At 38.9% G+C, this 111,858-nt stretch overlaps 4 protein-coding genes across 5 annotated transcripts in view; 1 reads left to right on the plus strand and 3 right to left on the minus strand.

Moving 5' to 3' along the window:
- The window catches only part of Il7r (interleukin 7 receptor), a 24,810-nt gene extending 22,212 nt beyond the window's left edge, over positions 1–2,598 (plus strand). Inside the window, exon 8 of the mRNA XM_041631252.1 lies at positions 204–2,598. Within this exon, the coding sequence (XP_041487186.1) occupies positions 204–713 (510 nt within the window). The 3' untranslated portion in view covers positions 714–2,598. The remainder of the gene's footprint in view (positions 1–203) is intronic.
- Positions 2,599–23,258: 20,660 nt separating this feature from the next.
- Positions 23,259–48,433, minus strand: Capsl (calcyphosine like). The gene is made up of 5 exons (XM_041631295.1): positions 48,332–48,433; positions 31,796–31,932; positions 26,850–27,027; positions 26,341–26,550; positions 23,259–23,546 (listed from the first exon to the last, which is right to left on the minus strand). The coding sequence occupies exons 2-5, from the start codon at positions 31,930–31,932 to the stop codon at positions 23,445–23,447; spliced, it is 627 nt and encodes a 208-aa protein (XP_041487229.1). The 5' UTR covers positions 48,332–48,433; the 3' UTR covers positions 23,259–23,444.
- A 4,110-nt stretch (positions 48,434–52,543) lies between these two features.
- LOC121433029 (UDP-glucuronosyltransferase 3A1-like) lies at positions 52,544–108,003 on the minus strand. Its single transcript, XM_041631260.1, has 8 exons — positions 107,772–108,003; positions 95,207–95,305; positions 87,869–87,983; positions 85,526–86,057; positions 81,561–81,792; positions 80,058–80,277; positions 77,918–78,194; positions 52,544–52,703 (listed from the first exon to the last, which is right to left on the minus strand). Exons 1-7 carry the CDS (start codon positions 107,863–107,865, stop codon positions 77,918–77,920), a joined length of 1,569 nt encoding a protein of 522 aa, XP_041487194.1. The 5' UTR covers positions 107,866–108,003; the 3' UTR covers positions 52,544–52,703.
- Positions 52,710–68,968, minus strand: LOC121433027 (UDP-glucuronosyltransferase 3A1-like). Of its 2 annotated transcripts, XM_041631258.1 has the most exons (7): positions 68,779–68,968; positions 67,202–67,300; positions 63,574–63,688; positions 60,818–61,349; positions 56,912–57,143; positions 55,242–55,461; positions 52,710–53,383 (listed from the first exon to the last, which is right to left on the minus strand). In XM_041631258.1, exons 1-7 carry the CDS (start codon positions 68,870–68,872, stop codon positions 53,107–53,109), a joined length of 1,569 nt encoding a protein of 522 aa, XP_041487192.1. In that variant the 5' UTR covers positions 68,873–68,968; the 3' UTR covers positions 52,710–53,106. The 2 variants fall into 2 exon arrangements, with proteins under 2 accessions (XP_041487192.1, XP_041487193.1); XM_041631259.1 differs by lacking the exon at positions 67,202–67,300 and having other exon boundaries at positions 68,779–68,965.
- Positions 108,004–111,858: the final 3,855 nt, after the last annotated feature.

Here is a 111,858-nt window from a genome sequence, read left to right on the forward strand (position 1 = left end):
GGGAACACAATCAGGGTTCAATTCAAACCTGAAGTATCACAGCTCAGGCAGATGTAGAGCCAGCAGCAGAGCAAGCAGGCCATTTTCTAGCATTGCGTAGTACATTTGCATGAGAAAGTTTCTTAGATGTCTTTATTTTTCAGAACCAAATATCTAATAGCCCCTCTTTCCATTGCCGCTAATGCTTCTCGATTTCTCTACAGAATTTGAATGTGAGTTTCAATCCTGAAAGTTTTCTGGACTGTCAGATTCATGAGGTGAATGGCATTCAATCCAGAGATGAAGTAGAAACATTTCTGCAAAGTGGCAATCCTCCACAGCCTGATTCTCCCCCTGAGGAGCTGGAGAAGCAGGGTCATGGCGCAGCTGTGCACAGCCCAAGCTGGCTGTCGGGGATTTCAGTCAGCACACCAGAAACTTTCAGAAGAGAGTCACCCCTGAGACTCCTGGAGAGAAATCCGAGTCCATGCAACATTCCTCCCTTCCTTTCCTCTCTGTCCCCTGACTACAGAGATGGTGAAAGGAATGGGCTTCCTGTGTACCAAGACTTGCTGACAAGCCCTGGGAACACAAATGGCACCCTCCCTCAGGCATTTCCTCTCCAGTCAGGAATTCTGATGCCAGTTTCTCAGAGACAGCCCATCCCCACTTCCTCAGTGCTGAATCAAGAAGAAGCATATGTCACCATGTCTAGTTTTTACCAAAATAAGTGAATTATGAGAAACCGAAGACCCTTCCATCACAAACAGAATGATCACTGGGATGAAAAGCCTAGCATGCCTGTCCCTCATAGTTCACAGAAGATAAAGTCATCGTGACCTTGCTGCACAGCATCAGCATTCTGAGAAGTCATTTTGATCTCCTAGCTCAGGAGCATTTGCATAAAACAGGAAGAAGATGTTTCTGCCTTGTTGGTTAAGTACTAAGAGTTCAGGTTGCCCAATTAAAAAATAGGAACAAAACTCAAATGACGATTAAGGGGAAGATAGAAGGATGTAATGAATGCAGAAGAGAGAATAATATGGCAATGTGGATTCATCCATTATAATTGATAAACTCTTTGCCATAGATGCTAAAGTTGATAGTAAATATTTTAAGTAATTTGTCTAAGCTTTCCTTTCTTCAGGAGGTGAGGCGTGTGTTCTAACTTCAGCCGTCCCTTGCCATGAACCTATGCTAGTCTTCCGTGCCAAACATCACCACTGAGTGGGTGATTATATAGTTATTATCCAAACTGCGCCACTCTGGAAAAGGAAAGTCAGAGACAGTTAACAGCAAGCATAAACTGGTTCTGTCTCAGAAAGATGTGGATGTGTGTTCATTTTAATCAAAGTGGCTACGAAGAAGAAAGTGTAGGACAAAATGTATTTATGGGTATGAAGTGCCATGACCATGTTTCAAAGGAAGTCGGAAAAAAAACCCACCAAGCTCATTTGATTTTGTTTGTTTGTTTTTTAAAAACCAATCATAGAAGTAATCAGTTAGAAGCCAAGAAATTCCAGAGTCAGTTATCAAGACCATGATCCTCCTGCTGCTACCATCCACCTGCCTCCATATGGGAGCATAGAAGGAGCTGATGAGAGTCTGCAAGAGTGTGACATTTAACCCATGAGCAGAGGAATAGCCCTCCTATGTGTGTAGATACCATGACAAATTACCCCAGGTTCTACACCCTTGGATGCTGCCCGAACTACAGGGAAGAGGGAATGTGAACACTTCAATGTGTGCTCCAGCTGAGACTATACACATGCAAACACAAAGAAGATAGGTAAGCTGCTCAAATTGAAATGTTAACTCATGATTGCAAGCCAAAACTCTGAATCCCTGATATATATGGCCAATCTCCTGAAGAAAATAAGAAGTAACTGAAGGACACCATTGAGCTCCTTAGCACTAAAATCCTCTGTTCATTTGAATTTGGTGTGTCTGTCTGGTCATGTATTAAATCCATGTATTATATTCACATCACCACAACTGCTGCTAATGCTTAAATATGTATTCAGGAACAGTGTGTAATGTGACATTACAGATTGGTTCTGCCAGTTTCCCTCTTGCATTTCATACTGGAAAATCAAAACTTTTGGTCAGAGATAATATTCAAATCAGAGATGCCAAATGATACTTCCAAGTAATGTGAAATAAAAATGATAAAAAAAAATAATGAGAAACAGGCATCCAGTTTGATCAATCAGCTACACCTGGGTCCAGGGAATCTCCAATTAGTCAATTTTCTACAAGCCTTTGCTTCTCTCTTCACTGAGGCATCCATGGGAATTTGTGCCTTCAAATCCAAGCATGGGCTATTTCAGATGTGCATGCTTGTGTTTTTGGGGGGTTTTTTTGTAGCTATGATTTGGAACTGTCAAAAATCTTAAGAATATGTAGAAAGGAACCTGGAATTGACACAACTCAGGTGACTTATTTTGTGAGCTCAGCAGTTTTTCTTTGTTGTTCTCTGAAACAGCCAGCATCCACTACAGTAAAGTTGTCTGAGTTGACTCTGTTTCTCAAATGCATTATTAGTAACCTGTAGAGCTGCTACATAAAAAAAAAAGTATGGTGTGTATTATCATTTCACGTTTCATTAAATGCTAAGGGACTCTATATGGCTGTACTGTCGTCTGTGACTGTGGCAACTACTCATACATAGGTTCCTGAAGTTCCACACAGCCCTTGCTGGTTACTGAGAGCATTTGTAAGTAATTAATGGGGTTAAGATTCCAGAAAGATATTTTTAACCAATTCAATAATTAATAGCAATTTGTTAAGAAACCATACTAAATTACTTTAATACAATGCTAGCCACTAAACAATGGCTTAACAATGACACTCAGCAACTTCACATCACAGACTGCCAGAGTAAGACAGAGCCGGAGCCAGTGGCTGACAGCAGCAAGTTTGGGCCTTGTGTGAGCCACAGCAACAGATAAGAGAACAACTGGTGTTTAAATTTACAGTAAGAAGCAAGCTTTGCTACACAGTTGGGGAATCCCCAACATGCAATGACGATTCCACTGTTAGGACAGAAGAAGAGCACAACAAAACCAGGTAAAGAGGGTGGAGAAATGACTCAGCAGTTAAGAACACTGGCTGTTCTTCCTTTACAGAGGACCCAAGTTCAATTCTCAGTACCCATACATGACTAAGAACTTCTGTAACTCCATTTCCAGGGATCCAACACTCTACTCAACTCTGCCCCCCCCCACACAGCACCAGGCATGCATGGAATGCAGACATACATACACACAAAACACCCACACATGTATAAAATATTAATTTTTAAGATATTACAAAACAAGTAGAGGCTAAATGGAAAAAAATACAAACAAGGACAAAATGAAGGCCATATTTCATATAGTAAAGCAAGACTCTGGAGTATGCCAGGTAACCGAGCCTGGAGATCACATGGGGATTTTTCTCAGCTAAAGAAAAAGTATAGTGAGCCATAAAGTTGTGAGAAAAGCTTATACATTCAGAGGACTGTACAAGAATAGTTACTGATATAGTTATCATTGTCTCTGATGGTATCACTAATGCCTTAGCAGTTACTTCAGAAAGGTAAAGAAATTGCATTTTTATAAAAATAACACATTAATCTTGAATGTTTAATTTAAGAATGTCTGTATATTCTTTTGTACCTTGGTCCATTTAAGCCACTCGAACAAAAGACGATGGTTTGGGTAACTTAAAAACAGTACAGACTGATTTCTTACAAATTTAGAAACTGGGAAGTGTGTCAGCATGGTAGGGTTTTGACGAAGGCTTCAGTAAAATAACACTGGATTCCCACTGTGCCTTACACTCAAGCACCCTTTGGACCTTTTAAAGAAGGCCCAGCATCTTAATTCCATTACAGTAGAAGTTAAGATTTCAACATGAATTGTGAAGATAGCAACACTCAGACTGTAGCACATTACAAGCCCAGTGTCATTTCTTCCTAGGGTGTGGTTACAATTTCACCAATGAACTTATCGACAAACTACTCTTTTCAATACTTTTATTTCTTTGAAATGAGAAATAACTTCAAGATAACCAGAGTCCCATCTATTTTATTTTTTGAAATCCACCCTTAGAACTTCTGTCATCATTCTGCCACTCTAATTTTTTTGAAAATATTCTTGCATTGTACAACTATTAACCCCTCAGAATTTTCAAGGTAGTTCTTTCAGATCAAGAGCTGCCTTTCTTTGTATATTCAGAGGGCACTAGCTCCCTAAATATAATTATGACAAGTTCTACTGCTTTAAACAAGCAAGGACAGCTCTAGCCGTCTCGGGTGAGTTTTCGTGTTCCTTAGTAGGAGTAGTTGTACAGGGTGTACTCACAGCCAAGTCTTAACAGGAGTGCTACTGTGCTTAAAACGAGGTGGACAGTAATAATTCACTCAGTGAGTGGCTGAAACAACGGAGTTGATGGAGATGAAGGGTGCAATTTGCATGTGGTTATTTTTTTCTACAGGGGCTGGGTGTGCTTGCAAAGACGGGTGGCCCAAGAACTTCATGTGGGGTTGGAGAGATGGCTCAGCATGTAAGAATGCTTTCTGTTCTTACAGAGATATCAGTTCAGTTCTCCGCACCCACATGGCAGCCCAAACCTGCCTGTCACCCCAGGGCATTTTCTGCTTGAGCCTGCTTGCTCTCTCTCTCTCTCTCTCTCTCTCTCTCCCTCTCCCTCTCTGTGTGTGTTCATGGAGTGTAGATTTAACAGCCTGAAAGAAAGCTTTCCAAGAATAAAAACATCTCTCTCTGTCTCTCTGTCTCTGTCTCTCTGTCTCTCTCTCTCTCTCTCTCTCTCTCTCTCTCACACACACACACACACACACACACACAAAGTAAATTTAAAAAAATTTATTTAAAACCCTTCATGTACAAGTGTGTACTGGGTTTCGTGGATGTAAGCCTGAAACCCTTTTGATGTTTCCTATAATGTTTTCAGAGGTGTTATATTGAATTCTAGTTGATTAAATTAGCCCTTCCAGGTAAGATTATAGACTCTCATACTTTGGCCTATATAAAGTTATCTCCAATATTTCAAAAAATGACAGGGTTCCAAAGTACAAGGCACTTACTCTCTGCCCCTAAGAATCCTTTAAGTCTCTGTGTGGCCACTTCCTTATGATTCAGCCTGCCTTCATTTCTTCTGACCTTTCTGAGTCACATCTCAGATAAGATATTTTCTAGAAGGGCATGTTCTTATAGATCAGGATTTGACTGAATTGTTTATTCCTGCACACTTTACGCTTATTCCTGTTGGTACTACACCAACTTGAAAATACTTTGTCTGTGGTTCTTTAGGTATTTTGGCATTGGGGACTATGATTACCAGAGTTTGTATCTCTTGCTAAACACAATAATACCAACTTGTTTCTTCATCACTGTTCTACATAAAAAAAAAAAAAAGCCATGCTAAACTATTCAGAAAGAGCTCACCCCACATCCCTGAGAAATACACATCTGGGCAGCCACGTGCAAGGAGTCAGTTGCCTTTCCCATCTACATTTCCCTCCCCAGCTGTGCTCTTAACCACTGTGACCACAAACGTGGGGAAATTACAGAGTGAGAAAGGGGCAAGAATTTCCCAAGCTTCATTTCTTGAAAATTATCTACATTTAATTTTGTTTATTGATAAAATTAGGTCATTTAAGATCTACAATAAAGTCAACAATACTTAACTTCTGAATTACAACGCTGTGTACCTTTGTGTAGACTTATGTATGTTGCTTGAAATAGCAGTTGTAAAAGCAAAAAGAGTGTTGTGCATAAGGCCTGGTGAGTCCAAGGAACATCCTGGCACTCCTCAAAACACTGACAACAAAATGTGAAGCAAGCAACAAGCAAATCCCCTGAGGCTTGGAAAATAGCCTGAAAGTTCTTTCTGTTGAAACACTCGAGTTAATCTGGAACGCTCCTCAACTATCATTATTGTGCCAATCTTTCTATATTCCAGATAAATATTTATCAACCTGAAATGCAGTAGATCTTGTAGGGTTGAAAAGGACTTCTGTTGCTGCCAAATTTGTTCCTACAACATGTTAGCTGTTAGGCACTGGATTAAAAATTTTAGGATACTCCTAAGTATTTTAATGCTAAGTTTACCTTCTGGTGGGGTAAATTATTACTTTTAGAGGCCAAGAGATCAATAATTTAATTATACGAAAGTTCAGTAAATTCTATAACACGTTAACACACTGTAAATCTTACATCTGCATAACAATAAATTTTCATAAACTTAATAAGTTGCCAACACAGATTTTTAATAATGATTAGCATTTTACTTTTAAATAGTTAATAAAATTCTAATAAAATTTAAGCCAACTTTTATTCTCAGTTATGAGCTATTAAGATATACCAATAGACTTAAGGACAGAACAAAAATTCTACTACCATCACATTTAATATTAGTCTACAAATCCTAGATGATGCAACTAGAAAAGAAAGTGAAGCAAGAAAAAGAAATACTGAGGAGAGAGGTAGAAAATATGTTATCATTGAAACCTGAAAGAGCTTCGTGCTTGGAAAGTACCAAAGAGTAGAGTAATAAAGAATTGAAGCTTCATAAAGTATTTTACTCACAATGTTTCCACATGTTCATTTACTCCTTGAAATCATTATTGAGTGTTTAGTATTACAACAGCATAATATTAGGTTTTGCACCATATTCAGTGAGCATCAACCTCTATAATTTAACAAATAAAAGCCCTCTAATCTCATTCTTAATAAGTCTTCATGTTTAATAGCAATTTCTTTAAATTTTATGTGTGTACTATTTACATCATTCCACAACTCCCTTCTACCATCCTTCCTTTGTACTCCCTCCACCCCACTTCACAAATACATGGCCTCTTTTTCTGTTTTTCCTTTTTAGTGTGTGTGTGTGTGTGTGTACAAATATATAAGTACAATGAACTGAGTCTAATTAGTGTTACTCATTTGTGTGTGTGGTTTTTGGGATCACCACTTGATATTTGGTGACCAACTGAGGGATATATATATATATATATATATATATATATATATATATATATATTCTAAGCATTGCAAAGATAAAAAATATTCAATAGTAACCTATACAATTCTAGAGAAGAAAAGAATTTATAAAATACTAATTGTAGGAGCTGGAGAGAGGACTTATGTATTAAGATTAATGGTTGTCCTTCCAAATTACCCAGGGTAGATTTCCAAGTACCAATACGGTGGTTCATAAACAACTCTATCTATAGTTACAGGCAATTCAGTACCTTCTTCCAGCTTCTATGGGCACCAGGCAGGCATGCAAATGGTATATAGACATGGATGCTTGCAACACATATACACACAGAAAATGGTTTTTAAAATTTTTAAATAATCAAAAAAAAAACAATTATAGAAGTGGTTTTATAATTTGATTTGTAGAAATTAATAATCTATGATATAGAACACATAATCTTTGAGTTGATGTCTAATCACAAAAATGCAACTTAGCCCCAAATTTTGAGATCTATTTATTTTTATTATATGCATATACATGTTTTTACCTGCATGTATATGTTTCTGCACCAGGCATGTGCTGATGTCTATGGAGGATAAAAGAGGGAATAGGGCATCAGGTCTCCTGGACCACCATGTGTGTGCTGGGAATCAAATCCTGGTTCTCAGTAACTGCTGAGTCATCTCTCATGCCCCATTTCACTTTTTGAAGAAAAAATAGATTATTTAATAGATGACTTTGGATTAATACATTGTACATTTGTGGGTAAAGAAGAAAATTATTTGACCTTGGAACTCTTGTTCTAAACCAAAAAAGACGGAGTTTTGTTTTCTGAGCCAGAGGTGAAGACAGCAGACAAGATCGCAGTGGAGCTCTGTGAGCAACGATATATCGTGTCAGGGAAAGCAAAAATAGGATGATAAATATGAAAAAGGAAAAGAAACAAGTTACTCTTTCACGCACAAAGTCGACAGGCTTAGCAGTTGTTATGTGCAAACTTTTTCTGGGGAGACACAACACCTACTTCTAATCACCCCCAAATAGGGAACTCACTACATACCAAAGCACATAATTCCATTGAGAACTGCAAATGACCATCCCAGTGACCACTATGACTGACCAGAGCAGTGTGCACTGTAACTAACAACCACAGTGACCACTATAACTGATCACCTCAATGACCGCCACAGTGACCACAAGGATTGACCATCACAGTGAATACTATAACTGACCACATCAATGGCAACCACACTGACCACTATGACTGTGTCAGTGAATACTCTAACTGACCACCACAGTGACCACCACACTGACAACCATGACTGACTATCACATTACTATCTATATAGATATTACAATACTATAACTGACCACTGCAGTGGCCACAGTGCTGACCACTATGATTGGATATTTTACTGAGCACCATCACTAAACACCTCAGTGATAACTACAGTGACCGCTATGCCTGATTTTATAATGAACAGTACAACTGACGACTACAGCCAACACGATAGTGACCACCATGGTTGACCACGTCAATGGTCTGCACAGTGACCAATATTTGTCCCATGTTCTCATGGGTCTTCAGATGTACCATGTTTCTTTTGACCTTTAGTCTTCAGACTGTCCTCTGGAGGTTATTCATATACTCAAGAGGACATCCAATGTCTACATCAGAAATTATCTTATTGTCCATGGATGCTGCCATTTTAATTCAGAAAGCTGACATTTGTGTTATGTTCCAAAGAGTGCCTGGAGAGCCGCTAGCTTCAAGTTGCCTTTTATTGAATTCGACTTTTGGTTTACACATACAAAACAAGTTCATAACAAGATGAGACTTTCTGGTAGGTACACTATCACAAAGATGACTGGATATATGGTTTTTAGGTGACAGAACTTCAACTCTAATACCCCTCCTCTCCTTAGAGGATAGGATGATGAAAGTCCAGAATTCCTACATAAATGATGGAATTCTCTGCTAATAAGCCATATTTAGAATCTAGGAAGGTTCTCAGTCTGAACTATCTTATTGTCATTTAATAGATGCCCATTATTAAGTAAATACAAGGATTTTAGAAGCGCTTTTTCATTAACCCATGACAAAAACTAAAACACTAAGCAGATTTACCATCCAGGCGCATATAGCTGAAGCATAGGAGATAGCAATACACCATAGAAGATACCTCTGGAAACGTAAGTTAGAGGAAGAGTACATTGTGGATAACTTAGCTGCCAACTGAGATGCCTGAATTTACCAGTGAGACAACACTTGCAAATTAGAAGTTGCAGTAGACAACTAACTAATGATTTAAGAAATGATGTGAATGAACTTTAGGCTTCCAAACTATTGGGGATGGGCAGAAAGATGTAAGACTGTAGGTGGAGAAACTTTTTAGGATCTGTTCCAATATTTAAGATGAACTGAAAATAAAAAGTGAGAAGAGTCACAAAGCCATAAAGAATTGGCTCTTGTAAGTGACATCAAATAACAGCAAACACTTATGCAGAGCTTACATGGTTGTTAGACACTGCTGTAAGAGATGCATGCATGTTACCTGTTTAATCCTCATTTGGTAGTGTAGCCACTATTATCTCCGCTTAGAAGTGGAAAGTAAGTTTTTATTTATGCCACAATGGCTGCAATACTAGTATATATATTATCTCTACAATCCAATTTGTTTTATTGTGACATTTTCATATGTGTATAAAATACTTTGAGTCCCTGGAGAAGACTTATTCTCCCTCTTTCAGCTACCATTAATGGCCTGGTGTTCTTTTTCTAGGGCTGGGTCTTGTGATATTCACACTGTCAATGCTAGTATATCAACTAGTGCTGTCAGTGCACAGGTCTTATTTAGACCACTATATTGTCAAAATTGCATGAATGCTGCTCCTCTGTCCTATACAAAAGACATTTTCTCCCAGCAGATGTCCTGGTATTCTGACTCTTGCAGTGTTTCTGACCCCCAACTCTGGTGTTCCCTGTGCCTTAAATGAAGGAGGTGTGTTGAAGATTAATCAGTTAGGCTTCTCTGTATTTTGACTAGTCATGGATTTCCTTTGTTGTCCATCTGCTATATAATGAAGCCCTTTATGGGGGATAAGAGCCATACTTTTCTGTGGATATAAGGATACATATTTAGCTTGCAGTTAGACACTGTTCTTATTTAGGAATGTGGCAGCTATCTTTTAAAAAATATGGATTCTGCTTTAAGAGAAAAATGTGACATTTGTCTTTCTGAGTCTGAATTGCATGGCTTAACATGGTGTTTTCAGTTCTAACTAGTTCTAGTTGTCTACAGACTTTTTATGGCTGAATATTACTTTACCTTAAATGTTTGTTTGTATGTATGTATGTGTATGCAGGTATGTATTTGTGTGTTTATGTATACATATATGATACACATATACATCACATTTTCTTATCTACTCACCTATTGGTGGGTACTTAGGCTGGTTTTAATTTTTGGTTGTGAATAATCCTTAAGTAATCACAGATGTGTAGACGTATCCACTATGTGATGAATTGTAAGCTGCCATATGGATTTTAGAGCAACAAATGCTCTTTAGCACTGAGCCATCTCCCCAGGTCCTTTTTTTTTTCTTCTTCTTTTTTTAAAACAGGGTTTCTCTGTGTATCTCTAGCTGTTCTGGAACTTGCTTTGTAGGCCAGGCTGGTCTCAAACTCACAGAGATCCACCTGCCTCTACTTCCCTGAGTGCTGGATTAAAGGTGTGGGCTATCACTACCCAGCTCTGATTCATCTTCTTGATGATAATCATTTTCACCAGGATAAGATAGAATTTCGATATTGTTTTAACTAGCATTTCCTTTATTGCTAAGGATTTTGTATATTTTTTTCATTTATTCATTGAGAATTCCTGTTTCACTTGAGAATTTTCTGATCAAATCATTTGCCCATTTATTAGTGAATTGTTCTTCTATTATATTTTATATATTTTCTTAATATCAATCCCTTCTCTCATGAGTATTCAGCAAAAGTTCTTTTTCTAATTCTCCAGTATGTCTCCTCACTCAACTCCTTTCTTAACTGCGTAAAAGCCCTTGAATCTTACATATTCTTAATATATGTCCACTAATATTAGAGTTGCATTAAAAAAGTCTTCAGCTTTGCCTGGATCTTAAATTTTCCCTGTGATTTTTCTAACAACTTAAAAGTTTCAGGCCTTAAAGTGTTCCAATATTTTTTTTTGTTTTTATTTATTTTTTTTATTGAGAAAAGGAGAAAAAAAAACAAGTTTCCACCTCCTCCCAGCCTCCCATTTCCCTCCCCCTCCTCCCACCCTTCTCCCCCTCCTCCCATCCTTCTCCCCCTCCCCCAACTCCTCTCCCCCTCCCTCTCCAGTCCAAAGAGCAGTCAGGGTTCCCTGCCCTGTGGTAAGTCCTAGGTCCTCCCCCCTCCGTCCATATCTAGGAAGGTGAACATCCAAACTGGCTAGGCTCCCACAAAGCCAGCACATTAAGTAGGATCAAATCCCCTTGCCATTGTCCTTGGCGTCTCATCAGCCCTCATTGTTCGCCATGTTCAGAGAGTCCAGTTTTATCCCATGCTTTTTCGGTCACAGTCCACCTGGCCATGGTGAGCTCCCAGTAGATCAGCTCCACTGTCTCAGTGGGTGGGTGCACCCCTCATGGTCCCGACATCTTTGCTCATGTTCTCCCTCCTTCTGCTCCTCATTGGGACCTTGGGAGCTCAGTCCAGTGCTCCAGTGTGGGTCTCCTGGGAATATACCCAAGAGATGCTCCATCATATGACAAAAGCATTTGTTCAACTATGTTCATAGCAGTATTATTTGTAATAGCCAGAACCTGGAAACAACCTAGATGCCCTTCAATGGAAGAATGGATGAAGAAAGTATGGAATATATACACACTAGAGTACTACGCTGCGGTAAAAAACAATGACTTCTCGAATTTTGCATGCAAATGGATGGAAATAGAAAACACTATCCTGAGTGAGGTATCCCAGACCCAAAAAGATGAACATGGGATGTACTCACTTATAATTGGTTTCTAGCCATAAACAAGGGTCACGGAGTCTACAATAGGTGAACCTAAAGAAGCTAAGTAAGAAGGTGAACCCAAGGAAAAACATATAGTTATCCTCTTGGCTAAGGGAAGTAGACAAAATTGCCGGGGAGAAAATTGGGATCTTGGGGGTGGGGTGGGATGGGGGTAAGGGGAGATGGGGAGAGAAAAGGTGTTCCAATATTTTAAATGGATTTTTGTCAGGAAGATACATGGGGAATCTAACTTAATTATTTTAGATTAGTATACAGTTTTCTCAGCACCATTTATAGTAAGGTTTGTTTTTCCTCCAATGTGATGGAATCTGGCCAAATTCAAAGGTCAATTACTTGATGGTGTCTTCTTGTATTTTTACATGGAGAATTCAGTGAAAAAAAATGTCACTGAGCTAATTTTGTGAGACTAATTATATTAGCAAGGGTTCTTCCTATGTGACTTAAAAATACTTCATTTGTTACTCCTATCTCACAAAACCATGACTGAGGAGGGTGGTTAAAGGAGCTCAGTATATGAAAAATAATAATAACATGATGTATATAAGATCCCTTACAGAAGCTGAGCATCACTAGTAGTCAAGCTTGGCTGTATCCCAAGTGATTTCATGACTATTTATATTAATGAAACCAAAGAAGCAGCCCCTCTACATGTAGATATTCAAAAGGAAGGCCAGTGAACATCTTTACAGTTGTATTCAGAGACCTGTGATGTAAGTATTATGGTGTCCCTGAAAAGATGTCTGCAGAAAGCAGCATAATATCACTCTTGTTTTAATATTCAAACCCCTAACTCTGATTCAAATGACTAAAAATCTCTCATGACTGCAATTAGTATTCAAATGATGGATTTGCCTCTAGAAAAAAACTTTTCTCATTTACTAACATTAATAAATAGCTAGTTTATAGTATTATGATAAGGACATAATTTCAATTCCCTTCAGAAAGAAAGCCCCTAATTTACATACATTAGAAATGTCTCCCTGAACTCAATGGACACAGATAAATGAGTTGCTACTGTGTTATTTGTTGTAGCACACATTTAAATATTGGAATGATACCAGTAGGTTTAGTATTTGCAAAACGTGAAATCATTATCTTGCAAGGTTATATAAGTAGTTTTATGTTTGCTAAAATTGTTAAGGACAGGGAGACCTTAGTTTTGTACTTCTTGATCCCGACTGACATCTCTACAGGACACTCCATATAAGATACTGATAAGATGTTCTCCTAAATAATTTGGAAGTGTTCACCCAAATTCCTAGGTAACTGAAAGATCCCCCAACCCTCGAAAGCCTCGTAATCTTGCAGGTTTTTCAAACTATATAAACCCACTCTCTCCTTTGTTCGCTGCTGTTGTCTCAAACCCTGCTTTAGGGAGATAGTCCTGCCTGGCAGAAAGTAACACTTGTTTAATTCTACCAGAAATGTGTGGTGGTATCCTTCACTCTGGTCCAATAAGGAAATAGGAGGGTTGTATTTGCCATAGTTGGTCGGTGGCCAAAACTCTCATTTTGGCACCAGCTGCTATTAAGCTAGGAATCTACATTATCAAGTCCTGAATTTTGAAAATTTCTTCAGTTAAAAGTTTGTTTCTCTCCTGTTCATGCCTATGTGATATTGTTTTCATAGTCACACGACTTTAAAGACTAGAAAAAGATAGGTGACCCAGCAGTCAAAATTTAGAAACTATGATGAGGAAGTAAAGGTGGGAAAATAGTCTGTAAAACACCAAAAAGACACCAGTTGGAATATTTTTACCCTTCTCTATCTTTCTTTGATGACCAGAGATACCAACTTCATAATGAAACTTGATAAATGGCTGAATCAGAAATAACATGGTCACAAAATTCCCAGGTGGCCATGTGCTCACTAAAGTATGAGAAGCACGAGTTCATACTTCCATGCCTTTTCCCACTCATTTCTTCCGGTTCTCTGCCCTGGAGGTCCTGTAGACATGAGCAGTGCTTGGCTAGCTCTGGCAATCAAGAAAGTTACCACTGAAAGGGAACACAACCTCCAAACCTCTAATACAGAGCTTTGTGGAGTACCTGCAAGCCATGGCAATCTCAACAATATGTTTGTATAAACAAAACCTGTGTCACGACCACAACAGTCAATATGTCAATGCGTCAATGCGGGTGAGAACAACTTCACAAGGTCACACTCGTAGATTAAGAATTACAGGAAATCAGCAGCTTCTGAGAGAAGGTGAATCAGTTGTCTTCAGGGACAAGTGCCCCAGTAAATTATCCAATCCCATTGGCCATCCATAAACACTAAATAAAATGGACTCCAGTAGGTGTGTGTGTGTGTGTGTGTGTGTGTGTGAGAGAGAGAGAGAGAGAGAGAGAGAGAGAGAGAGAGAGAGGAAGAGGGAAGGAGAAAGGGAGGGAGGGAGGGAGGGAGGGGGAGAAAGGGAGGGAGAGAGAGAGATCTTAATCTTAATAAGAGATCATGAATTTGAGAGACAGCGAAGGGCATCTGGGAGGATTTAGAGGCAGGTGGAGGAGGGATAGAAATAATATAAATACTGTACTCTTATATAAAATTCTGGTAGGAAAAATCTCCAAATGGTATGAAACCTATCTCTATAGTGTAAGGTGAAACTCCAAAGCGCATCCACTTTGTAGCTGTCCCTCCCTGTTCCCTTTGCTGAGCTGATAAAGTGATCTCATTCCATGAAAACCCACTGCCTGTCTTGGGGTATTACCCCAGCACACTTACCGTTCTTCATATGTTTGTGTCTCTTTTCCATTGCAAGGGAGTTTGCTGAGTCTAAGACCTTGCATAAAAATTTGGAAATAAATAAAATTCTACTTTTCAGAATAAAATATGTTTTGCTTTTCTTTAAAAAAAACAGTAAAATAAGTAAGTTCATAAAATTTTACAGTTAGATGTTACTCCCGTCAAAACAAGAATAAACACAAGTGTGGAGAGCTCCATATTTATATCTAAAACAGAAATATCCAATAAAAGTGATTTATTTTCATACAAAAACCCTTTCAGAATAAAATATGTTTTGTTTCTCTTTCCAAGAAAAACAATAAAAAAAGAAAATTCATGAAATTTTGCAGCGAGGTGTTACTCCCATCAAAACAAGGAAAAACACAAGTGTCAAGAGCATCTATATTTATATCTACAACAGAAATATCCAATACAAGTAATTTATTTTTATGCAAAAACCACTTTCCAATTTCAGTTAATGATTTCCTTCATTTGTTCATTCCTTCCTTTCATGCAGATTTAAAACTAAATTTCCAAGCACTTGTGGCTATACATTCCAGTACTTAATAAGATGACTGAAGATTGATTGCAACGAAAATTCCAGATTTTCAAACATTTTACTTTGTATCTCTTAAAACATATTTAATTAAAACATAATTATGTCACGTCTCCCCTTTCCTTTCTTTCCCCAACTTCTTCCATATCACCTCCCTCCAACCCATTTCATGTCCTCCCTCCTTCTAAAGTTGATGGATTCTTTTTCTTATATTATTGAGATAGATAGGCGCATAAATAGATAGATAGACAGACAGACAGGCAGATAGACAGATGACGGATAAATGCACAAATATGTGAATACAACTCTGTAAGCCCATTTTTTGCTGTTTAAGAGTATATGATTTCAGATGACCATTTTATAATGAATAAGTAATCAGAGGTCTCATCACTAGGAGGCAAGTTCTTCTCTTGGCAGTAATCAGTTGCCTCAATTCTTTATCTAGGGTTACTTGTGTCTTATTGAGATCCATCACATCAGACTTCCTATAGACTCATTCTCTTCTCTGAGCATTCTCAATTTTTTCCAAGAGGATGGATAAACAAAATTTATAATCTCCATGATTTTGTCATCATCAAAACGAAATAAGCATCCGTGTCGATTGAAGCACTAACACCTGCATAGTAATTCAGGAAGTCTTCTTCTGAAACCTGAGGAAGGAAAAAGGTGAGGGGGTGGGGAGAAACACTGTCAAAATATATGAGCCACAGAATACTGCATTTTGTTCCTGAGATGCTAACTACAGATGGGATCTGCAACAGGAAATAACGCAGCCTTGCCTGAGTTAAGAAGAACTTGCTTAGTATTCCCACCTGAAGCTGGTTTCTGAAATGGGACATTTACAGTGAGCAGCCTAAGACTCACCTGCATCTCGGTCATCTAAGCCCCCTTCCCCAAGCCATCACTACTTATAGTAAAATGAGATCTAGAGGTCTCTACCATGTCACCCAGTAAGGTAGCCACTGACCACATACAGCTGTTTACATTGCCTCTAATTAAAATGGAGTCTAATGAGAAATCCCATGCCTTGAGATCACTAACCATACTCCCCCTGCACCAGCTATGTGTGGCCAGCAACTGGCACACTGGAAAACACTGACGGAGAACAGCTCTGCCACCAGAGCAAGTTCTGTGAGACAATCCTGCTCTAGTCTTGATACTGTAAACTTGTCATCATTAAGAATGCTGCCAACCCTCTGTGTCTGTGGGTTCTTTATCCATTGATTTATTCAGCTTTGATGTGGGAGAATTTAAAATAAATGAAATTTTGTACATGTCCGAGATGCATGTAGTTTATGAGCAAATGTCAGTTTATATAAAGGACCTGAGTGATGAAGAATTTTATTATCTGTGGCTAGTTCTGGAATAAATACTCTCTGGGGAAAAAAAGAGATGAGTATGATAAAGATTTTATGGCATAAATGAGTAGATAATAATTGCTTTAAGGAAGAAGAGTCTAGGGCAAACACATGTAGAGATAGAATTAGAGGAAGGAGCACCCTACAGGATCTTTAAGGGAGCACTCTGGAAAACAGGGTGTGTATACTCAATGGCCAATAGCCGGCTGGGAGACAATTATCATATAGTAGCTGCTGGAACCACCTTATCAGCCAGGCCAGAAGTGTGTTTCTCATAACTAGTTCAAAATGGACTTTCTATGCTGGGCAATGGCACTGAGAACAAAATACAGGAATCAGACCATACCTTCCCTCCCCTCTCCCTCCCGTGATCCGTCCCATCCTTCCCTCCCTCTGTCCTCTTGCCCTCTGCCTTGTACTAGTAAGAAAGCTATTCTTTCCATCTTGGTCCTAGAAGACTGACTCAAGACTGCATGCTGAGAAATTGGCGAGCCTCCTAGGTGGACATAGTCTGACCCTGTGGGAAGAATAGAAATGAACAGCAACAGTAAATAGTAAATTGTGTGTCTCAATATCTCATTCTTGGCTGTCAAGGTAGTAATTTTATGAGTAATTATGTCATGCATCTTAAAAGCACTCATCACTTTCAAAATTTAATGTTGTCACCTGTAACCAAAACATCATACCATTAATATTTAAAAAGAGGTTTATAAAGAATATTTATAAACCAATATCTATAAATATTATAAATAATATAAAAGCATAATCACTCTGCTGTAATGAGTTCATCAATAAAAACATCACACAACTAGAATAAAGTGGCCACAAAAGTGAACACTTGCCCAGTCCCAAAGTCTATACATTTTAGTTAACTTTTATACAGTTCATTACAATAAAATGTTACATTTTTATCAAGAAGTGAAAGCACAGTCAGAGAGCCTGGGTAAGTAACATGTTAGCTAATAAGAAAAAAACATACTTTGAAAATAATTTTAACCTTAAACCAGACAGTTAAATGTTTCTTTCATTGAAACCATTTTCAAATCTTATTAAAAAAAAAATTAAGTGATCATGGTATTTCCCCTGACATGTAAGTTCTTACCCATTGGGAGAAGTGAATGAGGGGTAAATGGGGGTGGGGGAGAGTTAAGGGAGGGTAGGAGGAGGGTTGGGAGGAAAAACTGTGGTTGGAACATAAAAAGGAATTTTAAAAAAATAAATACAAATATATTAGGTAAACTTGTTAAAGGCAAATGACTGAAAATATGCCAAAATGATAAGGTTTGTTTTTTTTTTTTTATAAATTAAGTCATCTCTAAACTGGTAGCTCACAGAAATCGTAATTTCTAGTTACTACAGATGATATCCCAGTTGTTTCCACTATGATAAGCTGATGTCTTCATATATATGGAGCTTACCACTAGAAGCACACTTTATTTAAAATAAAATATTTAGCATTTATAGTATAAATAGCACAAAAGCTCTTATTTACCAATCAGAAGGTCATTTTGAAACCCATGTTCCCTCCATTTCTAATTAAATGCTGCCAAGAAAAGTTTTACATATGGGAACATCTCACTGTATAAAAAATGGTTTGAGTTACAGTTTTATAATAAAATGACAATTTGTCATTGGCTTCAGACTGTTTTAGAAGCTATGTGGAACCTTTTCACGACTAATATAATAATTATAGTTTTATACAAATAGATATCTCCCATAAACCTATGGTTATTGGTAGACACAGCCCTTGTTCGCCTTGTTACATTACTAATGTTTACTTAACTTTGTTTTTGTTTTGAGTTTACATGAAATCGAAGTGATTTCTACTCACTTTCTAAATGACTTCAATTAGTGGAGCCGAAATTCTCAGTGATTTGCTTCATGCACTTTGCAGCTTCAATGATGATCTTAGGTAAATGGATTTTGAACGATATTGCTAAATGACATTTGAAATGTGAATAAGTGTGAAACTTGTGGAATGGTACTTTATTTCTCTGTTGCCTTGGAAACGAAGGGAATGTCCTTCGCTAAGTAAGGCGATGTCTGCCGCCAGATAATACTCTGCATTTGTGAAGTACTTTAGCACACCGCTGTAGAAGCGCCAAGACCCAAGAGAACCCTGGAAGAGGCAAGCCACGCTGTCACCCATCATTTTCCCTCAATTTGCGGCCCCCATTCTGTTCCGAGTCTCTCTCAGAAGGCTAATTGTCGGGAGTTACACACACAGCCTGAGCGTTTCCAAGATCCCAGCCCCTGAAACCTTCCAAGCTCTAGAGCAAGATGCTTCCAGATCAATACCAGTGTCTGAATGTCAAGGAATAAGGTCATCGGAGACTGTCATAAAGAATCTGGAGAAGAATTGAATACAAGTGACAAAAAAAAAAATAATAATCATGACATTTTGAGGCTTTCCTTCCGCAGTGCACTTGACCGTACTGCCAGATGTGAAATCCCTATCAGAAACAGCTGCTGCGGGGTGGCTAATATTCTCACTGAGCTTTACTTCCACTACCTTTCTCTGAGGGGAAGACAAAAGCTGGCTTTGACAAAGCAGGTGTGAGAATTAAACAAGAAGGCTGTGCTGTTCTCAGAGAGGAAGGGCTGTTTCACCACAGTCTCTCACCGCATCACCCCAGACTGCCAGAAAGAACTCTTCTCAGAAGTTCCATCAATCATTTGCTTATATATCTTTCAACAGATTCCACCCGCCATCTATTTTAGAAGAAACCATTTGGGCACTAACTTGGCGAGGTTTTCTGTTAGAACAAAATGAACTTAGCTGGGTCCAACCTGAACACACAGTTTTCATCTAAGCAACTCGGAGGAGTCAAACCCATGCCGAGAAAATCATTTGTCCAACGAATCAATTATATGTCAGACCCTTAGAGTTTTTGCTTTTACTTTGAGTCACAGCCTTTCTAAGAGTTAAAAAAAAAAAACCCTACTGCTGTATTCAGGAAGCTCTTAATTTAAAAGCCCCTCAAAAATCTTTGTTTTCCCCTTGAGTCATGAGTATTTCTATGATTGAACTTTTCTCTGCTTCATCCAACAGATTTTTTAATTAAAATAATAACAGTATTTTCCAGGAATGTAAGCTTGTTGGCCAATTTGGAAAGTGGGAAGTTGTGTATTTTGTATTCTGTACTCAAAACAGATTTGCGTAAATCTAGAACATAAGTGAGTCACAAGATGTTAATGCAATTTTATCAAGCAGAAATAGAAAAGTACCAACACATCAGCTAACAATATATTGGTAAATTTAATCTCATTCCTTGATTAAATATCTGCATAATAGACTATAGGTAGATTCATAAGGATGGGGTCAGTTCTGTCCTGTACTCTCACGTTCCAATGAGGCAATCTACATTGGCCAAGACAACTGAAAAAATAGAGCCACTATCTGCCCCTAAAAATAGGAGAAAGTTATGCATGCATTGTCTTGATAGACTTTCAAGATTTCTAATTCCTTTACATAGTTCCATATGATGGGTTACAGCTGTCTGTCTTGAAGGGCTGGATGAGGGAAGAAGGTGGAATTTTGGTACTAATGTATTCTCTTTCTGCCCTATCTCATCTATTAACAACTGTTGGCTGTTAGTTTGGTTTAAAAGCCACTGGTTGTATCTAACTTACTGTTCCATCCTTACTACATAGAAGGGCATGGAACTCAATAAATAATTATTAATAAGATACTTTTACCTGCAAGCACATTACATGCTGAGTCAGTTGGTGCCCGCTCTGACTTCAACATTGATGTTAGAGTTTGAAATATAACTGAGTTTATGCGTATGAACAACACAGAGCAAACCAACTGCTATCTAGGGGTACGGAGATCCTGCCAAGGACAAGACAGTAGTGAAAAACTTGTCCTTCAGATTGACAGGAGGAATGCTTCTCCAGGCCATACATAATTCAGAACATCTTGCTTCTCATTTGCTCTGAGAATGGAATCCAAGTACATTGTGCACAGATCTTGATAGAAGTTCAGTTACTTCCTGATCTTACACAGGGTTTTATTCTGAAGGAGACAGTCCAGATTCAATAATAGTAATGTTGGCTTGGTCTGAAGATTCTAATTTGAAAATAAGGCATGAGTTAGTTTTATTTCATAAAATTCTGCTAACTGTACCCTCTCTTCTTTCCTAAATAGGATCCAAGTCCAATAGGAAAGTACTTCCTAGAAAGGCTTTGGGGTTTTTTTATTGTGTCTTGTCTTCTGAATCAAGTGGTTACTTTTAACATTACAAACAGAATAATGCTTAAAAATTTAGATGTTAAATAAATTGGAAGGGTGCTCAATACGTTGTTTGAAAATACTTTAAAACGGCTCTTCCATCTTCGTGCTTTAGCTACTAGACTGGGTGAATTAATGAGTTGGCCTTGATAGTGTGTGTAAGAAATCATAGAAGAGTACATGATCCTTAAAAACTTATTCTGAAACCATAAACTAGATAAAAATTAGTACAGTGTTCCTTAGCCATTAGAGTCTTAAGAGACTTGTTTCTCAGGGTTGAGAAGGCCTTGGTGGAATCATGCTCTGAGTTCAGAACCTAAAACTCTGAAACTGAAGGAACTGGATTTGCACTGTGAGATGAGAGTCGCTGTAATGAGCCTTTTGCTGTCCTGCTAGCCAGCTCCCAAATAATGACCCAAAGACACTTCTTATTCATTACAAAATCTAGGTCTATAGTTTAGGCTTGCTCTTACAACTTACACAGCTTAAATTAACCCATTTACATTCATATACATTCTATCATGTGGCATTACTTCTCTTCCATCTTGGGCCTCCTGTTTCCTTTCCACATCTCCTGGCATCTCCTCCATACCAAAATTCCTCCTCTTCATTCCCTGGAAATCCTGCCTAACTTTCAGCCCTTCGGCTTTTTATTACACCAGTCACAGCAATACATCTTCACACAGTGTAAAATATCTCACAACAGCTATCTGAAGTCAGATGAGTGTGCCCTGTACCCTTCTTAGACAGGAAACAACATATCACTAGAAGAGATAGAGCTGAGAGCTGCAACCTGGGTTCTGCTCAGAATCACATGCTTGCTCTGTGGCCTGCATTAAGCAAGACATGAGTCCTACCCACAATCAAAGACACAGATCTATCTAGATCAGTAGGCTTGAGATTCACCGTGTCTAGGACATAGGAGGCTTCCCCTCAGTCACAGCTTGCAGGGTACATGCTTTCAAATGGTCTTTTCCTGCATATTTGTGCTTCCTGTGTGATTTGTACATATTTTTTTCATTACGTTTGGTATTGGTTGTCCTGCCCTTCTCTATAGAAGACTGGTTAGGAAATCCAATGAAGAGCATGTCTTGTATAATTAATGAGGGGAAAGCTGGCTTCCTATGATATAAAGATGTGCCCAACCTCAAGATAAAGGCCTTTTCTCCAGCTAGTTCCTAAGATAAATAATTGGGCTTAACCAACAAGAAACAAAGCAAGGTGCCCCAATAAATAACTGATATAATTCTCATCCTGCAACACCTGTTTTCACAGCATTGAAATAGTATCTATCCTGATCTCAAGGAAGAGTGTAAGATAAATGGTAAAGAATGAGGATAAAAGTTAATATTACAAAGTATCTTCAGACCCACTTCATGGAGCCATTTCTATCCAGAAGATCTTGAAGACACCATCAACCTGATTCATGTCCCTAAACCAATGCACAGAGCCAGCCTGATATGGGGTCTGCAGAAAAGACTTCTGAGCAACAAAAGCAGCTAAGAATTCATCCCGGCGTCACAACTAGAGTCTATTCACTGTCTTGTCTGTGGCCCCAAGCACAAATTGTGCAGAGTAGGAGCTGAAATTTCAGGCTCCGTTTCTCTTATTTCTGAGGCTTCCGTTATTTCTATTAGTCCCTCATGCATTGATTATCCCATGTCAATAAGATACAAGCAGAGATGAGGGCTGGAAGGAGGATTTGAACCATGAAGTATCAAGTATCAAGTATCTGCTTTGGAAAGCTCTATGATTTTAGTCTGGGTCATGTCCATCCTCTTTGTATATAGAAAACTGTCAGCATGTTTGGCTGACAACAAAGAAGAGTTAGACAAACTTTGTGCCAAAGGAAATTTTGCTAGTTACCACAGTGAAGCTATTCCACATAAAATAGTAGAGTCCAGTCCAGGCTCACAAGTCCAACCAGAGGAAGGTATTGAACATCCATAGGTTTATCATTCAATAAAATGACCTCCACTCATATCAGTATTTAAAAAACAATAGAAACCAACAAACCTATAGTCATGTTCAATCTATTTGCCAAAAGGAGGCTTCCATAGACCCCAAGGAGTAAAACTCCAGATTCACTTGCAGAAATTATAAACCTAGTAGATTCTTTCTTGTCCCCAAATTGAGGCTAGGACCCTTAAAATTTTACAACTATACAAATAGAGACATTCTCACACCTAGCTTAAAGGTGAAACTATCTTGACTTTCTGTGCAAATAAGGTCATAATTACAAGATTCAAAATTTCACTGATGACCAAGGGAGACATCATAAGTTGATTGACATAGCCACAGTGCTAGCAAATTTAGAGATGCAACTTTAATAATTCCTATTTTAGAAATAAGGAAACAGTTTCAAAGAACACAAGTTCACAGTTAATTACTTAGTGACTTTATTTCTGCCCTTCTGTCAGCCCTAGAAAATAAACTATGTTGGCAAAGAAGAAGATGTGCGATGAATATGAAATAAAATATCATTCTGAGTTTTTGAGGTGCATTTTGATCATTTAGAGTCACATGGCTGTCTCCATGACCTGGATCCCAGGGTCAGGCATCTAGAGCTTCCAGGCAGTAGTCATCATGATGATGAAGTACACATCGGTGTCAATGGATGCACTCACGCCTGCATAATAGTTCATGAACTCCTCGGGGGTCACCTGTGAGAGAGGAGTTAGAAAGAGAAAGGACACTTTGCGTTGCTTTTCAGTGGAGGCCTCCCTTCCATCCCTGTAAAGAAAAGGGGTGTTACCACCAAGGATGTCTGTGTGTATGCTTACAGCTGAGGAACAGACCTAAAAGCAAAGAAAAACCAAGTTAAGGATAGTTGTGAAAATAGCTCGGGACAAAAGAAGTAAGCCTTGAAAACATCCAAACCACCCTAAGAAAAGAGCGAGGCATAGGTTGTTATCTTTTCTTTAAAATCTGGGGCCTGTGGGTTCAAAAACAGAGACTAAACACAGAATTAGAAGTAGATATATTCGCGGTTAATACTGTCTTTCTGGCACATATAAGAAATATTCCATATCCAGTGTCAGGCTAAGCAATGTCTCACCTTCCAAGAAATGCTTTGTCCTATGGGTAAAGAAAACAATTTCTAGTAAAGTGTATAATTTCTGTGAGTTTCTAAGGTATGAACTGTTCGTTCAAGGCTGAAAGTGAGCAAAAACATGACTTTCCCCTCTGCTTTTCCCACCCCTCCCCCTGCTCTCCACTCTGTGTATATGACTGTCTTTGGAATATCAGCAGAAACATCTACTTCCATACTGAGGTTCAGAGGACTCTCCTTTTAGAAAAAAGGAAGGAAGTCTCATGAGTTAATAGGAGTTAGCCAACCTCAAAGTCAAAAGATTAAAAGCATCACAAGAAAGGAAACTCATAAATAACTGAAGAATTCTTTCTAGTTCCTAACAGCTTAATCTGTCTCACTAATGTTTAGGACCATTACTATCTCTTTTTTGTACTATAGGGGCTCATGAACAAAATGCCCTTTTTTTAATGAAACAAAAAAATGTAAGTTAATCAAAAAAATTCATGTGACCTACAATGTCTCTATATATTGTTTCATAAGCTTCCTCTCTCAATCCAGTGAAAGATGCCAGGAAGCATAACCCTGAACTCAGTGAATACTGAAGCTGGGATCATCCATCTGTAAATGCAAATAAATTACATACATGCATGAATTTTTGTCTGTATGAAAGAGTTTGCCATAGGGTTTTTTTTTGTATTTACAGTTTCTTATGTTTTTAAGATGTCAGTAAAATTACAAAAGTTTCAAGGCCGGGGAAATGTTCAGCATCATGAGTACTGGCTGTTCATTAAGAGCTCCTGGGGTTGATTCACAGAACCCACAAAAGGTTGAATCACTTTTATGAACATATTTATTTCATTTTGTCTATTACATAAGATGACTGTAAAGCCCTTAACACAATAGTCAGTTGATAAGTGTTTGATAAACATTGTTCACATTCATTGTCATAATACATAAGGCTGTATATATATTATGTTTACTAATAAAAGTAAGGCTTTCTAAATATTCTAGATCTAAGGCTCTCAGATATGGAGTGTGTAAGCACCAATGGAGTATATATTAAATATACAAAGACTAAGGATACATCTTCCCATATGTCAGACATCATGGTTCATCAGTAATTTGAATTTTCAAGACACACACCTGAAGATAATGAATAGCTAATATTCAACATTATTACAGGTCTATGCTATTCAAGCAACATCACATACTGTAACTACAGAAAAACTCCCAATAACCTTTTGAGATTTTGAGAGATCAATGTGGCTGATTGAGATAAATTTGAGAAGGACCTGCAATAGAGACGTTAAGTCAGTTGAATCACACATGGCTACTTGGACTTGTTAGAGCCAAAAGCAGCTGACATTTCCCCTGGTGACAAGGAGGAACCACCTGCAGAAAGAATGAAAGACAACAGGGACTATGGAGAGTTGAGCTATTAGGGGAAATGGCAGTTGGCTATTTTCTCTGACATCTTGGTAGATCAAAGACAGCAGCACTAGAGGAAACACACAGTTCTGTTATTTCTGTCCTAGACCCTCGGCTGCCCAACAGAAGCTGGAACTCTTTTGTATCTGCTGTTAACAATTCCTCAACCTACCAGACACCACTTCAACTACTTCTCCATCGCTGACTACAAAATGTCAGCAGGGAGGCAGGAAACTTCCCCCTTCCTACCTCTTGCCCCTTGATAATAAGACAAGTCAGCAGGTTTTATGGGAAAGGGAGGGGAAATTCCCTTCACGGGGAGGAGGCTTGCTTCTTCTTCTTCTCATAAGCACCACCCCTTCCTAGTCTTACCTTTTCTGGTCTGGCCCCCAGGTTAAGAGGTGCAGCTGCTGCCCAGGCTGAGGGACTCCCCTCCCACATCACCATAACTCTCAGGTCCTCTAAAACAAAAACTGCCTCCAAGTGTTTAAACAGGTAGCTTTGGGCTCTTAGCCCATCTCTTCCAGTACACAGCATCTTGTATAGTTGAAGACAATGATTAATGAAAATGGAGTGACTATTTTTGCCTTGAAGTTCACTGTAATTTAGATGTGCAAGCTGATCTCAAACCAAAGCATGAGTCAGGGTGAATTCTGCTCCCTGGGATTCCCTTTCCCAGCAGCTGCTTTTTCACTCAGGAAAGTGTGATAACAAATGATGCTTCTATGGACAAGTGTAAGACAAACAAAACGCCCTGAATAGCCTTGCTTATCTGTTCCAAAGCATATTGGTCCTCTATAAAACTAAGCGCACTTTTATTGTAATTTAATTCATGAGAATATAGTTAGCTGTATGTGGGGAGAATGGTAATCTTCTATTTCTAACAGTTAGGGTATCAATATGTTGAGGGTTTTTTTAAGGCTTTGAACCTATTCCTTATTTACAATTTCACTGGGGGTAGACAAATTCCATCTGGATTCATCTTTTTCACTTACCAACCCATCTTTGTCATACGGTGAGTCAAAGTTGTCCAGAAACTTCCGGAAGACTTGCTCCTCCGTCCATTCCCCATTTTGGTACTTTGGATGGTGTTTAGCATTATAAACTTCGCGAAGGTCTTCAATGGTTATAACACCATCTCCGGTTTTGTCTAACTTCCTAAAAGCTTTCATAATTACCTCCTTTCTGGCTCTGGACATTGGGGGCTAGATAAATTAAAAAATAAAAATAAATATACACATGTGGATAAATACATATGCAAATGAACTTCTAAGCAGATCTGACTTGACACTCCCACCAGTGGTGTGAAATTACTTGGGTACCACTAAGTGAGATACTACAGAAAGTCCCTCATCTGGCTCAATCTTCTGCCCACACCCCCGTGAAATGTACTAGCAAGTTCTGAAAACAAAACTTTAAAGTAGTCAACCCAAACCATGTGAAAGTCAAACTCTTCCACAGAAAACACTGATTCATAGGGCAAAAGTCTGGGGAAAATATTTACCCTTAATGTGAGAAGGAACTCATTGAAGTCTATGGTCCCATTTCCATCTCTATCAAATCTCCGGAAAAGTTCTTCTACCTCTTCTTTCTCCATGACCACAGCGTAATCATTTAACCCTTTCAAAAATTCTTTGAAATCAAGGGTTCGGTTGTTATTGTCATCCATGATCCGAAACACTCTGAAGATAACAACATGGAAAAATAAGATAAAACAAAACAAATAAACACAAAGAACAACGTCTAAGCGTAAAGATGGGAAAAGTGAGCCACCCCCATTTGCTTTCAAATACAATACATAAGTTTTAGACTTTTCTCCGCAGACTCACTGTTGAGCTCAGAGGCTCTGAGCATTTCCTACAGGAAAGCCAACTTTCAAACTCACATTGCTCATGGACACACACACACACACATACACACATAGAAGGCTGCAGTTGTACTCTTTGATTCTAATTCCATGACATGTACAACAGTTAGTTTTTCAGTCTCTCAAACATCTAGGTGTGACGGCTTGGCTGTCGGGTGCAGTAGTGCTGCTGGAGGTTTGTAGTGCTTGCTGAAACTGGTGCCTACTGGATGGAAATCAGATAATTGGAGTTGTGCCCTTGCGAAGGCTATTGCCCGGACCCTGCCTGCTTTCTTCTAGCCTCCCAGCCAACAAGAACAGGCAGCTGTACCCCTACTGCGTTCTCCTTGTGCTAAGGCAATGCCCTGCCACAGGCCACAGCAATGAAGTTCATTGATCATAAACTGAAACCTCTGACTGTGAGCCAAGAAGAACTTTTTCTCCATGCAGGTTTATTATCCCAGGTATCTTGTTAAAATAATGAAGAGTTGTAACCAGAGACTGCTTGTTTGTTTTCCGGCCACATCAAAGAGTTACTAATATAGGTAACCTTTACAGGAACCCTTGTTTGCTAATAAATCATATTTTCCTCATCTTCCACTTAAACAAATGCCAAAAATGTAGACAAGCAATTGAAGCATCGTATTTTTATTTTTAGTAAATCATATTAATCTTAGTAAAATTTCTAGAAACTATTATCAAACATAAATAAGGCTTCTAATTCTCCACTTATGTGCACTGACCACATAAAGTATACAGATGCTGTTTTGTCCACAGGAGGCCTCTGCTTAGAAACACATCTGTTATAGGCTAGGAGTCTATGTTCCAAATGCATGGTACCTACAACTTTTATGAAAGAAATGGTGTGCCGTCTCATTGATCTTGTGATGCTTAAGGCCTTTCTATAAATGCCATATCATGCTCTTATGATCTTACTCATTTCCTTTCCTCCACCATACACCACTCCCCATACTAAAGCCCTAAGAATTATATTTTTGCTAGAAACATAACAGACAGAATTATAATTTAGGATTTCAGAAAGGTGAACCTGAATTCTAGTTCTGCAGTAACAACAGCTATATAAACTTGAGTATAACTGGGTCTCACTTTTCCACAAAAGTCTATGCTCTTGACCTATCATTTCTAATTAACACTAAAATAAATGCAATTGCTAAGTTACAGCTTACGATTTTCTTTTTGCTAGTACTATGTAAAGATGAGGGATTCAGATGCAAATGACATAAAGGTAGATGCCTCACTATGTGGAGGAAGTGACCAGCAAGAAGGAGTAAAGAAATAGGACAATGAAGAAAGGATGAATAAGAATGGATATATATTTATGTATAATATTCCAGAATGGAGCCATTTACGCTGACTGATTAGCAATGAAAAACTAAAAATAAATAAAATTTCAGACTCTTGTTAATTTATATTTCATATTTTTTTTAAAAGCTAGAAAGAACACTTTGGATATTTATTAAGTAAATAAGAACATTATGCAGATTTGGACATGGGCTATTTGGTGGCAGAGTCTATCTCTATGCTTTTTATTGCTATAAATTCACTGTGTAGCAATCACTCTTTTAGTATTCCCCAGCTAGATGAGTTAATGAATAAACTTTCCTACTACAAGAAATAGGCTGACAAGTTTCTGTCTTCAAAGATTAATTTGAAATAAACAATGTGTTGCTGATACATCTTGGATTGTTCAAAAAACTTCATCATCAGTTAGGCATCTTATAAGCTGTCAAACATTAGATTAAATATTGTAATTTGAAATACATAGTTGAATGAGACACAGACTCTATCCGTATGAAATTTATTCAGAGACAGGGAGATAGGAAAGGAGGGAGATCAGCTATTCTGAGTTCTGGCAAGGAGAAGCATTTTAGATCTCTAGTAGTGTGGGGAACATCCCTTGTCTGTCTGTAGAAGCAAGAAGACAGCTACCAAAGCTTAAAAGAGATGGAAGAAGCACGGACAAGAGGATCGATAGAAAAATATAAAGAATTTTAATCTCCTTAAGTTCTAAGGTGCTTCAACCTTGTTACATGATAAGACATGTAAAACTTGTTACATGATAAAACTTTGTTACATGATAAAGTAACTGCATAGTTTTCACGAGCAGAATATCATCAAGATAAATTCTTAGAGTCCTTAGAAAGAACTGGTTGAAAGAATTATGCAGAAACTTTGGCAGTGAAAGAGGCTGAGAGTCTGCCCATGAGCCACTCAGATAACAGTATAAGAAGAGACCTCAAAATTCTGTGAAATCAGATCATCACTGTGGTGGACTGATGAAGATAATTCTCAATATTCCAACTCAAGAAATGATGAGTGTAGATAGCTTCATTTGCAGAAAGAAAAAGAAAAGCAACTGCCAGAGATTTTTCACTAGCCTCCAATTAGTTAAAAACTTAGAGTTTCTTTTCTGCTATAAGATATAAATTAGAGCTCAAAATAGGATTTTCTTCCTGGTGTGTACAAAAGGACAGAGTAAAGATGAGCTCTCTCAGCCATGCGTAAGACATATGGTGAATTCAGGATATTGGCAATAGAAATAGGAGCTCTCTCCATTTCTTGGAGAGTAGGAAGTGCGTAAGGAAGAATATATACTATTGGAATTCTATAGGCTTATGTGTCAAAAATTAGAGGTGCCAAAATGATAACAGAATCAACTTGATGTTGAGCTTCAGAATAAATTCTTAAGACAAGATGGGAAGATGGTTCCACAAGCATACATTTCACAGAATAAGAACGCTGGAGTTTGTAAAGGGCAGACACTAACTAAAGAGGTGTCCTTCAAAATCAAGATCGGTGAGAATGTTTGCATTTGTGGGGTATATTTACTGGGGTCTGGACTTAGAATAAAGGGGAAATACCTGCTTTCCAATAGATCCAAAGACAAGGGTGGAGTGAGGGTTTCCCTCTACATGAATTGAAGACACAGTGAGACCAAAGCCAACAATATAAGGTAGACAGAGGGCAGTTTAAGCAGAAAGCTCAGGGAGAGATGGTAGCAGCTCACAATGGAAGGGCTAGTTTAGATAAAGGTTGAGGGTAGCACACGGTGGAAATGGTGTGGACAGCAGGAAGAATCCAATTGCATGATTGTTAGTGGAACACAAGTCAGGGTTCCTCAGAGGTCTGAACTGAAGACAAGGAAGTGAACCCAAGAGGACCTAGAGGTTGGAACCCCACAACACTGAAAGGAAGTGGCCTATGAGAGCATGAGTAGCAGGATTCTTATATCTACACCCTTGAACTTTTAACAGAGCAGAGTTTATTTTAAGAAAGGTATGAAAGTGCCTTGGGTATTTGTTCTTTGGGAGTTTTTTAGAGGGGCTTCCCCAGCTGCCCAGTACCTGACTGCAAATAAAGTTTCTGCAGCCTCTGAGTGTGAGGTTGTGTTCTCCTTACACAGACATCCTGTACTTCTTTATCAAACAGATTCTCATACCACTGAACAGCACATTTGTGTACTCTCTTAGTCTTGGTCCTTCATGGGACCTGCAGAAGCTTGTCCACGCATGACGGCCCCAAAATATGTACAAGGCCACGTTTATGATATATATTCATTATAATTTGTTAAAATATACAAAGTTCAATCTTAGAAGACTCAGTCTCCTTTCTCCTTGGAATTTCCAGTCCTCAAGTCTATACATACTATCAAGTATCAGGGAATATAAGCAGAATCGCTTGACCAATAGACTGCTACTGAGGTGAACACTAAGTCATCCCATGAGCAATTACGGTGGCAAGTGAGACATGCCAGCCTGGCTGGAAGCAAGCTCCAAATTCTCTTTTATACAAAATCCATGTAGCCAAGGCTGGTGGCCTCAACTCATTATGTAGCCAGAAATGGCATTGAGCTGCTGATCCTCTTGCTTCCACCTCCCCAGTGCTGGGATAACAGGAATATGCCACCATGCCTGTTTTTCTAAATTCTTTAATTATTGTTACACCTCCTTCTTCTACCCCAGCTTTGGGCAGGGCCTTTCTCCATGTCCTTCCGAGTGTCTGTACTCCTAAGCATGCTTTCCTTGGCCTCCATGCCACAGGAGCTTCCCTTCTTTGGAACAGACACATGCTTTACTGAACTTGGAGTTAAGAACAAAACCTGTCATGAGGACTCAGATCCTCTCTCCAAAACAATGAATTTCGTAGATAAGAAACTGAGGCCTTAAGAGGAAATTATTTGCCCAATATCACAAAGTCAGTGTAAGGCTCACCTAGACAATTCTGATGTATTTCCTTTCACTGTATCCCCACTGTGGTGGTTTGTAGACCAATGCCTCTTATAGGCTTATATGCTTGAATTTTTGGTACCCATCTGGTGGACCTCTTGATAAGATTAAGAGTTGTAGTCTTATTGGAGGAGAAGCATCACTGGGAGTGGGTTTTGAGGTTATATCTCTCTGCTTACCGTCAGATCAGGATGTAAACTCTCAGCTAGCACCTAGTGCCATGCCTGATTGCCTGCTGGTCATGGACTCTAACCATTTAGAACTGTTAAGCTCCCAATTAAATGGTTTCATCTACAAGTTTCCATAGTCATAGTGTTTTGCTACTGATTTAGAAAAGTAACTAAGACACCATCCTACCTGCCAAGACCTTTGATGCCTGCAGAGCCCCTGGCCAGGCACTGCAATCGCAGTCTTTCAATGGGATCAGTTGCTGTGGAGAGCTTTTTCTTGGATTGGATTGCCATCTCACGGTCATGGCGTGCTGTCCCTGCCATCTGAAAGGAGAATCCACAGCCTGTCAGTGGAATTTAGACCGTACTGCCTGTATCTAGCTGGGGAGTTGGCGCAATGAAACATACAGCCTTCTGTCATTCTGCCCTCAGGAAATAGTCTCAAACTTCCTAAAATTTTACAATTTTTAACTATGCCAATTGTGTGCCTGGCATTTTTACAACCTACTTATCTAGTTTCGCAGACATATGTTCTCATCACTCTGGAAAATAATGAAGAACACAGCCATTTCCCAATATGCTTTGGTCTTTCTGAAGCCCTTCTCTGTCCACAGAAACACGTCCTTAATGGTGAAAGGAAAATGGAAAAAAAAAAGAAAGCATTCAGAAGCTGCTAAGGATGCTAAAGTTGAACAAAGCAGTATGTATGTATACGGAAAAGTGAGAGATACCATGGAACATCTGTGGGAGTTGATAGTAAAATTCTCAGTACTTACTTGTTTGAACCAGTTGTGATGTGGTGTGTGTTTGTGTGTGTATGCATATATAATTTATAAGGCCCTGTATCCATTTGATCCTACATTTTATGCTCTCCCCTTTGGTTTAAGTGTCAAGTTCTGTCCTCACTTTCTCTGTAAGAGTGTTAGTGAGGCTTACCAGTAACTCATAAACTCTCTTTAGTAGGTTAATGCCCTTCAAGCAAGGCTTTTAAGGAAGAATAAAACTGAAAAAACAGTCCTCTCTCTTTCTATCTCTTTCACACACATGCGCGCTCGCATGCGCGCACACACACACACACACACACACACATACACACACACCTACCTTACTCCCTTAGTTGCTCTTTTCTGTAAGAAATATTCAGAAATAGTAGAAGGTGACCTGGCCAGTCCAGATTTGGATTCTTAGAACTCTTACATCAGTGGGAAGAGCGCAAGACCAAAAGTATAGGTGCCTAAATTTTGTGCTTATTTCTCCAAACCTATCCCTGGTGAATATAAGTTTGAGACAAACTCTGTTGTCTGTTGCATGTGACAGCAGCTACCTAGAGTAGACAGTGGACAGGAGAGATCAGAGAACACCAGGATCTGCTTAGCACCAAGTGAGAGGCTTCTTACTGCACTTTGCAGGGTATCACATGCCATAACAGAACAAGTATGTCAGGCCTAAGCCCCCTTCCCTTTTGTTAAGGCCACACTGTAGCCATCATGGAGGCCCCACTCTGAGGCCTTCTTCTAACTTTAGTTATATCACAAAGGTTCTACTGGAAAGTGTCATAACATATAAACTTTGGAATTAAGTTTCTAATACATAAAGTTGGTAGAACACAGTAAAACCAGAGTAGGAAAACAAGCATGGATTAATAACATTACTTTCCTATAAGTCCCAACGAACAATAGACATTAGACTTTTTAATCTCACCAGATTCTTTCGGCCCCACCATATATAACAGTATGTAAGAAATTCAAAGTGTAATTTTCTGGCACTTCCTCATGAAAAATAAAAATAGACCTTGGGAAGACCAAAAGCAGGGATCTAGACTGCAACCACTTCTTCCTTCTGAGGCCAGTTCTACCAGGGGTGATGTAGGATGATGCTACTTGATATGACCTGATGAATTCAGAAAAACATTGCAGTCAAACGTGGTACTTGAGATGCTCACGTCGACCATTGCTTTTCATCATTTAGTCACTTAATTCATCAACAAGCAGCCAATATTAACCACATCCTCTTTTCAATGTACTGTGTCAGAATAGAAGTTAGGAGTCTGAGGGGTAACTCAGAGAATCAAGCTCTAGAGGGAACAGAATCTTCACTTGAATTGTGCAGCCTCACATTAAAGCGGAACAGGAAAAATAAAGATTGCAAGACCTGGGGTTTGAGAGGAAGGTGGGATAGAGCAGTATTTCCAATAAAGAAGGGCAAGATATACTCAAAGCTCTGAGGTTTGAATAATACATCCAGCTGCAGTCTCCAAATATGATGCCACGATGTCGCTGACATCACAGCCCCAGTTAAAGAGTGTCTGACTCCAAAATACCCCTTTTGACTCTGGTCACAACAATACAATCTGTCAATATGAACTAGGCTTAGGAGGTAGCCCTTCCCAATGCATGGGGACACAGCACCACCATGTGTTGGCTCAGCATATGTACAGTTAGCTTGTTCAGTGCTTTGCTTCAGCAAACCTCTGTCTAGATTGATAGGTTTCGGGCAGCAACAGCAGGCACAGACAATATTCACAGCCTGGAATCTCACTTTATCCCCACTTCATCCCAAGAAAAAGATCACAGATATCACAGTTTTGGCCTGGGGACTTTCTAGACAACAAAGAGGAAATGATATTATTTTATCCATAAGAGAAGCTAAAAAAAATATCTAGGCTAGGGCTGTGAGTGTTCAACAAGGATGGTTCCTATATAATTGAGATGACTGGTGTACCACATGCTTTGGACAAAGCAAAAAGTTAAATAGCCTAAGTAAAGAAATACACCCTTTTTATTTTTATTTCATTTGCATGTATGTTTCTTGTGGGGAGCCGTTCCCACATACTCCATTGCAAGATGACGCTGACCATCAGCACCACCACTGTAATCAAGCCAGTGCGCATGTGCATGGTAAATGACAGTTTACCTTGTCAAGCCAGTGCGCATGCACATAGTAACTTTCCATCCCTTGCTCTCTGCCTCTCCCGTGGTGTCATAGGGTTTGACAGGCTGCAGCCAGTCAGAGTTTGACACGTCCGAGGCGAGGACTGTTAAGCTATATAAGGGCCGGGTTTTTGACCCTTGAGGTCTTCGCTCTGTAAGCTTACGCTCTCCCTCTCAAGACGCATAAAGCTTTTCTGCAGAAGGATCCTGAATGTGCCCTGTCGTTCTTGCTGGCGAGACGGTAGCGCGGGACAGTTTCTATGTAGATGTATGTCATATTTATGAGAGGTCACAGAAGATGGAATATGCAGCCAGAATGAGTTTATTGTGTCCAGTATACTGCCTCGACCCTGTGGACAGTGGTGAATCCGTTTAAAATCCACGTGAAGAAGCTTGAGGTGTGAGATGAAGGGAGAACTAGGGCTGTATCCAGAGCTGCTGTTGCCTTGCCTCTCTTCACTCAAACCCACCCTCACCCATAGTGACGAGGAAGGGATATTTAAGCATGTTTCTACCTCCGTTTAAGACATTTTGCATATTGATACAATTTTAGTATATATTTATCATATTGCATTATACATTTCTATTTCTGATCAAGACACTCATACATTGTTTACAATTTGAGGTCATTGTTCTCATTTTCTGCATAGTAGTTTAAAGATTCTTTAATAGTCTAATATAAAGCCTTAGTCTTTAACTTATGCAGGTATTAAGTATTATAGGTCAATAGTCATCCAGGTTTGTCATACTTATACTTTACACTACTCAGGTCTTTTAGATACATAGAGATTGTATTCTGCATAGATAGGTAATCTTCAATCACTTCAAAAGGCTGTAGAATATGGCCTTTAAATAACTTAGGGTTCTGTTGATGTGAGACACAATTGCTCCTGGCAGCACCCATTTATTCCCGAGAGAATGTTGAGCACCGAAGACACTCATTTGGAGCTTGTTTTCTTCTTGGCAAAACTGGCCTTTGAGCAAGGAAATGCCCATGCCTCGACTACTGACAAAATGCACGGTGTCTAGACTGGATAAGCAAAATACAAGGAAAAAGACTACCAAGACAGGGTAAGAGAGTTTTGAAAATCTTCCTGCCTCTTAAAATGATCTGTCAGTTACTCTAGGCCTTAACCAAAGTTGGTTGCTCTAATGTTCCAAATGAGACTTTGAGTGATTGCCCAGGTAACCAGTTGTCTCTGTCATTTACTGCACATTTTTTGGAAGCTTTTTGATTGCACTCACTGCTTATTCAAGTAATATTATCTCCCTTCTCAGGTCTTTGATGGGGTTGAAGACTAGAAAGTCATAGTTAATTTTCTCTTATGACTTAGCCAAGCCCTCTCACTTCCTGCCTGCCACACCAGGATGTTCAATTCTGTTTCTGTTTCCTTTTTGTGATCTGTGAGTTCTCCTTTAATAAAGAACTCCTTACTATTAGGAGCTAGTATGGGATTCCTTTATTCCCACTTCCCATCCGACAGTGTTCTCCTTCAAGGTCCTGACTTACACTTCTGCTTCTGCACTTTTTTGAGATCTCTTTAGTGCTATCTGGTGGCAGAAAAATGAACTACACCTTGCTCCCTCCCCCTTCCCTTCCTTCCTTCATTCCTCCATCCCTCCCTACTTCCATCCCTTTCTCACTCCCTCTTTCCATAACTACATAGACATCAACCTGTAAACACAAAGGAAGACCAAATCTTCAAAGCATTCTCTAGCATATCCATCCATACATCCTAAAACATCAACTTCTTCCACATCCAGTTTATTATTAAGCCCAAAGAAATGTCTCACTAAATCCTCAAAACTGAAGCCTTCCTTGGATTTCCCTGACAAGTAGTCAAGAGACCTGGAACACCTTTGACCTGCTCAAATAAAACTACATAAAAGGAGTCAATCTGTAGAGTGCCAAGGGGAGAGGGCAGAATCACATAATGGAAGTCAGAGGAAAGGATGTGCAGGGCTGGAGCAAGGAATATGTATCAAGGAAGAGGCCTCCTCTCCTGGCTGCCAGGGGTGTGCACCACAGTGACTGGCTAGGTCTCATTTGGTTTCTGCCAGTCATATTTTTTGCCCACTAGTGCTTAATTACAGGGAATGTGTGCTGCAAGAAAACCATCCTACTGGGTGGCAGTCACATAAGGCAGCCCCTAAGAACAGCAAGTGCCTGCAGAGCTGTACTGATTTCCCCAAGGTAGTTCCTTCCCCTTAATGTTAAGGCTATTTTCCAGACTGCTAAACTGAGCAGTAGTTCTTTGGGGTTAGTTTTTTAACTTCAAATGCCATTTTAGGGATTTCTGTTATTAAGTGTCTGTGCCATCGCATTAGATATTTCCAAAACAAAAAGAGGTACTGTTGCTGGAACAGTTCCTGCAGTTTTAAAACACTGTTCTGATGGAAAGGATAGAGCAGAGAAACAATCTGCAGAGCAGGTGACAACTGGCTAAGGTAGGAGGGCTTGAAGCCATTTTGAGGAAGAAAGCATGCCCACCTTCACTCCCATTCCCCCCTGCCTCCCTTACCTCAGACTTCATCCTAAGGCCCATGGCTATGCCTTATGCTGCCTTCATAACCATTTTCAGTACAAACTTGTCTAGCTTTCTGATTCCAGAGCAGACTTCAGTCACTCTGATGGGCTCTTAGGTAAAGCAATGCACCCAAATAGTCCACGCCGAGGCCAGAAACAATAAGGCATTTCTCTTTATGTGTAGGGTTAAGACATCCCCTTTAGGGGGTGGGGTTTGCCTCGGGCAAATGCCTACAGATAAATGGGCTCGCGGGAGGCAGCTCCGCCCTTTCCTTCCTACCTCCTGGCCACGCGGGAACTTCGGTTCTGTAAGTTTATCAGTAAAGTGGTAAATATTCTTTAATATCTGCATTGCATTTATTTACGCAGATACATTTGGCGCCCAACGTGGGGCTTTGCCGAGACCCAGCCCAAATCGGAGTCTCTTGGGGCCACTGCTCCCGACAGTGGTCTCCCTGGGCACGCGGAAGCAGCTGAGATTCTGAGTGACTTGATTTTCCCTGCTGCTTGCTAGAGAATCAAGCGGGATGGGAGAGCTAGCACTCCCCGGTGATTTGAAATCGGCAGCGCCTCTGTAACAACGTGATCAGTCTCTGTTCCCCTCCCACCTCCGCCAGCGCTCGGGTCACGTGACAGCAACCCTGCCAGCCCGGGCACACCGGCATCCCTTTGATTTGTTCACGTTGGAGGCTTTTCTCTCTGTTCCCATTCTGGCCCAATTGCTACTTATCAGACTGGTGTCTGTTTCAATTTTGTTTTTGAGTCATTTATTTCAGACTTAGGCCACGTGGACTCAAGTGGACTCTTTCGCCACCACTGGCAGGAACCAGTCATTGCAGGTAAAAGAATTTTTTCTTTTATAAATAAAATGTCTGAGAACGTGACAATTTCAGATTTCAACAGCTTTTTTGAGTGACCATTTGGGAGATCTTACAAGAGGTGTCTATCACCCCACATCTATGGATATTCCTGGGATTCTTAATTTTCCTTAGCATTATTTGGTTTGATAATAGGAAAATGATCAAATCTCTTAAGGCAGAGGTTGAACGTTTAAAAACTATTGAGAATGACAACAATCTTCTCAAGAATCAGTTTGAAGTTCTCCAGGAAGAAAACAGATCTTTGTTTAACATGACTCGGTTAACTGAGCAAAATCTAGAAAAGGTACAGGCTGATGTTAAGGAAAAATTCATTACTATGGAAGAAGGAACAGTTGAATTAGATCGTAAGTTCCAGCAGTCCCTTTCTGTAGAAACTGAAACATTAACTGAGAGAATCAAAACTGCTGAATGTGACAATCGAATTTTGTCTAAAGCTTATGACAGATTGGCGGAAAGATTATCTATACAAGAAGGCATGGTTTATGCCATAAAAATTATGTCCAAAGATGACAAGTTATCTCTAATGGACAAATTTCAAACTTTAGAATCCTCAATGAAGGCTTTGGAACATAATTCTGGAGAGGAGATTCAGACATTACAAAAAGCAATGATAAATAAAATTGAAAAGATTGAGGAATTTCTAAATTCTGATGAAGAAGAGCAAAGGGTAGAAAGGCAAATTTTAACTATGTCTGTGGATAAATCCCTCAGGGACAATTTCCACAAAGCTCTACCTACAGCTCTACATGCCTTTCCAGTAATAACAACAGAAAAGGTGATTGGTTTCAGAAACCCTAGGGTCATCAAGGAAGATACATGGGAGCCTGTCCATATGAATGACCTCAAGGAAATTAAACAGGTTGTTATGACTTTTGGGATGCACGCCTCTTTTGTTAAAGAGATGGTAAAATCTTGGGCCACAACAAACAGAGTAACCCCCTCGGACTGGCTCCAACTGAGCTTCGCGGTCCTTGAGAGTGGACCGCAATTAAAATGGAAATGCTTATTCAGGCAAGAGGCTAGACTTTTAGAGCAGCAGGAAAAGGCAAAGGGAATTGACATTTCCCTAGATAAAATTCTAGGTGAAGGGCTCTTTTCCGACTCTCGGGAACAAGCTAATTTGGATGAAAACATACTCTCCATGTGTACTACAGCAGCCTTAAGGGCTTGGGACAGAGTACAAGACCCAGGACAGAGAATGGAATCATTTGTCACAGTTAAACAGGGTCAGAGAGAACCCTTTAGTGACTTTTTACAAAGGTTAACTAAGGCTGTACAAATAGGGATATCTGACCCAGAAGCAAGACGTATAATAATTGACTCTTTGGCTTACGAAAATACAAATGTGGAATGCAAAAAGATCTTGGGGCCTTTAAAGTTCAGATCAGCATCCTTGGAAGAATGGGTCTTGCATACACTAAATGTTGACACATTTGATTATGGCACTGAAGCATGGGTAGAAGAAGCAATTTCCAATGGTAAAAGGAGACACCAGAATACCAAATGTTTTAATTATGGCAAACTGGGTCAAATGAAAAGGAATTGTAAACAACGGATTTTCAGAAATAATAATAATGCATCTTCTAGAAATAATAGAAATAGAAGGACTCAGCCTTCAGGTTTATGTAGAAGATGTGAAAAAGGCAGGCATTGGACAAATGAATGCAGGTCTACAAGAGATAAACAAGGCAATCTGATACAGATGGAAAACATGAGAGGGGGGCCTCACAGGTCCCCATGGCAAAAATGGTTTAGTCATTTCCACTTTCTGCAGAGAACGTGCCTCGTCAGGACAATTAGGAAGCCACATGCCTACTGTTACAAGCAATAGTAATCAGAAAGATGAGTAACGTGTGTTTTGGCAAACTTCTATAAATGATCAAAGACCTAAGCTGAGAGTGTGTGTAAATGGCATTTTTATTACTGGCCTGCTGAACATAGGTGCTGATGTAAGTATCATTACCCCAGAATCTTGGCATCCATATTGGCCTCTTCAGAATGTAAATGTTCAGCTCCTGGGAATTGGAACCCTATCTCGAGTAAGGCAGAGCATGAGATGGGTTGAATGTATAGGGCCTGAGGGACAAATAGGAAAATTAAGGCCATATGTAGCCAATATTGCAATGAATTTATGGGGTCGTGACCTATTACAACAATGGAATACCCAAATTAACATTCCTGCTACTTCTAGAGCCTATGTTTCTGAAAATAATATTAAAAGTTATTACAAATGGAGAAAACCGGCCATTCGGGCTGTGCAAGAACAAGCAATTGATGTCCCTTCAGAGATACCAACAGCCTTGCCTCTAAAATGGTTGACTGAGAAACCAATATGGACAAAGCAATGGCCTTTAGCTGAGGAAAAGTTACAGGCTTTAGAACAGCTGGTACAAGAACAATTAGATGCTGGACATATAGAAGAATCTACCAGCCCTTGGAATTCTCCTGTATTTGTGGTTAAGAAAAAATCAGGTAAATGGAGAATGGTGACAGATCTCAGGGCCATCAACAAGGTTATTCAACCTATGGGCCCTCTGCAATCTGGAATTCCTTTGCCCTCTTTATTACCAAAAGGATGGCCTCTCATAGTTATTGATTTAAAGGATTGTTTTTTCACTATACCTTTGCAAAAAGAAGATAGAGAAAAATTTGCCTTCACAGTGCCTACTTATAACAATTCTCAACCTTCGAGGAGGTACCATTGGGCCGTCCTCCCCCAGGGTATGTTAAATAGCCCCTCCCTGTGCCAATATTTTGTGAACCAACCATTGCAAATAATACGCAAGAAATTTCCCAAATCTATAGTATACCATTACATGGACGACATATTGTTATCTGATTCAAACATAGATACCTTGAACAGACTGTTTGAAGAAATACAGATACTGTTACCTAAATGGGGATTGCAAATTGCTCCTGAAAAGATTCAGAAGGGAGATTCTGTTAATTATTTAGTTTATAGAATAGGTTTGCAAAAAATTAAGACACAAAAGGCACAAATTAGGAGAGATCACCTACGGACTCTTAATGACTTTCAAAGACTGTTAGGAGACATTTCTAGTCTACAACCAGCTATCGAAATAACACCTGATCTAATAATTCATTTGAACAAAACCTTGGATGGTGATAAAGATTTAAACAGTCCCAGAGAATTAACAGCTGAAGCAGAAAAGGAACTGACAATGATTAAGGAGAAATTACAACAGGCACATGTCGACAGAATGAATGCAGAGCTCGATTGTATTCTCGTCATATTACCATCAAAAATTTCTCCTACAGGAATTTTAATGCAGAGAGATGATATTATCTTGGAATGGATCTTTTTACCACATAAACCAAGTAAGAAACTGAAAACTTATGTGGAAAAAGTCTCTGAGTTAATTATAAAAGGCAAGCTGAGACTTCGTCAACTAGCAGGCATAGACCCAGAAGAAATTATAGTGCCTTTCACTGCTGATAAACTAAAGAAATTATGGGAAGATAATGAACCATGGCAAAGAGCTTTTGCTAATTTTTTGGGAGACATTAATAACAACTATCCAAAAAGCAAGCGGCTTAACTTCATAAAGAGAACTTCTTGGATCCTTCCTCGAATCGTCCATGATGTTCCAATAACTGGAGCCCGTACATTCTAAACTGATGCCAATAAATCAGGGAAGGTAGGTTACAAATCAGAAGACTTGGGTAAGGTGGAACAAAGTCCTTATGATTCTGTCCAGAAGGCAGAATTATATGCCATTCTTATGGTACTAAGAGATTTTAAAGAACCTATTAATATAGTTACTGATTCACAATACACAGAAAGAGTTATTTTACATATTGAAACTGCTGAATTTATACCTGATGATACAGAACTAACCTCATTTTTTATCCAGGTTCAAGATTTGATCAGGAACAGGCTTTGCCCTATCTATGTACATAACACACATCCAATCCCATACGGGTCTGCCAGGTCCTCTAGCACAAGGTAATGCAGAAATTGATCAATTATTGATTGGTAGTGTGCTACAAGCCTCTAAATTTCATAAAAAACATCATGTTAATAACAAAGGTTTAAAAAAAGAGTTATCTATTACATGGCAACAAGCTAAGGAGATTATGAAAAAATGCCCTACCTGCTCTTTCTATAACCAAACACCACTGCCAACAGGGGCTAATCCAAAGGACACCCATAGGATTAAAATCTGGCAGATGGATGTGTTCCACTTTGCAGAATTTGGCAAATTGAAGTATGTTCATCACATCATTGACACTTATTCAGGCTTTCAATGGGCAACTGCTTTAAGTTCAGAAAAAGCTGATTCAGTAATCACTCATTTATTAGAAGTCATGGCTATCATGGGTATACCTACACAAATAAAGACAGATAATGGTCCTGCTTATGTCTCTAGGAAAATGAAATGGTTTTTTGATTATTACAATATCAAGCTTGTTACAGGTATACCATACAATCCTACAGGTCAAACAGTCATAGAAAGATCAAATCGAACTATAAAGGATATGTTGAACAATCAGAAAGGGGTGAAAAACACCCCCCAAAATAGGTTACATAATGCTTTGTTAACCATGAATTTTCTCAACGCTAATGAGAAGGGAATGGCGGCTGCAGAAAGACATTGGATAATGGAAAAGTCTGCTGAACTAAATCAACCAGTTTATTTCAAGGATGTGCTGACCTCACAATGGAAGCCAGGAGATATGCTGCGTTGGGGAAGGGGTTTTGCTCTTATCTCCACAGGGAGGAAAAATTATGGATACCATCAAAATTAATAAAGGTTCGGTTTGAAGAAGAGAAGTCACTTGGAAAAGATAAATAACAATTCATTCACAAGGATGATGGGCATTCTGATGGTAAGGATTACAGATAGGTTGGGGGCAGGGTTCTTTTCTTATCTCCACAGGAAAATACTCATCTTCAAAGAATTTAAGGGACCCTGAATATTTAATTACTGATGGGTGAAAAATAGTTACAACCCACTGAGTATCAACAATAAAATTCTATATATACTGTAAATATTGATTTTTTTATATCTATTTATATGTTTTATTGAACACTTCTTTATAAATGTGTAGAGCTGGTTTTGGAGTTGGACTATGGCTCAGTCCCTCTTCAATTCCAAGCCTGTTGATAAGAGATATTTCAGAGTTTCTGTCTCAGGTCAGGGGCCATGAAATGGGACAGAATAAGAATAATTTTATATTTCATAAACTTTCTTTGCCTTTCCTCATATCTGTGTCTTTCTTTATATGTCAGTATATGTCCTTGTTGTTAATATTTAAATTTCCCATAACAGCATCATATTTTCCTACAGTAATCTTTGAAGTTTCCAGGATGAAGATGGGGCCCCACAACATCAACTCAATCTGGCTTTTATGACGTCATGAATTTTTTTTTTTTAAGCGCTAATATTAGACCTGTTTTTTTGTACCAACTGCAAGAGACAATTTCAAATGATACACATTTTTGACAACACTCTGGCCGGACCTTCTCAAAACACTCAGAGACTAGTTATAATTTTCTTAAGTCAAAGGTTAATTTGGAAATTTTACCATCAATTACTTTCACAGGGGCCCCTAAAAAGAACGTCACCCCCATGTCAGCTAGAAACAATCTAAGAGGACGACGTCCCCTCTCCCAACAGAGTTTGCCCACAGGGTTAGGGACATCTTTTAATGGTTGGTTTAGGGTTGAGGGGATGGGGAGATATTGTATAAAATTAGGGGTATATACAAAAAAGGGGGGGATTAACTGGTTTGATGGGATGATTGGTATTTATGACTTACTGTTTTTAGAAAATTATATTGGTACTGTTTTTTGTATATTGATATATTGAATATTGAATGTGAGTGTTCCTACCTCTATTTTTGTATAAGAGTATGCTTATATTGTATGGATACATCTATCATATCACAATGTACATTTCTACCTCTGGTACTATTTATATAATAACATTGTTTACATTTTGATATGTAATGACATTGTTTACAGGTAAAGATCATTGTCTTCATATATTGCACAGTTGTTTACTCTCTTAGTTTTCAAATTAGATAGGTATTGAGAATTATATGTTTGTCATATTTATTTTTAGGTTAATCAGGTCTTTTAGATACATAGAGATTCTTTTTAGTATAGATAGTATAATCTTCAGCCTCTTTGAAGAGCTGTAGAAAATGGCCTTTAATCTAACCTAGAATTCTGTGCCAATGAGACACAATTACTCCTGGCAACACCACTCTACTCCCGAGAGAACGTTGAGCACCAAAGACACTCCACTGGGAGCTTGTCTTCTTGGCAGAACTGGCCTTTGGGTTAAGAAAAACCCATACCTCAACTACTGACTAAGATATGAAACAGGATTGTCTTATCTTGCCAAGACAGGGTAGGATAATTCTAAGGAAGTTCCTTGCATTTGATAATGTTATGTCAGTTATGTTAGGCCTTAGCCAAAGTTGGTTGACTCAACATTGCAAACGAGACTTTGGGTGATTGCCAAATGTCTCTGTCATTTGTTGCACATTTTAGATATCTCTCATTTGTTAAGTAATATTTATTCCCTTCTCAGATCTTTGATGGAGTTGAAGATTATTTAATAGTAGTTACTCTCTACATTATTTAGACTCCTTGAGATAGAATGCCTAACAAAACTTTTGTTCTCAATATTGTTTGTTATATTTATCATTTGTTATTATTGTTTATAGTTATATTTGGTTTAATTCTGTATTATTTAGACCAAAGGCGGAGATGTAGGGTTAAGACAGCCCCTTTAGGGGGCGGGGTTTGCCTCGGGCAAATGCCTACAGATAAATGGGCTCGCGGGAGGCAGCTCCGCCCTTTCCTTCCTACCTCCTGTGCCAAGTGGGAACTTCGGTTCTGTAAGTTTATCATTAAAGTGTAAATATTCTTTAGTATCTGCATTGCATTTATTTACGCCGATACATTTATGACTGACTAAGCCCAATGCTTCATCTAAATCCTTTCTATTGGGTCCCTTTTATGCCACTGGTCTCTCTCACCCCTCTTTCCTCTCTCCACCCCGCTAACAAAGCACCACAGACTGGGTAATTTACAAAGGAACTAATTTTATTCTCTGGGGTCCTAGAGATGAAGTCCAAGACCAAGGCCCTGGAGTTTCATGACTACTGAGAACTTCTCTCTCTTTTCAATGTGGTGCTGTGGGCTCTATGTTATTTTAGCATAGAGAAGCCTGCTCTTTAATCTTTCTGTTAATACTGGGGTGAAAATTAAGTACTATTTCCCATGTTTGTGAATATTTGAAAAATACTTTCAAAGTATCCTTTTCTGAGTTAGGGTTTATATTACTGTGAGAAAACACTATGGCCAAACAGTGGGTGGAATTTTTGTTTCATGTTACAGTCCACTACAGTCCATCACTGAGGAAAGTCAAGACAAGAACTCAAACAGGGCAGGAGGCAGGAGGAGATACAGAGGCCATGGAAGAAGGCTACTTCCTGCCTTGCTCAGCATACTTTGTTTTTACACCAAAGACAACCATTCCAAAGTACTGTCCATAGTAATCAAAATTTTATAAGAAAATTCAGTAGGGTAAAGCTTTAAAACACCATATTACAGGGATGAAAAATTATCAAACTGTCATGAGATCAACACCTTACCCCTCCCAAGCACCTTGTCATCAGCTCAGAGTCTCTGGGAGAGGATGGTCCTGAGCATGCCATGCAGACACAGGCCAATTTTGCAGATCCTCGTTTCATTGCAAACTCTGCAGGGAGCAGCATCTCAACAATTATTCATGCTCATCTGTGATAAAAACACTGACCAAGAGGTGCTGAGGAGAGAAGAGGACTTGTTGCAGTTTAGAGACTACACTCTGCCACTGACAAAACCAGCTCTGGTCATTCAAACAGGAACTCAAAGGGCATCTTCTTGGTCTTCCACACAACTCTAAACAGAGAGCTCACTCACAGCCAGGAGAAACAGCCTTGATATCAGATGCTGTTTGCTGGCTGGGACACTTGGATTTTTACTTAGCTAGCTTTATCATTTAGCCCATGACCACATGCCCAGAAAATGGTACCATAAACACTGATCTCTGCATCAGCTCCTGTCTCCAGGGCCCTGCCCGGTTTAAATTTCTGTCCTGACTATGATGTGGAAGTGCAGCCCAAATCAACCCTTTTCTCCCCAGCCTGCTTTGGACATGTGTTTTATCACAAAAATGCTAAGACAGACCAAGGGAACAAAAGCAAAGAACCAAACCAAGTTACGACTTGTAACTTCAGACATTTAATATATGACAAAGACACTAAAAGCATAATATTGGATACAACTTCAACAAATGGTGCTAGGAAAATTGAATGTCCACATGCAGAGTATTGAATTTAAAGCCATACCTATCATCTTGCACAAAAACTCTCCAAAAAGATGAAAGACCTAAGCATGAAACCTGAGACACTGAAACTGCTAGAAGAAAACATGGCTACAGGCTATTGGTGTCTGAAAGGACTTCCAGAGTAGGATTCCATTTGCTCAAGACTAAGTCCAATAATTGGTAAGTTGGATTCATAAAGCTAAAATCTCCTCCACAGCTAAATCAACAACCAGGAAAATAGAACACCTACAAAATGGGAAATAATATTTGCTGGCTCTTTATCAAACAAATGACTAATATAAAGAATGTATATTTAAAAAAAACTTTAAAAAAGATCAAAGAGTCAAGTAAAACCAAAAAACATGACCCAATCAAAACTTGGGCCTGGCTAAACAGAGGCGGCAGGAGGCACACGCCTTTAGTCCTAGGACTTGGGAGGCAGAGGCAGGTGGATTTCTGAGATCAAGGCCAGCCTAGTCTACAAGAGCTAGTCACAGAGAAACCCTGACTCGAAAAAAAAAATAATAAAATTTATTTAAATAAATAATGAAAATAAAAACCTGGCCCTGGATTCTGAACAGCAAGATCTTCAAAGAAGAAAAAAAGTATGGCTTAAAAATTCCTCAAAAAAAAAAAGTATTTCATCATCCCTAGAAACTAGGGAAATGCAAATCAAAATAACTATGACATTCCATCTTCCCCTAGTCAGAATGGCAAAGCTCACCCCAAAGAACAACTACAGATTCTTCCCATCATCATTGACTTCCCGTGTCTTTGACATTTGTTCATGGCATGAACAGCAGTGCCAACAGATGTCACTTGCTTCATCCCCATAGAGATCACACTACTACCTTTATTTTTCTGTTAAAGGAAGCACCCATGCTGTCCTGTCACACATCCGTCCACTCCCTTGTCCAATGCCACCATAGAAACCATTACTCAACTGGCTTTGCCTTACCAGAACTGAAAGAAAAAGATGTTTCTGTTGTAGCTCTGGATCAGAGTCATAAAGTGTGTCTCTAAAGTGTGTCTCTATCTTTAATCCCTTCAAAGGTTCATTAAATGCTTAAAATTCTGTACACACTCCTTAGCATTATGATCACGCAGGCTCTTTTGTATAATATTGTACATAAGATAGCATACTCAATGCTACCAAAATATTACTAGTGTTCATAAACAAAATATACATATATTGTTAAATTAAAAGCAACCACTTATTTAAGAAGGCAAAAGTGGTGTATAGGGAGGTTGGAGTAGTGAAAGGAAAGGAGGAATGATACAATTAAATTATAATCTTTAGAAAGTGTTTAGATAAAAGGAGTAAGAAAAAGAGCAACAAGCAAACATTGACTGATAAAAAAAGAGGAAATCCTTCCCCACCTGCAGGGAAAAGTCCCCTGACAAGGTGGTCAACCTTAAACCCAAGTACTTACTGGCATCACTAAATGGGTTTAATTAGTGAGTCTGCGGGTGTGAAAGAGAGAAAGAAAGATGCATGTACATGCAACAATGATAAAGTAGAAGCCATTAATTCAAGATGGAGGGATGTTATATTTATACATAACATCTGTGTACAAAATTCTCAAACCACCAAAAAAAAAATTATAACCCTAATTTTAATTCTTAATCTATCAACAGTCCACAGTTATGGCATAATCAGTAAAATTTACCTCACAAAAATATTGGAATATATTTGTTGGTTGATTTGTGGTTTGGAAACAGAATTCTCCTAGGCTTAGTTTCATCAGGGGCACCAGGATCCTTAGCAAATCATGAAAACACTCCTCATCCAAGAACCGAGCACAGACGCCTCTCAGAATGGGTTGTTTCCTTCGCCTTTGCTAAATGAAACTGAATTTTCTCTAAGCGTCTCTTCCAGGAGACTACCCCAGGGGCCAAGCCACAACCTAGGGATGGCTTCCTTGGGACACGATTCCTCATCAAGGCTATTTTTTTTTCTTTAGATCATAGCGCCTCATACTTAAAAATGAAGCAAAAGTGACAGAGGTAATAGAATAAATAAGAACATTAAGTTACCTGAAATGCTAATCTGTAGCAACAGGCTGCTTCAAGCGGAAACTATGGACACGGACTTCTTTCTGCCCCTGGGGACTCTTGTATTCTCCTATGGCCTATGTCTCCTCCCTCTTACCTGTCTTCCCATGGTGTCCCTCCCCTTCAAAACTTTCAGTGCTAATTGGATGGCCTGAAAAACGCTGCTACAGACGCAGGATATGATTAGCTCAGCTCCCTGTCATTCCTATGCTGGGCCTGCTTTTTTTCTCAAGTTTACACTCCTGTTTCCTAGGAAATCCCAGTACCTCTGAAAACCCAAGCTGTTTGCTCTGGAGGAGCTGACAGGCAGAAGTTCTGTTGGCAATTGTTTGGTTTCTAATGCAGTTTCAAAACTGATCTCCCACGTTTAAAAAGGAAACGTTTGGTAAATTGTCTTATTTGATTCAGCCGCTCTTTCCTCACTCTGCAAGGCTGACTGCCTGAATGGCTTATTGCCAGGTGAGGCATGAAACCACACCCCTTAGAAGCAGGCAGAGGTGATTAAAGGTAATGCCCTTGGAGCTTTTCTACATTCATACACTGAGATGATACCTTTCCCACATTTTTGTTTTGTTTTGATGCTGGATTATGTATTTTAATTCTTTCTTCTGCATTCACTACACCCTTGTTCTTAGCAATACATTTGGCAAAGCAAAAACAGGCCAGTTAGTTGATGCTGTGGTGAATGTATCTAAGCCACAGTTCTTGCTCTGAGTATCTATGACATACATCTCCCTCCATACTCCCACACCAGGTTCCCTCCATCCTGTAATCATACAAAGAACTAGGAGAATAGCTTTCTAGAAAAACCTCCCTTTCATTTTCTGTTATGCGGTTTACCTGGTGTGTATTCTCAGAGTAGGGTGGTCACTGATTTTTAAGATCATTAATTTTTAACGTTTTATTATAGACATCAAATGGAAAGACTCCTTTTTAAAAAAAAAATAATCAGCATTAGCTGAGGTGATTTCTGATGAAAAGAACCACCTGCTCAAAACCCTGCTTTTTGTATCTCTTCCCGAGTCAGACGCACTTCAGGGGGTCCTTCAAGTGGAAGGTGGTACTTAGAAGTGAAGAGAAAGTGCAAACACAACAGCGACCCAGTGCTCTTCCCACTTCCATACCAGAGTAGTCTGAGCATCTTCGCATAGCACAGGACATTCCACCTAAAGTACCGTGAGCTTGTCATTTTACTATGAGCAAGGGAAATTATGAGGCCAGCAAGGTTAATCTGTAAGTACTGACCACTTAACCAACAAGCACCACCAATGAAAGATAAACCTTGCCTTTAAAAAAATACTTTGTTGTTTTTATTGAGCTATATATTTTTCTCTGTTCCTCTTCCTTCCTCCCCAGCCCCATTCTACCATCTCTAATGATCCGAAAGCTCCCAATTTGCTCAGGAGGCCTTGTTTTCTTCTACTTCCTATGTAGATTAGATCCATGTATGTCCCTCTTAAGGTCCTCTTTCTTGTCTAGGTTCTCTGGTTTACAGAATTGATCTGTAAATTATGGAAGACAATGGGAGGAACTGGGAGCTCCCAGAGGTCCAGGAGGAGTCTTCTTCATCTCTGCATCTCCTAAAGTCCCTGTCACAGCACTCTGTACAACCCCGAAATTAATCAAGGTTGGTTAATCAAATTGTTGAACCAATAAAAAATATTCATATTCAAAACATTCAAAATGGAAATCAGTCTTCCACAAAGAGCTACTTCCTTACACTAAGCAGTTTTTTAAATCAATTAAATTAAACAACCTCCTACATCTACTTAGTGCAGTCTGATTACTCAAGCATCCCCTTATCTCCCTCCAGTTCCCTCCTCCCCTCAGTCATTTTCCCAGGTCCGTGGCCTCGGGTCCCCTCTTATGACTAATTCAGTTTAATGAGGGTTATCTGTGCAACCACTGGATTGGATATTGGGGACTGATGGGGTCACCACTGGACACAGAAGGCAATCACTCCCCTGTCCCGGGATGTATCATCAGCTGATAGTTCAGCATTGAGGAGTGGGGCCCCTCTAGTCCCTTCTCCATCTGTGCCTGGCTGTTATTGGGCATCACTCAGGTGTTTGTTCTCCTTAAGTTCTTTCCTCTTATTTTTGTTGTTTTGTTTCTTTGTATTTCCTTTAATTTCCCTGAGTTTTGATGAACTTTATAATTTTCTTTTAAATTATGCATCCTGGGATTCATCCAGGTAATTCCAGTGACAAGCACATCTATAGACCTAAAAGGTGTGGGCTGAGATGCTGCCTTGATCTTTTATCTATTGGGACTTTGTGATGTGATCCCATTAGGGTGACTGCTTTGTCAGTTCGGTGTCATATGTGAGCAGAGCAGGCTGGGCAGGAGAATGGTGGGGTCTGGAAGTCGGTGTGGCCTGTGTGGAATGACATCAGCAGACTGGGGGGCAGGGCTGCTGCGCAGGAAACAAGTTCTTCAAATTTCACATTTTCAAGGAATCTTGGTTCCTTTTCATAGGAAATAGTATTTAGAGACTGGAAAATATTACCTAGGTCTACTCTTTCCTAGCTAAAGACTACTGCTTACTTTTTATAATTTTATTGGTAAGATCTAGGGAATAACAGGATAGCTGAGACTATAAAAATTTCGTATCTATACCTCTGTGTTGTGTTCTTCTTATCTTTACAAGATAAATTATGAATTTTCGGTCACCTCTTAAGCTGAAACATAAGCCCATATGGTAACCTTGTTATTCTTCTCAAATATCCATTTTGGATTCTTCTTTAGGTGTCTGTGAAACCTCTCAATGTATCAAATTATTTATTTATACATTTTCTCAACCTAAGTGAAAATAATGCATTCTCAAATGATAATCTGCAAAACTGAAATACCAATAATAAATGGCAAGTTCCTTTACAATTATATTCCTCTATAATCTGATAATTTAATGATTACAATTATACTTTCTCAACTGACATAGTATTAGATACTTTTTTCTTTTCATACTTATAAAATGCTGGTGAGAGTAAATACATTCATTTCTTTACATAATTAATTTTTAAGATTTTAGCTATTTTTTATATTTTAACTTTTTTGGTTTTTCTTTATTTTATTGTTTATATTGTGTTATACATTTTTCTCCACTCCCCTCCTTTTGTTCCTTCTGTCCTTCTACCCTTTTCTGTGACCCCCACGCTCCCAATTTATCAGGATAACTTGCCTTTTTTCACCCTTCCTTTGTAAATTCATGCATATCTCTCTAAGGGTACTCTTTGTTGTCTAGGTTTTCTGGGGTTTTGGACTGTAGGCTGGCTTTTCTTTATTTTATGTCTAAAAGCCACTTATGAGTGAGTATATATTATATTCATATTTATGGATCTGGGTTACGTCACTCAGTATGGATTTTTTTTTCTAGATCCATCCATTTGCCTGCTAATTTCAAGATGGCATTAGTTTTTACTGCTGAGTAGTGCTCCCTTGAGTAGGTGTACTACATTCTCTTTATCCAGACTTTGGTGGAGAGACATGTAGGTTGTTTTCGGGTATTATGAGTAATGCTCCTGTGAACGTACTAGAGCACATGTCCTTGTGGTATGATTGAGCATTCTTTGGGTACATACCCAACAGTGGTATTTGCTGGGTCTTGAGGTAGATTGTTTCTAATTTTCTGAGAAATCACCATACTAATTACCAATGTAACTGTACAAATTTGCACTCCTACCAGGAATGTAGGACTTTTCCCTTTACCCCAAATCGTCTCTAGCACAAGCTGTCATCAGTGATTTTGAATTGGCCATTATGACAGGTATAAGGTAGAATCTTAAGAGTTAATGTATTTTGTATATAGAATGCTAGCTCACTTGCAAATCCCTGTGTGTAGTGTGAACCGTAACAGGGGCTCTTCATCCACACATTGCACATGATCCCTCACCTGATTTTCCCATGTATATTTGTTTTGAGGATAATATTTTATGGAAGAAAGTTCACACATTTTTTGTTGTCCCTTAACTCCTACCATCTTGAAAAAATGAGACATTTCGTATTTATCGCTTTATTTTGTATCTTCATACTCAACAACACTGAAGTTCATTCTGTATCAATTTATAAATCTCAGGTTTATTCTATTTTACATATAACTGTTACTCCAATAATTGGACAGACTGTAGCTTTTTTTCTTTCCTTATGTAAATTTTCATACCAGTCATATCAAAAAATGATTTCTCACAACCCTTCAACTTTCTGTTAACTTTATTTGTTATTTTATTCATTATCCAGGAAAAATGTATTTACTTCATTTGTATGTTGTCATTTTCAGGCAAACTGGTTCTTATTACATCCTGGGAGTGGCTGATCCAACCAAACAGGGTAACAGCACTCTAGGCATCTGATCTCTAAAGAGAGATTATAAATTACAAAAAAAAAATAAAAGAGTAAATAGAATTTGTTAAGTGTGGGGTTTTTATCTCAAGTGATTGGAGAAGTAAGATTCAGAGACTAGAAGTCACAGAGATGATGAAACTCTCACAGCACTGTGAATGGCAGAAAGGACGGAAGAGGAGAAACGGCGGGGAAAAGAAGGATTGTACTAGAGCAAGGGGAGCCAGGGAATGAGGAGTCGCCAGTCTGTCAATGTACTGTATGAGGCTTATGAAAAAGACAGAAAATAGTGAGGACAACTGGAGGTCCACCTGCAGGAAGAGGGAAAGAGGAGAACCCTGGGAGTTCCTTGTGCTAGGGAACTGGGAAGCCCTTAAAGAGCCAGAGCTCACAACATCCTCCCCAGGTCAAACTTAACTTTATGCCTTCTTTTCCTTCCTAGCCACACACAGGGGCTTGAGCAACAAGCCCAGCACTTTCTTCAACAGCCACAAGGTGGCCAGAGTGAGCCCCAGCAGGAACAACAGGACATCCAGCAGGTGCTGCACATGCCATGGCTGCTGAAAGCCATGGGGCTTTAGATGTGCGCCTCCCCCTGTTTGTAGGATGTGGTCAATCCAGCCCACCAGACGCTGGGAAGGTGTGAGGGGGTGGGAGCGCCTGATGGCCCTGGCAGTCATTGCTGCCGTCTTGTACCTATGGACAGACACAGAGAGAATGTGTTACCAATGTGCTATGCCAGTCCTTCAGACCTTATAACATAAACACACACACACATTTTTTTCTAGTCTATAGCCAGCTTCAAACAAAATTGTTAGCAGACACTTAACACTGTCTATCTGAGTCCCCATTAAAGGCACAACAAGAAGCAAAAAGATAAAACCTTAGAAGGATCATAATTAAACTTTGAAGGGCAATTTAAAAAAAATAACTAAGTTTATAAGGATTGCAGCTATGATACTGAAATACTGTTCACATTAAATGTATTTTAACATATCAATAGGATATATATTTGATTATATGAATAAGACATTGAAACATGAGTGTGCAGTCCTGGTTTTTGTGAAATCGTTGTGAAGTTGGGCAAGTGATATTGGGTCAACTGTTCTTGTCTCTGTTCCTGTCTACTTTACTTTACATTTGTGAAAATTTCCTTTATGACAGGCCTGCCCTTGGCTCTAGGAGCAGAGTGGAAACAGATAGTCAGTGCTTCCTCGTGATGCAGGCTTTCTATGTGCTAGTGTGGGGCAGACAGTAATGACACACGTGACTGAGATATTACAATCTATTAAAGGGTCAAAGAGAGAGTAGTGTATGATGACTGAGCACAGTAACAGAAACATAACAGCCAAGTACATGGTCTCCTAGGAGGACACCATTGGAGAGACTGTCCTGGGAGGTCAACACAAAGACCCTGAGGAGGGGAGATCACCGCAGTAAGGGCTAGAGAAGGTCCTTGTCATGGTTTGAGTGAACAATGGCCCCCATTACCAGATATCTGAATGTTTGCTCCAGTTGATACACTGTTTAGTTAGGATTAAGAATTGTGATTTTTGCTGGAGGAGGTTTGTTGCTGGAGGTCTTTAAAAAGGCCCACATCGTTCCAAGTTTTGTTCTTTCTGCCTCCGGCCTGCAGATCAAGAGGAGGCTCTCAGCTACAGCCTCTGTGCCATGCCTGTGGCCACATTTGCCAAAATTATAGCCATGGCCTAACCCCCTGATCTGTAAGCAAGGCCCAATTAAATGCTTTATCTTATACATAAACTTGTGATGTGGGATTCCAAAGTGTGTGCACTGAATATGATTGGTTAATGAAGAAAACTACTTAGGTCTATTGCAGCACAGGATAGGGCAAGGTGGGAATTCCAAACAGAGAGAGAGAAGGAGAGAGTAGGCAGAGTCAGAGAAAAGTCATGTAGCCACCACAAAAGACAGATGCAGTATGCAGGACAGAAGTTTACTGATAAGCCATGAACAAATAGCGATGCCCAGATTAATAGAGATGGGTTGATTTAAGATAATAAGAGTTAGGAAGAAATATGCATAAGCTAATAGGCCAAGCCGTGGTTTAATTAATATATGTTAGTGTGATTATTTCGGTTTTGAGCAGCCAGGAAAGAAACAAGTAGCCACTGCCAACAACCTTGGTCATGGTTCCTCCTCACGGCAATAGGAGAGTAACTAAAACAGTACTCTTCTGATTCAACTGGAATTCTATATGTATATGCTGAGTCAGGAGATCAGTCATCTTAAGAACATACAAAGGTTCTCTCCTGCCTCAACTGGAATTCAGTGACAGGTAACCAAAATATAAGAGGTCATAAAGATAATGTGTGTGGAAGAAAACATCATACCACACCAAGTACAAATGTATTCTCAACATCTCAATTAAAATTAGGATTAAGAGCAAAGGGAAACCAGAACTTCAAGTATCACACATGTATTTTTCCATGTTCTACAAAATTCTAGTGTTATTGATAAACAGACTATACGGATCCTTTAGTGTCAGGTCTGCATTCAATGTAAGCAACCCCAACCCCAGAGAGCTGCATACCTCTTGTTTTCTATGACTTCCTTCAGTGTAAGTGCAAATGTCTCTGCCTTGAGTGTGTCTACATGAACAGTAACACCAATTTTCTTGGCTTCCATAAGGACCATGTTTTCAGGTTGGTCTGCAAAGAAAGGAATCCCCACCATTGGGACTCCATGCTGGATGGCCTCCATGATGCTATTCATTCCACCGTGGGTGACAAAGAGTCGAATATTAGGATGAGCTGTTGCAAAATACAAAAATGGTCCAATATTTCACTATGAAAGTTTCAGATACCAGGTAAAGCATCAGACCCAAGGAATACCAGTGTGTTGTAGAGAATGGTATTACTGATTTTTTCCTTTGAAATTTTCAGTGTTTTACGATATAAAATCTAGTCTTCCCTAGGCAGAGAGATGCCTACTTCAATCTAAAACTATCAAGGACCTAGACAAGGAAGAATATATGTAGAATGGCGATCCAGGCCTGGTTCTCTGTTTTTCTGTTCATCCTCACCTTCTCCATAGATACGTCTTTTTTACTTTTCTAACCTCAACCTTTACTGGCTATCCACATCTGCTTTCTTATGAATCTTGTATTCTGTGTATTTCCCATCTTTTTTATTTTTTTATTTTATTTATTTATTTATTTATTTGGTTTTTTGAGACAGGGTTTCTCTGCGGTTTTGGAGCCTGTCCTGGAACTAGCTCTTGTAGACCAGGCTGGTCTCGAACTCACAGAGATACACCTGCCTCTGCCTCCTGAGTGCTGGGATTAAAGGCGTGGGCCACCACTACCCAGCTCCCATCTTTTTAAATAGAAGTTTACTAAAGAGGATGGTATAGCAAAAGATTCTGTGTTTACAGATATTGTCTGGTGCTCCATATTAAGCAACCGAACATTTCTTATGATAATAAAGAACTATACCTCACACAAAATCTACCCATGTTTCCTGAAAAACAAATGTTTTCCCTATTGTATAGGCTGTGATTTCCCTGAACAGAGATCTATGTGCAAAATTTCCCATCTTATTTTGAGTGACAAAATTTGAGTGTTTTATTTATAAAACTTTGACTGAGCCATTGAGTGTGGAAGTGATGGGTCTACAGATGTCACCAAGAAACAAATGATTTTAGGGAGGTGGCTAACGGAATTTCCCTTTGCTCAAGAAATCCGTGTTTCCTTATCTTACTGTGAGGTTACCCTGGTTGGCTCTCAAACAGCCTCCACATCCTCAAAACCCCAATATTAATTTTGTAAGTGTCTGGGTTTTCAGCCCTTTCCAGACAACCAAGATGTATCTGCATGCTTACATTCATATGTGTGTCTCCAAAAATGTGAAGCAGTTCTCACATCATTGTGATAATAGTAGCAGAATAGTGGGAACTGCCCCAAGGAGCAGCTATAGTTCACATGGTGTTCAGATTGTGTTGGAGGGATCAATCTTAAATACTGATAATTCAAGGCTGCCTGTCTGTTTAGGGACTTGGAAGTAGGGAAGGATAAGGAACTTGCTGCTATTCAGTCGAGAGTACAGACTAATTTCCGCAAGAGCTCTAGCTGCTTTTGCCTGCCTGCTGAAGATCTATCTTTACATATCAACAGACTTTACTTTGCAAGTCAAGTTCTCAGGCATCGGTTATCTATGCAGTCCCAAACACACATAAATGGTAACAGGTCTAGGAGGTGCTTACCCAGAAGGTCAACCTGGGGAAGCCAATCCATGATTTTGACATTTGGGGCCATTCTGACATCTTCGGGCCATTGATCATCCTTACATGTCCACAGCACTCCTTGAGGGAGGCGAGCAAAGGCACTGTTCATCTCCTTAATAAGTTCCTTGGTCTGATACAAGGATGCTACAGAGCCCAGGGACACAAGGACAAAACCTGAGTCTCCAAATGTAGTGATAAAATCCTCCAAGTCCTAGATAAAGCAGAAAGGAGAGAAGTCGGAAGAAGTGGTTTGTGAACGCCAAGGCAGCTGTGACACGAAACCAGGTCAGGTGTTGAATAAGCCCATGCTTTAGTTGCTTGTGTTTTGTTTGATAGGATTCCTCTCGTTGAGCCTGTACAGCTGTGTTCTGACTGCATTGATTAGCAATCAGCTCTTCACCATTGGACTGTTATGAATTTCTCTTCCAAGCAAATATAAGAACAAGATTTTTTTTTGTTTTGTTTTTCGAGACGGGTTTCTCTGTAGCTTTGGGGCCTGTCGCGCAACTAGCTCTTGTAGACCAAGCTGGCCTCAAACTCACAGAGATCTGTCTGCCTCTGCTTCCTGAGTGCTGGGATTAAATGTGTGTGCAACCACTGCCAAGCATATAAACAAGATTTTATTTGAGTAAACTATTTCTACTGCTTAAAGTATAACTTCAAGATAAACTGATTGTTCAGGGCATTTTCTTTGTTTAGTAACTTGAGGCCCCTCACAACTCCTTTGGACACCATTTGTATTCTTTTATAATCATGCTAGAAATATAGTATACAAAATTTCTTCACTTTCCGTGTTACATAATGTTATCTACTCTGGTGTTCTTTTGTAGCTTTGGCTACAGGGTAAGGATAGATTCATAGAATGGGTTGAGAAGTTGCCTTTCCTGTGTAACTGACACAAACACTTATAGAGGAACTGGTATCAATTCTTACGTGTTTCGCTTAGCTCACCAATTAATCCATGTTATATCAGACATGCTTAATGAAAGATCTTCGTATTTTATTCTAATTTAATCACATCAATTTCAGATTCTCTGTTTTGAGTCAGTTGTGTTCACAGACATGCATAGGAATTTGTCAATTCATGTAGGATAACTAAATTGATGATATGTTTGAATAATTTCTTCATAATCTTTATTGTTTTATGTAATAGCAGATAATTTTCCACTTTAGAATATAATTATTCTATTCTTCTCTGTTATTTTTTTCTCAATGACTCCAATGGTTTGTCACCAATCTGCTCTTTTGATATTACTGATTCTAATTTTTCTGTTTATTGTTTCAATCATGTACACTGTGATTTTTTCAAGCCTCTTCTTTCCACGAGCATCCTGTTTAGTCTTCCCTTTGTTACCTGTGCCTTATAAAGAAGTGTAAGTTATCAGCTACATGCACCTTGTGTGTATTAACAAAGATAATAACTGCTATAAATTATATCTTAAGTCTTGTTTTTATTATTCTACATTTTTACATTGTGTTTTGTATCATTTTCCTTGATATATAACTTTTCTAAATGTTCCTCTTGATTTTTCACTTAGTCTCAGTGGTTCTACTATCCTGTGTTGTCTCGTATTATGTACTGTTGGTTTCTATCTCATCCCACTGTGATAAGAGATATTTGCATTAATTCATGATTTTGAAAGTTACTGAGGTTGCTTTTGTGTTGTCATCCAAGGCATGAACCAAGGAATTTGTACTGTGCATTAGAGAACATATGCTCTGTTCTTGTTGGAAAGTTGGTTCAGCAGCTAAGAGAATTGGCTGTCCCTCCAGAGGACCAGAGTTCAGTTCCCACACTTTGATCACAACCACCTGCAACTCTATCTCCAGGACATCCAGTGCTCTCTTCTGCCCTCTTCTGAGGCCAGACATGCCATGCAAGTAGCATATAAACTTACATGCATGCAAACACTCACGCAAATAAAATGACCTAAAGAATAAATTTTAAAAATTCTCTATATACTTCTAATAGTTCTACATAACCTATGGTGTTATTAAGGTTATAATTAATATGAATAATCCTCTCATTACAAAACTGTTGTTGAATTGCAGCCTTCAGTATAAATCTATTTCTTATTTAAATTCCAAATATTTTGTTCTTATTTTTATATCATACTTGTGCACATATGACATATTTCATTCTAAAAAAACTGTTTGACAAATTTGAAATGATATTTGTTAGTGTTTAAGTTTGCTAAACAAAATTTCAAATACCTATATATAGGTTTTAATCCTCTGTGAATGTTTTGATATGGAGTCTTCTTTTCCTTATAATGAAAACCACCATAGAGTATTTTGTTTCTTTAAGAAACATGTGGTTGAACATCCCTCAGAGTAGATTCCAGACTGTTTTGTCGGGTATTACTTCAAAATATTTCTTCCCACTCTTCTCCTTATCAATTCTATCATCTCTCTGTGCCAATATCTGAGTCACCTGTCTAGAAGGTGAGGTCTCTTGTCAGTCACATCTACATCCCACAAACTTGGGTTTTCTGGAGATTTTTTTCCAAATCCCATATAAGAAATCTCCTTCTCCTTCTAGAAATAATATAAATATTCCTTACTGAACACTCCCCAAACACTTTTTCTCACCCACTGCAAGAAAGGGTAGGCAATCTGGTAACCATGGAAACCAGAAAACAATTCCATACCTTCTCTGCTTTGATCTGAAAGTAGGAAAAACATTACTTTCATCACCTCAGCATTTTGGCCCCCACTGCATAAAATCAAAGGAGGTCATTCCTCCAAGCATGGGACAGGGGACCCCACAGTGACAAGTAACAAACAATCAAACATCCTTAGCTCTCTGTACTTCTAAATTTTCAGCTGTAGTGACTCTGAGTCTGCACTGAACATGCAAATTACGTGCAGCTTTGATAGTTTGCAGTAGCTGGATGGGGTGAAAGGGCTCAACAAGCTAGGAAACTACATAGCAGGATCAGTTCTTCTTCCCTATACTGCTAAGTTCTGTCTAGGTATATGCTCTCTAAAAGTGTTATATGTTTCATTATGAAGAGCCTGCCTTCTCAACAAATACTATATGTGCCGGGCGATGGTGGCGCACGCCTTTAATCCCAGCACTCGGGAGGCAGAGGCAGGTGGATCTCTTTGAGTTCGAAACCAGCATGGTCTACAGAGCTAGTTCCACGACAGGCTCCAAAGCCACAGAGAAACCCTGTCTCGAAAAACCAAAAAAAAAAATATTATATGTATGGATATGCACTGCATTTTTAACATGTATAGCTCTAAATTCAATAGGAAATACCAATACTAACTAAAGGACTTATTGCACCAAAGGCAGGAACACAGAGAGATAAAAACGAAACTCAATCTTTTTACCACACAGTCAAGTCTTCAACCATACCATGGGATGTTCTAACACCATCCTTCACAACCCTAAAATGGACTCTCAGAGTGCCGACTTTGCTTTAGAGCACTTTCTTCCAGAACATGCCTGCCCTTTACATTTTCCACCTATGACGATTAACAAGAAAATGTCCCCCATGGCAGTGGCACTATTAGGAGTTACAGCCCTGTTGGACTAAGTGTTGCCTACTTGGAGGACATGTGTCACTGCAGAGTGGACTTTGAAATCTTCTAAGCTAAAGCTATACCCATTGTCCCAGTTGAATTCCTGTTGCCTGTTGATCAAGATGTAGGACTATCAGCTCCTTCCTCAGCACCTGCCTGCATGTCACCATGTTTCCTGCCATGATGATAATAGACTAAACTAAAATTGTAAGAGACCGAAATTAAATATTTTCCTTTAGGTAGTCGCTTTGGTCATGGTGTCTCCTCACAGCAACAGAAACCCTAACTAAGACACCACTTAAGCACTGTCAGCCTTTGAATTAAAGATAAATTGAGGACTGAGATTTCACTTACTTGAGGTATTGGCCTGGCAGGTTTGTCCATTAAGCCTCCCACATAGACTGTGTTGGGAAGCAGGGGACGAGCAAATTCAAAGGCAAAGTCAGAGTTGACGAACCACAGCTCTGCTTTCAGCAGAAGGTCAGACAAAACTGGCCGAGAGCCTTCTGAAAAATGTTCCTGTATGGTGGCATCATATTGAGAAAGTATTTGTCTTTGTTTCAGGAAGAAATCAAAGAACATCAGGAAGTTCTTTACTCGGCCCCAGAAGTCCATCTGGTCAATTAGTCTTGAACCATACACTGGAACATAAGACAAGGGGCTAGGGAGTCCAAAGTCCAGAAGGCTAAATTGCGTGGGAAGAAAGGCCACAAATGGTTTTTCAAGTATCTCAGCAATCAAGAAAAAACAAGAATCTGCTGCATCCAAAAATACTAGGTCAAAATTCTTATACTTTAAGTAGTCCATGATGTCCTTTCTGCTTAATATGAGACTGCATACGTCTGCAAAGTATTTATGTATCTTGATAAGAGTGTGATGATTGAACCTGCAAAAAAAATAATAGAAAATATTTTAGGAAGATATTCCATACAGTTTGGAAAAATGATAAACTCAATTTCTGTAGGAATTCCTACAGCCGGTAGCCTGTAAGTTACCTGCCCATTATGTAAAGCCCACCAACCCCTTCTCTTCTAGCTGTGGGATCAGTTGCTGTTCCCCTTTAAAGAACAGGACTATGATCTGTGAGTCCACCCTGAGTAGATGACCTTTCATTATACTCAATTCTTAGTGTGGGATTTCTTTTTAGCATCTGTAATCACTCAATGAAAGTGTTCCACAACTAGGTAAATGTAAGCCTATACTCTAAAAGCTACTGATCTTTTTTCTGTTTTATGTGATACCTAAACTTAACTGTGTGTGTGTGTTTGCAATGTGGTGTGTGTGTGTGTGTGTGTGTGTGTGTGTGTGTGTGTGCATTTTCCTTTTTTGGTGATGAAATTAGAAAACAGGCCATGAAAGCACTTAAAAATAAAGGCATCAGAAGTGATTAGGAGTCATGGAAGAGTGTGTTGAAGGAAGGGGGCAAATTAGAACAAAGTATAGTGACACATATTCTTTAAAATCCATAACAAGACCTATTTTATATGCTCATTTAAAATTCTAATGGAAAACAATGTATGATTGGAAGATTATTATCAGAATACATGACTCTTACTGACTCCAACTTCCACTGACGATTGTACTAAACATGAGTCATCCTCTTTCACATCAATGCTTACCAGATAAGCAACCTGGTAAGATGCACAAGCGGGTGATGTCATCCTATTTAGTGGTCCTTTGTTTGTGTTTTAAAATTGAAGCTTGCCTGAATATCAGAGTGAAGAACTAAGCCACTAGAGGCCAGGCAGTGGTGGTAAACACCTTTAATCCTGGTATTTGGGAGTTACACATCTTTAATCTCAGCATTAGGAAGATGGAGACAGGAGTGATATGACTGGGAAGAGAGGAATATAAGGCAGGAGGACACAAGCTGGAAGCAGTCTGAGTTTTGGTAGAGATGGATGGAGTCTGGAGATGCTTTCTGACAACAGGATCGCCCCTTCGGTCTGAGCATTGATAGTGGTAAAAGTATCCTTGTGTCTGGCTGCACTGTTTTCTGAACCTTCAGGATTCTCCCCCTAATATCTGACTCAGAGATTTATTTATTAAGACCATTAGAATTCGTGCTCCAAATCATACATCAAAAGATCTACAAGATGAGAACCCAGTGGCACACTCCTGTCTTTGCTCATTCTCGACTCAACTTCAAGTCACAACAACTGAGGTTTGCCTTCAAGGGTTCCTCTGTCAGAGAGATGTTGTTCAATGTTGTGGTATAGAGGTGATGGTACCTTTAAGGGAACACCTTCATATGAGATTATTAGAGGCCCTTTTCCTTTAGATGTTTAAAATGATCTGCAGTGGACTTTGAGTTAACTCCTGTGGGGGATGTAAACACACACACACACGTATATATGCTTCCAGTTTAGTGTTTTTATGGGATTTCTGAGTGTACAAAAGTGTGGGTCTTTGATTCTTGTGCCTTCTCTTGGGCTCTTTTCCTTTTTTTTCTTATCCAACTAGAATATGATATTTTTGTTTTATGTTACTATATTTTTATATTTTGTCATTATTATCCCTTAGAAGCCTATTTCTTTTCTAATGAATGATATAAAGGGAGTAGATGAGGGTGGGAGGAGAGGGGAAAGATATTAGGAGGAGTAAATGGAAGGCACACAGTAATCAGGATATACTATGAAGGAAAAATTTGTTTTCAGTAAAAGGAAGGAAAAGGAAAGCTTTTAAACAAGTTTAACAGGAAAGGACCAAGGCATGACAGAGGATGTATGCACACGCAATGGAGTGTCCTCCATTAGGGATTGTATGTAGGAAGGTGACAAAGTTCATGGAAAAGGTGTCTCCTCTGTCCCTGATTAAAGAGGTTGCAGTGGCTGTACAGGCTTCATTGAGAGGACATGAGCAGATGACAAGTAAGATGCAGAAAAAAAAGGTCTAAAAGGCACGTCTTCCACTTTCTAGAGAATATCCCATCGTTGATCTAGCTGTCAGTCATCTACCATGCACCACTCAAACACAATCCATCCCTATACCAATTAATTCACCCACTCATCTTTTCTCTTAAATTCACTCAAAGCATTGTGCAACTATCATCTACCCACGTTTAAGACTGGATTCGTAATACTTTGGTTCCAAGAAATGAAACAAATTACCTGTCAATAAATAATTCTTCCAAAAGTAGAGAAATTCTATTATCAAATTCCTTTTCTTGATCTTCAGGTAGACTCCAGTTTATAATCTCATATGACATATTCTCCTTTTTTAAATCTAGGAAAACACCAATTGAGTAATATTTAAACCTATCACAATATACCACACATTATTACAGTGATTAAAGAATTGACTCAGTTTCACATCTTTGTGGAAACTGTCTTTTGATCTTCAGTGGTTTGTTCTACTTTTAATCATTCAGTTCTGCAATCAAATAATACTTATTAAGATTTTACAGTATTTTGAGAACTTCTATTTTTTTGTTTTTTAGTGTTTGTTTTTCTAGACAAGGTATCTCTGCTGCTTTGGAACCTGTCCTGTAACTCACTCTGTAGAACAGGCTAAACTTGAATTCACAGAGATCCACCTGTGTCTGCCTCCTGAGTGCTGGAATTAAAGGTGTGCACCACCAGCACCCAGGTCTAGAACTTTTATCCAGTCTGCAGTAATGAAAATTTCCAGCAACAGATTTTATTTAAAGACACAGCTACTATTTTTCACATTACTCTTGGCAAAGCATAAAAAAATAGTCTGAAATGGTTCACTGACCTTGTCATTATAGTGAGTCAGGCTTGTAGTAAACTACAAGTCAGTTTGATTATAGAGTCCCTGCATTCCATAGGGAAATTAAAATGAAACATACACTGTGTCCATTTGCCTGTTTGTTTTTCATTGCTGTTCCTTTCATGTTTGTCCCTTGTTTTTTGTTTGTTTTTTTGTTTATTTTGCTCTGCTTTTTTTTTGTGGCAAGGCCATATTTAATGACCTAATTGGTTTTCAACCCAAAATCTTGCTTCTTTAGGCTTACTAGCACTTAGATTATAAATATGTGCTTAGATTATAAAGATGCAGCACGAATTCTAATTGGTCTTAATAACAATAACCCAAAGTGAGATATTAGGAGCTGAAAGCTGAAGGGTCAGAAAAGGAGAGCGGCAGCCACTGGAGCTCTTACCACTATCAATGCTCAGACTAAAGGGTGATCCTGTCCCTACGAATCCTCTGACTGCATCTCAGTCTGCATCTGCCTCTAGGAATCCTCACACTGCCTGAACTCCTCTCTTCTCCAGCCTTATATTCCTCTCTCTGCTCAACCATATCAGTCCTGTATCCACCTCCCTAGTGCTGGGATCATCTTTGTGTGAACTCTGTTTTTCTTTTAGACAGATTCACTCTCATGTATTCCAAGGAGGACTTGAACTCACAAAGATCAATCTGCCTGTGTCTCCCAAGTGCTGGACTAAAGGTGCAAGCAACCATTGCCTGACCTCAATGTCGATCTCTGTCTGTACTCTGATTTTCAAGCAAACGTTTTGTTAAAGCATAATAAAAATATCACCCACACAAAGAGATTCAAAAGTTCTACCTCAAATCATAATGCTAAATCAAAAGAGAAAAAACAGAAGGTAGGAAGGATGGAAGGAAGGAAGAAATGAAGGAAGGAAGGAAGAAGGAAAAAAGAAAGAGAAAGAAAGAAAGAAAGAAAGAAGGAAAGAAGGAAGGAAGGAAGGAAGGAAGGAAGGAAGGAATTAAGAAAGAATCTACCATGCTTTCACTGGTCATCTAAGCACTTATGTGTAATGAATACTCTGATTCCACTATTCACATTTGACTCCTGAAATTTCGAGTTATATCTCTCATTTTACCAGAAAAAAAAAAGCTCAATCCATCCTCTCATATTCTTGATAAGAATTTCAAGTTAAGAGACCTAGGCCAAAAACAGAATCCTCACATGAACCTAACTGGAGAGTTTCAATAATTGTTATTATTTTATGAGGGACTACAGGATCTGAACTTCCTTTTCATTGTTCCTACATCATGTGACACAATACAAAACTACTCTCTTACATAGTTTTTCTGATCCTGTTTTTCTGTAGTCAGATGACATTCCTTGGATCACTGCTTTCATCCCTACATTTGTGTATAAAAGTACACAAAAACTGAAGTACAGCATTTTTTATAACATTAGACTGTAGTCACCTCATTCTTCTAGGTCTTAAAAGCACAGGTCTTACAGACTGATCTGAGTGTAAGGAAGCTTGTTATAGAATGGCACAGAACTATAAACTTAAAACATTAAACCCTCCATGAGGACACTAAGAGCGACATTCAGAGAGCTAATCTACATGTGAAATAGAAAAAGACAAAATCTCCTGGGTAAATTGGGAGCATGAGAACCTTGGGAGAAGGTTGAAGAGGAGTGAAATGGTAGAGAGGAAAGAATAGAAAAATGTAGAGCTCAATAAAAAAATTAAACCCTCCTCCCTAGTACTATCAAATACTTTCAATTTATGTGATTCCTAGAAACCATTACTTCTTCAAGATGTCTGTCATGTGGTTTATCAGGCTGAATAATCACAGAAGGAAAGTGATCTAGAGAAAAAAATTAATGTTTAAATGTTTCAGTAAGACGTTTCAGTTTAAGGTTGGTAAATAAATGCCAGTAAGCACTTATGAAATATTAACAGAGCAGCCCTTTCCCAGAATTTTCTCAGGATAGAGCAATTTAAGAATGTACTGTAGATTATATCTGATTAAGCACAGAATCAAGACAGAAGACCATATCCTGATCAGGGCACACTGAGGACAGCACTAAGTTATCCTTTCAGCTTATTGTGTTCTATAGCTCTGTGCTGATATCCATCAAGAATAACCATGTCCTATTAAATGTTTATCACAGGAGGCAGGAAATCATATCCAACCAAAATCCAGAGAACAAAATGCACTTGAGGTAAAGCCCCCTTGCCTCTCTCAAAGTTGCCCAAGTCATTTTTCACTATGCTTTATTCTTTTGGCCATGTTTCAACACTAACTGTAAATCCATCTATTTCTTTATATCTATCTATCATCTATCTATCTATCTATCCATCCACTTTTCTGTCAATTTGTCTTTGTGTCTGTCGATCCATCTGTTAGGCTGTCTCTCTGTCATCTATCTATTTATCTATCAACTATATATGTATCAGTCATCTATCTGTCTATCTATCTATCTATCTATCTATCTATCTATCTATCATCTAGAGAAAGGTTCTCATGTATCCCAAGCGGGCTTCAAAACTCCTTAATGGTAAATAATCATATTGATTTCTGTTCCTCCTTTCTCTACTTTCTGAGTTCTGTGATAATAAGTGTGTGCCACATATTTTTTTGTATGTGTGGTCCTTGTGATCAAATATAGGACTTTGTATACACTCGGCAAGTACTATAACAACTGAACAACATATCAATACCTGTCTAGCCCACATTTTACTAGGCGATTGTCTCAAGTTAGATGGTATTTCTGTTTTTGTGGGACCAATTCGATAACATCAGGGATCCTCAGTGATTTGCTACAAAGAATCACACCAGGACATGCTTATATACGTGTTCTGACTGACCAGACACTCTTTAAACTGTGTAGTAGGCCATTTCTTCTTTGTTGTGGTGGTTAGTTAAAAAAGCAGGCAGGGCAGATAGGATGAGGTCCCTAACTTAGATTTATATTTAATTAGTACCAAATATACAACTTTTATCAAAAGTTAGTATTTACTACTTAAAGTAATTTAATATAAAGATTGATTTTAAAAGTACCTGGGATGGACATCTTTTCATAAAACAGACTGGTCACATTATGGCCATGGTCTTGAAGAATTAGTGACACACGGTTCATCAATCTATAATGGCTTACACCTAGAAAAAAACATAACTTCATTTTTGTAGAGAATAATGAAAAGATTCCTGATTGTCATAAATGACTGACATGAAGAAATCCAAAAGTAAGTGTAAAGACACAAAAACCCTTTGTGTTGTTTTGGTATCGGAGTAACTGTAGCTTCATAAAAGGAATTTGGCAATGCCTCTTCTGTTTCTATATTTTGAAATACATTAAGGAGTATAGGTATTAGGTCTTCTTGGAAGTTCTGGTAGAATTCTGCATTGAAACCATCTGGTCCTGGGCTTTTTTTGGTAGGGAGGTTTTTGATAACCTCTTCTAATTCTTCGCGACTAACAGGTCTATTTAGACTGTTCACCTGGTCCTGTTTTAACTTTGGTATATGGTATTTATCTAAAAAAGTGTCCATTTCTTTTACATTTTCCAGTTTTGTGGCGTACAGGCTTTTGTAGTAAGATCTAATGATTCTCTGAATTTCCTCTGTGTCTGTGGTTATGTCCCCCTTTTCATTTCTGATCTTATTAATTTGCCTATTCTCTCTCTGCCGTTTGATTAGTTTGGATAGGGGTTTATCAATCTTGTTGATTTTCTCCAGGAACCAGCTTGTTGTTTCATTGATTCTTTGGATTGTTTTCTGTGTTTCTATTTTGTTGATTTCAGCCCTCAGTTTGATTGTTTCCAGTCTTCTACTCCTCCTAGTTGAGTCTGCTTCTTTTTTTTTCTAGAGCTTTCAGGTGGGCTTTTAAGTCTCCAATATGGGCTTTCTCTGTTTTCTCTAAGTGGGCACTTAGTGCTATGAACTTTCCTCTTAGGACTACTTTCATAGTATCCCATAAGTTTGAGTATGTGGGTTTAAAGTATACTGTTGTACTTAGTACTAATATGTACTTTCCCTTATCCAAACGTTACTTTTATTGGTGATCATGTCCCTGAGTCCTACAAATTATCATGAGCCCCCATACAAACAATAGAGCCAGAATATTTCTGCTGTTAAGAGTAGCATAACACTTCCTTGAATAATATGGTGGCCTGATGGTATGCAAACTTCAGTGACTGGGTGCATATACAGATGAAAGAGAACTTCTTTTGAAATCAAATATGTTAGCCTCCCCCCGCAATAAAAAGAATCTGGAAATTCTCACTTCTCCATGTTTTGGAAGAACAGACTGATCACTATGACTAATATGCCTCCCATCTATTCACAACCTAAGTCCCAGTAGAGAAGCCTTTCTTGTCTTCTTTACAATACACTGACCAATCTAATTCGGCTGTTTCTACATCGGATGCTATTTCAATCCAATATTTACCCCCACCCTCTTGTACAGTCCCTAATAAGCACCACATTGCACACTCCATATGATTTTCCTCAGATCTGATCTAAGCCTACCTATAAAATCTCGTGCATAGATGATCCACTACATGCCGTTTTTAGACATGTCCTCCCCTCCCAAATATCCTGGTCCTACAAGACTCTGCATTCCCATCAGGCACTCACCCATTGCACCTATAGTCAGTATTTTTGCAGCCTCCAAGAAAAGAACCTTGGTGAAAAATAAGCTCACTAGAAGCCAACTCCGATGCTCAGCCATCTGTAAAACTCACAGAACACAGGTATAGTATCCAGACGTTGAGAATGTGCACCAGTAAGGAACCCTGGGAGCCTCTGTCACAAAGCAATAGCTTTGGCCCTGAAATGAATTTTTTTAAAAAAAGAAAAGATCTTTTTAGGTCTTCCAAATGCCCTCTTGCTCTTTACCTTTTCTCTGCAGCTCACTATCTAGGACACTCTGTTTCACCCTCCTTAATCAGAGTTGACAGGTGAATAGAAGATGAGTTAATATTTAACTTGTCTTTTAACCCCAATTCCTCTTTACTGCTCCAACACAACTCTCTAAACTGTGATTGAAGAAATCCTGTCAATGAAAGCATTTACAATGAACATTTTAAAAGCCCATTCACTAATTTATAAGACTCTGCCTCCTCTGTCATTTCTCTACTTGGATCCTATTGCCATATCTGTTACTCATTTAGCCAGGTTTCAGTTCTAAAATCTCCAATAATGGCAATCATAAGCTAATTTCCCAGGAAAACACCTAAAACTTTTCCTCTAGGCCTCTCACTAGTCACAAATTCATGAAAATGTGCTCATGGCCTAAGTTCAGGACTTTACCTGAAGACAAAACAATTAAGATTGAACCCACAGTTCTGAATGAGCATCATAAAGCAAAATGGAAGCATTACACCATCTTCCCAAGTGCAAGCACAAGACAGCTTCCAGTTCTGCCACTTGTAAATCAACCCAAGAGGAAGGAGTGCATTGTCACACGTGGTCCTCCTCACATCCTAGTTGAAAACTTAACAGCTGTAATGAAGTTTCCCAGTGCATCCTCAAGCAGAGGGAATCTGCTTCAGGACTTTCAAAGCATGCAGAGGAATACTGCCTGGAGTTCTGCTTTGCAGCATTGTGTCTTATGTCTGCGTCATTACCTACATCTGAATGTAAGCATTGCATTCTCATACTCATGCTGGTTTCACAGTCACACAGATGAAAAGACAAAAAAGGAGAAATAATGTGAGAAAGGGGGCTGCACTGTTCTTCACAGCAAATCTTCAGTCCATCTACTTTCCCGTACTTTCAAATGTATTAATGTGATGATTGATTTCAATGTCAACGTTGCTATATTAAAGGATACTAGATAGGTGGGAAGATCTTATTTCTGACCATGTGTGAGATTGCAACCAGAGGGAAGTAGACTTTATATCAGTAAAAAGTGTAAGGATATTGCGCCCTCACCCGAAATATCTGAGTACTGTCACATCTGTTCAGTCCTTGAAGTGAAAAAAAAATTATAACAAAGATGCAGATTCTCTCTTTACCCTCTTTTGTAGCTGAGACACCCATCTTCTCCTGGCTTCAAACATCAGACATTAAGACTGAGAGATGGGTAGGTGAACGAAGCACTTGTCAACCTAAGTACAGACACCCAATAGTCACCGAAAAAAAAAAAAGCCAGGCACCTATAATTCCATCAATAGCAAGGCAAAGATAGATGGACCTGCAGCCTTTCTGTCCTCCAAGTCTGGATTAATTGGGAGGTTCCATGTTCAGAAAAAAAAAAAACCCTGTCACAAAAAGTAGGGTAAGATGTAGTAAGGAGAATACCTAATGACACCTAGTGTTAACCTCTGGCTTCAACATGCTTACATGTGTATGTATGGTCACACTGATATATATACACACTGACACATACATGCCATACACATAGACCTTCCTCCCTCCTTCTCTCTCTCTCTCTCTCTCTCACCCCCCCCCACACACACACATACACACACACACACACACACACATACACACACACATATAGACACAGAAAACATACACACATAACCACAAAGACATGAATATGGGAGAGATACTTGTAAGAATAAGGGAAATAGATAAGGGGAGAGAGAGCATGAAGGAGTAAATGTGCCAGAAAACACTGAAAAGCATTCCTGTAAGCAGAGACTGTTCCTTCCTTTCCAGGCACCCAGACCCAATTAATCACACAGAAAGTATATTAATTATATCACTACTTGCCAATAGTTAAGACATGTTCCTAGCTAGCTCTTACATCTTAAATGAACACATTTCTATTATTCTGTGTATCACCAAGAGGCTGTGGTTTAGCAGGAATTGTTCTGGTGTTTTTCTCCTTCAGAGATGGATGGTGTCTCTCTCCTATGGCAGCTACATGGCATCTCCTACTTTTTCTATCTCTGTGCAGATTTTCTGCTAAGCTTTACTCTGCCAAATCACTGGTCAAAAACAGCTATATTCATTAACCAATAAAGTAACATATATTCAGGAGAATATTCCACATCACATTCCAGTGACCAATGCAGAGAAAATAAATTTTTGACAGAAATGAGTATCTTTGTGTGAATGTGTGTGTATATGTGGATGTGAATGTGTGTTTAAAACATTTAGAACATGCTATTTTTTAATCAGACAAAGCACTAAGTAACCTCGACTCTATAAATAAAAAACTAAACAACTGTGACTACTGCACAATAAAATATGACTAAAAATACAATGAATTACTCATAAACATTATAAATAAATCTTTACATAATTTCTTATGCTTAAAACAACACAATAAAAAAATATACTTTATGACGGGCGATGGTGGCGCATGCCTTTAATCCCAGTACTCGGGAGGCAGAGGCAGGTAGATCTCTGTGAGTTCGAGACCAGCCTGGTCTACAGAGCGAGTTCCAGGACAGGCTCCAAAGCCACAGAGAAACCCTGTCTCGAAAAATCAAAAAAATATATATATATACTTTATAATCCCATTAATATGAAACCCAGAAGGTAAAAAGTAAAAGTAATATTATGTATTGACCACAAATGGTTATTCAAAAGTAAGATGTTTTAATAAGAGCGTCAGGGCTGCATTCTGGCCGCCCTGGCTCCCGCATAGCTAGCTAATGCCCAAAATAATTACACGGAAACTGTATTCTTTTAAACACTGCCTGGCCCATTAGTTCCAGCCTCTTATTGGCTAGCTCTTACATATTGATCTAAACCATTTCTAATAATCTGTGTAGCCCACGAGGTCGCTTACCAGGGAAGATCTTAACCTGCGGCTGTGTTGGGTGGGAGAATCATGGAGACTGCCTGACTCGGCTTCTTTCTCCCAGCATTCTGTTCTGTTTACTCTGCCTACATAATTATCTGTCCTATCAGGTCAAGCAGTTTTCTTTATTAGTTAACCAATGATAGCAACAGATAAGATACAAGACCATCCTCCATCAGTAAGATGGCCAAAAGCAGAAATAAATGAGTACCTATAGAGTAGAAATCTTCTTTGATGACAAATCTTCGGTGTGCTCAGTGATATAATATAGAAAGTCACAGATATTCATATGTGTATAATTATTTATTTTAATTACAATGAGTTTATGAATAATAACACAATAATACTTTCCAAAATGAAATGCGGACCAAAGTAAGTAGAAGGAAGATTTGTTTGGTGCTTTAAATAACTGAGAAAAAACTAGAAACACTACCAGGGAATATATTATTTACAAGGTAAAGAATAAGACACTCGGTATAAATTGGACATAGTTTTCATAATTCAGATCATGGAGGGAATATTCAAATCTGGTCAATCATTCTCCATGAGTGAAAGGGCTGAACTCAGAATTTATAAAGGACAAGACATCTGCCTGGAATTTACAGAACAGAACAAGGACAGAGCGATGCATGATAGCACAGAGTACTATGTTAGAGGGGCAAAGTCTGCAGTTGGAGATATCCTAGAAAAGATCAATCCAAACATTCCAATCCCTCCTCAGTTCGGCAGTTTTCCAAAAAACAGTCAGTCAAGTGAGATGATATCCAGAGGGCACACATGGCCCCTCTTGTCTTTATCTTTTATTCAACTGTTGATTTACAAAAGAGTTACTAGTAGGCTGAAGCACTTAACCTTGTGATTCTGACTCCTGTGATTCTCTCTCTCTCTCTCTCTCTCTCTCTCTCTCTCTCTCTCTCTCTCTCACACACACACACACACACACACACACACACACTATACACACTCGTATATACACATATTTATCCATTCATTCATGAACCTAGTTTTCTTCCCCAATGTTCTTTTCTGTAAAAAAAAAAAAATATTGAGAAACAGGAGAAGGTGACAGGGGCATGCAGATTTTGGTTCTTAGAACTCTTACTTCAGTGGGAAGAGCCCAAGACCAAAAGCCTAAAAAGCTGGGGTTTGATCTCACCTCTTCAAGCCCATCCCAGGTGAATATGAGTTTGAACCAAAGCCTCCATGATCTACTGCCTGTGATAGTAGAGATGTAGAGTAGACAGTAGACAGGAGAGACCAGAGAACACACAGCACCAGGATGTGCTCAGTGAAGAACTTCTTTCCACATCATGGAGGGCATCATACATCATAGCAGAACAAGTATGTCAAACCCAGATCCCCTTTTGTAAAATGGCTATGGGATGTCTTTATGTATGGTGCAAACGTGTTACTCTCATTGGTTGATAAATAAATCTACTTTGGCCTGTCACTAAGCAGGATAGAGCCAGGCTGTAAATCCAAGCACAGATACAGGAGAAGAAGTGCAGAATCTAGGGGACAACAACCAGCCACCAAAAAAACGTAGGACATGTTACAAAATAAGGTAATAAAGTAAAAACCAAGTGGCAAAATAAAGACAAAAATAAGGGTTAATTTAAATGTAAGAGCTAACTAATAATAAGTCTGAGCCATTGGAAAAACATTAATAATTAATATAAACCTCTGAGTGATTATTTGAAAGTAGCTGCACAAATGGGTCGAACAGAAAATATGCTCCATCCACATTTGGCATTTAAACATGGTGCACTTACTTCCACATAAGACCCAAGAAATCTTGAAAAAGATTCTGAATGCACAGAACTGAAGCCACATTGGACTTCCTAGGCTCACAATCTCATGCCAGCAGCAGCACAGAAGGAGATGTGTCCCCTTAAGCCTGCCTGCTAGATGGGGCCGGCCACCAGTTGCCATGAGCTAAGCTTTGTGATCAGTTTCCCTAGTCTCACACAGGCCTCTATATAGGAGGATAATCAGTCATACACTATGTGTAGGATTTAGCATTAACTTATACAACAAAAGACACTGAAAGATACAAAATAAAAAAGAGGACCAAACAGAAAACCTCCTAACCAGGTTCTAACTTGTTTACAGTGTGTATGGGCTTATGAAAAATTAAAAAGGACATCAAAAGTAAAAGAAAGGAATAAATAGCTTAAAAATAATATGATAAAGTCTTTAAAAACAGGAATAAAATTAGAAAAATAGTTTACATAGATATGGAAAATAGACAGGAAGGTTTGATTCTGCATAGCATTGTATTGATTTTGAATTTTTTAAATGCAGACAATCAAACAACAGTGAAGAAGGATGCTTTAAAAAAAAGTCCCACACTAGCTCAGAATTGAATATAATAAAGAGTTATTTATTTAGGGGTGGGCTCACAGATTACAGTCCTCTGCACGAACGGGAAAACAGCAGCTGGAAGAGAGAGGGAACGCACACTTTACATTGGGATTTATAGTATAAGAAGCCATGCCCAAGTGGGCTGGTAACTTAAATGCTGCAGGCTTAAGGAGTTCCTACAGCACAACAGTTGCAGGGAAACAAGAATCTGAAAGAGAAACTGATAAAATACACGAACCTAAATATTTTTAAAATGCTTTAATTCTAAAACAGAAGTACAAAATGCATTTGTATTGGGAACTTAAAGGATATATTACTTGGGTAAAATATTTTTCCACTGGAAATAAGAGGCTATGGATTTTTTTCCAGGTTAACATGGACCAGATTTGATAAAGGGACTCCTCCTGAACTTTGACATCCTCCTTCAAAGGTTATAACTGATCTTCCCAGGATTTGGTTTTGATCTCAAATTTTCTCAGGGTCCCTATAAGATTAGCAGTGCCCAACAATCAGCAGGAAGTAGTCTAGAAAACTATGTCCAAATTCCCAAACTCTATTTTATAAAAGTTTATTTTCTTTAAAAAGGGCTTGGTTATAAATTGTTATTGGTCATAGTCAATTTCTTTTACAGAAAGGGGATATGATATAGAAATGATGAAAAAAGAATAGATTATTGCATCTACTGTAATTTTAAAAAAAATCTAATCTCCACAAATTTTACATTGGTATGATTTTAGCTTATTGATGCAAATTTAATGTTAATTTTGTTTTACTCTATATGTATTTATATTCTTTTTAAGATATTATGTATGTGTAACTCATTCAAATGTAAAAAACACCTAAAAATACAGATTAATAATAATCTATAATATTCAAATTTATAGTCATATTAGTGAGTTTTTCTAGGTATACAATGATCTATTTCAATTAGGTAGGTAATCTTCAAACACTTCAAAACCTACAGAATGTGGCATATAAAATATTGGATAACTGACTTTTCTCAACAAATACATGTTGGCTTCTTGAGCCTTCAGTTGCCAGGCTTCTAGAGCCTCTACATTCCCCTAGTCATTGCTAGGCCTCCTTATTCCCCAGAGAAAGGTGAGTATACTATTTGCCCATCTCACAGTCCCACAATGTAAGATGCTTGTTCTGCAGCCCCATGAGACAGGACATTAAGATGCAATAGGGAATCGAGTCAAGCAGGAACTCAGTTTATTACTGTGAGCATCACCTTACATAGGTTGAGTAACATGATGTGTTATGAGGATACCGCAGCCAATGAGAGGCAGCCAAACCCTCCCTCTGGCTAGAGGGTCATCTACCTGGTTTTTGATATCTCATCTTCACTTAAACTCAAGCCAGGCTTTTGTCTGTTCCACAGGCCCCAATGTCTAAGCTCTGAACTCAAGCCATAATTTTTTTCCATCCTATATGCATCGAGGTAGAGGACCTGAGATAATTTTGGCCCAACAAATATACATCTGCCCCTAGCAGTGCTAATTATCTCAAGAGGATGATGGGCATTGAAGAAACTCCTTATGGAATTTGCTTTCAATGTGGCAAGGGTAACCATTTGGGCAAGAAGCTGCTTTTGCCTGACTGCTTGACAGTATACTGTATAAAGTGGACATGCAGGACCCACAGGAAAATGACCACTAAACTTTGGCAAAGCAAGGCAGGATGATTCTTCAGGTTCCTGTTTCACAGAAGAAACTGCCAACGGCAGGACACAGAGAAAGGTGACTCATGTACTTTGCCAATATTGGTGGGATTTCCTGCTTCACTGAAAAGTCTGCCAGAGACTCTAGGCCTGTAGGCTGAAGATTGATAGCCCAACATTAAGTAAGAACTTTGGGTGAATGTCCACACAGTCAGATGTCTCTGTCAATTATAGAGTTTGGAAGTTGCTTGCAATGAACTTCTTGTTTACTCAGGAACTTTTCTACTTTTCTGGGACCTTTGATGGAGTTGAAGATCAAATAGTTATAATTATAGTTTTCATTAGATATGATAAAAGGTAAATAAGATATGAAACTTCAGAATCACAAGATATTATATATGATATTTTTTTTAATTTGCCAAATCAAATAGACTAAATATTATAACTGCATTTTTACTTGATAACTGTTTTTATATGTAATTTTACTATGTTAAAGTTAAAGAACTTCTTTTTGATTATACAGAAAAGCAGAAATGCCATGGAACATGTTTCTGTATGCTTTGAATATGTGTTCCTCTATGTATTGATTAATACATAACGGTGATTTGGTCTAGGGCAAAGCAGGATAGAGCCAGGTGGGAAATTCAAGCAGAGGAACAAGAGAAGAAGGGCAGAATCTGGAAGAATCCAGACTATCCTGAGGAAGAGAGACATGTAAATAAGGTAATAAACCACGAATCATGCAGCAAACTATAGACTAAAGAAAATGATTAATTTAAATGTAGGTGCTAGCTAATAATAAGCCTGAGAATTTGGACAAACATTTATAATTAATGTAAGTCTCTGAGTGATTATTTAGAAGTGATTATTTGGAGGCTGTGGTAACGGGCAAAAGAGAAAATCCTTCATCTATATCAGAAAGACTGAATCTTAGAGTTAACATGTTTTGTACATACAATGCTAATTACCTGAAAATCTCTGTGTGTAGTATGAACTGTGACATGAGATCCTCATCCACACACTGCACATGATCCCTCACATAATTTTCCATGTATATTTGTTTTGAGGATAATATTTTATGGAAAAAAGTTCACACATTATTTGTTGTCCCTTAACTCCTACCTTCTTGAAAAAAATAAGACATTCTATATTTATTGCTTTTCTTTTAATGTACTTACTTAACAACACTGAGGTTCATTCTGTATCAACTAATAAATCTCAGAATTATTATTTTCTATTACATATATCTGTTACTCCAATAACTGGACAGACTGTAGTTTCTTTTCTTTCCTTATGTAAATTTCTCACAAATGAGGAAATAAATCTTGCATATCAGTCCTAAGAAAAAATGCATTCTCCCAACCCTTCAATTTTCTGTTAACTTTATTTGTTATTTTATTCAAGAAAAAATGCATTCTCCCAAACCTTCAATTTTCTGTTAACTTTATTTGTTATTTTTTTCATTATCCAGGAAAATGTATTTACTTCATTTGTATGTTGTCATTTTCAGGCAAACTGGTTCTCATTACATCCTGGGAGTGGCTGATCCTACCTAACAGGGTAACAGCACTCTAGGCATTTGAACTCTAAAGAGAGATTATAAATTACAAAATAAATAAAGGAGTAAGTAGAATTTGTCAAGTGTGGGGTTTTTATCTCAAGTGATTGGAGAAGTAAGATTCAGAGACTAGAAGTCACAGAGATGATGAAACTCTCACAGCACTGTGAATGGTAGAAAGGACCGAAGTGGAGAAATGACCAGGAAAAGAAGGATTGTACTAGAGCAAAGAGAGCCAGGGAATGAGGAGTCACAAACTGTCAATGTACTGTATGAGGCTTATGAAAAAGACAGAAGATAGTGAGGACAACTGGAGGTCCACCTGCAGGAAGAGGGAAAGAGGAGAACTCTGGGAGTTCCCTGTGCTAGGGAATGGGGAAGCCTTTAAAGAGCCAGAGCTCCCAACACCCTCCCCAGGTCAAACTTAACATTATGCCTTCTTTTCCTTCCTAGCCACACACAGGGGCTTGAGCAACAAGCCCAGCACTTTCTTCAACAGCCACAAGGTGGCCAAAGTGAGCCCCAGCAGGAACAACAGGACATCCAGCAGGTGCTGCACATGCCATGGCTGCTGAAAGCCATGGGGCTTTAGATGTGCGCCTCCCCCTGTTTGTAGGATGTGGTCAATCCAGCCCACCAGACGCTGGGAAGGTGTGAGAGGGTGGGAGCGCCTGATAGCCCTGGCAGTCATTGCTGCAGACTTGTACCTGAGGGCAGACACAGAGAGAATGTGTTACCAATGTGCTATGCCAGTTCTTCAGACCATATAACATAAACACACACACACAGATTTTTTTCTAGTCTATAGCCAGCTTCAAACAAAATTGTTGGCATACACTTAACACTGTCTATCTGAGTCCCCTTTAAAAGCACAACAAGAAGCAAAAAGATAAAACTTTAGAAGGATCATAATTAAACATTGAAAGGAAATTTTTAAAAAAAATAACTATGTTTAAAAGGATTGCAGCTATGATACTGAAATAGTGTTCACATTAAATGTATTTGAACATATCAACAGGATATATATTTGATTATATGAATAGGACATTGAAACATGAGTATGCAGTCCTGGTTTTTGTGAAATCGTTGTGAAGAAGGCAAGTGATATGTGGGTCAACTGTTCTTGTCTCTGTTCCTGTCTACTTTACTTTACATTTGTGAAAATTTCCTTTATAACAGGCCTGCGCTTGGCTCTAGGAGCAGAGTGGAAACAGATAGTCAGTGTTTCCTCGTGATGCAGACTTTCTATGTGCTAGTGTGGGGCAGACAGTAATGACACACATGACTGAGATATTACAATCTATTAAAGGGTCAAAGAGAGAGTAGTGTATGATGACTGAGCACAGTAACAGAAACATAACAGCCAAGCACATGGTCTCCTAGGAGGACAACATTGGAGAGACTGTCCTGGGAGGTCAACACAAAGACCCTGAGGAGGGGAGATCACCGCAGTAAGGACAAGAGAAGGTCCTTGTCATGGTTTGAGTGAACAACGGCTCCCATAACCACATATATCTAAATGTTTGCTCCAGTTGGTGGACTGTTTAGGTAGGATTAAGAATTGTGATTTTTGCTGGAGGAGATTGTCTCTGGAGGTCATTAAAAAGGCCCACTTAGAGCCAAGTTTTGTTCTTTCTGCCTCTGGCCTGCAGATCAAGATGAAGGCTCTCAGCTACAGCCTCTGTGCCATGCCTGCAGAGCCACATTTGCCAAAATTATAGGCATGGCCTAACCCCCTGATCTGTAAGCAAGGCCCAATTAAATGCTTTATCTTATACATAAACTTGTGATGTGGGATTCCAAAGTGTGTGCAGTGAATATGATTGGTTAATGAAGAAAACTACTTAGGTCTATTGCAGCACAGGATAGGGCAAGGTGGGAATTCCAAACAGAGAGAGAAGGAGAGAGTAGGCGGAGTCAGAGAAAAGTCATGTAGCCACCACAAAAGAGAGGTGCAGTATGCAGGACAGAAGTTTACTGATAAGCCATGAACAAATAGTGGTGCCCAGATTAATAGAGATGGGTTGATTTAAGATAATAAGAGTTAGGAAGAAATATGCATAGGCTAATAGGCCAAGCCGTGGTTTAATTAATATACTTTAGTGTGATTATTTCGGTTCTGAGCAGCCAGGAAAGAAACAAGTAGCCACTGCCAACAACCTTGGTCATGGTTCCTCCTCATGGCAATAGGAGAGTAACTAAAACAGTACTCTTCTGATTCAACTGGAATTCTATATGTATATGCTGAGTCAGAAATCAGGCATCTTAGAAACATACAAAGGTTCTCTCCTGCCTCAACTGGAATTCAGTGACAAGTACCCAAAATATAAGAGGTCATAAAGATAATGTGTGTGGAAGAAAACATCATACCACACCAAGTAGAAGTGTATTCTCAGCATTTCAACTAAAATTAGGATTAAGAGCAAAGGGAAACCAGAACTTCAAGTATCACACATGTATTTTGCCACATTTTACAAAATTCTATTTTTATTGATAAACAGACTGCACAGATCCTTTAGTGTCAGGTCTGCATTCAATGTAAGCAACCCCAACCCCAGAGAGTTGCATACCTCTTGTCTTCTATGACTTCCTTCAGTGTAAGTGCAAATGTCTCTGCCTTGAGTGTGTCTACATGAACAGAAACACCAATTTTCTTGGCTTCTATAAGGACCATGTTTTTAGGCTGATCTGCAAAGAAGGGAATCCCCACCATGGGGACTCCATGCTGGATGGCCTCCATGATGCTATTCATTCCACCGTGGGTGACAAAAAGTCGAATATTAGGATGAGCTGTTGCAAAATACAAAAATGGTTCAATATTTCACTATGAAAGTTTCGGATACCAGGTAAAGAAACAGACCAAGGAATACCAGTGTGTTGTAGAGAATGGTTTTACTGATTTTTTTTTCGTTTGAGATTTTAAGTGCTTTAGGATATAAAATCTAGTCCTTCCTAGGCAGAGAGATGCCTACTTCAATCTAAAACTATCAAGGACCTAGACAAGGAAGAATATATGGAGAGTGGCAATCCAGGCATGTTTCTTTGTCCTTCTGTACATCCTCACCTTCTCCACAGATACGTCTTCTTTAATTTTCTAACCTCAACCTTCTCTGGCTATCCACATTTTGTTTCTTATGAATCTTGTATTCTGTGTATTTTCCCCTCTATTTTAATAGAAGTTGGCTAAAGAGGATGGTATAGCAAAAGATTCTGTGTTTACAAATATTGTCTGGTGCTCCATATTAAGCAACCGAACATTTCTTATGAACACAAAGAAATCATCCAAAACTATACCTCACACAAAATCTACCCATGTTCTCTAGAAAACAAATGTTTTCCCTTTTGTATAGGCTGTGATTTCCCTGAACAGAGATATGTGCAAAATTTCCCATCTTATTTTGAGTGACAAAATTTGAGTGTTTCATTTATAAAACTCTGACTGAGCCATTGAGTGTGGAAGTGATGGGTCTACAGAATGTCACCAAGAAACAAATGATTTTAGGGAGGTGGCAAACGGAATTTCCCTTAGCTCAAGAAATCAGTGTTTCCTTATCTTACTGTGAGGTTACCCTGGTTGGCTCTCAAACAGCCTCCACATCTTCACAACCACAATATTAATTTTGTAAGTGTCTGAGTTTTCAGCCCTTTCCAGACAACCAAGATGTATCTGCATGCTTACATTCATATGTGTGTCTCCAAAAATGTGAAGCAGTTCACACATCATTGTGAGAATAGTGGGAACAAATAGTGTGAACTGCCCCAAGGAGCAGATATAGTTCACATGGTTTTCAAGATTGTGTTGGAGGGATCAATCTTAAAAACTGATAATTCAAGGCTGCCTGTCTGTTTAGAGACTTGCGACCTGTCTGAGTAGGGAAGGATAAGGAACTTGCTGCTATCCAGTTGAGAGTACAGACTGATTCCCGCAAGAGCTCTAGCTGCTTTTGCCTGCCTGCTGAAGATCTATCTTTACATATCAACAGACTTTACTTTGCAAGCCTAAGTTCTCAGGCATCGGTTATCTATTCAGTCCCAAACGCACATAAATGGTAACAGGTCTAGGAGGTGCTTACCCAGAAGGTCAACCTGGGGAAGCCAATCCATGATTTTGACATTTGGGGCCATTCTGACATCTTCGGGCCATTGATCATCCTTACATGTCCACAGCACTCCTTGAGGGAGGCGAGCAAAGGCACTGTTCATCTCCTTAATAAGTTCCTTGGTCTGATACAAGGATGCTACAGAGCCCAGGGACACAAGGACAAAACCTGAGTCTCCAAATGTAGTGATAAAATCCTCCAAGTCCTAGATAAAGCAGAAAGGAGAGAAGTCGGAAGAAGTGGTTTGTGAACGCCAAGGCAGCTGTGACACGAAACCAGGTCAGGTGTTGAATAAGCCCATGCTTTAGTTGCTTGTGTTTTGTTTGATAGGATTCCTCTCATTGAGCCTGTCCAGCTGTGTTCTGAGTACTGACTGCATTGATTAGCAGCCATCTCTTCACCAGTGGGCTTTTATGAATTGCTCTTCCAAGCAAATATATAATTTTTTTTTTTTTTTTTTTAGTTTTTCAAGACAAGTTTCTCTGTAGCTTTGGAGTCTGTCCCACAACTATCTCTTATAGACCAGGCTGGCCTCATACTCACAGAGATATGCCTGTCTCTGCCTCCCAAAGTGCTGGGATTAAATATGTGTGCCACCACTGCCCATCTTATAAACAAGATTTTATTTGAGTAAACTATTTCTATTGCTTAAAGCATAAGTTCAGGATAAACTCATTGTTCAGGACATTTTCTTTGTTTAGTAACTTGAGGCCCCTCACAACTCCTTTGGACACCATTTGTATTCTTTTATAATCGTGCTAGAAATGTAACTTAACAAAATTTCTTCATTCTCTGTGTTGCATAATGTCTTCTACTCTGACATTGTGTTCTAGCTTTGATTACAGAGTAATTATAGCTTCATAGAATGGGTTGAGAAGTCGCCTGTCCTGTGAAACTGCCACAAACATTTATAGAGGAACTGGCATTAATTCTTAAGTGTTTCACTCAATTCACCAGTTAATCCATGTTATATCAGGCATTTTAAATGAAATATTTTTGTATTATTCCAGTCTAATTTAATCCCATGAATTTCAGATTCTCTGTTTTGAGTCAGTTGTGTTCACAGACATGCATAGGAATTTGTCAATTCGTGTAGGATAACTAAATTGATGATATATCATTTTTGTACAATTTCTTCATAATCTTTATTGTCTTAAGTAATAGCAGATAATTTTCCACTTTAGAACTTAATTATTCTATTCTTCTTTTTATTATTATTATATTTTATTATTTATTTTATTGTTATATTATTTATTTTATTGTTCATTTTTTATTTTCAATTTCATTTCAATGACTCCAATGATTTGTCAGAAAACTGCTCTTTTGATTTTATAGCTTCTAATTTTTCTGTTTATTGTTTCTGTCAACCACACTGTGATTCTTTTAAGCACCTTTTCTCCAATAGCACCCTGTTTAGTCCTCTCTTCATTACCTGTGCCTTATATAGAATTGTAGGTTATCAATTACAAGTGCCTTGTGTGTATTAATGAAGATAATAACATCTACAAATTATATCTTAAGTCTTTTTTATTTTTCTACATTATTACATTGTGTTTTGTCTCTTTTTTTCTTGATATATAACGTTTGTAAATGTTCCTCTTGATTTTTCTCTAGTCTTACTGATTCTACTATCCAGTGTTGACTCATTTTATATACTGTTGGTTTCTATCTCATCCCACTGTGATAAGAGATATTTGCATTAATTCAAGATTTCAAAAGTTACTGACGTTGCTTTTGTGTGCGTCATCCAAGGCATGAACTAAGGAATTTGTACTGTGCATTAGAGAACACATGTTCTGTTCTTGTTGGAAGGTTGGTTTAGCATCTAAGAGAACTGGCTGTCCCTCCAGAGGACCACAGTTCAGTTCCCACACTTAGGTCACAACTACCTCAACTCTACCTCCAGGCATCCAGTGCTCTCTTCTGCCCTCTTTTGGGGCCAGACATACCATGCAAGTAGCATATAAACTTTTATGCATGCAAACACTCAGGCACATAAAATGACCTAAAAAATAAATTTAAAAAATTCTCTGTATACTTCTAATAGTTCTACATAAACTATATCATTATTCAAGGTGATAACTTATATGAATATTCCTCCCATTATAAAACTGTAGAATTGCAGTCTTCAGTAAAAATTTATTTCTTATTTAAATTTCTAACTTATTGTTCTTAGTTTTATATCATATTTGTGCATATATGACATATTTCATTGGAAAAACTGTTTCCCAAATTTGAAATAATATTTGCATAGCATTTAAGTGTGCTATGTATAGGTTTTGATCCTCTGTGAATGTTTTGATACAGAGTCTGCTTTTCCTCATATTGAAAACCACGAGAGTTTATTTATCTTCTTCATGATTCTTTTTTTAAGATTTATTTATTTATTATGTATACAACTTTCCTCTCGTGTATGCTTGAATGCCAGAAGAGGGTGCCAGATCTCATTATAGATGGTTGTGAGCCACCATATAGTTGCTGGAAATTGATCTCAGGACCTCTAGAAGAGCAGTCAGTGCTCTTAACCTCTGGGCCATCTCTCCAGCCCCTTCCCCATGATTCTTTATGAAACATGTGGTTGAACATCCCACAGAGATGATTCCAGTTGCTTTAGTCAAGTATTCCTTAAAAATATTTCTTCTCACTCTTCTTACCAATTCCATCATCTCTCTGTGCCAATATCTGAGTCATCTGTCTAGAAGTTGAGGTCTCTGTCAGTCACATCTACATACCACCTTGGGTTTTTTGGAGATTTTCCAAACCCCATATAAAAAATCTTTTCCTTCCAAAAATAATATAAATATATACCTTACTAATTATTCCCCAAACACTTCTTCTTACCCACTGCAAGGAAAGGTAGGCACTCTGGTACCCATGGGAACCAGAAAAAAAAATCCATACCCTCTCTGCTTTGAGCTGAAAGTAGGAAAAACATTATTTTCATCACCTCAGCATTTTGGCCCCCACTGTATAAAATGAAAGGAGGTCATTCCTCCCAGCATAAGATAGGGAACCCCACAGTGACAGGTAACAAACAATCAAACATCCTTAGCTCTCTGTGCTTTTTAAATTTTCAGCTGTAGTGACTCTGAGTCTGCATTGAACATGCATATTACGTGCAGTTCACAAAGAATGGAGTACAAAAGGCTCAACAAGCTAGGAAACTCCAGATCAGTTCTTCCCAATACTGCTAAGATCTGTCTCGGTACATGCCTTGTGAAAGTGTTATCTGTTTCATTATGAAGAACCTGTCTCCTTAACAAATACTATATGTATGGATATGCATTGCATATATAACATGTATAGCTCTATATTCAATAGGAAATACCAATAGCACCTAAAAGAGTTATTACACCAAAGCCAGGAATACATTGGTACAAAAGAAATGCAAACATTCTACCATATAGCTAAGTCTTCAACCGTAGCATGGGATATTCTAACAGCATCCTTTCACAACCCTAAAATGGACTCTCAGAGTGCCTACCTTGCATTAGAGCACTTCCTTCCAGGACATACCTGCCAACTGACAATTTCCACCTATGGCAATTAATAAGAAAATGGCCCCCATGGCAGTCACATTTTAGGAGTTACAGCCCTGTTGGACTAAGTGTTGCCTTCTTGGAGGACATGTATCACTGTAGAGTAGGCTTTGAAATCTCCTAAGCTAAAGCTATACCCATTGTCCCAGTTGACTTTTTGTTGCCTGTTGATCAAGATGTAGGACTCTCAGCTACTTCCTCAGCACCAGCCTGCATGCCACCATATTTCCTGCCATGATGATAATAGCCTAAATTTCTGAAACTCTATGCCAACCTAATAATATGTTTTCCTTCATAAAGTTATTGTGTCTGTGGTGTCTCCTCACAGCAACTAAGATACCTCCTAAGCACTGTCAGCCATTGAATTAAAGATAAACTGAGGGCTGAGGTTTCACTCACTTGAGGTATTGGCCTGGCAGGTTTGTCCATTAAGCCTCCCACATAGACTGTGTTGGGAAGCAGGGGACGAGCAAACTCAAAGGCAAAGTCAGAGTTGACAAACCATAGCTCTGCTTTCAGGCGAAGATCAGACAAATCTGGTCGAGAGCCTTCTGCAAAATGTTCCTGGATGGTTGCATCATATTGAGAAAATATTTGTCTTTGCTTCATGGAGAAATCAAAGAACATCAGGAAGTTCTTCACTCGGCCCCAGAAGTCCATTTGGTCAGTTAGTCTTGAACCATACACTGGAACATAAGACAAGGGGCTAGGGAGTCCAAAGTCCATAGAGCTAAATTGCGTCGGAAGAAAGGCCACAAATGGTTTTTCAAGTTTCTCAGCAATCAAGAAAAAACAAGGTTCTATTGCATCCAAATATAGGAGGTCAAAGTTCTTATTCCTTAAGGAGTCCATGATGTCCTTTCTGCTTAATAAGTGACTGCATACATCTGCAAAGTATTTATATACCTTAATAATAATGTGATGATTGAACCTGCAAAAAAGTAAAAGAAAATATTTTGGGAAGATATTATATACAATTTGAAATAACGTTAAATTCAATGAATGTATTCCACAACTAGACAAACATAGATTATAATCTAAAAACTACTGATTTTTTCTATTTATGTGATACCTAAACATAACTGTGTGTGTGTGTGGTTTTGATGTGTTGTGTGTTTGTGTGATCTTGTCGTTTTAGATGATGAAATTAGAAAAGAGGCCATGAGAGCACTTAAAAATAAAAGGCATCAGAAGAGATTAGGAGTCATGGAAGAATGTGTTGAAGGAACGGGTCAAATTAGAACAGAAAAGAGAGTGACACGTATTTTTTTTTTAAATCCATAACAAGACCTATTTTTATATACACATTTAAAATTCTAATGGAAAACAAAAGTATGATTAGAAGATTGTTATCAGAATACATGACTCCTATTGACTCCAACTTCCTCTGAAGATTGTGCTAAGCTTCAGCCATCCTATTGATAAATCTTTCACATCAATGCTTACGAGATAAGCAACATGGTAAAATGCAAAGTGTACTATATCATTCTATGTAGTGATATTTTGTTTGTGTTTTAAAATTGAAGCTCATACCCAACACTGTTTGAATAATCAAGAACCTGAAACTAAATAACCCAAGGACCTAGGGAAAAAACAAATACTGCTGCCCTGAAATGCAAAGCAAAACAAAATGCATCAATAAAATGACTTGTAAACATATTTTGCTAAGCTAGTAGATCAGTAACTTGCTCATTCACCACCAGAGAAGCTTCTTCCCGCAGCAGATGTCATGAAATATAGAGACCCTCAGGCAGGCACTATGCGGAGTACGAAACCTTGGAATATTCAACCTTGAATGGAATGTCTCCATCATATCTCTCACCTTGGAGATCAGGAAACCGAGAGGAAGAACAAATGGAAAGAATGAGTCAAAGGAATGGGCAACACCAAAAATACAAGATGCTATGAATCAACATAAGCAAAGCTCATATGAACTTGCAACACACATTAAGGCAGCACACACAACATACACACACACACGAATATATGTTGACAGTTTAGTATTTTTATGGGATTTCTGAGTGTACAAAAGTGTGGGTCTCTGTTTCTTGTGCCTTCTCTTGAACTCTTTTCCTTTTATTCTTATCCAACTGTGATAAGATATTTTCGTTTTCTGTTTTTATATTTTTATATTTTGTCATTATTATCCCTGACAAGCCTATTTGTTTTCTAATGAATGACAAAAAGAGAGTAGATCTGGGTGGGAGGAGAGAGGAGAGATATTTGGAGGAGTAAAGGGGGAAAAAACAGTAATCAGGATATATAATGTGAGAACAAAATTGTTTTCAACAAAAAGGAAGGAGAGGAAAGCATTTAAACAAGTTTAACAGGAAAGGACCAAGGCATGACAGATGACATATGCACACGCAATGGAGTGTCCTCCATTAGGGATTGTATGTAGGAAGGTGACAAAGTTCATGGAAGAAGGTGGCTCCTCTGTCCATGACTAGAGAGGTTGCAGTGGCAGTACTGGCTTCATTGAGAGGACATGAGCAGATGACAAGTAAGATGCAGAAAAGAAGGTCTAAAAGGCACGTCTTCCACTTTCTAGAGAATATCCCATCACTGATCCAACTGTCAGTCATCTACCATGCACCACTCAAACACAATCCATCCCCATACCAATTAATTCACCCACTCATCTTTTCTCTTAAAGTCACTCAAAGCATCGTGCAACTATCATCTACCCATGTGTAAGACTGGATTAGTAATACTTTGGTTCCAAGAAATGAAACAAATTACCTGTCAATACATAATTCTTCCATAAGTAGAGAAAATCTATTATCAAATTCCATTTGTTCATTTTCAGGTAGACTCCAGGTTATAATTTCATATGACATATTCTCCTTTTTTAAATCTAGGAAAACACCAATTGAGTAATATTTAAACATGTCACAATATACCACACATTATTACAGTGATAAAATACTTGACTCAGCTTCACATCTTTGTGGAAACTGTGTTTTGATCTTCAGTGGTTTGTTCTTCTTTTAATCATTCAGTTCTGTAATCAAATAATACTTATTAAGATTTTACAGTATTTTGAGAACTTCTATTGTTTTTGTTTATTGGTGTTTGTTTTTCTAGACAAGGTATGTCTGCTGCTTTGGAGCCTGTACTGTAACTCACTCTGTAGAGCAGGCTAAACTTGAACTCACAGAGATCCACCTGTGTCTGCCTCCTGAGTGCTGGGATAAAAGTTGTGCACCACCAGCGCCCAGGTCAAGAACTTTTATACAGTAGTCAGTAATTAAAGTTTCCAGCAACAGATTTCATTTAAAGACACAGCTACAATTTTTCACTTTACCAGTGATGAAAAATAAAGGAAAATAGTCTGTAATGATTCACTGACTGTCGTCATAGTGAGTCAGGGTTTGCAGTAAACTACAAGTCAGTTTGTTTATAGAGTCCCTGCGTTTCATAGAAAAATTAAAATGAAATAGGGAATGTGTCAATTTTCTTGTTTGTTTTTTGTTGTTATTCCTTTCATGTTTGGTCCTTGTTTTATGTTTTTCTTTCTTTTTGTGCCAGGGTCATATTTAATGACCCTAATTGGTTTCAACCCAAAATCTTATTCTTTAGGCTTTCTAGCACTTGGATTTTAAATATATGCCAGAACAAAGACGCAACACGAATTCTAATTGATCTTAATAATAAAAACCTAGAGGGAGATTTTAGGAACTGAAAGCAGAAGGATCAGAAAAGCAGAGCGGCAGCCACTAGTGCTCTTACCACTATCAACGCTCAGACTAAAGAGCGATCCTGTCCCTACGAATCCTCTGACTGCATCTCAGTCTGCATCTGTCTCTAGGAATCCTCACACTGCCTGAACTCCTCTCTTCTCCTGCCTTATATTCCACCCTCTGCTCAGCCATATCACTCCTGTCTTCACCACCCTAGAGCTGGGAATAAAGGTATGTGATCCCAACTGCTGGGATCATCTTCATGTGAACTCTGGTTTTTTTTTTTTTTTTGACAGATTCAATCTTATGCGACCCAAGGTGGACTTGAACTCACAAAGATCCATCTGCCTTTGTCTCCCAAGTGCTAGATTAAAGGTGTGCAACCATTGCCTGGCCACTAGGGCTAGCTAGTGGCTTAGCTCTGCACTCTGATTTTCAGGCAAACATTATTTGTTATAGCATAATCATATTATCACCACTCAAAGAGATTTTGCAGTATTTGTTTGATCAGATTTAAAGGTTCTACCTCTAGTCAAAATGCTAAGTCAAAAAAAAAGGAACAGAGGTAGGAAGTAAGGATGAAAGATAGGAAGGAAGGAGAAAAGAAGGGAGGTAGGAAGAGAGGAAGAAAGGATCCACCATGCTTCAACTGATCATCTAAGCACTCTTGTGTAATGAATAATGATTCTACTTTTGAAGTTTGACTCCTGAAATTTCAAGCAATATCTCTCATTTTACCAGAAAAAAAAAAAAGCTCAACCCTTCCTCTCATGTTCTTGATAAGAATTTCAAGCCAAGTGACCTATGCCAAAAACACAATCCTCACATGAACCTAACTGGAGAGTTTCAATAATTGTTATTATTTGATGAGAGACTATAGGATTAGAACTTCCTTTTCATTGTTCCTACATCATGTGACACAGTCCAACCCTACATTGGATCTCAGACTCAGTCATGATTATAGATTCCAGGACAAAATATGGCTCATTCTCCTCAGCAGAAGGACTCTCACCTGTATGTGTGCAAGTCGGTGGTGCGCATAGTAAAGTGTTGGTATGGATACCCCATACAAAATATATCCAGATGAATAGATCTAACTGAATGCTTATGCCCATACAATACTGATAGCAGTCACAGAAGATCCTGGAAAATGTTTTTTTCTGTCCCTAGTGATTCCATGTCTATAGCTAAAAAATGCTATTAAAGGTGTTGCATGAAGAAGCAGCTACAGCATCATTGAAACACAAGCAATGTTCACTTCAAACTTGATTTTAGACTCGAACCTTTCAAAATTGACATTCTTTTTGATGATTCTGGTTAGGTCTCTCTGGAGGAAGTAGTTAATATGAGAAGCTTAGAAAGACAAACATCATCACCAAGGGAATCAAGCAACAGTCAAAAGAAGGAATTGAGTGTGGATCAAATGTTGTACAAGAACATACACAAAGATTTTTAGAGAAAACTGCAAAGGACTTTCATTACATTTTTACATTTTGTGTATGTAAATTTTCATTAATATCAGGGGAATTTGACTGGTAGAATCATTAATAATTGCATTAAGGCAAAAGTTTCCAACATCAGAATATGTCACTGTGTTTAAGTGCTACCATCTCTGCCTTTCCATGTCACCGTAAATCTAGAAAAAAAAATGAATGACCCATCTTCAGTGAGACTAAATATTCATAGTCTCACATATTAAACTACTTCCTACCACATTCCATGATGGGCTTGGTTGTGCATTTAGCAAATATTAAAGTTCTTATCACTTAGTCAGTGGACAAAAAAAGTGTTGTGGGTCCTCTCTAACATAGGATATTTAACAATGCTACCCAAATTGGAAGGAAACTGAGCCTTCATTGAATACAATCTATTTGAAAAGATGTTTAAACCAGAGAAGGTTAGCCCAACCTATCTCTATTTCAAAACTCAGTTTGAACTGTTCTTAAAGCTATAAATAAAGGATGTCTGACGGACTTACTGCAACTGCTGGCATCAGTTCAGCAATGATCTAAGAAACAGTCAGTCAAGTGAAATAATATCCAAGGGGCACACATGGGCCCTCTCTATGCCCTTATTCTTGATTCAACTGTTGATTACCCCCTGTGATCTCTCTCTCTCTCTCTCTCTCTCTCTCTCTCTCTCTCTCTCTCTTTCTCTCTCTCCCTGACTGTCTGCCTGTCTCTCTGTCTGCCTGCTTGAGAATTCTGATATTTAAGGTAGAGGTATATTTTAATTTCTGTTGAATCAACTTCACCTTACATAGTGAATGAAACTGTTATACATTTTTTTCCTCTGATAATGTGAGCAATGCTAATAGAGATGGGTTCTTTTTTTTTAATTTATTTATTTATTAAGGATTTCTGCCTCGTCCCCACAACCGCTTCCCATTTCCCTCCCCCTCCCCCGATCAAGTCCCCCCCCCCCCCTCATCTGCTCGAAGAGCAATCAGGGTTCCCTGACCTGTGGGAAGCCCAAGGACTGCCCACCTCTATCCAGGTCTCGTAAGGTGAGCATTCAAACTGCCTAGGCTCCCACAAAGCCAGTACGTGCAGTAGGATCAAAAACCCACTGCAATTGTTCTTGAATTCTCAGTATTCCTCATTGTCCGCTATGTTCAGCTAGTCCGGATTTATCCCATGCTTTTTCAGACCTAGGCCAGCTGGCCTTGGTGAGATCCCAATAGAACATCCCCATTGTCTTAGTGTGTGGGTGCACCCCTCGTGGTCCTGAGTTCCTTGCTCGTGCTCCGTCTCCTTCTGCTCCTGATTTGGACCTTGAGATTTCTGTCCGGTGCTCCCGTGTGGGTCTCTGTCTCTGTCTCCTTTCATCGCCTGATGAAGGTTAATATTCCTGAGGATGCCTATGTGTTTGTCTTTGGATTCACCTTATTTAGCTTCTCTAGGAACATGAATTATAGGCTCAATGTCCTTTATTTATGGCTACTAAACTAGACGCTAGGGACCTCATCATATCTGCTCTACCTGCTATTTTAACTAACCACCACAATAAAGAAGAAACAGCCTCCTACATGGTTTAAAGAGTGTTTGGTAGGTCAGAACATGTATACAAGCATGTCCTGGCCTGAATATTTGTAGCAAATCACGGAGGATCCCTGATGTTATCAAATTGGTCCCGCAAAAACAGAAACACCATCTAACTTGAGACATTTGCCTAGTAAAACGTGGGTTAGATGGGTATTGATATGTTGTTCAGTTGTTACAATACCTGCTGAGTGTATACAAAGTCCTACATTAGATCACAAGCACCACACCAAAAAAAAAAATGTGGCACACACTTATTATCCCAGAACTCAGAAAGTAGAGAAAGGAGGAACAGAAAATCAAGGTGATTATTTACCATAAAGCACTTTTGAAGCCTGCTTGGGTACATGAGAACCTTTCTCTAGATGTTAGATAAATAGATATAGAGAAGGGGGGGGGGACTGATAGATATATAGATATATAGATGATTGACAGATAAATAAATAGATGATAGAGAGACAGACTAACAGATGGACAGACAGGCACAAAGACAGACAGAATGAAAGAGAGAGAGAGGGAGAGACAGAGAGAGAGAGATGGATTTACAGTTAATGTTGAAACATGGCCAAAGGAATGAAGCATAGTGAAAAATGCCTTGGGGAACTGTGAGAGAACCAAAGGGGCTTTACCTCAAATGCATTTTGTCCCCCAGATTTTGGTTGGATATGATTTTCTGCCTCCCGCGATAAACATTTAAATTCAGTTTATAGGACATGGCTATTCTTGTAGAGTATAGCTATAGAGCACAATAAGCTGAAAGGATAACTTAGTGCTGTCCTCAGTGTGCCCTGATCAGGATATGGTCTTCTGTCTTGATTCTGTGCTTTCCCAGATATAATCTACAGTACATTCTTTTTTCTCTTTTTTTCTTTTTTGGTTTTTCGAGATAGGGTTTCTGTGTAGCTTTGGAGCCTGTCCTGGAACTAGATCTTGTAGACCAGGCTGGCCTCAAACTCCCAGAGATCCGCCTGCCTCTGCCTCCCGAGTGCTGGGATTAAAGGCGTGCACCACCACCACCCAGCTCTACAGTACATTCTTAAACTGCTCTATCCTCAGAAAATTCTGGGAAAGGGCTACTCTGTTAATATTTAGTAAGTGCTTACTGGCATTTATTTACGTGGTTTTCCTGTTTTTCTGAATTAAACAACATTCTTTGGATCATTGCTTTCATTGTTACATTTTTGTATAAAATACACAAAAACTGAACTGAAGTTGTTTTTTACAACATTAGACTGTAGTCTACCTCATTCTTTAAGGTCTTTGAAACCCAAGTCTTGAATACAGATAGATCTGGATAGGTCAAAAGTGAGTGTAAGGAAGCTTGCTATAGGATGGCAAAGAAGTATATAGTCAAAACATTAAACCCTCCTCCCTGATACTATCAAATACTTCCAATTTATGTCAATCCCAGAAAACTTTACATCTTCAAGATGTCTGTCATGCAGTTTATCAGGTTGAATAATCACAGAACAAAGTGATCTCTAGAGAAAAAAAATAATATTTAAATGTTCTAGTAAGAAGTTTCAGTTTATGGTTGGTAAAAATGTTCTAGTAACAGTACTTCTAAATTGATAAAAACCACTTAAATTCTACAGGGAAATAAAAATGAAAGACTAACCCATTATTGCATCTGAAATGTGCAATGCTTATGAATGGAGAAAGGTCCTCTGATTTGGGACTAGTGACTCATCGTATAATCCAAAATGTTGAGAAGATAAAATAAAAGCTTAAGTTTGAGAACAACCATGGCTACATGACTGAGTTCCACAATAGCATGGACCCGTCTCAGAAAAACTCAGAAAAAGAAAAATAAAGAAAAGAAGACAATGGGAGCCAATAGGAGGACATAGTAGCAAGGGTGAGAACAGAAGGAGGAAGTAAAAGACAAAAGAAATCTGAAATCAGCAACACTTTTATCTATGAAGAAAAGAGATTAGGTCCTTTGCTATCAGGGAAATTTGCGCATAGCTTGATAAAGGATAAGAGAGTCTGTAGCTTTGAGTAATAGATCAATGGTTGTGGAATCAAGAAAACAGGGTGAGCATGAATTGCAGTTATGAAACCAGACTATTAAGACAATTAAATATATAAAAATATATCCAAACAAAGAAGTGAAGTTTTCTGGACCCCTGTGTCCTAATCTATCAGCAGTGACTGATGATGGTCTTCATTTGGTTATGATTCTCTGTAATTAATAAGCTAAGAACTTCTTGTATCACTATGCAGAGTTTTGGGGGAGCCACTGATTCATCAAGAATCTGAGGTCTTCTCAATCACACATCGTAAAATTTGTGCATAAATAAAGTGGTCACTAGAAAATAGTTCTTAAATTGTAGTTCTCATTAAAAAATACATATGGATTTGTGTGACATCAAGTGTAGCAATTCTTAGATAAGTAAAGCCCTCAGTATGGCAGAACATGTCTTTCAACACTACAATCAGACACATTTAACATAAGAATTTCTCAAATGATCAATAATAATGTGTAGTGCTGACTGGGAGTGACACTCAAGTAATTTAATCTATTTTGTTGCCATAATAAAATATTTGATATTACTTAACTTATATTTTTACTGAGATGGCTCTGCAATTAAAAGTGTATATTACTGAGGGCCCATGTTCAGTTCCCAGCAACCACATCAGTCAACTCACAATTGCCGGTTAACTCTAGGTCCACATGACCCAACTGCCTGTTTTGGCTTCATTAGACACTTGGACATATATGCATAAATACACACAAGCACACACAAATACACATAATGAAAATAAAAATAAATCTAAAAAGTATTTTAGCTCATAGATATAAAGATTGACAGTCCAAGACAGCATGGAGCTGTGTGAATAGCCTTTTATGGGAGTCATTTCACTGCACCTCAATACAGAAGGTGATGTGCATATTGCATGGTAGATACAAGAGCTACAAGGCAACGAAAAAAAAAGGCCGAGAAGGAAAAAATCCTTCTTTTATAAACACCTACCCTACTGAAAAATAATCCACACCTGGAAGAACAATGTAATTTCTTTCCAAGTGTAAACCTTCATTGGTCAATCAGCTTTTATTAGGCCTACTTCTTAGAGCTCAATAATGTTTAATACCCTTGGTTCTAGCACATTAAGGTTTAGGGGACATACTGCAATCATTGTCAACTTATACCATGAAGTAACATACAAAAATGTGTCAAAGGAGGCAAAGAAAACAAAGTTTAATGTAGCAAACATAGTTTGCTACAAAACCTATACATACACTCACACACAAACCATGATTTATCTCTAAATAAGACCAAATACACAACTTTTATCAAAGGTTAGCAGTTATTAATTAAGTGATTTAATGTAAAGATTAATTTTAAAAGTACCTGGGATGGGAAGCTTTTTGTAAAGCAGATTGGTCACATCATGGCCATGGTCTTGAAGAATTTGCGACACCTGGTTCATCAATCTATAATGGCTTACACCTAGAAATAAAACATAAGTTCATTTTTGTAGAGAATGATGAAAAGATTTCTGATTACCATAAATGACTGCCATGAAGAAATCCAAAAGTAAGTGTAAAGACACAGAAAGCCTCACAATCCATAGAGAGAAACCAGCTCTTCCATGCATTCAATTACAGTGTAGGAAATGTCCAGAATGAGAACCCAGAGCTCTGGCCAATAGTAATCTCCCACCAAAGATATGAAGGCCATGCCTGAAGAGATGGCCAGCAAGTACGACATTTGCTGCTGTCACAGAGGACTTGGGTTCAGTTCACAGCACACACATGATGGCTCACAACCATCTGAAACTCCCTTTTCGGGAAATCCAACACCCTCTTCTGGCTTCCACAAGCATTTGATGCACATGTTACACTTACTTGCTATATGTGCAGCCAAAAGACTCATAAGCATAAAATAAAAACAAGCATTTTACAAATCTGAAGATTTGCATGCTCGATGTAATGAGCCACTCTGTGGAGACCCCAAAAATGTGAGCCTTTTCCAAATTGTCTGAAGTTCAGAGAGTTTTCGATTTTTCCAAGTTGTTAACAAGTGTGGCTACACACCCTAACTTAAGGTGTGTTTTGGTCATTAAGATGCCTCAGACAGGTAGATCCACTGCACTCTGACCAAAGGCCGCATTCAAGCATACTTCTGCTCCTTCTTTAGAATTAAGAGATTTGACCTAGGCAGTGCCTGCCTTCAGGATATATGGTCAGGATGGGTTCACTGCCTAAACAACAGAATGTGTTTCTCAAGAATTAATTCAAGTGTTGAAGCAAGTAACTATTCAAGTTGTCCTTTGTATCATGTTAAAACAGTCTTTTGTCTCCTTACCCTTTTTGTATTGGGGTATAAAACTATATGGAAACTAAACATGGGTGAATTCAGCATTTAGTGTTGGCTGAGTTGCCCTCTCATTACTATCCGATGTCTTTGTGATTCTTTCTTATCTCTGTTTCTCCTACTTAACATTTTTAACCCTCATGCTTCTACCCTGAGACATAAAAGTCTGACATGGCTAGGATGTAGTAGAAGTCACAACATAAATGTTGCCCCCACACGATTTGGCTTGGACATTAGACACTCTTCATCCTATGTTGCATTTGTACTTCCCACGGTGTCTTCCCACCACTACAGTCACTGAGTTAAAAAAAATTACGACAGTGAAGGAAAATATATAACAATATAAGGGCTGATAACTTTTAAGTGATAGAAATTTTCAGGGGAAAGAAAAGTATGAAGCTCTCACTTAACTTTCTCTTCTTAGACCTGAGTTTACATCCTTGGAAATAAAATCATTAAGGATCACCGTGAGCCTCAACATATGAGATGGACGTGAAGAGCACCAGACACATGAGAAGCTGGAGCAAAATAAATTTTCCAACAATCCAAGGATCCTCAGGAAATGTATAGATATCGTTACAACACTAGCTTCTTTGAACATTAGTTTTGAGTCCAAAGTAGAAGCAGAGAATAAGATGAACTAAGAAAAGAAATGGAAATTGTGTAACAAAGGCTGGGAAGGCAGAATGACTGGGAGAGCTAAAAGCACCATGATTAAATCAGGGCAAAGCAGGAAAAGTCAGGGAAATGGAATGTTGAGTGAATCACTGGTTTTTTGTTGTTGTTGTTGTTATTGATTTTACTGAGCTCTACATTTTTATCTGCTTCCCTCCCTGCCTCCCCATGCTCCCAGTTTACTCAGGAGATCTTGTCTTTTTCTGCTTCCCATGTAGAACAGATCTATGTATGTCTCTCTTAGGGTCCTCATTGTTGTCTAGATTCTCTGGGATTGTGATTTATGGGCTGGTTTTCTCTGCTTTATGTGTTTTTTTTTTTTTGTTGTTGTTGTTGTTGTTTATTTTTTTTTTTTATTTGGTTTTTCGAGGCAGGGTTTCTATGTGGTTTTGGAGCCTGTCCTGGAACTAGCTCCTGTAGACCAGGCTGGTCTCAAACTCACAGAGATCCGCCTGCCTCTGCCTCCCGAGTGCTGGGATTAAAGTCGTGTGCCACCACCGCCCGGCTCTCTGCTTTATGTTTAAAACCACTGTTCTCATTCACACACGTGTTGTCTGAAATAACACAGCACGGATAAAAGCCCACTATACTTTGGACTTCCTGCTCCTGTTCTCATAGATTAAGAACAAATGTGTCACTATCTGGGCGCTGGGTCCGAGTACCCGGGGCTCCCGGGCGGGCAGCAGTTCCTTTGTTTCTGGGGCCTGCCTGCACCAAGCGGGGTCGGCGCTTTGTTTGCGAGCTGCCCAACCAGCACGGAGGCCTGATCTTTCGGCGCCAGGAGACCCAGCACTGGGGTGAGTTTCTGGTCCACGGCGCCAGCCGGGGACGGGGAGCTCGGGGGTTTCTTGGCCCCCTGTCCTGCTTGGGCTCTCTGCAAGGCCTCTACTCCCTGGGTGCTGCCCCTTTCTTCCTGGCCCACCCAGCTTCCGTCCAGAGCCCTCCCCACTTCGCCCCCACTGCCCTCTTTTGGCGCGTGGCATCACCCAGCCCAGCCTATCTGGGCGCTGGGTCCGAGTACCCGGGGCTCCCGGGCGGGCAGCAGTTCCTTTGTTTCTGGGGCCTGCCTGCACCAAGCGGGGTAGGCGCTTTGTCTGCGAGCTGCCCAACCAGCACGGAGGCCTGATCTTTCGGCGCCAGGAGACCCAGCATTGGCAGAGCCAACATTGGGGAGAGACAGCGTTTGGTAGGCAAGGAGACCTGATCCGGTAAAAGAAGATCCATAGGGAGCATTTGGAAGAAGAGATGGGCCGACGTCAAGGCAAGAATTCGCCCAACAAGCTGAAAAGCAACATGAAGCTACGAGAAACAAGCGACCTCACAACGGGAGGACAAGAACCCCTTAATCAAGAGGAAGGAGAAAAGATTGACTTCATGAAAGTGATTGACACCCTTAAACAGCATGTAAAAAACGCCCTTATAGAAATGGATGAGAAATATAACAGAAAGTTTGAAGAATTGAATAAATCAGTGAATGATACCCTAGAAAACCAAGGAAAAACAATCAAACAGATAATGGAAACAGTTCAAGACCTGAAAACTGAAATGGAGGCAAAGAAGAAAACACAAACAGAGGGCCGGCTGGACATGGAAAATTTAAGTAAACAAACAGAGTCTACAGAAACAAGCATAATCAAGAGAATACAAGAGTTAGAAGAAAGAATCTCAGATTCTGAAGATACCATAGAGAAAATAAACACACTGATCAAAGAAAACAGCAAGTCCAACAAACTCTCATCACAAAACATTCAGGAAATATGGGACACAATAAAAAGACCAAACCTAAGAATAATAGGAGTAGAAGAAGGAGAAGAAGGGCAGCTCAATGGTCCAGAAAATATATTTAATAAAATTATAGAAGAAAACTTTCCCAACCTAACGAAAGATTTTCCTATGAAGGTGCAAGAAGCATACAGAACACCGAATAGGCTGGATCAAAAAAAAAATCCCCTCGCCATATAATTATCAAAACACAAAGCATACAGAATAAGGAAAGAATATTAAGAGCTGCAAAGGAAAAAGGCCAAATTACTTATAAAGGTAAACCTATCAGACTTACACCTGACTTCTCCATGGAAACCATGAAAGCCAGAAGGTCCTGGATAGATGTACTGCAGAAACTGAGAGACCATGGGTGCAAGCCCAGATTACTATACCCAGCCAAGCTTTCATTCACTATAAATGGAGAAAATAAAATTTTCCAGGATAAAAACAAATTTAAACAATACGCAGCCACAAATCCAGCCTTACAGAAAGTAATTGAAGGAAAATCACTAACCAAGGAGTCCAACAATGACCACAATAACTCAGACATCTAGAGACCCTTCACCAACACAAAACAAAGAAGGGAAACACACAAACTCTACGACTAAAAAAAAATGACCGGAGTTAACAACCACTGGTCATTAATATCACTTAATGTCAATGGACTCAACTCACCTATAAAGAGGCACAGGCTAAGAGATTGGATAAGAAAACAGGATCCAACATTCTGCTGTTTACAAGAAACACACCTCAACCACAAAGACAGGCACCTACTCAGAGTAAAGGGCTGGGAAAAGGCTTATCCAGCAAATGGACCTAAGAAACAGGCAGGTGTGGCCATACTAATCTCTAACAAAGTTGACTTTAAACTTAAATCAATCAGAAGAGATGGAGAGGGGCATTTTATACTCATAACAGGAACAGTTTATCAGGATGAAGTCTCAATCCTGAACATCTATGCCCCTAATATAAAAGCACCCACGTACATAAAAGAAACATTGCTAAAATTCAAGGCAGCCATCAAACCGCACACACTAATAGTAGGAGACTTCAACACTCCTCTCTCACCAATGGACAGGTCAATCAGACAGAAACCTAACAGAGAAATAAGAGAATTAATGGAGGTAATGAATCAAATGGACTTAACAGACATCTATAGAACATTCCATCCAAATAGGAAAGAATATACCTTCTTCTCTGCAGCTCATGGAACCTTCTCGAAAATCGACCACATAGTCGGTAACAAAGCAAACATCCACAGTTACAAAAAAATATTAGTAACCACCTGTGTCTTATCAGATCACCATGGATTAAAGTTAGAATTCAACAATAATGCTACCCCCAGAAAGCATACAAAGTCATGGAAACTGAACAGTCAACTATTGAACCATACCTGGATTAAGGAAGAAATAAAGAAAGAAATTAAAGTCTTCCTGGAATTCAATGAAAATAAAGAAACAACATACTCAAACTTATGGGACACTATGAAAGCAGTCCTAAGAGGAAAGTTCATAGCACTAAGTGCCCACTTAAAGAAAACAGAGAAAGCTCACATTGGAGACTTAACAGCCCACCTGAAAGCTCTAGAAAAAAAAGAAGCAGACTCACCTAGGAGGAGTAGAAGACTGGAAATAATCAAAATGAGGGCTGAAATCAACAAAATAGAAACACAGAAAACAATACAAAAAATCAATGAAACAAAAAGCTGGTTCCTGGAGAAAATCAACAAGATTGACAAACCACTATCCAAGCTAATCAAACGGCAGAGAGAGAATTTGCAAATTAATAAGATCAGAAATGAAAAGGGGGACATAACCACAGACACAGAGGAAATTCAGAGAATCATTAGATCTTACTACAAAAGCCTATATGCCACAAAATTGGAAAATGTAAAGGAAATGGATACTTTTTTAGATAAATATCATATACCAAAGTTAAATCAGGACCTGGTGAACAATCTAAATAGACCTGTTAGTCGCGAAGAATTAGAAGAGGTTATCAAAAACCTCCCTACCAAAAAAAGCCCAGGACCAGATGGTTTCAATGCGGAATTCTACCAGAACTTCCAAGAAGACCTAATACCTATACTCCTTAATGTATTCCACAATATAGAAACAGAAGGGTCATTACCAAATTCCTTTTATGAAGCCACAATTACTCTGATACCAAAACCACTCAAAGACTCAACCAGGAAAGAGAACTACAGGCCAATCTCACTCATGAATATCGACGCAAAAATCCTCAACAAAATACTGGCAAATCGAATCCAAGAACACATCCGAAAAATTATCCATTATGATCAAGTAGGCTTCATTCCTGAGATGCAGGGCTGGTTCAACATACGAAAATCTATCAATGTAATCCAGCATATAAATAAACTGAAAGAAAAAAACCATATGATCATTTCATTAGATGCTGAAAAAGCATTTGACAAAATTCAACATCCATTTATGTTAAAAGTCTTGGAGAGATTAGGGATACAAGGGTCATACCTAAATATAATAAAAGCTATATACAGCAAGCCGACAGCTAACATCAAATTAAATGGAGAGAAACTCAAAGCCATCCCACTTAACTCAGGAACACGACAAGGCTGTCCACTCTCACCATACCTCTTCAATATAGTGCTTGAAGTTCTAGCAATAGCAATAAGACAACATAATGGAATCAAGGGGATTCAAATTGGAAAGGAAGAAGTTAAACTTTCGTTATTTGCAGATGATATGATAGTGTACATAAGCGACCCCAAAAACTCCACCAAAGAACTTTTACAGCTGATAAACAGCTTTAGTAATGTGGCAGGATACAAGATCAACTCCAAAAAATCAGTCGCCCTCTTATACACAAAGGATATGGAAGCAGAGAGGGAAATCAGAGAAGCGTCACCATTCACAGTAGCCAAAAACAGCATAAAATATCTTGGGATACATCTAACCAAGGAAGTGAAAGATCTATTTGACAAGAACTTTAAGGCATTGAAGAAAGAAATTGAAGAGGATACCAAAAAATGGATGGACCTCCCTTGCTCTTGGATTGGGAGGATCAACATAGTAAAAATGGCAATTCTACCAAAGGCAATTTATAGATTCAATGCAATCCCCATCAAGATCCCATCAAAATTCTTCACAGATCTGGAGAGGACAATAATCAACTTTATATGGAAAAACAAAAAACCCAGGATAGCGAAAACAATCCTATACAATAAAGGATCTTCTGGAGGCATTACCATCCCTGACTTCAAACTCTATTACAGAGCTACAGTAATGAAAACAGTGTGGTACTGGCATAAAAACAGAGAAGTCGACCAATGGAATCGTATAGAAGACCCGGATTTTATGCCACAAACCTATGAACACCTCATTTTTGATAAAGGAGCTAAAAGTATACAATGGAAGAAAGAAAGCATCTTCAACAAATGGTGCTGGCACAACTGGATGTCATCCTGTAGAAGAACGAAAATAGACCCTTATCTATCACCGTGCACAAAACTCAAGTCCAAATGGATTAAAGACCTCAATATCAGCCCGAACACACTGAACCTGATAGAAGAGAAAGTGGGAAGTACCCTACAGGAGATGGGCACAGGAGATCGCTTCCTATGTATAACCCCAGAAGCACAGACATTAAGGGCAACATTGAATAAATGGGACCTACTTAAACTGAGAAGCTTCTGTAAAGCAAAGGACATAGTCACTAAGACACAAAGGCAACCTACTGACTGGGAGAAGATCTTCACCAACCCCACAACAGACAAAGGTCTGATCTCCAAAATATATAAAGAACTCAAGAAACTAGACTTTAAAATGCTAATTAACCCAATTAAAAAATGGGGCACTGAACTGAACAGAGAATTCTCAGCAGAGGAAGTTCAAATGGCCAAAAGACACTTAAAGTCGTGCTCAACTTCCTTAGCAATCAGGGGAATGCAAATCAAAACAACTTTGAGATATCATCTTACACCTGTCAGAATGGCTAAAGTCAAAAACACCAAGGATAACCTTTGCTGGAGAGGCTGTGGAGGAACGGTTACCCTCATCCATTGCTGGTGGGAATGCAATCTTGTGCAACCACTGTGGAAGTCAGTGTTTCGGTTTCTCAGGAAATTCGGGATCAACTTACCCCTGGACCCAGCAATACCACTCCTGGGAATATACCCAAGAGATGCTCTATCATATGACAAAAGCATTTGTTCAACTATGTTCATAGCAGTATTATTTGTAATAGCCAGAACCTGGAAACAACCTAGATGCCCTTCAATGGAAGAATGGATGAAGAAAGTATGGAATATATACACGCTAGAGTACTACGCTGCGGTAAAAAACAATGACTTCTCGAATTTTGCATGCAAATGGATGGAAATAGAAAACACTATCCTGAGTGAGGTGCCCCAGACCCAAAAAGATGAACATGGGATGTACTCGCTCATAATTGGTTTCTAGCCATAAATAAGGGCCACGGAGTCTACAATAGGTGAACCTAAAGAAGCTAAGTAAGAAGGTGAACCCAAGGAAAAACATATAGTTATCCTCTTGGCTAAGGGAAGTAGACCAAATTGTCGGGGAGAAAATTAGGATCTTGGGGGTGGGGTGGGATGGGGGTAAGGGGAGATGGGGAGAGAAAAGGTAGAAGGGAAGGAGGGGGGACTTGGGGAATCAGGAGAATTGGGATAAAGGAAAGGTGGATAGGGGAGCACGGAACCACAATTCTTAGTTAAGGGAACCACTTTAGGGTGAGCAAGAGATTTGACCCTAGAGGGGCTCCTAAGTGCCCAACATGAGGTTCCCAGTTAGTTCCTTGGGCAGCTGAGGATTGGGAACCTGAAATGACCCTATCCTAGAGCAATACTGACGAATATCTTGCATATCATCATAGAACCTTCATCTGGTGATGGATAGAGATAGAGACAGAGACCCACACATGAGCACTGGACTGAACTCCCAAGGTCCCAATGAGGAGCAGAAGGAGGGAGAACATGAGCAAAGAAGTCGGGACCACGAGGCGTGCACCCACCCACTGAGACAGTGGAGCTGATCTACTGGGAGCTCACCAAGGCCAGCTGGACTGTGACCGAAAAAGCATGGGATAAAACCGGACTCTCTGAACATGGCGAACAATGAGGGCTGATGAGACGCCAAGGACAATGGCACGGGGTTTTGATCCTACTTAATGTGCTGGCTTTGTGGAAGCCTAGCCAGTTTGGATGTTCACCTTCCTAGATATGGACGGAGGGGGGAGGACCTAGGACTTACCACAGGGCAGGGAACCCGGACTGCTCTGTGGACTGGAGAGGGAGGGGGAGAGGAGTGGGGGGAGGGGGAGAAGGGGGGGAGGAGGGTGAGAAGGGTGGGAGGAGGGGGAGGGAAATGGGAGGCTGGGAGGAGGTGGAAACTTGTTTTTTGTTTATGTTTTTTTTTTTCTTCTTTTCTTAATTAAAAAAATAATTAAAAAAAAAAAAGAACAAATGTGTCCAGTAAGACAGCCATTCTTCCTGAGGATTTCAAAATGGACAAATGTATCAAGACTTGGGATCTAGTCGGACGGTGATGGCACACACCTTTAATCCCAGCACTCCGGAGGTAGAGGATATTTGTGAGTTCGAGGCTGGCCTCGAACAGACACCAAAAGCTACAGAGAAACCCTGTACAGAAAAACAAAAAACAAACAAACAAACAAACAAAAATCTTGGATGTTTACATTCATTACATAAAAGAAACAGGGCAAAACAAGATAGATGAAGCAACTTCTTCAACTGAGGCTTAGGGATCATTTCAGAATATGAGGCAAGATGATTTACAGCCAAAAGAAAATGGAGTTCGCTGAGATTATGTCTTTTAGGAATTTCAGAAAATAAACTCATAAAATCTCAACAGCAGGAACACCTAAACATGTGCTGAACAAGGACAACAGCGTACACATAGTAAAGTGAATGTGGGAAAGCCCAGGAGCCTCAACCCTGCAAACACACACACACGCAAACAGAGAGAGAAAGCCCAGGAGCTTCAACCCTGCAAACACACACACAAAGAGAGAGAGAAAGCCCAGGAGCCTCAACCCTACAAACACACACACAAACAGAGAGAGAAAGCCCAGGAGCCTCAACCCTGCAAACACACATACACAAACAGAGAGAGAAAGCCCAGGAGCCTCAACCCTACAAACACACACACACACACACACACATAAACAGAGAGAGAAAGCCCAGGAGCCTCAACCCTGCAAACACACACACACGCAAACAGAGAGAGAAAGCCCAGGAGCTTCAACCCTGCAAACACACACACACAAACAGAGAGAGAAAGCCCAGGAGCCTCAACCCTACAAACACACACACAAACAGAAAGAGAAAGCCCAGGAGCCTCAACCCTGCAAACACACACACACAAACAGAGAGAGGGAAAAAGCAAAATATAAACAAAAACAACTACAATAAAAACAGAGGCAACTAAGAAATACTGAGAGATAGAAACAGGCTTCCCTAGTAAAGACCACACTAATTGGCTATCCAATACAAAATGGTCATCTCTAAAACCATACATACAAGTAACACTAAAGAGACTGAGCAGGTTATATTTAGTAGTACATGTATATACACATACATGTATGCATGTTACAACTACTAATGAAAAATGAGGCCATGTGTTTCAAAGATATCATGGAGGTGTATATAGGAGAGTTTGGAGGGAAGAAAGGGAAAGGGAACATAGTTAATTATAATCTCAGAAAATAAAAGAAATATTTTGAAAAGCAGGTAGAAAATTGGATCAGAATTTTTAAAAATAGTGGGCATGTCACACTATGAAGATGATCATTAGGAAATGTATGTGAATTGCTTTTGTGACATTAGAAAAATGAGATGTAGGCTTGAAAGAGGCTGCCCAGGCCTTGGATCCTTGCTTTCCTTTTTGGAGAACCGGGCAGAAGGTTCAAGCCCATGTCTATACTCTGTGTTTTGCTATAGCACTGAGGTCCTCAGGCTCCAACCCTGAAAGTGATTTAAGGTTGAGAAAGTTTGAGTAATATCATCCTTTCATACAAGCACACTTTCAAACTTTTGCTTGCTATTATCCAAAAGAAATAAAAAGTAAATTACATTTGAACCATATAATACAGAATTATAATACACATCCATCTTCAAAAATGTTGAGAAAGTAGGTAAAACACAGTAGGACCCACTAGAATTTTCCTGGTGATTCGAATCATTGCTTCAATTTTACCTTGGAAAAAGTATTTCTAATATTTATTTCTTAGAATTTTAAAGAAAATCTCTAAATGTCTTACCCCTGCCACTGAGAAAGGACTTGGATTCTAAATCTCTGTCCCCTGTCCTGTGTGATGATTTCTTCCACCACAGTTAAAAGAAAACTTCTGCTTTCCATAAAACTATCATCTTCCAGATGGTAATGGCATAGGCCTTTAATCCCAGCACTTGGGAGGCAGAGGCAGTCTGATCTCTGTGAGTTCAATGCCAGTATGCTCTACAGAATGAATTCCAGGACAGGCAGGGCTACACAAAGAAACTCTATCTAAGAAAATGAACGAACAAACAAAACCCACATAGGAGGGGCCAAAGGTTGGAAAAATTGTTCTGTGGTTATGAATGCTGGCTGTTTTCTCAGAGGACTCAAGTTCAATACCAAGCACCCCATAGAAGCTCATAGTCACCTATGTTTTAATAGATCTGAAGCCTCCTTACAACCCCCACTGGGGCTGGGCACATGGGTGTCAAACAGACATACATGTAGGTAAAATATTCATACAATAAGAATAAATATTTTTTTTAATTATCATCTTACTGAGATAGTTAGGAGTAATGGAAAGGACCAGATACAACAAACTTTCTATTCATTGTTAAATCCATAATGCCAATAGCTCTGCCATAAAACACTAGATTTGGACCAAGGTTGAAATGCTTACAGCATTCTCTTATGATTAGGACAGCTGAAGAAGGCAGAGTTACAGATAGATACACAAATGTATACACAAGGGGCTTAGTGATGAAATACTTTAATTTACATACACTCCTTAACAATTCTACAGAGTAATCAAAGAGATAACCAGTTTGTAGAAGCAGAAGCACACTCGCTTCAGAATGAAAAACTCTTCCTTCCAAGTACTACAAAATAGTCTAAGTAAGCCATCCAGGTTCACTTGCTTTTTATTTACTTTTAAGAATCATTAATTTTAGAGGTCATGGAACACAATAACACGTGAGTTATTTTCTGACAACTTGGCATTGGGGAATAGCTGTTACAACTGTATTGTGGTCACGGATTGCAAATTAGTGGTCTATGTTCCTTTGTGGAGGTTGAAGTTTACTTTTGCTAAAGTCTTGACTCTTTACTGGCACCCATAGATGTCTAATTGAGATTTAAAATAGGAAAACACGTTCGTCACCTCTGCCTTCCTATTATGTCTGTGCCATTTCTTGCCCTAGTCTCTGGGTCACATGTATTCAACTATGAATGCAAACAAGTTGATCATTTGAAAAATATGTTTTAACAAAACCTATATGTGGGTTTAAAATATACTGTTGCACTTAGTACTAATATGTATTTCCCCTTTTCCAAACATTACTTTTATTGGTGATCATGTCCCTGAGTCCTACAAATTATCATGAGCCCCGTTACAAACAATAGAGCCAGAACATTTGTGCTGTTAATAGTAGCATAAAACTTCCTTGAATAAAATGGTGGCCTGCTGGTATGCAAACTTCAGTGACTGGGTGCTTATACAGATGAAAGAGAACTTCTTTTGAAATCAAATATGTTAGCCTCTCCCCCCAAAAAATAATCTAGAAATGCTCACTTCTCCATGTTTTGGAGGAACAGACTGATCACTATGACTAATATGCCTCCCATCTACTCACAACCTAAGTCCTAGTAGAGAAGCCTTTCTTGTCTTCTTTACAATACACCACTTAATCTAATTCTGCTGTTTCTACATCGGATGCTATTTCAATGTAATATTTACCCCCACCCTTTTGTCCAGTCCCTACTAAGCACCACATTGCACATACCATATGACTTTCCTCAGATCTGATCTCAGCCTAGCTATAAAATCTCATGCATAGATGATCCACTACATGCCGTTTTTATTAGACATGTCCTCCCCTCCCAAGTATCCTGGTCCTACAAGACTCTGCATCCCAGCAGGCACTCACCCATTGCACCTATAGTCAGTATTTTCGCAGCCTCCAAGAAAAGAACCTTGGTGAGAAATAAGCTCACTAGGAGCCAAATCCGATGCTCAGCCATCTGTAGAACTCACAGAACACATGTATAGTATCCAGACCTTGAGAATGTGCACCAGTAAGGAATCCTGGGAGCCTCTGGCACAAAGCATTGGCTTTGGCCCTGAAATGAGATTTTCTTTTAAAGGGAGATCTTTTTAGGTCTTCCAAATGCCCTCTTGCTCTTTACCTTTTCTCTGCAGCAGCTCACTTTCTAGAACACTCTGTTTCACCCTCCTTAATCAGAGTTAATAGATGAATAGAAGATGAGTTAATATTTAACTTGTCCTTTCTCCTCTTTACTGCTCCAACACAGCTCTCTAAACTGTGATTGAAGAAATCCTGTCAATGACAGCATTTTTTTCTTTTTTTAAATTAATTAATTTATTTATTAAAGATTTCTGTCTCCTCCCTGCCACTGCCTCCCATTTCCCTTCCTCTCCTCCAATCAACTCCCTGTTGAAGGAACGCGGGCTGCTGTGTCCCCCCACCCGGCTAGCTTTACCCCTGAAATAATTACACGGAAACTGTATTCTTTTAAACCCTGCCTGGCCCATTAGTTCCAGCCTCTTATGGGCTAGCTCTTACATATTGACCTAACCCATTTCTAATAATCTGTGTAGCCCACGAGCTGGCTTACCAGGGAAGATCTTAACCTGCGGCTGTGTCGGGTGGGAGAATCATGGAGACTGCCTGATTCGGCTTCTTTCTCTCAGCATTCTGTTCTGTTTACTCCGCCTACCTAATTTTTTGTCCTATTGAAGGGCCAAAGCAGTCTCTTTATTTAACTAATGAAATTAACACAAAACAGAAGGCTCTCCCCCATCAACTCCCCCGCTCTCATCAGCCCTAAGAGAAGTCAGGGCTTCCTGCCCTGTGGGGAGTCCAAGGACCACCCACCTCCTTCCAGGTCTAGTAAGGTGAACATCCAAACAGCCTAGGATCCCACAAAGCCAGTACATGCAGTAGGATCAAAACCCAGTGCCAATGTTCTTGAGTTCTCAGTAGTCCTCATTGTCCGCTATGTTCAGCGAGTCAGGTTTTATCCCAGGCTTTTTCAGACCCAGTCCAGCTGGCCTTGATGAGTTCCCGATAGAACATCCCCATTGTCCCAGTGTTTGGGTGCACCCGTCGCAGTCCTGAGTTCCTTGCTCGTGCTCTCTCTCCTTCTGCTCCTGATTTGGACCTTGGGGTCAATGACAGCATTTACCATGAACATTTTACAAACCCATTCACTAATTTATAAGACTCTGCCTCCTCTGTCATTTCTCTACTTGGATCCTATTGCCATATCTGTTACTCATTAAGCCAGGTTTCAGTTCTAAAATCTCCAATAATGGCAATCATAAGCCAATTTCCCAGGAAAACACCTAAAACTTTTCCTCAAGGCCTCTCACTAATCACAAATTCATGAAAATGTGCTCATGGCCTAAGTTCAGGACTTTACCTGAAGACAAAACAATGAAGATTGAACCCACAGTTCTGAATGAGAATCAAAAAGCAAAAATGGAAGCACTACACCATCCTCCCAAGTGCAAGCACAAGACAGCTTCCGGTTCTGCCACTTGTAAATCCACCCAAGAGGAAGGAGTGCATTGTCCCACGTGGTCATCCTCACATCCTAGTTGAAAACTTAACAGCTGTAATGAAGTTTCCCAGTGCATCCTCAAGCAGAGGGAATCTGCTTCAGGACTTTCAAAGCATGCAGAGGAATACTTCCTGGAGTTCTGCTTTGCAGCATTGTGTCTTATGTCTGTGTCATTACCTACATCTGAATGTAAGCATTGCATTCTCATATACTCATGCTGGTTTCACAGTCACACAGATGAAAAGACTAAAAAAAGAGAAATAATGTGAGAAAGGGGGCTGCACTGTTCTTCACAGCAAATCTTCTGTCCATCTACTTTCCCGTACTTTCAAATGTATTAATGTGATATTGATTTCAATGTCAACTTTGCTATATTAAGGGATATTAGATAGGTGGGAAGACCTTATTTCTGACCATGTGTGAGATTGCAACCAGAGGGAAGTAGCCTTTATATCAGTAAAAAGTGTAAGGATATTGCGCCCTCACCCAAAATATCTGAGTACTGTCACATCTGTTCAGTCCTTAAAGTGAAAAATAATTATAACAAAGATGCAGATTCTCTCTTTTCCCTCTTTTGTAGCTGAGACACCCATCTTCTCTTGGCTTCAAACATCAGACATCAAGACTGAGAGATGGGTAGGTGAATAAAGCACTTGTCAACCTAAGTACAGACACCCAATAGTCACCAAAAAAAAAAAAGCCAGGCACTTATAATCCCATCAATAGGAAGGTAAAGATAGGTGTACCTGGGGCCTTTCTGTCCTCCCAGTCTGCATTAATTGGGAGGCTCCAGGTTCAGTAAAAAACCCTGTCACAAAAAGTAGGGTAAGATGTAGTAAGGAGAATACCTAATGACACCTAGTGTTAACCTCTGGCTTCAACATGCTTACATGTGTATGTATGGTCACATTGATATATATACACACTAGCAAATACATGCCATACACATAGACCTCTCTCTCTCTCTCTCTCTCTCTCTCTCTCTCTCTCTCTCTCTCACACACACACACACACACACACACACAAACATATAGACACAGAATACATACACATAACCACAAAGACATGAATATGGGAGAGATACTTGTAAAAATAAGGGAAATAGATAAGGGGAGAGAGTGCATGGAGGAGTAAGTGTGCCCAGAACACACTGTAAAGTATTCCTGTAAGCAGAGACTGTTCCTTCCTTCCCAGTCACGTAGACCCAAATAATCACACAGAAAGTACATTAATTATATCACTACTTGGCCAATAGCTTAGACATATTCCTAGCTAGCTCTTACATCTTAAATGAACACATTTCTATTATTCTGTGTATTACCATGAGACTGTGGCTTACCAGGAAATGTTCTGGTGTTTTTCTCCTTCAGAGATAGATGGTGTCTCTCTCCTATGGCAGCTACATGGCATCTGCCTGATTCCTCCTACTTTTTCTATCTCTGTGCAGATTTTCTGCCAAACTTTACTCTGCTAAATCACTGGTCAAAAACAGCTATATTCATTAACCAATAAAAGTAACATATATTCAGGAGAATATTCCACATCACATTCCAGTAACCAATGCAGAGAAAATAAATTTTTGACAGAAATGTGTATCTATGTGTGAATGTGTGTGTATATGTGGATGTAAATGTGTGTATAAAACATTTACACATGTTATTTTTTTAATCAGACAAAACAGTAAGTAACCTCGACTCTATGAATAAAAAAACTAAACAACTGTGACAACTGCACAATAAAATATGACTAAAAATACAATGAATTACTCATAAACATTATGAATAAATCTTTACATAATTTCTTATGCTTAAAACAACAAATAAAAAATATAATTTATAATCCCATTAATATGAAACCCAGAAGGTAAAAGGTAAAATACTATTATGTATTGACCACAAATGGCTATTCAAAAGTATGATGGCCTAACGCAGAAATAAATGAGTAGCTATAGCGGAGAAATCTTCTGTGATGACAATCTTCAGTGTGCTCAGTGATATAATATAGAAAGTCATAGATATCCATATGTGTATAATTATTTATTTTAATTACAATGAGTTTATCAATGTTAACACAATAATACTTTCCAAAATGAAATATGGATCATAGTAAGTAAAAGGAAGATTTGTTTGGTGCTTTAAATGACTAAGAAAAAACTAGAAACACTACCAGGGAAAATATTATTTACAAGTTGCTTATTAGAAAGTACAAGACACTCGGTAAAAATTGGACATAGTTTTCATAATTCAGATCATGGAGAAAATATTCAAATCTGGTCAATCATTCTCCATGAGTGAGAGGACAAAACTCAGAATTTAGGAAGGACAAGACATCTGCCTGGAATTTACAGAACAGAACAGCAAGGACAGAGAAATGCATGATAGCACAGAGTGCTATGTAGGAGGGGCACAGACTGCAATTTGAGATTTCCTA

Source organism: Microtus oregoni, unplaced genomic scaffold, assembly GCF_018167655.1.
Source record: "Microtus oregoni isolate MIOR12 unplaced genomic scaffold, Mior012 000036F_ref0000092, whole genome shotgun sequence".
In the NCBI taxonomy this organism is placed as follows: Eukaryota; Metazoa; Chordata; class Mammalia; order Rodentia; family Cricetidae; genus Microtus; species Microtus oregoni.

Coding starts and splice junctions, on each gene's coding strand:
- Capsl (XM_041631295.1), bottom strand. CDS start 31,932: ATGGCAGGGACAGCACGCCATGACCGTGAGATGGCAATCCAATCCAAG. Junction 27,028..31,795: donor GGCATCAAAGGTCTTGGCAG/GTAGGATGGTGT, acceptor TGTTATCTTCAG/AGTGTTTCGGATCATGGATG. Junction 26,551..26,849: donor AGTTCCTTCTCACATTAAGG/GTAAATATTTTC, acceptor TAATTTATCTAG/CCCCCAATGTCCAGAGCCAG.
- LOC121433027 (XM_041631258.1), bottom strand. CDS start 68,872: ATGGCTGAGCATCGGAGTTGGCTTCTAGTGAGCTTATTTTTCACCAAG. Junction 63,689..67,201: donor TGAAAAGATGTCCATCCCAG/GTACTTTTAAAA, acceptor GTGTTTTCCTAG/ATTTAAAAAAGGAGAATATG. Junction 53,384..55,241: donor GAAGTCATAGAAAACAAGAG/GTATGCAGCTCT, acceptor GTCTGTCCATAG/GTACAAGACGGCAGCAATGA.
- LOC121433029 (XM_041631260.1), bottom strand. CDS start 107,865: ATGGCTGAGCATCGGATTTGGCTCCTAGTGAGCTTATTTCTCACCAAG. Junction 95,306..107,771: donor ACTGACTATAGGTGCAATGG/GTGAGTGCCTGC, acceptor TTTTATTTCTAG/GTGTAAGCCATTATAGATTG. Junction 86,058..87,868: donor GAAGAATTATGTATTGACAG/GTAATTTGTTTC, acceptor ACTTTTTTGCAG/GTTCAATCATCACATTATTA.